Genomic DNA, 125,016 nt, shown 5'->3' with positions numbered 1-125,016 from the left:
AAAGTCCTCAGCCTGTTTCTAAAATGAATATAAAATGTTACTTAGTTTCTCACAAAATAGAGGTTGTAGAACAAGAACTTCTGCCTTGTCTTGGGCCTAAGCTGGAAGGCCATTCTAAGCTTTGTGTAGAAGAATCAGAATAAAATATCACAATCACAGAATGGTTTGGGTTGGAAGGGATCTTAAAGATATTCAGTTCCAAGCCCCCTGCCATGGGCAGGGTCACCTTCCACTAGACCAAGTTGCTGAAAGCCTTGTCTGACCTGGCCTTGAACACTGCCAGGGATGGGGCAGCCACAGCTTCTCTGGGAACCTGTACCAGTGCCTCAGCACCCTCACAGGAAAGAATTTCTTCCTGATAGCTAATCTATATCTACACTTTTTTTAGTTTAAAACCATTCCCCCTCAGCCCTACAGGCCCTTGTCAAAAGTCCCTCTCCACATTTCTTGTAGACCCCCTTTTGATACTGGAAGCTGCTCTAAAGTCTCCCTGGAGCCTTCTCTTCAGGCTGAACAAGCCCAACTTTCTCAGCCTGTCTTCATAGCGGAGGTGCTCCAGCCCTCAGATGATCTCCATTGCCTTCCTCTGCACTCGCTTCAACAGATCCATGTCCTTCTTATGCTGAGGCCCTAAGCTGAACAGTACTCCAGGTGGGATCTCATCAGAGTGGAGTAGAGGGGCAGGATCATCTCCCTTGACCTGCTGGCTGAACTCCTTTGGATGCAGCCCAGCATATGGTTGGCTTTCTGGGCTGCAAGTGGACACTGCCAGCTCATGTTGAGCTTTTAATCAACCAACACCTCCACGTGTCATAAGGATCTGATTTCTTAAAACAACATGAGAAATCATAGGGATATTTATCTATGTCAGGAATATTCTGTGAGAAAGTGAGGGTGTGAACTCTTTAACATGAAGGGATTCATAACCTGTGGAGATTAAGGAACTGGTGTATGTGTGTCAGTTGCATTGAGAATAACAAGAGAGACCAAAATTCTCTGTATGTGTAAGCAGGCCTTGGCTGTCACTAGATTTATTCCCTCCCCACCAAGGTTTTTAATCAACAATCCAGTTACTGAGGGTACTTCTTTTGTTGTTCCCTCTGGGATACACTTATGGTAAATCTTGTAAGGTTAGGGGATTTTCCTAGTTCCTTGAGAGTGTTTTTACATTTAAGTATCATTTGTGTGTCAGTGCTAGATTTCCACCAATAGGATAACTACTGGTTGTGTTGACGAGCTTCTGAAGTCTTTCAGGAAGATATGCCTGCTTCATCTGCCAGGGAAACAAGGTATGTGATGGTTTAAAGTATGTCATTCTGAGAGGCAGCATCCAGATGCTGTTTGTTGAAGTTAACACATCTTCTTACACAGATTTACAAAGGTGTTACACTCAATCTGGAGAACTAGTGAGTCTCCAGCTAAGCATGGCATTCATGGTGAGAGGGACTCTATTCCAAAGGTAGCAGGAGAGCATACCTCATCATGTGAATGAAAATCTACATCAACATTTCAGCTCATTTTAAAATAAGGGCTGAAGATAAAAATTCTGATGCCCTTTTTTTTTTGGCATGGAGGGCATCACACGGGATAAGCAGTCTATGTCTGGCATCAAGGTGTTCCTGGAGCTGGTGAGACACTGGAACACGTTCCAGGAGAAGTTGTGGCTGCCCCATCCCATGTTGGACAAAGCTTTGAGCCACCTGGTCTAGTGGAAGGTGTCCCTGCCTGTGGCAGGGGATTGGAACTGGATGAGCTGTAAGGTCTTTTTGTGAGAGACTGAACTACTCTAATGTCCATTGCTTGGAGGAAGGGTGAGAGGAACTGAAATGGGACTCCATGATCCATTGCCCAAGAGATGGGTGGGAGGAGCTAAGACTCTTTAGTCCATTATCTCAAGGACTGGTGTGAGGAATTGCTGCCCCTTATCCCAAGAATTGCTGCAGGCATGTGCATTTGGAGAGCTGGCTGCAAGGCCAGCAAAACTGGTCCACCAGGAACATGTAATATGTGACATTAAGAGCAGAGGTACTCCCCTAACTCATTATAAAAGGGGGAAAAGTTAATCACCAGGTAGGACAACTCCAGAAGGACACCTCCATGAGGACATCCTCCACAGGGACACCCACCTCCAACGACTACTACAGGATCTTGGGGACACTCTGCTCCGATACCAACTATGGACCCTGGAGGACTCCCACCACCTCCAACAACAGCTATGGAGCCCCAGGACACCACTGGATCCACGGTGGTGACTACCTCTCTCTGCATCGTGCATTCTTGCTTCATTTCTGTCTTTTCTCTGATCTGTCCTCTCGCTATCCTTTTTTTTTTTTTTATAATAATTTCCTTCTTTATAATAATTGTCTTTTGGTAATAAACCAACTGACCAATTATGGTACTTGACATTGTTTGTGTCTTAATTTCACTCTTGGGATCACGAACAAAATGGGTCCAACATGGGTTTTCTTCAGTCGGACCTTGACACCTTTCCAACCCAAAATGTTCTATGGTTCTATGAAATGTACTGGCTATATCAGTGGTGATAGATACCAACCTTTGAGATAAGGCTGAAGATTGCAAATTAAGATACAGCACCAGGGGAAGACCTCATGAACATGGCACCTCTACTGCTGCTTTGATACTTCTTTATACAGTGGCCATGAATCAGATGGGGGTTGCTTGGCCTCAGCAGCCAGAGGTGAGGTGTGGGCCAGGAATTCATAACGTGTGTGTAGTGGTAGTTCATCAAGGGGAAGGATGTGACTGCTATAGTTATTCTGATACCAAGCAGCAGAGAAAGGGCACACTTCCAGGAGGTAAGGATAGATTTGGTTGTGGCTTTTTGGCAGCTGGTTCTGTTAAATGACCACAGTGCTTCAGAAAGCTGGCAATAATTATTCAAAGATAGTGGATGTGGATAATAAGAATTAATTACAAGAGGCAGTTAGCTCTCTGGTAGTAGAGATGCTGTTAGGTAGTGTATAAAACACTTTTAATGTTGAGTTGTAAGAGCCAGTTCCAGCAGCAGTTGAATGTAGTTGGTAACCCAAAGGCCAGATAAAATTTAAACTGTATTTCCAAGTAGATGTCACCCTTGGTGATGAAACTGCAAGGGGGTGTCAGTGCCACACAGGCTTCAAGTCACCGATGTAAGAACACTTTTTTGGCTCTGTCAAGCCGCTGTCATATTCACACTTCCATGATTACAGGGGTGTCTTAAAAGATCCAGCATTTCAGAACTACGTGAAAAGAGCAGTAACACTTCTCATCTGATGAATGCTTCAGTATTAGCGTTGGGTTCCCCTTTCTTGGTGGGGTGGTGCTTTAGGCTTCTAGATCCTAAAACATGTGAAGTAGTATGTAAGAAGCAGCCTGCAGGACAAACACTACATTCTTACAAAAATGAATGACTGATTCAGTTTATCACTGATAACAATAGTCTTGTTCTGTATCAACAAGCCCGGGAGATGTTGACTGTGCCCTGTATTTCATAAAGCAATTAGACAATGCTTTTGGCATCATATCTCTTTACAACAGTGCATCTGTCACGTTTAGCAGATTGATACCTTCTATGCTGTTCTTGGACCATGAATAAAGGGCTCTGGTTTATATGTCTTTTAAAAAATGGGTGTTCCTCCTTCCCTGCAACAGCCATATTTTTACCAGGTAAGAACAAGACAGCAGGAAACTTTACACCCAAATCTCAATTAAGGATTCTTTCAGAGCTTTTCATGTACTAAACCTTCCCCTTCCCTAGTAAGGTCTGACAAAGCCTTTGATCATGTAACATCTCCTCAATGTCCCTCAAGCACTTTTAAATAGATACATTTGCAAACAACTACAAGGGGCTCTGGACTACCTCTAAGGATAGGTAGTTACCAGTTCAGACACTGTAAATGTTTGAGACATGCAGTGAATCAACCTGACAGCTGTTAAATTATGTTTACTTCCATTTAGTGTTACATTGTTTTCTTTCAACTTCTCTGTGGCTTTCTACTTTGTATTTTCCAGGTTTCTTTAACGACTTTAACATCAACTCTTCCTTCACTGATTTTTAGTTGGGCTCTGAGAAGCTTTTATGATCATTTTAAGCTTCTCAGAGTTTTCTCATTACTTGCTGGACAGAATGAAGAATCAAATAATCAGAGGCTGAGCAAAAATGGACCACTTTGATGTACTAGGGTTTGTTGCGAACTAGGCAGGATTTATCTTGGCCTCTAGAACTTCCTAACAAAGGACACCTGTGTTGGATGTGTCCCATATTCTACACCTCACTAAGAAGACATGATTTTTTAGAGGTAAGTGGGTTTGTGGTTAGGTTTGTTGCAAAGGCTGTGACTGTGTTGACAACAGGTGCCAGGGCACAGAGCTAGAGCCTTGAGGCCACTGCTTTCCCTGTTGAGCTGTCAGCACAGACCCAGTGTTCTTCCAGGCAAGCCTGAGCAGGGGTCAGGGGTTAGCTCAGCCCCAGCTGATGATGCAGATGCAGCCACCCTGTTTTGGTGGTTGGAAGAGTTTAATAACATGGATACAGCCATTGGCATGAGGCAGCTGACCTCAGAAACAGTGGGCACTAGTACTGTTCAGTTTACTGATACGGGTAAAATTCAGAATTGAGGAATACAAGTACTCTGTGTACTGGAATTCAAAATGTTGTTGTCTGTAAATATACCATGACCTGCCCTTCTACGCTGCTGGAAACATCCAACAGGGAATGAACTGAGAGGCACACACACCACTCCAGAGGGAGGATTAAAACCCAAGGGTGCTGGCTGCTGGAAAATCTCAAACTGAAAATTGGGGCTGGAGGATATGGGAACAACACATTTACACTTAATCTGATGGAATCTTCGATGCACTAGGTAGACCATAAACCAAAATAAGCCAACTTCATCACCCATACCCATCAGTTTTTAAATGCTTTCCTATAGCACAGGTAACTTCTGCAAGCTCATCTACTACTTTCTCGCTTTCTCTCTAAACTCCTTGTTCACCCCTTGAAAACCCAGCCTAGAAAAACCTGACAGCTAGCAGGCTCTGCAGGAAATATTTTTGGTAATTTATTAGGCAACTCTTTTCTGTTTGCACAAAACTTATTTTTCAGAATTCTCTGAAACTGAATTATGTCTTGAAATTTAAGCTTTGAGACATAAAGATTAAGTTCTGATGAAAATGTGATTAGCAGGATCCACGTGATCCTTTCATTCTTCTTGCAGCTCAACAGTTCCCCTGCCCCCCATTCTTCTCAAACCCTATGATTTTTATGAATTGTGTTGGACTACATGGGGGAAACCATGTTTTCTACTTTTGTTTCTCAAATTGTGGGAATTTGGTATTTTACTTTCTTGCTCAGGTCTAGAACAAAGCAAACTCTGAAAACCTCAGCTTTGATTTCTAACATAAAAAACTTAAAACATGGCTCAGCTGCTTCTTAAGAACAAAAATACTCTGCATGCAAGCAAAAAGAATCTCGGTGTTTTTAGATAAGGACTTTGGAAGGTTCCAGCTCCTCAAATGCTGACATGCAGGTCTGGCATGACTTGTATTTTAACTATGTGATTCAGAATTTAGTTGTATTTAGGTGGAAATGTCAATGAATCCTACGCAGTCATTCTGCTTTTAAAGCACTTTCAAACATACATACAAAAAAAATCACCAACCCTGATAACGTGGACTAAATAAATGTAGCTTTATTATAACCATAATAACCAACTCTAAAATTAGAACTATGTTAAATATATCTGTATTTCTTTAAATGCTCAATCTAGTCTTTGTAAGATAATGTTTTCTTTATGTTAGTTGATTTTTAGTGTTACTCAGTGCTTTATAAGAACCTGACAAAATGCAGTTAGTAGTAGTCGAACTTGATGCTCAAAGATCAAGTTCAATTCCTTTTTTATTTGATCTCAGAAGTCTGAACTTTAATAAAATGCACATGTGTGGAAACTAGCAGTGTGCTAATACACCAGAGCTTGTTGCAAGAACACTTACCAATGTGAAGGTGACCCAATGCTGGGTAAGAATCTGTGTAACAGTGTAACTAAAATAACCTTCACATAATTTTACCATTCGTAACGTAGACACTCAATTCTCCAACAGCAGAAGTTTCTGGGCATCAAGAAGGTTCCCAAATGTGCTCAAAGCTACCTGTTCTGGCTAGCTCATAATCCATAAATCTGCATATACATGCAGGGGTCATTTCTGGTCTAATCACGCTTCTTGTCTCGAGTACTCTAAAACCTGTAAAATCAAGAGGTTGATTCTACGATTTTGTATCAGTGGTTATCTTACACAATTTAGCCCTTAGTTAGGCTAGTTAGTTAGCCCACACCTACCTGGCACACCAAAATTCTTCTACAGTTTCTCTGGGGAAACTGAAAAATACAAAATAATCCTTTCAGGGCACCAAGTACAAGCTATAGAGGAATACAAAATATTGAGAAATCTGGATCAGCAACCCAGTATTTTGTCAGAAGACTGAACAATAAATGGAGATCAGAATCTCAGTGATGTGTATTTCATGGATGATTGACAAATCACATATGCTGCACAAAGTAGGCACTGTCAGCCAAATGGTTCAATGCTAACAGCACTAAAATCTTTCCTGTAAGTGCAAATATTGGTACTACTCTCACTACATTATTGCTATTTTGGGGAAAGCAGATATTCCAACTACACAGACATAAAAATACTTCACAGCTCTAAATGAAATCAAACAACAGTAGAAAGAAACACTTGGGAAAAACTAAGGATTGTCTTAAAGCTAGCAACAAGGCTGTGCTGGATCAGACTAACGATCTTTCTGGAGTCTTACCTATAGAAGTGTCAGTTCTTCTGGAAAGTGCTGAAATCCTTGCTGTAGTGGTTTCTGAGGAAAAAGAAAGGCTGGGATGGCTGTATTTTGTGATAGGGGAAAAACAATTTTTAATTTGAAACTGTTCAACTACTTCGGTTCTTGAACTATGTCCTAGTGTTTAAGAAGATCCTGATTTACCTTCTCTGAAACAAGGAAATTTTGCATGCCATACTTAAATACTACTTCTGCCAAACATTTTATTCCATTTCCCTTGGTCCTTAATCCTATTCCTAGAGTATGTTTTGCTTGTTCCTAGTATTTTCCTCATGTATCTCTGAACTCTAATTCTCTGGAGATACAGTGAGTGACTCAATGCAGTATTCCAACAGAAGATGTATCATTATTTTGTTTGACTGGTTTAATATTAAGAGTTCTAGACAAAAATTACCATATTCTCAATGTTGATTCTGTAATAAATGGAACGGTGTTTTTAAATTATTTACTACCAACTATCAAATACAGCTTTTTTTCTTACACTGGTTTAGAAGCCCAGAAGGAACATGACCGACTCGTATTATTTCTTCCAATAAATTATTTTGAATGTAATATCATGAATTTTTACCTACATGGTTCAGCTCATCTCTTCTCTGGGAAGATCTCTCCAATATTTCTTATGGCCTCCTCTGGTTTTATCTAAATTGCAAAATGAGTAAACACTGAAATATTCTTCCTTCAGCCTTTCCTGTAATTACACATTAACAAGTGTATCAGACTGTATCACTGATAACAGTATGACAGAATCTCTCAAGTTATTACACAGATGTAAATCTTTAATAGTCCACTGCATTATCTTCAGTTAAATTCCAAGTTTATACCAAAGCTACTGATAACCAGCCCTGTTCTGAAAAGCCAAATATCTCCTCATCTATATTTTCAAAAGCTGCATTTCTAGCCAGCTACTATTGTAATAAAAAAAAAATCAAATCCAAATACCACATCAAAAGTGGCCCTAAAAATGGGTTAAACAGAAATCCAAAGAAACATTAGAGAAACATTAAGAGAAATAGTCACTGAAAGACACTATTAAATTGTTTCTTATGAAACTTTATAATTTATCAATACACATAACATCTGTCACATAAGACTTAAAATAAGTCTTCTTGGACTTAGAACTCTAACATGAAACCAGTAAAACATATCAATGATACACCTCATTTTGAGAATCTTCCGCTCCACAGAGGTTGCCTTTGCATATCGGAATACCTTACCAGGAAGTACAGTAACAGCAAGCATCTTCAAAAGTTTTCTAGAAGCAATAATCTGAGAAAATAATGATCAATATACAAAGCCACATTGTAAACATTCTTTTTTCTGCTCCTATTTTTATCATGGAGCAGCCCTCCTCTAAAATTAATTTTTTGAAAGCTCTGTTTAAAAAAAGCCCACATAATCCTGAGAATTCTCAGAAAACTTTGGACATAAATGGATGTGAAACCGAACATGGCAAATATCCAAGATTCTCTGTGAAGAAAGGCCCAATAGCAAACAATTAAGCACAGCAGTTCAATCATTTTCTCAAAATTCTCTGGATAATTAGGAAATGTATTCAGCACAGAAAGTTGTACTGTCAAACTGATCCAGTAAATTTAATCAAAGGTCTTTCACCAAATACAGGAGCACAAATTCAATTGCTTTAAAACAAAACAAAGCAAACCCCAAACAAAACCCCACCATAAACCAGTAGAATTCCTTTATTCAGTAGGAATTACGTAGGCCTAATTTTCAGTTTCCTCTTTGTAAGGGAATTTTTTGTACTGAAAGATATAATAGTGAAACTGAAAGAGCACCACGGCTGGTGCAATTCATGTTTATTTGGGTAACAACATGCTAAAGAGATTTTTAGGGTTATTGGATGAAATGTAACTCGACCCCTTTTACTGCTCAAAATATAAATGACATCTGGATCTACTTTCAGATGCTTGATAGTAGATTTGTGGTTTATTATTTATTTTTATACAAAAATAAATCATGTCTTCCTAAGTGACTTGATTTTGCTTTACTCTTCAACTGCACATAAGGAGGACACATAGAAACCTGCCTGTCAGAAGCTAATCTTTGCATATGCTTTTGGAGAACGTTAATTTGTTAATGCTGATGGTGGTTTGGGTAAGACAGATACCTTTATTCTATGCTACTTTTCACAAACAAGGAGAAGCAAGGTAAAGAAGTGTTTTGGTTGGAGTGGGAAGGCATCCACAGTCTATGGTAATAGGTGCACTGAAAAAGGAAAGAAAGGTAAAGAGCAGAAGCATACAGTTCACTATTTAATATCTGATACGGGCAGAATACACAGTGGCTAAGCACTCTCTAAAGAACTCCATAGTTGAAAATTCAGGTTACCACTGCAAGATGCAGACAGGACATATTGTTGGCCTGAATCACAAACAAGTAAGTATTTGAAAGAGTTTTGCTTAAAGATGCTTAGTTAAATTGTAGGCTAAAAGAATTTTGATGTGAAGACACTTAGTTAAATTGTAGGTCATTGTTTAAGACTACAGGATTAGTTTACTCATAGTGGTATTTTATTTTGGCATATTTGGTTCTTTCTGCAGATGTTTAATATATGTGACAATAAAATAAAAGTTGACTGGCCCTCCTAAGTTCCATCACTCACTTCTTGCCCTTGTGAGATTATTGGTTGGTTTCAAGTGTAAGGATTGACAATAACAGGGAAGCAACTGATAGCAGTAATTCCCATGTGAGGTGAAAAAAAAAACCCACCAAAACTGCCCAAACAAAGCACCAAGAAACCCGAGGGTAGCTTAGTCATTGCTTTATGTTGCTCTCAACCAACCTTCTCCCCCTCCACCCCCCACCAATATCATGCTTCAAATATTTAGCTACATTGTTCAGTTTGAGAATTTACAAACTCTAAATACTTTCTCCTTTGTCTATAAAAAGCAAATTTCACAAGAAACAAAGTATTTCCTTCTTGAGAACTGCTACCATTAAGTTTCAAGTAACACACTTGCTGGTTGCAAGCTATTAAACCATAAAACTGATATAAACAATTATGAGGGGAAGAAATGTCAGTTTAAACCCCCCCAAAACTATCACAATACAGAAAAATCAAGAAAAAAACAAAGATACTACATCAAAAGTAACTACTAATTCAAGAGAATCCAAATGTATATCTGTATTTGGGTACTGACAGTGCTTACGCACTTTCTGGGAAAGGGGAAGGAGAAGAATAAAATATATAAGGCTAAGGTGGGGAAAAAAAGCCCCAGCCAACTGTTGGGATGAGTCCGTAACCAACTATAAATTTGATGTATCAGTTTTATTTACAGCAAAACATAGTAAACTTTACTCTTGATTTTTTGTAAAATTATTTTAGTGAACATGTGTGAATATTCATATTTAGAAGTCACAGTGTAACAGGAGACAACATTTGCAAAAAGAATATGTAAAACTACCAGAGGTTAAACAAAATAAATTATTAGATTAAAATTATATGAGATTTTCTTTTGAACTCAAACAATTGTTACAGCTGAAAAATGGAAAATAATTCCATTACTACTATAACTTTTTTTTTTCCTCTAATGCAAACCTTTCAGAGTAGAAACACCTCCTAAAAAAAGTACTATATCTCACTGACAAAACTGAACTGATGTAGTTTTACTTAAGGATAATGGGAGGTGACAAGATCACATGAAAGAAAAGGAATTATTTGAAAGCAAAACAACCAAAGTAGTAAAAACTCAGAGATGAGGCTATTTTTTTCACTTGTGTACATAACAAATATCCTCAATTTGACTGCAACAGGGACAAGAAAAACAAACAAAAGCAACAAATATATCAACAGCCTTTAAAACATCTCTGGAAAACTAATGGAATATTTGTTACTGCTGCAGGAATTCTTAAACTCATTCTAATGCACACTACCAAACAATAATAATTCTGCATCTTTTTCTGTGGCCTGTATGATTTCAACATTTAGCCACAAATAAACAAAAAAACCCATCAGGTTTCACCTGTCAGGAGAGGTGGAATGTATGTTTGCAAAACCTGTTTATTAAATATTATTTTAGTACTGTGGTGCTCGAGCTCAGCTCAAGCACTGGGGTTCCATTTTGATCGGTGCTTTACAATAGTTAAATAAAAGACATAATCCTTATTTTACAGTCAAAACACCACTAGCATTTTGATTCTGTGGGCTGTATTTTAAACTGCTTCAGGAAAAACTGAGTTGCCAAAATAATAGGGAAGTTCAGTATACTCAGAATAGTTTTCCTCTACTTTCAGACTCTTTTAACTATTACAAATTCTGTATTCCTCAGCTTATAGTTTTAGTGATGTCATACAGAAGTATATTTATGTAAACATCAAGGGAAATTAAAATGTTAATCACATTATTCATGTAGCCCTTTGTTGTGAGAACCACCCAGGAGAGATACTACAGTACGTATTTTACATAGCTAATAAAAGACAAGCCACTTTATGTTTTCAATCTTTATTAGATGGTAAATATTATTTCATTGCTACTTCAATTATGTGATGTGTGGATTTAAAATACAGCTGAAACACGGAGCAGTTATTGTTAGAAAAACTGGGAAAAGGGGGACACACATACATTTTTAAATATATAATGTGAGCCTGGCTACAGATAAAGTGATCAAACCCAGCATTCAAGAGTTTACATCTTAAAAAAAAATTGTCCTACAAAACACATTTACCCTGAAGATTACAACCGACATGCTGGATTATAATTTTAATGATTTTTAGAACATTTGATAACAGTATGTCAAAATGCTCAGCAACACGGCATCTGCTACATCAATCTGATTTTTATCTCTTTTTATAACACGACTTCATGGAAATACCTGACATTTCATCCTCCCTTCTCTAACCTTCCACGGATATGTTTGTGCAATAAAGCTGAAGCGTGGTCGCAGCAGCTTTCTCACTGTGCCAAGCACAAAGCTCAAGCAGCAGGCTCGTACACCATCCTCAGAGCCTTAAAAACATACATGTAAAAATGCTCAACTCAGCCTCCTCTCAGCTGCACAAAAACACGCTTTAAATCGAATTTTGTTAAAAGTTATGCAGTTGGGAGCTTCGGGGTCTCTACATACACAGCATTCTTTGTCTAATTCCTATATAATTTCAAACATACTTTCGGCTTTGCCTCACGAGTCACTTTAGTTAGTAAATGGGGCAAAATAGTACTAAAAAATGACAGCTTCCTCTGTTTACACCGATCCCTGCTACATTCACTCTTATTGTCCATAAATATGTTTGTTCTGGCAAGGCCCAAACTCGACCTGAAAAAGCATAGATGCATTGCAAACCATAAAGTAATAATGCTCCTTTATACCCGTTCCTTGTCGGACACTGATTTGTTTTTTAAAGGTAGTTATCAGTGGTAACGATAGTTACCTTTAAACAAAGCAAAAAATTATTTGCTTTGGTTTTACTTTCCTTTATGACTGCAAGTAGCAAATAAACAGTTACAGCACGAACCAGAACGTTTATTCGGTATCGTCAAGCTACCAAACATTAAATAAAGCAATGTTTTAATCTCTAATCAGGCTCTGTACAATGTTGCAGCCTTTCAGGAACCTTCGGTACGTTATTGATCCGCTAGTGAATTACCTCCAGTTCAGCCATAGGTTGCAGGCATCATCATCCCTCGCTTGTACTCGCGTTGACAACACTCCTCCTCTTGCCATCGCTCCTAGAAGCCACAAGATGCATCAGTCCGGCGTGTCTGATGTGGTTGGCGACAAGAACAACGAATAAACCGGTTATTAACTGTTTGAGTCTGGGATTTTTTAAGGGAAGTTCTGAAAGGGAGCACCCTGCAAGCTCTTCACCCTCCGTGGCCGAGACGTGGCCCCAAACAGAGCTGCCGCCTGACGAACAACCACGTTTCAGGTTGTCTGGGGCTCCTTGGGGTTCCCACTCCCCCCAAACACAAGGCAAGAACCCAGACCGAGGCACGATGTTGCAAGAACAAGCCCCAACAACGCGTGACACTGGCACTTACGCGCAGATGCCAAACCCGCCGCGCCCCGAGGCCCCGCCGAGCGCCGAAAGAGCCCGGGGCTGCCGAAGCCCCGCGCCCAGGAGGGGCAGGGGCCTGGCTACGGGGGCTGGGGGAGCCGCGGCGGGTGGAGGAGGGGGGCTGAGGGGAGGGCCAAGCTCCCTCATCCCGCCTCCCCAGCGGGGCCGCGCTCCCCTGGGGCATTTTGGCTTCGTTCGCTTCCCTTTTCTGCGACACTGCAACTCGGTAACTTCCAGCCCCGCCGCCGCCGCGAATCGCCGCTGCCCCTTCGCAGCCCCTCCTCCCCGTGCGTCGTATCCCTCCGCGCTCCCTCCGTCCGCCCGCACCTCGCAGAGAAAGCGCCTTTCAGCCGCCAGCCCGCCGCCTTCCCGCCCTCCCCGCCTCTGCCGCTCCGACATCTTCTGCCTCAGCCCGCCCGCTAATAAACACGTAGCGCTTGCCCTCGCCTCTTCTCCCCTCAGCCGGGCAGCGGCGGAGGCCGCCGCGGCGGTGGGGCAGGAGCGGGGGCAGGAGAACACGGCTCCCCCCCCTTCCCCCTTTCCCTTACCCCGCTGGCTGCTGCCGGGCGCTGGGGACTGAGGGGTGCAAGGAGCTGGGGGAGGAGGGGCTGCGCGAGCGGCGCGGAGCGGAGCTAGGGGCCGGGAAGGCTGAGGCGGGGGGCGCGGAGGAGGAGGGGACTCTTTCTCCGTGCGGAGGGATCGCGCTCGTTCGCTCGCGCTGGCTGGCGGCAGCAGCGGCGGCGGCAGCAGCAGCAGCGGCGTTGGCGGCGGGTCGGTGTGAGTTGTTTCCTCCTCCTGCCCGTGGGTTGAATGGTGGAGCCGACACTCTTCCTGGTGAACGAACAGTGACAGCTACCGGGCGGGCGGACGCGTTTCGCTGGGACCCGACGCTGCCGCGGGAGCGCGGCCCGGACCACCCTCCCCCCTAATACCCCCCCCTCCCGTCCCCGGTTTTCGCCTCGCCATGTCCGGGGACGGTGGCAGCAGGCACACGGCGGAGCTGCGAGCGGGTAAGTGAGAGCCATGGGAACCACCGTGCAGGGCGGCGGGGAGGGGGAAGAAAGAAAAGCCTGCGGGGAAGGGGCGAGCTGCAGCCCTCACCGCCTCTCCTCTGCCCGCAGAGCTCTACTTCCTCATCGCTCGCTTTTTGGAGGACGGACCCTGCCAGCAAGCGGCTCAGGTAGGGATGGAGGGATGGAGAGGAGGGATGGAGGGAGGGAGGGATGGCGCCGCCGGGCCTGGCGGGGAGGGGGCGGCCGGGCAGGGCGGCGGATCGGGCGCTTCTTTTTCCCCTATTTTCTTCGTTTTAAAATCCACCTCCTTTTTCTCAATACATTCCCTGATCCCTTTTGTTGCTGCAGGTCCTGATCCGAGAAGTGGCGGAGAAAGAGGTAAGCGGCGCCGCGCACCCGGCTCTCGCCCCGCCTGCGGCCTCCCTCCCCCTTCCCTCTCTTTCTCCCTCTTCCCCCGCCCCATCCCGGGGCCCTGCCGCTGCCGGGGGGCTGCTCGGGGGAGGGGAGCCGCTCACGGGGCGTCCTCTCTGCCCTCCCCTAGCTGCTGCCCAAGCGGACCGACTGGACGGGCAAGGAGCATCCCCGTAGCTACGAGAACCTGGTAAGCAGGCGGCGCGGCGGGCAAAGTTGGGTGGATTTTCTTTTCCCTTCACTCTCCCTGAACAGCCCTAGGAAAAAATTGAATTTCCCGCAAAAAGAAAATTGCGACTTAAAAAAAAAAAGACCAAAACCCAAACTTGAGAGATTTTTTTCAATTATATTTTTTTAACATAACCTCATCCTCGTCCTTCCCTTTTCCCCCATCCTGGGGGCAGCCGCGGGGGTCCCGCCGGTGCCGCCTGCGCGGGGTAAATAACAACAAGCACCCAAGCCCCGGCGCGGCCTCGCCGGCTGCAAACAGAGGTACGTCATGGACGCGGCGCGGGCGGGCGAGAGCGAGCGGCGCGGGGCGGGGCCAGCGCGGGCAGCGGGCGGGCGGCCGGGGCCTCGCCGCCGGCAGGAGGGGGCGCTCTCCTCCGCGTAGCGCCGCCCGCCCGCCCGCCCGGCCGCACAATAGCTCCGCGCTGCTGCCGCGCACCGGCCCCGTGGTGAGGCAGCGGGAAGAGGTCGGGACCCGGGCCGCTGTTCCGAGGAGGGCTCTGTTCCCCTTCGCCGTGTTGTTCACTGGTTGGGATCGACACGGCCGTTTGGGTTTGGTGTGGCCTTCCCGGTGCGGTGTGTGCCCCTGTGTTGTATCGTTTTGAAGTTTTTATACGATGTATCTGGTGTGTAGGAATAACAGGTTCACAGGTTCACATCACAGATTTAAGTGACTTGTGTCGGCGTCCACCCCACACCTCCCCCTTTTTTTTTATTTTCCCTTAATTCTCTGTGTGTGCTTTTCATCTTGGGTGCACATCAGTGATTTGAAAGTGTTGTCTGTGTGAGTGGTATGGCTCTTGCTAGCTGAGAGGGGCCTGGATATGTTTTTCTTTAATATACTATGAACTGCAGTAGTTGGGGAAACAGCAATTAAGATGTCTGAATTTTGTCTGTTAGCAACTTGTTGCTGGTGTTGTTTTTGTTACAGGTGCACTGTTGTGTAATGTAGTCTCTGGATTTCTGAATAAGATTTCAGAGGAAAATTGAGCCTTCCTTGTAATATGCGTCAAAGCAAGATTTCCCTTTGGGCTGGTTGGTTATGGCAGTTCTGAACTCCAGTCCTTCTGAGACTTAGACCAGAGAACTTTTGAATTCATACAAAAGGAGGCAGAGCAGTTCCCATCTCTAATGCATCCAGTAAATACTACTGGCGTATATATTACCTTAGTTATCGTATTAATGTTACAGTATGACTCATAGGTATTTATTACACTTGGAACAAGTTTATTTAGTGCATTGGTTTTCTCTGGAGCAAGAGGTAGATTGGCCCAGGCACTTTAATGCATGTGTTGTGGAAGAATTGATAGCAGCTGACTTGTTGAAAACTGATTCATACATACTGATAGTTTTCAATTTTCCTGAAATCAACCATCATCAAGAAATTCAACCGTGAATTTCAGAGTGCTGATACTTTTGTATTATATAGTGTGCTTTATTTATCTGTTTGCAAGGTCATATTATTTCAGGTAATAGTCAGAAGCTGGCTGGCAAAACTTCCCATGATTCTTTCTCTTTTTTTCCCAATAAACTACGAAGAACTGCAGGTATACTCTTAGTGTAGAATGGATTTGGGTTTCTTCTGTATAGTCAGAATGCAAAAGGATGTGACAGAGAGAGGAAAAAGGCATTTTGAAGTTTGAAGTAAGAAGACTTGATGAGAAATAAGTTTATTCAGACCCTTATTTCCAAGAAACATGTCATGTTTGTTGGAATGTTGGTGTTTAGTTGTAACACATATGTAATAAGATGTACTTCCTCAAAATTTGGACTTGATCCTGGGTACAGATGCTAGATGGTGTGATGCTGACAAGCACCTTTCTCTTTTCACAGTCTTCAGTTCCGAACAAAGTTTCCTTAGACTTCTAGATAAACATTTATATGCCCTTGTCCACTTTGTCACTACCTACATGTTGGGAGAGGTCGGAAAGAAACTGGTTACTTTGTTCTTGATACTTTACTCCATCCTCTCTCTGCTGTTACTTCAGTTGTCAAAGATACATGAACTTTGGATTACTTTACATTTTAGGCTTGTGAAAGCTGTCACGGAAGTGTATTCGCAGTGTGGCAGTTACATTTCGTACAAAAGAAATGTTTTTCACTATGTCTTGTTTCATTAAACAAAATGCTTATTTCAAACCAAGGAATCTGTTAAGGTAGAGAGTGACAATAAGCTAATCTTCTGTTTCTACATTTTTATTATCTTTTTATTACTTAAATCTTTTTCCCAGCTTTAAGATGCTGCCTCTTTTTTTCTGGAGACTGCATTTTTGTTGTGTTTTGGTACCACTTCTCAGACTTGAAAGCCTTGAGCTTTCACTGAACTTCATAAGAAGGAGCTGTAGCGGGAAAAGCTAAGAAATAAAAATACCGGTAAATGTAGTGTTGGATGTCTGACTTTTGCTCTTGACGTGAATAAAGGCTCTGTGTAATATGGGTGAAATTTTATCCTGGGCTCTGTCTTGTTGCTTGCAAAATCATGTATTTTATTATGCATCTATTAAGGTGCATAACTTTTAAAAGGTTCTGTCCTTGTTTTGAAAGCATTTACTTAGCAATTCTTATTAGAACTAACTTTCTGTTACTAGGCTAAAATTCACAGCCTTAGATACTTTATTTCTGTCACTTAATTTATGCAAATAATGTTAAATCCTATGCAATTTTAATCTTGTAAATTACTTTCATTTTTCTATTTGGTCAGTGAAAGTAAACATTTCATCATCTTATAAGCTAACACCATGTTGTGCGTCCTTGTAATGCTACAGGAAAATGAATGTGTTCAGAAATGCTGTTAGAATACAGTTTACATTCTGAAGTGATCTTTCTTGAATTCAGAAGTGTACTATTTCTCTAGCATACTTTTTTACAGCCACCATTTGTCATATGTATAAACTGCTTGAATCTTGCTTTGAGAGTGTGGTCTCACTTCAGAGCACCAGTCTCAGTTTTGTGTGTCAGTATGAACATTTCTATTTGTGTGATAACCAAACACTTTCTGAGAACTGAGTACATGGGTAGGTCTCAGTCTGTGTGTACCAAGGTTGGTGGGTGTCTCCAGCAACATATCTCGGGATGTTTTGAATTCTCTTGCATTAGGTGAGACTTTTTAACGGTAAAGCCAGCTGTTTTTGTCTTCTTTTCGAAAGACCCAGGATTTCTCATGATGGGGGACAATAGGAGTTAACAGCTCACTTTGGGAGAGCAAAGCAGCCCTGCAAATTGTTTATAGATTGTGGTTAAAGATGTTGTGTAAGTATTGTGTGGTTAGGCTTTAAAGCACCTTTGCTAGGTCCTTGACACATGCACGAGCTGTGCGTCATCATTTGACTCCAGGGTAATTGTTTTTTCGCTTTGCAGTTTCAATGTGTGTGTAGCTGCTCTAATTGTACACTGCAGATCAAAGCTGTGCCATCTCTGCTGTATCCTTTGTGTGGACAAGAGTGCTCATCCCAGCATGCGGTTAGTCACATAAGGGAGCTGAACTGTCTGAAAAATGCCAGTAAAAAAATAGTGCAGCTCTCCTCTTGCATGCAGCAGTGTGCGTCCTACCAGCACATTGAGGGATGTGATAGGGCTGTGCTTGGAGGGCTTTGGCAGTATGTTAGTGTTGCTCTTTTTGGGAGCAGAGTGGACTTTAGATGGGTGAACATTAAGACTCAAAGCAACAATTTAAAGCTACCATAGAGGGTGACTGGATTTTTTGTTTGTTGTTTTTTGGGGGGAGGGTTGGTGTGGTTTTTTTTTCTTTTAATTATTATTATTATTAAAGATCTTCTAGGTTACAAGCATCATACTGTGCATTGGTTCACTTTTTCTTGCTCAAAATATTAATGTGACTGTCATTTTCACTTCTGCATTAGAATTTTGTTTATGTTGGTGATGGTTGAGGAGAGAGAAATAGGAAGGCAGTGTGACAGGCTTAGGAGGTAGTATGCCTTGTTCTCAGGAACAGAACATTTTATTACAATTTTGCTCACATTTGTCCTTTTCCTCTGCCCACAATTAAGTGTGACTCAAAGTGGAAATGACAAAATGGCTATTTTCAGGCCATTCCACTGTTCTTTTTGGTTATGCAAAGGTATGTGAAGTTACAAAGTATCTGTGGGACTGGGACACTAAGTCCCTTACACAAACGATGAAATACAGTGCCTAAACCACTTTTACCAACATAGTAAAAGTCTTTTAGATAGCATTGTGGTTACTGTTTAATAATTCTGCTTCTTAATAAGTAATCAGATAGCAAGTGGGTTTTTTTTTTTTTCTTCAGGAAATGTGCAATAAAGGTATTCAAAGACATAGGGAGCAAAAATAAAACTTGCATTGAATCAGACATCTGTGTCATCACCTAGTTTCTGTTATTAACAGTAATTTGGGGAGAGTATATTCAGTGCTTTGGAAGGTGGTCTGAGAGACTGGAAGTAAGAAAACCTGTGAAATCATTGTGATCTGTGGCTGTATTTTTGGTCTTAGTCAGTCCTTCTGTTGGACATACATCAAGTTAAATGACTTCCTTTTAGTTCTAAAAGACAAACATTTCTGTTCTACAGATTATTCCCTTACCTGGGAAATTTAGGTGATGTTAGAAGCCTCTCTGTTCAAACTGTTAAATTTTGATGATGAGGAACTGTTCATTGTGCAAAATACCACATGTTTGTTTGTTCCACGGATAACCAGGAAGATTACCTAAGTGACCTGCTTTGTGCTAGTTCTTTCAAACTGTACCTAAGGAACATTGATGAGAGATGGGATAAAGAGGTATATCAAGTTTCTAAGGTGTAACTTTTCTTAAAAAAAAACCAAAACAACAAAAACTGCACAAACCCCCACAAATGCATGAGTTTAAGATGGGCAAAAAGTGCTTGTAATCTAACAGTAATAAGCATAGGCGAATGTCTTAGTTCATAAGGCTGAAAATACTGCTATTGTTCATACTTTCTCATGTGGTAAATAGCAAGCTTGCTGCAGTGTATTTTTTACTAAGTTTTTTTATCTGCTCTGGCCTCACACCTGTTAAAAGTGTTAAAATAGTTGGAAAAATTGTATATTCTTGGGATGTCTGGTTTCATACAAGTCTCTTTCATACAGAATCACAGAATGGTTTGGGTTAGATGGGACCTTAAAGATCATCCAGTTCCAACCCCGCCCCATGGGCAGGCTCACCTTCCACTAGACCAGGTTGCTCAAAGCCCTGTCCAACCTGGCCTTGCCAGGGATGGGACAGCCACAGCTTCTCTGGGTAACCTGTGCCAGTTCCTCACCACCCTCACAGGAAAGAATTTCTTCCTAATATCTAATCTAAGTCTCTCCTCCTTCAGTTTCAAGCCATTCCCCCTTGTCCTGTCACTACATGCCCTTTTAAAAAGTCCTTCTTCTGCTTACTTGTAGACCCCCTTTAGGTATTGGAAAACTGTTATTTAATTAGAGGAAAAAGTAATCTTGCATTAAAATAATAGGCATTCCCATAGGAAATGGTGATGAAGTATCCATATACTTTTAGCTCAAAGATAATTAGAAAGTACCAGAGAAATAAATATACTCTGGAGGAAATGGTTAATTCTCCAGTTCTCCTCTCCCTGTTGTTTGTTGCTCTGCCCCTTCAGCCCCCCAAAGGAAAAAAAAAAAAAAGAAAATCCTTCGGGCAAAAATAATTGCACTTCATTGCAATTCCTAATTTTAAAGTGATAAGGCACTTGTTAGTGGTACAGGGTACTCTATTAGATTGATGGTTTGATATTGTACAACAATTACTGTAATTCAGTTGGAGATTGTTTTGGGTAATATGTTACATAGCAGAATAGTTAAGCCAGGATAGCTACTGATATTGGCAAGATAGAGCTCTTGCATCTTGAAACATAGGTAGCTGACTGACTCTGTTTTGTTGTTAAATGTCCTTGTGTGGAAATGTGTTTTTCTGAAAGATATTTACAATCTGACTTGTAGTAAAGCATGTTGTTAGCCTGGGGTGGGGGGAGACCCCCAACAGCAATACATCAGAGAACGTTTCTGTATGCTTTGTGCTTAGAGCAGAATCCAGGATAGGGTCATTTTTAACTTTATGCCTAAAAAATAACTGCATTATGTATTAAAATTTAACTAAAGAGTCTAGGTCAAATCATGATTCTGTTCATGCATTCACTGTGATTCTGATGCTGAATTATTCTGCAGAGTCATGCAGAATGAAAATACAAGCACTTAAGTCTGTTTCAAAGACAATAAGGATTTGACTGTTTGTCCGAATAGCTGTGGAGCTGCATTTTATGTATTCCCATGGTTTTTGTTTGGAATAAGTAAAGTTGGGGTAGTAGGTGAAGGGTGAAGTTGAAGATAATGCTTCTGTTTGTTTTCTAGAAAATATTATTTGCGCTTGAGATCTGTATTTTTTTTTGTACTTGCTAACAGAGTTCTGTTTTTTATTAATGTTTAAGAGATGTTACTTGTCTTATGCGAAAAGGCTATTCAAACAAAACCATCTCTTTATTATACTTACAAAAACATATCTTCTGTGCATTTCTGTTGGAAGAAAGAGCAGAACTAGGTGTTGCAGACAGTCTAATAGGAGGAGGAAAGAAATCAGCTAGAATTTCAGCTAGGTGGGATTTGCAGCATAAAAAACAAAGAACAACTGTGGTGCTGTTTGACATCACAGTTTTGGCATAAAATTTTAAAATTCCTTTTTTTAAAAGTCCAGTTCTCGCTTTTTCTTTAGAGCTGTTTGAATTTTAAATACTTGTACATCTGTTATTTTTTTCCCTTTTACTTTCTCCTCTTGGTATTAGAGATTGATATCAAGACAAATTTCCATCATTCTGTTGCGTTTTAATAAGCTTTCCTGTTTCTGACAAAACCTGTAAAGTGTCCTTTTAAAAAATAATTTAATTTCTTTTGTCACTGGAATCTGACTTGCAAGTGTTCTTTATAAGGGTTGGTTTTCTTTGTTATTTGTTTTAGGAAAAGGACTTGGGGTGGTGGGTATATTTTAAGTTGGTTCTAGCTTTTTATGTTTTTTCAGGGTAAGATTTGTCTCCTGATAGGCTGTACTTTAGAAAAATGCAAAGAATTTTAGCTTTCAAGCCCGTCTGTTTAATGTATTAAATAAAAGACTTCCTTACCTTGTCCTTTCTTGAGTTGTTGCTGTAGCATTGCGGTTCTCTTCTGCAATTTTTTTTTGTTTTCCCTTTCCCAGAAGGGAGGAATCAGGATTAAGGTGAATTCCTGTTATACACTTTATTTGTGACTCTTACTGTAATGCTGATAGTCACACATACAAATTGTCACTGCAGCAGGCTTCCTGGAGAGGTGGTTGCTGCTCCAAGCCTGTCGGTGTTGGAGGCATATGGACAATATGCTTAATACCATGCTTTAGGTTTTAGTGAGTCCTGAGGTAGGCAGTTGGACTAGATGATTGCTGTAGGTCTCTTTCAACCGGAAATATTCTATTAATATTTTTAAAACAACTTTGTTGTTGTTTTGTTGTGTTTTTTTTTTTTCTTCTGATGGAGAAGAAAGTGCTACACTAGAGAAAATTATTTAGTAGCCTGTTTTTAATAAATATTTAATTTCCACTGTTTATTTCTTTACAAATGAGAAAATGAGAAAGAAGAAAGTCCAAATAAACCCATACCAAGATAAAGAGGGGGTTTTCCTTGGTGGATTTTACAGTGAAATGAAGCTTATATTTTTATTATTAAAATGAAGTTGTATAAACTTTCTGGAACTGAGAAGTGTTTAGATGGCCAGCATCACTCTGTATTTTTTATAGGGGTACAGCTCACTTAGTATTGTTGAATCAGTTTGTTAATGAGCTGGTCGCAGATGCTGCTTAGTAGCAGTATTCAGACAAATGCTGTGCAGAAGCATCATAAAACTACTGCGTAATTTGATATAAATAGCTGTTTTGACACAAATGGACTTACATGAGGAGAAACTATAGTGTGGGTGTAAGGTATAGATTAAGATCTTTAATAAGCATGATCAAGAGTAATGCAAATAGATCTCCCTTTCCAAAACGTTTCCTTTCAAAACTGCAGGAGGAATTGAGCCTACCTCGTTTTTGTTAAAATAAAAAATGAACACATGGCTTATGACAAATCATGAGAAGTATGACTCAAGATGTCAGCTAGCAGTAGTTTTGGAATGTGTCAAAGCCGATTTGCTTAATTTACTTTAGACTTTGTGAGGATGTGTAAATGGTTTTTGAGCAGGATACAGTGACAACTGAATTGCATATGTAGTTCTAATACTTGCAGTGAAACAAAAAATAATTCAGTAATTATTAATCTTGGAGAGACACGTTCAGGTTCTGCAGATGTGAAGTCTGTTTTCAGGTAGAATTATGCAAAGGGCAGTATTTAAGTTTTTATGCTCTTTTTGGTAGTAGAAGAGGAGAACAAAAGCTAAGGAAATTAATCAGGGCTGTTGGTGGCAGAAAGCTACGTAGTTTTGTCACCTCTTACAGCTGTTCTAATATTTTAGGGCTCTCAAGCATGTATTTTGACTGATTCCTCCTGTAACTAGGAAAAAAACCTCAGGTTCTCTTTACATCTTGCGGATAAAAATGAATTGGAATAGCAAGTTCTGAATTGAGTAGATAATTTTTTGCCAGCCTTCTAATGATGTTGAATTTAGGCATTTTGAAGAGTTGATCTGTGCAATCAACCGTAACTTGATTAAAAAAATATATGTATTTTTTAATAAGAGGCTTTTTCATTTTTTAAATGACTTACAAGATTCATGCAAGCTAACCTTTAGAGAGTGAAATTCCAGCAGCTTGCAAGGCCTTCTACAAATGTAACATAATTCACAGAAGGGAAGCTTTGCTTTCCTGGAAGCAGCTAAACATTTGCCTGCTGATGGGAAGTAGTGAGTGAGTTTCTTGTTTTGCTTTGCTTGTCCTGCAGCTTTTGCTTTACCTGTTAAACTGTCTTTATCTCAACCCACGGGTTTTCTTTCTTTTACCCTTATGATTTTTCTCCCCCACCACACTGAGGGGGAGTGAACAAGCAGCCATGTGGGGCTGAGCTGCCGGCTTGGTTGAACCACGGCAGGAGTAAAAGAGAAACTTCACTTCCTTCACTAGAAGGTTGTGTTGGTGGTGGTGGGAATTACTGGTGTAAGCAAGGCTTTTTCCAGAGTCTTGTTTTCAGACATCAGCACTGTTTATGTTAGCAAACTGCTGGAGTACATGAAGCGATTGTAGCGTGTCAGCAAGATAGAATCACGTTTGTTGAGAATGAGGTAAATTCGTGTTAATTAGGTGTAATATAGATGCATCATTCTGCCTAAAATGTCAGTCAAGGCCTTCACTAGTTGCAGAGTAACAAAACATCACAAGCTTTTACTGCAGTGCCTTTTTTTTATCTTGTTTCTGCAAAGTAAAGCTGCGAAGATGTATTTCAGGCTGTGTGAAGGATAAAACTGCTACGCACTAGATCCTGTACAAGAACTGAAGAAAACTGAATTTCTACCCTCCCTCCTAATTTTTTTATTTTAAATTTGCTTTGTTTTTGTCTAAGCTGACAGTAGCTTATGCATTTTAAAAATGCTGTTTCTTAACCAAGAGCTTTATAATAGGATTGTACTGTTGACACATTTGAAGCTTTTTTCCCTTTCTGTTTAAGATGGTCTAGTATTTTAGTAGTTCAAAAGAATGAACTGTTTTTTTTTCTGGTCAGTCATAAATACTCATTCAACACTGCTATAAGAGAAACTCTTTTGCTGATAAGAAGAGCTCGTTTTGGTGCTGTGCAGTTGAAAACAATGAGCAGTTGCCAAACTGGTCATGTTTGTAGCCTAATAGAGGATCATGCATACCAATTTTAAAATCAAATTGCTTAAGCCAACATTTTCAAGATTAAAAAAATAAAACCCAGTTGTGAAGCTTCAACAAAATCTTGTCACTTCGGTAGGTTGAGGGAGGATGTTTTTGAATTGTCTTCTACAAAGCAGCGTTATTTGTGGATCTTCCAAGAATTCTGTAAATAGAACCATAGAATGGTGTTGCTGTCCTTACAGTGTTTATCTCATCTTTATCTTAGAGTAACTCAAATTGACCAGATCACTATTTAAATATAATATTGAATATATGTACTTTATATTTTGCACTGTGATTATAAAGGAGCTTATTAGTCTATGATCAGCTGTGCCTTAAAGTCAGAAAGTAGGAAATACCAACAGTTCTCTTTGCAAAGTGGCATGTGTTGAATAGAAGAAGTAATTAGGACCAGCTGGAATGAATTAACGCACTTAAAGGTCATTATTTGTTTTCATCCTTCATATACTGTGATTTTTTTTTTGTGAATTTGTGTAGCAATCTGAAAAAAAATCAGTAATTTTTCAAAATTACTGGGTTCTTTAGCAGACGTTTTGTTTGCTCTTTCATAAATAGGTGAAATATTACAGACACTTGGCACCTGACCACTTGCTTCAAATATGCCATCGACTTGGACCTCTTCTAGAGCAAGAAATTCCCCAAAGTGTCCCTGGAGTGCAGACGTTATTAGGAGCTGGCAGACAGTCTTTGCTTCGTACAAACAAAAGTATGAAAAATTTATGAGAATTTTGAGAGTTCTTGATATTTCGTGCCTCTTCTGAATTTTTGCATGAAAAAGTGCTTGCCTACATTGTGTTTGTGTAATTTTTTTTTAAAACAGGTTGCAAACATGTTGTATGGAAGGGATCTGCTCTTGCTGCGCTACACTGTGGGAGGCCGCCAGAGTCCCCTGTAAATTATGGCAGTCCACCTAGTATAGGTAAGTCAGTTTTATTCTGGCATTGCCATTACCTAACTCCAGGTTGATTGATTATAGCGAGGATAAGAGCTAAGTAGTAGTGCTGTGTGTATTTGACCTTGTTTGTGTTAGATACCTTACATTTAGTATCCATTTTATTAAGATGTATTGTCATATTTGCCAGTTTGTATGTGGGGAAAAAATGGGTATTGTAAGTTAATACACTAGTTCTGCTCTGAATCTAATTTTGTCTTTGAAGGATGAAGTGGAATAAAATACATTTCAGCAGTGAATGCATACAAGTAAAACTTTTTCTTAAAAATGTAGGAAAGCTGTCAGTAGATAAATAATTAGTAGTATATAACAACTTAAAACCAGGAGAGTGTGGTCTGCAACCATTGTTGGGGAGAATGAGTAATGTAAACTGGTGATGCTTTTCTTTGGAAAGATGTGTCTTGAAGTTATTTTTTCTGCTCTTTGGTCCATTCAGTAATTTTGTAGCCATACTTTAGTTTGCTGTGCTGTATCATGAAGCATGCATGTGCTGTCTGTACAGATGAAATGTAAACTGGTGATGCTTTTCTTTGGAAAGATGTGTCTTGTTGAAGTTATTTTTTCTGCTCTTTGGTCCATTCAGTAATTTTGTAGCCGTACTTTAGTTTGCTGTGCTGTATCATGAAGCATGCATGTGCTGTCTGTACAGCTGAAAAACTGAGAAGCTGGGGGTCAGAGGTTGTTTTTTGGTTTATTTTTTTCTTTCTTAGTTATTTTTAAGCTTTCATACAGTTGCTAAAACATGTTTTAGTTTTCAACCTTTCAACAGAAAGATACATGGGGTTGTTTGGTTTTTTTTTAGTTGCTAGAAGAATTGAGTTGTGATATTTTAGGAAATTGTCATCCTTTTAATTTCATCATGAATAGGAAAATGTGCAAAATTACTTTTGTCTTTTCATTTTTTTCTGCTGATGTCCAGGGAAGGGGGAACGACTAAGACCATATTACCAGTGTGGATTATACAAAAGCAGTAGTGATTTATACCAAACCAGTAGTTACGGATAGATGTGCAGTGTGGATGACAGTGGGCAAAAACTATCCACTTGATTGGTTCCTGATCAGGTGCACCTACTGCAAAGACGAAGGTTTCAGTCTTGGAAAGAAAGAGAAGGCTGAGTATATATATTGGGAAACTAATGACTAACAGTGTACAGACATATAGCTAGGTGCTTTTTGGAATAGAGGCATATTTAACGTGGTAACTTGCCATTACATTTTGTCAGTCTCTGAACTCCTTTCAGAGGCTGTTGGTAGCCTGTAAGTTTTACATTGATTGTGGCATATATGTATAAATACATAAAATATGTGACTGAGCTGAATTTTTGCTGTTTATATTATTTCTAATGAACTCAAATCTCAAAATGCATACCATTACAATTTACCCAGAGAATTAGTTTAAAAGCATGATACAGTTGAGAAGCTTTGATTTGGTCAGGTGTCAAAAGTAATTGGTTGTCATAGTAGCTCTTTCATTTTAAAGCACAAATTGGATTCTTTCAGTGGTATTTCTGCAGATGCTGGGAATATAGGAAGAAAAGATGGTTTTGCTGGATGTTTAGGGCTGAGTTTTCAGAATCTCATCAGCTAGTATGTGTATTGGTCAGAGTTAGTTCACTTAAATGCTCATGTAGCACCTGCAGCCGTTCAATGTGGTTTTGTTTAGAGCTGCTGTTTTGGTATTTACGTAGAGAGTCGTTTCTGTGTCATGCTCTAGGTGTGGGGGGAGAAAATGCTTGTTACTGAATAGAAGAATTCCCCTTTTGAGTGGTTGTACATTGGCCTGAATTGTAAACTGACCAATTGTAAACTTGGAAAATCTTGGGCTAGATTAGTGGCTATTTCTGCAAGGTGACTGCTGCACTTTCTAATAGCTAAGATTTCTGTAGTGGTTGCCTTACCCTATGCCTCCAGCATGCCTCCTATGCCTATGCTTTACTCCAACACTTTCGAATATTTTTGGGAAATCAGAATGGAAGAGGAGTGTTTAGCATTATACTGTAGCTTGCTCCATGGTATACAGTTTTTAAAGGGAAAAAGATCAGTGAATGAAATCCATGGCAGCTGGAGTTCAAAGAAGATTGTAGAGCTGCTGTGGTAATAGAATTAAATGTTAAGAAGAATAATGTCCAGATTCTCTTTGGGGAAGAACGAGTAAGGCTTTCTAAATAAATGTTATTGTTATTGAACCCTCCGCAGAACATTGAATATTTGCAAAATTACAGTTATTTCAGCATACCACTTTTTTCATGACCAGTGATTTCCTTTTCCAAACATTGAGATAAGTGCTGGTAACAATGTTTTCAGCTGTGAAGTACATTCTAATTTTTTGAATGTCTGGTTCAGAACTCTGTTAAAACATTTGGTTTTGATTTGTCCTATCCTAGTCTGATCCTCTCAATGAAATCGTGAACTGCAATGACACTTCTTTTATAAACTGAACTATAAAATTTTGTTCTGTTTCCTTAAGTAATTTCCTGTTTTCCCCATGGAAGCCCATAATTTATGTGTTTATCCAACAACAACAACAAAAAGGAACCTATTATTCTTCAGGCTGTATGTATTTCAGGTGGAGAACTGACTAGTGGTTGAGGAATAGAAAACATACTGAAGTCTTTGTCTTGGGCAGGAAAACTTAATTTGCGTTTCAGCAAACATACTGAAATACTTGTTTGTTTGCTAGTGTGATGAATCCATGCAATTATGATGCTATTAGGATAGTCTGTAGAATTAAAATCTTGTGTATGTTGTGCCAGCAACCTTGTAGCTGGTTTATATGCAATTAAAATACAAATATGTTATTTTCCAGAAAACTACACAGTATCTGTAGAACGTAATAAAGAGAAACAAAGCTTCAGTATGGAATAATCTTTGTCCAGTTGTTATTACTTGTGCAACATAATCTAAAAAGTTGCTGAATTAAGAAAAAAAGAGCTATATCATATGCTAATTTTTGATGGATTTTTGTGGGGTTTTTTGTGGGTTTTTTTTTGGTTTTCATTAAAAAAAAATCGTCTTTGATGCAGAAAGGAAAAACAAACTCAGTATTTTTCAGGAACTGCTGAGAAAGCAGAGAACCAAAGCACAAAGCTTAAAGAATTTCCAGCTCAAAGCTCGTGGGGAAGCTGGCCACTCAAGTGTGAAGACTTGCACAAGACTGGCTGTTTACCCCAGACATTGAAGAATGTTGTTCCTGACCACCAAAAATAGTATATCATGGTCTTGCTGAATAGTCCACCTCAAGAATAGTTCTGAGGCATTTTGTACTTTTCTGAGTTTCTTCTTAAATGATGCTGCTGTTTTGGCTGTAGAGAAAATGAGAGGTTTTGAAAGTGGTGCAGATCTCTGTTTCTAGAAATACAATAAATGCATCAGGCCTAAAAGCTAACCTAAGAGGACTTCATGTAACTTTATTACTCTGTTAATTAAAGTAAAAATATCTAAAAGACCATCTTGTGTTAAAGTATCTGTGTAAAAGTGACATTTTGTTACACATTTATTCAAGTCTAAAGTAAATTATACTAAATTACTTTTGTTGTGCAAGAAGGAATGAGCTATAGGAGTCTTAAGGAATTTACACTTTGAGTAAAATATGAATTGAAAAAATATATCGTGTAAGCAGAGGGGTTGCATTGAAGTCAGGGAACAGTTTGGAAATGGTTTTGATTGTATAACTTTCATTTGTTTTTGCCTTACACCTTTTGAAACACCTCAGATTCTGCCTGTATGAGTTAGAAAGGTTGGCAGTTACTTTTATTGGGTGAATTAATACTCATATATAATAATAGTTTTAGATGTTTACAGAATTTTTTTATTTTCATAAATGCTCCAGTAAAAAGTCAGTATACTTCCATGAAATGCCCAGAGACAGGCTCTGGCTTGATCAAATTGCTGGTTTACCCACTTTCATTGGTTGACAATGATGTATAAGCCAGGAGAGCCGGAGTACTGCATACAGTTTAGAAGTTGATAGAAAAATGGCAGGAAAGTAGAAGTCAATTTAAGCTGCTTTTTTTTGACCTTGGACATTTTTACAGAAGAGGGGGGAGGGAAACCCCAGCAACCCAAAATTGAGTGTTTGATCCATTTAGTCTTACTAACCTGGAGAGTGGAAGGAGTCCAGGTGTCTCTTTATAGATATATATATCTATATATGTATATACTTATATATATGTGTTACTAACAGCTCTGAATTCTTTGGTATTCATTAGAGGCTTGTCTAGGCTCTCAAATTAAGGAAACTCGATTCAATATGAGTAAGAGTTGTAAGTGAAATATGTTGTTTAGGTGTCCTTCCAGGTTTCTTCTGAATTTGGTTCTGTTTTTGCATGACTGGAAGGGGTATGCAGGTGGATTCTGTTCCTCAGAATAGAACTTTCATTAGTTAAATACAACTCCAGAAAGGAAGAAAATGAAAGAAAAGTTACAATGATTTTTGTGTACACTTTTTTAAAATGTAACTTACACTTGGTACAAATTAAATTTGCTTTATCACTAACTAGTGGATAAAGTAGATTATTGTCCATCATCTTTAAGGCATATTTCACACCCAGGACAAGATCATGTAAGTAAGCCGATGGAATCGGTCACTTTGATAAAATTGAAAAAAGAAAGCCAAGAGGGAGGGGAAATCAACACATTTAATACTGCCATATCTTTCAGACCCCCAGATTTATTTTCCTTCTGCAGATCACTGTTTTTCTCTGAGCTGCTTGTTCTGCTGTGGGGAGAGAGTGAGTTAGAGACATTCTAAAACTTTGAAGGTATTCAGTTGGTGCCTGTTGCATACCTTTTGAGTGGGAGAAAAATCTACTGTTTTGTAAGTCTCCCTGAAAACTCCCACCACTTTACTTTCAGCAGCTTTATGTTTGATTTTTAGATTGCTTGTTCTGAGGGAAACCAAGCAAAGTCATCTTGACTGTTTGAGATACGTGGGTTTCAGATTGAGGTTGTTGGCAGCAGTGAATTTTAACAAAGTGAGATTATAAAAAACAAAGTTCCATTTTATGAAGTTGTTTGAAGAGCCCACCTGTCCATTCACAGTTTAGGTTCCTAAGTGGCCCTTACAAAAAGGGAATTTAAACTCTTAGTGTTTAAGCTTAGAGCCTTGTTTCTCACCCTACCCTGTTTTTGTTTTTTCTTTTACTCTTGATTATTGTTGAAATGTTCATGGTGGTCAGGGGAGCTTCCTGAGGACTGGATGAGCACAAATGTCACTCCTGTCTTGAAGCAGGGCAAGATTGAGACTGCAGAACTAAAGGAGAGTCCTTCGTGCCTCAGTCCTGGGGCAAGTGATGAAGAAAATACTCTGGAAGCCAAAATCCTAAGGTCAGGAACGTGGCTGAGTAGTTGACATTAATTTGTGAAGGAGTTGTGGGTGACTAGCCCGGTAGCTTTTTGAACAAGATGAGTACTTTGGAAGATAAAGGAACAGCAGTGAATGTTGTTTATGGCCTCAGCAAAACTGTCTAAATAGGCTCCCATAACATTCTCATTGACCAGCTGATAAGATAAGGCAGAAATGCTGGACCCCAAGGGTTGTGATCAGCAGAATGAATTCTAGTGACTGGAGAGGGCCTGTCACTCATGGTGTACTCTAGGGGTTGATACTGATAGAGCCAGTATTGTTCAACATATTCATTAATAACTTAGATGGTGAAACACCATGTTTTGCAGATAATGCAAAAAATAGGAGTGATTGATGGATCGAATGGTCTGTGCTGCCATTGAGGGGACCTCAGTAGGCTGGAGAAATGAGTCAAAAGGAATCTAATGAAGTTCCACTAAGAGAAGTGCAAAAGTCAAGGGAGGAATAACCTCATTAATCAGCAGACACTGGGGGCCAACAGGCTGGAAAGCAGTTTTGCAGAAAACAAGCTGGCTGTCATGGTATTGAACATGTGAGATGTTGAGTCTGCAACATCTTGCCACACAAATGAAGCAGCATCCTGGGCTATTGGAGGCAATGCAATGCCATTAGGTTAAGGGTGTTCCTTTCTCTCTGCTCAGCTCAGGCAAGATCATACCTAGAGTGTTGGGTCCAGCTCCTCAGAACAAGAAAGACATGGACAGAGTGGGGTTAATCTAGAAACAGACTAGGCAGATGATGAAGGAATTGAGGTATCTGTCATAACAAGGGGAAGAGAGCTGGGATTGTTTAGCCTGGAGAAGAGAAAACATGGGGGGAGTGCTGTCAATGGGCATAAATACCTAAATGGGAGGGTGTGATGAAGATGGAGCAAGACTCTTCTCACTGGTGCCTCTTGGCAGGACAAAAGCTTATAGGAAGTCATTGGTTCTTTTATCCTAAAGAGTTAGCTTACAGTTTGGATTTATTGACAGAACATCTCTTCAAATTAAACTTTTAGTTCAGCTTTTTCTCCGTTTTTGTAAGCTATACTTTCATTTGAAGGCATTGCTAGAAGCTGATTTCCAAAAGCTATTGCCATCTGACATTAAAAACAAGCAGAATGTAACTTCTGAGTAGGTTATTGTGTAAGTTCACTTTATTACTGTGACAAACACCTTCATTCTCTTTGTATATGCATGTGTGTGTTTGGGTTTTTTTGTTTGTTTTTCTAGGGGTGCGTGTTACTTTTTGTTGGTGTGGGGGTGGTTTTGGTTTTGTTTTTAACCATAGGATGATTCGTCAGAAACCAAAACTAGATTTATCTTGTGATTGAATTAATCCTGGTTTCCTGCTGTTCTAAAGTAGACTCTTGGCAAGAAAGAGCTTTGTCATAAAGCAAATGCAACTGCATCTTTTTCTTGAAAGCAGGGAAGGTGAAGAGGATATAGTAGAAACTTAAGGCAGTAGTGGCACATTGATTAAAAATGTCTGTCCTCCACAGCTAATGATCCTGCTCCTTCACAAAGCATCTTGAACTGTGAAAACTTCCTTGAATTCTTGGGCTACACAGACAGTTAACCAAAATGTTTCAGGGCTGTTCTTACGGCCTGAGGCCAACTGGCTTGGCAGTTGTCCATACCACTAAGTGCTTTTGCTCCTTATAGAGTAGCTACAATCCAGTTTGCATATTTAATGTAGTTTGACCTGTGCTGACTCATAAACCAGTGTCTGGTTGGTCTGGGCTAAAACCAAGAGGTGCAAGAGGTGTGTAGCTGTTCCACAGTGGGTGCTAGGAAGTAAATGTTGTATCACCTGCTTTATTACCATTCTGTGGAGGATAAAATGTATCACCATTGCCATTCTGTGGTCTGGTAATGAAACCGGGAGCTGTTTGACTAATGTCTATGTATATGCATGGATACATAAGTGTTATACTCTGCATTGTCATTGCATGAGTAGCAGTTTAAAACTAGTAACACTGAGTTTTATTTTCCTTACTGAAGTTCTTGATGGAAGATTTCCATTTTGTTAAAATGAAGTAGATTCCTGCTCCTGGACCTGCTTAACTTTAACAGTAAATCCCAAACTCTTCGAATAAGGTTCTGTTAATAAAAAAATCGGAGTGTTCTGTAAGGTTTTGATAGCTTTGTATGTAAATTTGTTTGGTGGTTTTTTGTTTTGTTTAGCTATAGTGGGTAGCAGTATTACTGACTTGCAAGTGGTAGATAAATATTTGATTGCTTAGAAATCAAAAATCAGGTTGTCTTGGAGAAGATTTGAATGTTTAGTCATATTCAGTTAGTAGCTGTGTGGAAGCTCTTAAATTTACTTAACTCCACTGTGGAAGCTGTCTCAGTTCTCGTGAGTTTCTCACTCTAGGTATAAAGTTTGAGCATTGACAGTTAAAAGATGTATTGCAACTTTATGCTCTGTCTTCCATTTTGGTACTTTTTTGATAGTCTGTGTCATAGCTACTTTTGTATATATTTTTCCCCTAACTAGGGCAAAATGAGAGAATTACTATAGTGACCTGTTCATGTGGCAAGTGGTCCAATGTTGAAACAAGCTTTCCATCCTGGAGATGTATTTTAGCTTATGAACCCAGTATAAATGCTGTCTCTTCTTTTTTCTTTCCTCATTTGGTAGTGGATACCCTATTTTCAAGAAAACTAAATGGAAAATACAGACTTGAACGCCTTGTTCCAACTGCAGTCTATCAACATATGAAGATGCACAAACGAATTTTAGGACACTTATCTTCTGTATACTGTGTAACTTTTGATCGGACTGGCAGGCGAATATTTACTGTAAGTACAAAATCTTTACTTCTGCAGATCAATTTTTTTTTAAGTACAGATAGCATCACCTGATTGTTTCCAAAACTTAAATATATTGATATTGTGTGTCAAGAGCAGATACATGCTTTAATACTATTGCTGTCATATATGTTTGTTAATAACCATGCTGGTTTGCATGTTAAAACAGTTTGGTCACACATGTCTTAAGGCTAGATGATTTCAGACTGAACTACACAGATTAGCAAACTCATTTTTTTCAGTAGAAAGGAATTACGCTATGTAGATTCTTTGCTTTAGACTTGTTTTCTGTAGCAAAAACATAAGCAAAAGGATGGACCACCACTGCAGCATTTGATTAGGAGGTTAGGGAGGACAACCAATATGTAATTAAAGGTTGTTTTGACTTTTTTCTGTAACTTTTGTTATATTTAAAAGCATGAATATTAAGTTTAACAGTCTGGTTGTGCACTTAGATTTGATACAGTGTGTTGAAGGAAACTAGAAAGCTGAAAATTCAAGTGGTGTGTTCTAACAAATGTTGGTTCATAAGGAATTGTCTCAATAAGATCCCAGGAACTTTTTTTTTTTTGGTACCAGTGTCTTAATAGTTTTAACTATTTGCTTTTTGTTGTTAAAAAAATAAATATTGGAAGGATGTCTAAAATCAGTACTGAAACTGTGAAATTACAAGTTTCCCAAGGAATGGGAATCATAAAAACAGTTATGTGTCAGTGTAAGTTGGATTTCTTGGGAAGCAGTTAATTTAGTAGAACCAAAGGTCTCATACACACATACCTTGTGCCAGTCTTGGGACACTTTGGTTGCCTTCATTACCTTCCCACAAACCCTGGATGTAATCGATACTTTTGTGCATGCAGGAGTTTGACTCGGTCCTTTCTAACCTCATGGCAGATAACACCAGCAATGCAGGTGGAAGTATAGTTCAGTTCTGCTTTATGTACTGCACTCTTAACCTCTCAAATTCTGTCAAGGTAGTAGTTAATATAATTCACCCTTTTGCCCACACACATTTTGCTTTGTTGATGTGGGGTTGCAGAAACGGGACACTTGCAGTGTTTTGTTCGCTTTTCGCTTCAGGCATCGCGGAGGCTTGTTTCATATTTCTTCAGCTTTCATTGCCAAGCTCAACAGTCATAGGCATTAAATTCTTACATCTTGTAGTTTGTGTGGTTAAGCTATCAGGAAAATGGCTCTGTACTGTAGCTTTATTTTGTATGTGACATGGCAGAATGGATTAGAGATTTCATGTGTGTAAATTGGCTGTGCTTACCCTATTCACCTTTAATCTAAGAAGCACAAACAGAATTTTTTATTCAAGTGCATAAAACTCCTTGTTAAGGTCTTCAATTCTTCATTTTTCTAAAACTTACCTAAATCTCTCTTCTTCCAGAGATATACTATACTTCCTCTGATGTGCATCTGGAGCGATCGTTCCTTGTTGCACATTCCCTTATTTTCTGCAGACTTATTTAAAAATGATGAAGAAGAGAGAATTCTCTTGACTGTAAGAACAATTTGTTTCCAAAAGAAGATGAACCTGAAATAAAATGGAGGGAGCAGTATTGCTTCTGCTGTAATTCCATAGCTTTGCTGTCAGCCCTTTGCTGACAGATATACTGGTGTCCTGGTATGGCTGCTTGAAAAAGGTCCCAGTTTAGATCATGATTATTTAAATCTAGTGCTCAGATAAAGTGTCCATAGGAATCGGTGGTGGCTGGTGAATATTCATTTTGGAGAGCCTCAGAACTTCTTACTTTTGTGTTCTGAGGTAGATCCAGGGTTTTTTGTGTAGATGCTTAAGTGGTTGTTGGCAAATGGAAAACCAATGGGTTGGATTCCATTTTCCAGTAAAACCCAAGTTGCTGTAGCTGGCTTGATGTAGTCAATGGATCAACAGTCATGAACTGTCTTCTTGTAATTGCATCTGTGTAATGAAATGGTGCCAGTTCTTTTCAATCTAGACCACTACGGTTACTAAAGTCTCTAGTGCAATAAGGAGAAATAGGAATTTATAATGAAAAGCACACCAAACTTCATTCCAGACACGTCTGTTGCTAGCATGTAGATTTGTGTGCATCAACATGGAATCGTTTTTACTCTAAACCCCAAGCATTCAGTGTGACATGAACTACAGGAGAGGTTGGTTTAGATTTATAATTGGTTCTAGAAGATGCATTGTAACTGTTTCCTTTTCCTCCTGGCCTCTGAGGATTGAAAGCCTCTAAATTCAAGTTCTTTTTATGTTCTGCTTGAAATTAAAAGGAAAATGAAGTGATCTCAGCACACTTTTGAGTCATACTCTTCTGGGAGATGTTATGTTTGCTAGGAAGATGATGCTCTTAGTTTGCCTAAAGGCAATGAAAACAGGACATTATGCAGTTCTACTAGCTAGTAGGTCTGTATTGGGTTTTTATGTCAGGGAGAGAAGGTAAGGGTAAAAGGGTGGCATGAGAAGTTGCTGTTGTAAGCCTCTTCTGTATCTGATGGAGCCAATGCCAGCTGGTTTCAGGACTGACCTGCTGCTGGTCAAGGCTGAGCCCAACAGTGATGGCTCTAGTGCCTCTGGGATAACGTATTGAATGAAGAGGATAGCAAACCTGGTCAACAGGATTTGCAAGAGAAGAATGAGAATATGTAAGAGAATCAACTATGCAGACCCCAAAGTCAGTGCGGAAGGAAGGGAGGAGGTGCTGCAGGCACCAAAGCAGAGGTTCCAGTGCAGCCCATGGTGCAGCCCATGGTGAAGCAGGCTATCCCCTGCAGCCCATAGAGGTTTGTGGTGAAGCAGGCTATCCCCTGCAGCCCATAGAGGTTTGTGGTGAAGCAGGTATCCACCTGCACCCCATGGAGGACCCCACAACAGGCAGGGAGATGCCCAAAGGAGGCTGTGACCCTGTGAGAAGCCCACACTGGAGCAAACTACAGGCAGAACCTGTGTCAGTGTGGAGAGAGGAGCCCAGGCTGGAGCAGGTTTGCTGGCAGGACTGTGATCCCATGGGGGATCCATGCTGGATCAGTTAATGAAGAACTGCAGTCTGTGGGAAGCACTCACATTGGAGAAGCTTGTGGAGGACTGTCTCCCATGGGGGGGACCCCCACACTGTTATTCCTCCTGAGAAGGAAGGAGCAGCAGAGACAACATGTGGTGCTGGGGGGAAGGTAGAAAAAATCAGGAGTAAAGTCAAGCCCAGGAAGAAGGGAAGGGTTGTGGGGGAAGTGTTCTTATGATTTGGTGAACGATCTCTCTCTGTCCTTACCTTGACCCATGAGCCTTTTGTTACGTTTTCTCTCCCCTGTCCAGGAGAGGAGAGGATGATAGAGTGGCATTGGTGGGCATCTGGTGTCCAACCAGGGTCAGCCTACCACAGACTTACGCAGTGATTGTTTCTGTTTGTATCCTTGTATGCTTTTCACAAGGTATTTCTGAAGATCAACCTTTTACACATTGGTTTGTCAAATTTTTTCTTTTGGGTTTTCGAATATACAAAAATATTCATAATACACAAACTATGGTAATTTAGGGGTTTTTAACTATAATTAAGGCATCTGTACTTGCAAAGACCCAGCTAAAAGACCTATCAGCCATCAGTGAAGAAAACCTAATTATTCGTGAGACTTTGTATTCTGCCTGTCTTGAGAAGCATGACTTGTAGAACAAGGTGATGGAAACAAGCATTGTCTTCTCTGGTTCCTGAACTACTTAACTTTCTGGCTGCGAAGAAAGACTGCTATCTCCATTTTCCCTACCTTTATCTTCCTGTCTCCTCTGAGGTTACTCTTTCTAAGGAATAATAAACAGCATTGTGTAATAGCCTGTGTAAGATTTCCAACCCAAGATTAATTTGGATGTTTCTTGCCAGTTTCATTTCAGCCCACAAGTGTGTGTAGTAGTAGGAAAGTGAACCAGTTTTACTCCATACCTTAGCAATGCTGTCATTAGTTCTCTTGATGCTGAGCTTGTTCTAGGATTCACTTTTGACAAATGCTTTTTAATAGGCACATAATTCATAGCAGTTGCAGATATAACCTTGGAAACCTGAGCTCTGATGTAAGCCAGTGTCTTTGCTAGTACAGCTGCAACAGTATTTTAAGAGTTGTGAATTGTCCCATTCAATTCAGATAGAGTTCAAATAAATTTATTGGATTATAATATTGTTATCTTGCCAAGATGCTACAGAATTTACAATTTTATTTGAAGTCATGTTTTTTTCTTCTTTCCTTTTTTTCCCTTTCCTTTTTTTCTTGCTAAGATTTGCTAACAGTCATTTTATTTTCCTCTGTAGTGGAGACATACACGCACTCTATAGCTATACTATAGTCAGCTGGTAGGGAGCAGCCTTGTTTTATGCTGATGTTCTTTCCTTGGTTTGCTGTTATTAAATAGACCTCTGAGGACCCTCCAGGTGACATTGTGTCCCAGAACTAGCTTTTCTTTTCTTGCTGACCTTTTTACATATTTAAGCTGTCTATGTGCAGGTTGCTGCCCATCAGTTATGCTCTGCAGGCAGCATTTTAGGGCTCTCATAATGCAGGGTTTTGATTATTGGTTGACTTCTTCTCTCTCTTTTATTTCTTTTTTTTCTGTGCTTTGAACAATCTGTTCATCTGGTAAAATGTCTGCAGGCTGTAATCTTACTGTAAAGTCAGCAGCTTATTCATAATATTGATCTGTACAACGTGAGAATTGCAGAAGCGTGTTTGATGTAATATGTATAGTTCTGTCGATGGAGTATTTTTTAATTAATTTGTGCAGCCCCAAGAAAAACAGGACCAGTGGTTTGAGGTTTCTAGACTATGATGCAATTAATGTTAATGGCTTGGTTCTGTTATGTATGTACTGCTTTGAAAAAGAGATAAATCCACATGCGAATTATTTTCACCTTCTGTAGCATTTTGGAAACTTGGGGTTCTGCGTTCCCTTCTGCTTTCAGGTCTCTTCTGAGCAGTGAAGCTATTATTTGTCAGCATCAGTTTTACACATACACATGTGCACAAACTCCCTTGTTGTCTTCTCCGCTTCTTGGGGTGTTTTGGTGGTGACTGCACTTTTGAGAAGAATACACAAGCTTTTTCATGCTGTTAAGTCTAACATCATGATAACAATAGAACAGAATGAGCTGATACTATTAGTCAGATAATCATTAAGAGTTTCAAATTTTCTGAAGCTTTAGATGCACAAATGCAAATTGGAATGTAGAATACAGGAAGAGTTGCAAGAAACTTTGTGAATGGCACGGGTAAAAAATCCAAATCTGACAGCTTTATAGAGTGCTCTTAATGTTTGTTTTTAAGGAAGCAAAAGGATTAAAACTGAATCTGCTTAGAGCTTTATAAACTGAGTTTAGAGATAAATGGCCCTATTTTTCCTCTAAACTGCTTATAAAGCTCTAAACAGCAAGTTTGCTAGTTCTGTTGTAAACCTGTTTTCACTTGTTCATTGGAATTGATTTGGAAGTGTGCATTGTTGAGTTTGTTTACCTTCCTTTTTCCTTCTCTTTAGCTTCTTAGCAACTTACAAGTGAATATAGCAAGCTATAAGTGAAATTAGCCTCTGTATATGTGGTTGTCAAAAACATTCTGTGACTGAGCTAATCAGTTATGTTTGTTTTTGGTTTTGTTTTTTTTAAGCAAATAACATTGTATGTCTCTCAAGGTATTTTATAGGAGTCAGATTAACAACTGTGTTTAAATGCAGTTCAACAACTGTCAATTCAAAATGTCCTTGAATCTTCCTTTTTTCTTGTAGAAGTTCTGTATAGGTGAGCATCTTTTTGGGAGGTCCTAAGTTCTACTTATTAAGACCTGTTTCTGAAGGAAAATAGCAGTAATGGTAGAATAAGGTGTACAGTAGGTTCATTAGTTCAGTGGATCTGAATCAAAACAAAATCAATGATCTAGAAGGAATGGTTATTTTAAGGGCTTGTTTAAGATTTTGAGAGAGAAAGAGAGCAAGCTAGAATACTGAGCACTTGGTTTTCATACATGTGCAGTCTGATGTGGTGGGGCATAGACTGCAAGCACTTTAGTTACAGTTTGCGAGGATACAGTTTGAAGAAGTTCTGGTATCTCAGGAGGACTTTTGAGGTTCACACCAAGTAATTGGATTTATACTTAGGTTGCTGAGTTGTGATTAAAATTACTACTGGAGTCCTAGCTTGGGTGAAATTAAGAGAAAACACAGAATTTGTGTTGTACTTGCTTCTAGACTGCTCTGTTACTTTTATTTATTTATTTATTTATGATCATGCCTAAGGATAATAGAAAAATTGAAGATTAATGCTCAGAAAACATTTGTGGCACTGTCCAAAATAGTGCTTAATAAGTAGGGTGCTCTAGCATGCTTCAGGTTTAGAACTTTTAGTGTAAAAGAAAGGGGTTGACTGGTTATTGTGCGGTTTTGCCTATGGATTACTTATTTTCTTTTTCCTTGGATCATATAACTGCATTAACAGAGATGGGTCCAGGAGAGATGAGGGAACTGGCCAGTGGCACTGTGAGGCCATTCTTGGTTGTCCTTGAAAGGCCATGATAATAACAGATTCGTGAGGAATGGAAGAGAGCAACTGTCACTCTTGCCTTCAGGAAGGGCAAGAAGGGTATTTCAGGAAACAATAAATCCTTCATGTCAATCACCTAAGAAGCTGATGGAGCAAATCCTCCTGAAAGCCATTATCAAACAAAACAAGAAGGTGATCAGCATAGATCTACGAAGAGGAAATTATTCCTGTCCAACTTGATAGCCTTACACGATTAAATGACTTAAGTTGGACGAGGGATAGTAGTGGATGGCTGTTTTTTCCTGACTGCAGCAAAGCTGTCAGTGCTGTCTCCCATAGCATCCTTACTGACAAACAGATGAAGTACAGGCTAGGGGAGTACAGTGAGATTGAAAATAGCCTGAACTGCCAGGTTTGAAGGGTTGTGATTAGCAGTATAAAGTCCAGCTGGAGGCCAGTCACTAGGGGTGTACCAGAGGGTTTGGTACTGTGGCCAGTATGTTTTAACATGTTCTTTAAGGACCTGGGTGATGGAATGAAGGGCACCCTCAGGAAGTGTGCAGAAGGTAACAGAACAGAAATGGTTGATGCATCATCCTCTGTGACCTGCTTTAGCTGACCATACTTGAGCAGTGGGTTGGGCTAGATGATCTCCAGAGGTCCCTTTCCACCTCAGTGGTTCTATCTGTCTGTTGCTGTTCAAATCTGCAGAATATGGTTATTTTCCCTGGGCTGGCACTGCAGCAGTCTAGCAGTTAAATAAGGCAAATGTTTGCCACAATTTCAGTGTGGAAGTTTTATGCATAAGTAGAATTAGTGTAGGCTATACCTTTAAACTACCTTGATTTCACATGTTGGGAGCCCCCCTGCAAGATATTCTGTGGGGTTAAAATGTCACCAGTGCTCCAGTGTAGCCTTTTTGCTGATGCTAAAGACCTGTAGAGAGTAACCTGTATTTATGATCTGTAGAAAAATGTGTGCTCTCAGTGTACCTAAATACAATCAGCTTGCTTTCAACTATTTCACAAACTGAGGCTATAGCCATATCTCCCTGTATTGAGAGATGTGTGTCCTGTCTGCATTGGTGTAAGGAAGAGAGAAAGTGCCGTGGATAATTGCCTGTGAGCCAGAAACAGCTTCTTGTTCACTGAACAAAATGTAAGCCTGAGGAAGTTACCTGGTTTGCAGGGCATTGCTACAAATGAGAACTGTGTATATAATTGTTAAGTAATGGCATGTATGTTGTTCTTCTTCTCCCAAATAGTAGTTTTGAATCTGAACTAAGGAGTAAAATTTAGCTGCTTTTTCAGGTAGAGAACTGATTTTTTAAAAATATAGTAATACTATAAAGTTGGGGAAATAAATTGTCTATTCATCAGCATTAATGTAAACAGGCTAGTCAGTATTTATTTAGAAAAGTTAAGAAAAAGCTTTCTACATCCTTTTCTGCATCCCAGTAGCTTCAGGATGTACCTGGGTTCCTTCCTCAAAGCATTGCCTTGGAGTGTTTGCTTCTACTCCACATGTAGTAGCTGCATTGGTGAGAGCCTGCTGAGCTGGGTATTGGTGTTCTGGGACTGGGCTGCCCAGAGCAGTAGATAAATAGGGCTGTGGCAGTGTGGAATTTCCATAGCTGCATGAATGTAGTCTAAGAGTGTACTAAATAAAGAAAATATCTATAATTTACCTGCTTGTAAAAGCTGTAATGTTGAAAATAGCCTCTAAATATGAGACTTTTGGTTGTTAGATGCTTGCATTCACTGCATGCTTGCCAGTCTTCTAAAAATGTGGCTGTTGTACTTTGGATACCTTTTTTTATAAAAGGTGGATGATAGTATTGCCTTGCCTTCTGACATCTGTAAAGAATAAATCCTAGAGGATTTCTGCACGCAGATAAAAGAGGAAAACCCAGGTGAAATACTGCAATGGTGTGATATTGTAGCTTGCTGTGGCACATGTCTGTGTCCGGTAGCAGATCAGTGGTCCCCATGTTAAAACCCAGCTCCCAGCATTGTATTGCTTCTGAACCTAAGCAAATGGGTGAAATGTTTACAGCAATTTTCCTGTCAGTGTCTCTTTGCAGTGTTCAAATGCCATTGGGTTGACTGAGCTGCAAAAACACTTTCAGATGCAATAAAAAAATGAAAGGCTGAGTTCTAAAATTGTTGCTAAGGCCATGACTTTGTTGTATGCAGACAAGCAGATGTTACAGTAATGTGGGAATATCAGCAATATAGGAGTTAAGTATGAATAGGTAGTGAAGCCTGTAAAGTTTGTTGACAAAAAGTGGTCATTTTAATGTTCATTAATGTGAATAACAATGCAGAGTTATGGTACTTCAGCTTAATAATGGCATAGCTGTTAAAACAAGCTCTTTACCTCACTGTTACTTGGTAAGCATACTACTAATGTTGACTGATAGGGCATGAAGATCAAGCTAGGAAGATAAGGTACGTAAGTGGGTGTAGTATCAACAGGCAAACACTGCACCAATTCGTAATACATTTTCACATTTAATGTAAATTTTCATTTCAGTGTATTGCAACAGCTTCTTCAATTTGGGCTGGAGTTTTGCAAAAAGTGTCTTGTTGAAGAGCATAAATCCAACTTGCTGCAGGATTTATGATCTGTTTTATAAATGCTTTATGCTTTGTATATATACTTTTGAAAATTAATGTAATCTCGTGTTTTAAATGCAGTGTGGAAAACTGTTTAAAGCTGGGGGAGTGGGAATGTTCATCTATGTATGCCACTAGTTCTGTTTCTTGGTTAATTGTGTTAGTTAACTGTAATATCAAAATCACTAATGGTGTGGTTGAAATGACTTCTACCTTACTTCTAGGGATCAGATGATTGCCTTGTAAAAATCTGGGCAACAGATGATGGAAGATTGTTGGCTACCCTAAGAGGGCATGCAGCTGAAATATCTGATATGGCAGTGAACTATGAAAACACCATGATAGCTGCTGGAAGCTGTGATAAAATGATCAGAGTTTGGTGCCTTCGAACTTGTGCACCTTTAGCAGTTCTGCAGGGCCACAGTGCGTCTATAACATCGTTGCAGGTAGGTTTGTGCTTTGCAAATTCACCTGAGCAAGAAAATGAATCATTTGACTGAATAAGGAACCACCCAAGAATGTTCTTTGTAATAAAAATGCATGCCTGGCAACAAAGCCATGAAGTGAGAAGGAATTTTCATGGTACACATTGTGAAATAACGTGTCTATTGTCAAAATGCCTGACCCTTAAAAAATGCCACACATAATTCTTGTTCAGAAAAAGTTGAATGGCGCATGTGGGCAGTTCTGTTCTGAAGTATAGCTCCTTTGTAGGCTGTGATTCATAGTGCAGGTACACTGAGTAAGAACAGCAGTCACTGCTGAATACTTTGGTTTGTTTCTGTTTAGAGTTTCGTGCTATTTCACATGGGTTGTGGGGGGGGAGGAGAATGCAGAGTGCTTTGGCAAGTAACCCAGAAGGGTTATTCTGAAGGAAGAGATGAGCTCTGAGCAGCATCATGTTATTTTGGTGTGAGTTATAATTTACTTTCCCTAAGTACCGTTTTGTGTCAGAAGTCAATGACTTGAGGAACTTCTTAGAACATCTGGAACAGATTAACAGGAAACCTTTTCTTTTTATTTCTTCCACCAGTTCTCTCCACTGTGCAGTGGCTCAAAGCGATACTTGTCTTCAACTGGGGCAGATGGAACAATATGCTTCTGGCTGTGGGATGCTGGCACCCTTAAAATAAAGTTAGTTGCTGTTTTATTAGTTGCCTTCTTTTTTTTTTTTTTGTAGTTAAGAATAATATTCAAATGTTTGAGATAAAAAATTGACTAAACCAAAACCTGTAATTGGCTGTTTCACTGTGTGATGTAGTTATTGCTTGCTTGTCTTTTAAGGATCATATAACATTTTGTGGAGTGAAGCATGTAACTTTTTTTTACTCTTTTGCTGTATCTCTGTCACTTCTGTAAAAAAGTTTAATGAGCTATTGTTGGGATTTTTTGTAATGTCAAAGTTGGCACTTTTTGATTTTGTTCTGGTCTCAAGCCCAGATGAAATTAAAATTATGTTGATAAAATGATTGCTATTTAGACTTGAAAATCCAGTGGTTTTAGGAGACTGTAATGTCCTAGTAGGATGGGGTATTTTTGATGTTTGTTCTTTCCCTATCTGTATTACCTTTTCTTAGTTGCTCCTTACAGTAGCATGGCAGGAGGCAGAATTCTTGGGCAGCTGTGTTTTGGTGGCTGAAGTTGAGCCTGAAGTTTCTGCTTTCAAAGTATAAAACATTTTTAATGTTGTCAGGACCCTCAAAGAGACACTTTTTTAAAATTAACTTGTTAATTGGCTTTCAAATGCTTTTTGGTCCTTTTCCTTTAGCACAAAATGCCTGTAGCTTAGAATTGGAAATAGTTGTTTTGGTGATTTAACATTAGTGATTTAACTTTGGGGATGGGATATGTTCTTACGGATGTATTCTCCTGGCAGGTAGGTTCCTTTTTCTTGTAGTTTCTATAATTGCTGTTAGAATTACTCTCCTGAAGTGCATCAGGTTTATGTAGGGCTTGCAGGTGTGTTTGCCCAGGTACTTCTCTAGTTGTCTGGCCCTGAACTATTTTGACATTCTCTGGGCATCTTGGCTCTCTTGATACTGTAGATGAAGCTGCTTCTCAGGCTGTTAATCCTCTGTTGACTGGTGCATGCTGTAATCAAATTAAGACTCTTTCTTACTCAGAGGAGGAGATGGCTTACATGCTTATTTTTAATGTGTGAAGAAGAGGAGTTGCCACCACATTATTTTTCTTAGTGTCTCTTAAGTCTGAGCTCTTGTTGACAAGATGAAATCTTAATCTGCCTGATTTGTAAACCTTTGAGCCCACGTTTCTCTCTCTTTCTTTTTTTCTTCTTTTCCTAAGTAAAGTTTGAGTCTATGGAATTGAATTTTGAAACAAATGCTGTCATTGGAGAATAGCGGAATCCATCAGAATTAAATGGGTTATAGTATATGAGCTGGGAGGTGAATGTTTAGAGATCCTGAATGTTTGGATGAATCATGGGGTCGCATGGGGTTTATGTTGAGGTAAAACTTACAGAGTGAGAAAGCTAACGTCAGTTATGGTAGGGGATTCTCAACTCATTCCTTTCCATGGTGATATGGAGAATAAAATGAATAAAAATTTACTGTCAGATGCACTCAGCAAATAGTAAAGGAATAAAGGATTTTTGAGTAATGCTTTCATTTCTGAGTAGTCACAGCGGATGTGATCAGGCGGTGGCATAGAGATTAGTTCAGCTGTCTTGTGCAGCTGAAGGAAGGAAAGAAGTGCAGTTCAGCAAGGAAGTGGTCTGGAAAACCAAGTCAGGGCAGTGATTAACCACAGAATGCAGATAAAGTTTTGAGACTGGAATTTGTGCCGTCCATACCTTATGTTCTGGAAATATTTTATACATTGCATTTGAGAAGACAGAGGAACCCTTTAAGCTCTGTTCTTCAGTGTGGAAAAAAGATGAATGCATGGAGACATGAACAGTCATGGGTGTCTTGAGGAGGTCATATAATGAGTAACTGCTTTTTGGCCCTTACTGTACTAGAGGTTATCAAGTGAGGGTAGCCAATTCCAGGTTGTAAGGAGATGGTTCTTTACAAAACACACAGTTATGAAACTCCTTGCCACAGAGTATTAAGCATTATAGGAAGGTTTAAAAGGCATCACTTAGTGCTTTTTCTGCTCTTACACTTTCAGTTTACACTTTCAGTTTTGGCTACTTTGGAGGCAGGATACTGGTCTTGAATCTCTGTTTGGACTTGGTAAAGCTATTAAGTATTTGAAGTAACTGACACTTTTTGTTCCAACATAAGACTAAAACAATCTATGATTATATGATTAAGACTTGATAAAAATATGATAAAATCTAAATAAGGAACAGATATGTCTTTTCAGACTGGAAAAAGCTGTATGTCACATACAATGTCAAAATAGTTGGACACACAGTAAAGTCTTGATGTAGCTCTTTCTGAATTGAACAGTATACTAGTTCAGGGGAGTTTGTTAGTTACGGGAAGTTTCACTTACAGCTTTACTTACAGCTAAACTATAAACTTTTCTAGCCGTGGTTGCCATGCTTATTCCAGTAAACCAAAATACATGATACACGGACTCTTAGTTTCCAGGTAATTTTCCACAAGTAAGCTGCAGTGGATGGTCGGTGTCATAACAGTCTTCAATGAATTGATTGTACTTCCTTACACCTTTAGATTTGGATCTACTTCCAGAGCTGCAGCAACATGCAATCTGTTCAGTAATGGGGGAAAACAAGTGCTAGCAATATAAGAGTATCAAGAAAAATAGAAATTCCAGTTACTTTTTCCAAAGGCCCTTTGTGAGGTAATTTTTTTAAAAAACATGACGTGTAGGCTATCTGCAGGAGAGAATAACTGGTGGGGTGGGAAGTTTGTCCTTCCTTTTATCTGTACAGTAAAAAAAAACAGGCTTGTTTCTGTTGGGTATCTCTAAAACAGAGGAAAGCTGGCAGAGAAAATAAGATCTCTTCCAACAATTATTCAGGCTATGAGCCTGCAGCCGTGTATCATGGTTGCAGTACCACTCCCACCCAAGGAAGCTTAGGAAATCAGAGCTTTCAAGCAAGACCAAAAGATCTGAGTTGTATAGGTGAAGAAGGGTGCTATCACATGCAGAACTTGATTTCATGTTCTTCCTGAGCATCACTGCAGCCTGTCCATCAAGAATACAGTTGTTATCAGTGATGAAAGTGTTACTGAATCATCCAGTACTTTAAATGGGAACTGGTGGTGAAGTCTTGAAATTTCTTCTGCTTAAAAGACAAAAAATCTGTATCTACCTATACTCTACCCCTTGCTTTTTATACTCTGTACTACTTGAATCATCTGGCAGTAAATTAAGATTATGAGCTGTTGCACAGCCTCATGATGATCATGCGGTTGATCGTAGTTTCAAGATGATGGGCAGTGCCAGCAGTACTTTGCTGAACTTTTTCCGTGAAATATGGGAGAGGCAGTGTTTGCATACACTACTGTCTTCTGAGTGCTCTTGAATTAAAAAATAACCAGTTTTGTTCTTAACTACACTGAAAACTGTTTCAGTGGAAACCAGCTTGATGGTTAAGTCCACTGGATCAACTCCCTGTCTTTAAATGAAAATTGGGCTTAGTTCCTCCTGGGAAGATCTCCCTCTGAAGGGACTCTTTCTCTGTTAGCTTCGTCAGGAGACTAGGAAATGGAAATTTTTGTTCTTTATTCCCCACTTACAAGATCAAAATAATGATGGAGCATTTATTTATCTCATAATGAAAAACTGGAAAACTCGCTACCTTGAAGATTGTAGTATTTGCCATTAAAATGGACTTAGACATCTTTTAAGCCTCTTAGTGTCTAGTGCCCTATCCCAGTTCTGCCAGTTCTGTTTTCTGATTGGTTTTATTTTAGTTGGTTGGTTTGTTGTTGTTGTTTTTTTTTTATCTCGCAAATGTTTATTTTACTTCATTCTTAGATGTAAAAAATCCTTGTATTCAGCTTTGCCAGCAGCTCTGCTGCAGTATTAATAGTATCTCTGAAATTACAGACTTCCTATGTTGGTTTCCCAATTTTATGATAATGTTGTTAATTGAGGCATGTTCAGTATCTAGGTCACACATATGGCTCACACAGGAGATGCTTGGTGACAGAGCTCTGTTTTGTTAAATTGCAAAAGGACACATTAGAGTAGATTTAGTACTGTAGGATGAATCACAGCCATTGGCATGGCTAACCACAGAATTCTCATGTTGTTCATGTGCTTCTGTGACTAGTGTGATGAATGCACGTTCTTCAGTACTATAGACCTTCCTGTGTGTTCTTCTTCTTTCAGTGAAGAGATTTCTGACCAGGCAGTTACCATGCATGTCTAAAAGCAGTAACATTCCAGGTAGATTCTGGTTTCCATATAGAGGAATGGTAAGGTTGGTTGTTACTGCAGGTAAGGAAGTCAAGGAATGTGGGTCAGACAAGATGGGAAAACAATTAAAAGTTCAGGCAACCAAGATTTCTCCTGTATTTAGTCTCCTGTTGTTATTCTGGATAGTGATAGCAAACACAAGAGTTGGATTCTGTGTCAGTTGGCAGTAAGGAGAAGAGAGAGAGTCAGCCTTAGGTCGACAGAAAATGAAGAATAATCTGCCTCAAATTTAACAGAGAATTATTACAACTGATCAGTGCATCAAAGTTAAATTAATTGCACTGCAGAATATTTGCAGATGTGTCTTCTCTGAGAAGGACGGTGAGTTTTCTTGTTAATCTTCTGCCACCTGTTTGGATCACGTTTCCATTATTAGTCTGCTACTGGCAGACCATAGGAACAAGGCAGCAGAGCAGTCTCACAAATTTGGGTAGAGGAGCTTACCGTACTGGGGGTTTCCCCCCATAATTTTAAAAAGATTAAGAAAAAAAAAAGGGTAGGAAAAACATGTGTTGATGATTTTGATGTTCCTGTTTTGGACAAGGTGTTGATTTCTTAGTTGTCATAAGTGTGATGTTATACTTCCCATATGCCTTTCTTAATCAGAAGGCATTTGATGTTAAAGGGGCTGGTCGTACATTGGAATTCTGATATGTTGAACCTCGCTTGTTAGCTTGTTTCCTGAGAAGTCTTGCTTGAGCCACTACATGTCCAGGTTGAGGTTAGTCTGTAGAGCTGAATTAGGTAACCATTCCAAATTTTGAGGCATTTATATGACTGAGAGTGTCCCTTAGTTGAGGCCTATAGACCAAATGGCTTCTTTGTCTCCTGCTCTATTTTTTGACTGCAGCCTCTCTGATTTCTGGATTCGTGTTGAGCTTTTCCAAGAGGAAAATGTCTGACCAGGGCTTTTCTGGACCTGTCTATCAAATGTTTGTGAAGGTATCTTTGTGCCTTCCAGCCACTTAATAGCTGGATGATTGAAAATGTTTTAAAGCAAGACAACTAGCTTGGTTTCTGTATGTTGCAAAATATTATGCTTTTTTCCCCTTACCTTGCTTCCCAAAAATACTGATTGCCTGGCTTATGTTGCAAAGACCACAGTCTGCTCTGTCATAAAAGAATGACATAATCTTTTGTTTCCTAATGCCTACAGTAGCACACGTTAGAGAGACATAGATTGGAGAATTTAACTCAGTTATTCAAACTAGAATGTAAGTGCATACTTGCTCTATTTTACAGCTGTCCTAACTCCAAAGGCAGAGTTCACAAACCACAGTGGAAGAAAACAGCAGCCTATTTATCTATTTACACTTGCTCCAAACTAAGTAAGCTGCATATTGAATCATCTGATAGTTCTTATGTTAGTATGTTAGTTAAGAAGGGTTTCAGCTGCTGTAGAAAAGATTTGTGTTTTGTTTCGTGTATCTTGTTGTGAAGTTTCCTTGTCATAAGTCTGGAGGGAATAAACTTAAAACTCCTGGAGGAAAGTTCACAGAAAACAGCCTATACTGAATGGACAGTTTGGAGAAAGATTTCTTAACTGATGCTCATGGTGTGCAGTACTTTGTTTTATACATAGGCACCACTGAAGTTTAATACTTACTACTTTCTTTGAGACAGCAATAGATGATTAGTGGAGAAAGGTCTCTTATAAATCTGCCTTCAGCTGAAATAAATTATATAGACCATTTTGCTTTTAAACGATAAAATTTTGGATAAGTTATGAATATGCATTCTTTTATGTTGAAACAAATCTTTAGTGATGACAGTTGTGGGTGTAATGCTGCTGTTCTCTAGTAAGTTTGTTCTTTGAGTGAAGATTGCAGATGGTATACTATGCAAGACCACCTACTGTTCTGAGGTTGCTGCAGTGCATGAGCAGAATTGAAGTAATGATTGAAGAGCCAGATCTGATTTGTTTTGGTTTTATACAATCTTAAAGTGCTAAATCTATTGAAGCTTTAGTTCTGCATGCATATCAGGTTCTGAAATGTCTAAAAGAAAACACAGGCCATAAAGGAAAAATCCTTACAAACTTCTAAACATTGTCCTGGCATTCTTTGGGCACTACTTGGAGCTAGCCCACAAAGAATAAGTGTCCTCTGAACAAACTGGTATATCCTAATAATGTATGTTATTTATTTAAATAATATTTATTTATTTATTTTATTTATTTGAATTTCTTTTATTCCTCTATAAAGAGTGGCAATCCCTGCTTGTCTCTTGTGAAAGCAGTCATGTGCTGCAGGAGAAAACCTGAGTTCCAGTGCACCTAGTGGTTTAAAACTGAACATCATGGGCAACTGGCTCTAGTGCCTTCTGTTCTGCTTTGCCGATGACTTAGGGAGAGTGTTTTGTATAGCAGGAGGGAAGAGAGGAATGGTATTTAAGTTGCGAGACAACTCTCCTTGATACATGGATTACTTAGTCCATCTGGATGTCTTAGTTTCCTAAAGATCAGATCATGAAGCATAGTCACACAAAATTGTTTATAGATGGGCAGCCATCTGTTCCTTCATATTTAATTTTATCCTTCTGTGCTTTATTTCTAAGATACTGACTTATTTTTTGAAGCCCTATTAGGAGATTGTTTAACTTGTTTCTTTATTTCTAGTCCAAGGCCAACAAAGTTTACAGAACGCCCTCGTCCCGGAGTCCAAATGATCTGTTCCTCTTTTAGTGCTGGTAAAAGACTTCTGTTTTGTTTTTTTTTATTTTTTTCTCTTATATCAATATAACAAGTCATTTGGGAAGTATAATGATAAAAGTATAATACATTTACTGTAGCATATTTCTTGTTAATAAGATGCAGTCAAGTTAAAGTAGCTATTAAAAACCCAAAAACTAAAAATAGAAATTCAGAATCTATGCATTAATGCTTGGCAATATGGAAATTCTTGAAAACAGTTAAATATGTAATATTGAAAGTACATTTTTGTCAGAGTGATCCTGAGATTTGGCTTTATCTGAGGTGGAATTTATGGGGATTGGGACAAGGAGGTTCTTATGGTCTGAATTTTATTGATTCCAGAGTTGGCAGTTGAAGTATACAACCTAAATAATTTGATAAAGTATCAGAATGACAGACTTATTTTCAGGAAGTTTGCTAAAGCTCAAGCTTTACTGAATTTTTGTTACGATTGAGGCTTCTAAGGCCTTAGTCGCAAACAAATTGCTGTTGTTAGCTGATCTTACAGGTACATCTGCAGATGTGTTTTTACCTGAGAGCATATGTGAGGTAATTTAACTCCAGTTAAACTTTAGAGTTTCTAAATCTTGTTTTTATTTAAAGATTAGTTACATAGGTGAAATGAGACACAGCTATAAAGGGAATACATTTAAGTATTTGATGTTACAGCTGTATTGAAAATACTGTAATAACATTAGATTGCCCTTTTTGCTTAAGTCTTATTTGTTTGTGTTTCTCAGGTGGAATGTTTCTGGCCACTGGAAGTACAGATCACATCATTAGGGTTTATTTCTTTGGATCAGGTCAGCCAGAGAAGATATCAGAGTTGGAGTTTCATACTGTAAATACTTTTTTAAAATTACATATGTATTTGATTAAAGGAATACTTTGAATAAATTTGGATATTTTGTATTCATAGTTGACTCTTTTTTTTTCTTTTTCTACTCTTTTTTTTTATACAGGACAAAGTTGACAGCATTCAGTTTTCTAATAGCAGTAGCAGGTAAGCAGATAATTTGTTTATCCAGAGCTAGTTTTTTTGACGTGGTGGACATTTGTAAATACCAGTTTCAGCTGGAAGGCTGTTTAAAAAAAATTAGTTTTTGCTTTGAGGTTCATCCTGTTAAATAATCTGTATCTACTGGATTCTTCCTGTTTTATTTTAATAATACAGGGGGCTCAGGATTTCACTTTTGCAGGTCTTAAATTTTTTTTTTTATTGGTATGGGAGATGGTTTTCACTTTGAACCAGTAGTACAGTATTCTGACGCTGTTCTGACTTACTTGTAGCTTCCCTTCTCAACTTCTAAATTTTGGGACTTCAGTTTTCAAGTGTCTTTTCCGTACAGATCTGCCATTGATGTCCAAGGTTTTTTTTCTTATTTTCTTAGATTTGTGAGTGGAAGCCGTGATGGAACAGCACGAATCTGGCAATTTAAGCGAAAGGAATGGAAAAGCATTTTATTAGATATGGCTACTCGCCCAGCAGGGTAAGTGATGTAAAATGTTCTGCTATAGGTAGATACTTAAAGGCCATTGATATCATTTGCTGACTTACAGTAGCACTGTTTAAATGCACAGTATGCTTGTCTAGCTCTTGAAGTCCAATGAAAACAAATATTTGACTATATATTCAGCTATGAAAGTAGCTTGTCTTCATAATAGCTCCACTAGTATTTTGGTTAGACTAAAAGAATAAAAGATACTCACAACACATTAAAGGTCAAATTTATATGGCTTTTTACATAGGTATTGATTCCCAAAGAGAGAAAACCAGGTTGAATCTGTTCTTGAGACTGCTTTCATTTTAGTAATACTTAAAGATACTGTGGTATCTGCATGCCCGGAAGAACAGTATTGAGTTCTTTCATACCATGTGGCAAAGCAGATAAATCACTGACTCTGTAACAGGTTTTCATTTGTTAAAACAGGCTGAGAATTTACAAGATTTTGTAGGTATGGGAAACTTCTGTGCACTGGAACAAGCAACAAAAGAGGCCTGAAGGTGAAGAATAACTTAGTAGGGCTTGTGGCTTACACTGTTTCATTTTGGCATGGAGATTTTTCCAATGAACATACATTAGAAAGATTTAAGGGGTAAACTTTTTTCCCCTTACTAATAATTCTGTGTGGTTTGAAGGATGATATTTAATAGGGGGAAAAAAATGACTTCACATATAATCCTGTAGAAGGATGTCCGAAAGGCTGAAAGAGGGATAGAAGCGAAGGCTAAATCTGATCTAAACATCTAATGAAATTACAGCTTAGAGTATCTTGTCAGTTATGGACAGGCGCAACAAAACAAGGATATAGAACTGTTGGACAGGAGCATATAAAACACTGGTACTCTTGAGAACAGACTAATTTGCTCTTTCTTAAAGTGCAGCCTGTAAGAATTCTTAGTTATACCTAATCCTGGTAAAAAATAGGAATGAATTCTTCATCATGGTCACAAATTGTGTGAACTTCTTTGAGGAACTGAACTGCTTATTTCAGTAAAGCACCTTTAACTGAATGCTGTTTTGTCCTTTCCACTAGAGGCTAAGTGCAGTTCCAAATTTGATGTTTTCTGCACAAGCACAATTTTGTCAAAGAAAATGAAGTTACTGCACTGAAAGAGTGAATTCAGCTTATAAAGCCTCCTGGGTTCTGCAATGAATCTAGAAGAGAGTCTGGCTATAACTACATTTTCTGTTATTGAGTTGTTCAATATATACTATTGTGTAATGGAGTGCTTACTATATGGAAGATTCTGTATTTTGTCTGCCTACTTGGTGGTAACATGCTGTTGTTGCGTTTGGTTGATGTTTTCCCAGAAATTAATGTACTAGAGAATTCAGTGTTGAATCATCTTGAAACCGCAGTGACAAAAAAGGAATTTTGGAGTATTCTGATAGATTGTATTACAGATGGCTAGTGTTGGGGTTTCATAGGGATAAAAATAAAATACATGCAAGATAAAGCACCATTATTATTGATAGTAAAGTGATGTAAGGGTGGTGGTATAGTACCTAAATATAGGCTGAGAATTTAACTCATTTAAAAATATCAGAATACTTCTCTCCACGTTCGTAACTACTTGTTACAAATACTCTTCAGGACAAATTACTGCTCACAGATCAACATTTTTAAGATATTAAGAGGACTCTGGTTATTCCTTAAGCTACAATTTTTTTTGTGGTTGCATGTGCTACATATTAGAAAACATCTTGTTTCTTCAGTTTCTTGAAGAAGTAATGCTTCTCTTTATAATAAAGAAAAATAGAGAAGTATTTCATGTGTTAGGGACATAAAAATGTTTTGGCAAACTAGGATTGCTTTGAAACTTTTTGCTCTTTTGTTTTAGACAAAGTTTACAAGGAGTTGAAGATAAAATCACAAAGCTGAAAGTGACCATGGTAGCATGGGACCGCCATGACAACTCTGTTATAACTGCAGTAAATAACATGACTCTAAAAGTCTGGAATTCTTTCACTGGCCAACTCATTCATATTCTCATGGTAAAATGTTCTATCTTGATGTTTTAATCATGAATGCAAAACTTACATATGCATTATCAAAATTACTCCTTATGTGGTTTTTGTTATTGTTTGCTTGTTTGTTTTTTTCTGGTGTTTTGGGTTTGTTTTTTCTGTATGAAAACTGCCTTAACATATGTCTCTAGATAACTGAAGGGTAATAGAGATGTCTGTCAGCTGCTTATTAGAAAATAAAGCTCTAAAGTTGCAAATAGCCATTGCTGTTTAAGATATCTAAAACTAATTTTGGACTTTTTTTCCCTGACATGGGATCTTGAAGGAAAGAATGAAACAATTGTTTCTTTTTACACTTATTTATTATGACAAATGTTTTGAAATACCTTTAATGGGTAAATTTACCCTGTTTAGCAAAGACACTTCTGCAACTTAATTGCTTAATGAGTATAAAAAATAGTCTTCTAGCTAGACTAAATCAAACATCATTTTTATCTATGTCTGGTACTTTTTTTGTAACTGAGAAAATAGGTAACTAGGTGCTCAGCCAGAGATGGAAATATAATTCAGTATTAATTTTGGAGATATTGTTCTCTAGTTTCTAGTTATGGATCTGTTTGATTCTTTATGGGTCTAAATTAAATTTCTAACTGCTACTCTGCTATACAATTTGAAATAGACAGAGCATTAAGACCAAAAATACCAAATGTTATAGACTCTTAATATTTTAAAATCCTACCAAAAGTATTAGGACATGCTTGTGAAGGTGATATACTTTACGTACTTCTTAGGAAGCTAAAATTGCAACTGGAAAGAAAAGAGTATGTGAAAAAAGTGGTGAAAAAAGTAGTATATTTAAAGTAGTTATTTGCTGGACACTTTCTTAGGTTAATATTGCATTTACTAGTGGTGTTATATTGAATTCCTAGGTAAGTATTTAAGACAAGCCTCTTGTTCATCTCACTGTATCTTTTAATTTCAGGGGCATGAAGATGAAGTGTTTGTACTTGAACCTCATCCATTTGATCCAAGAGTTCTCTTCTCTGCTGGACATGATGGAAATGTCATAGTTTGGGATTTGGCAAGAGGGGTCAAAGTCCGATCTTACTTCAACATGGTAATTATTGTGCTTTATGCAGATATGCCAAATCAACCTTCCTAAACTTTTTGCTTTTAGTACATTATGTAGGCCATCTTGAAGCATGCATTTGTGTACAGGGCAAGATCCTGCATCCAGTGAAGTCCAGATAGATTCCTATTCAGTTTAGTGGGGCAAGGATTAAATCTGTAAAATGTAAAAGTTGGGTTTTTTTCTGTTTTTCATAGTGCCACCTTTCTATATGCTTCATCCACACAAAGTTGAGTTACTAGTTTACATTGTCAGAGATCATGAGTAAGAGACAGACAAGGTGACAGAGACCCTGCTTTTCAGTGCTCTGTCTCCTGCCTGGGGACCCAAGGTGGAACTTGGTTTATTTTTGCATTACTAATTCTTAATCTGGCTAAAGCTCTTCAGGAGTCACCTGATCTCATACAATGTTGTTGTGTGCTGCCTGGGCCCATTGGACAAAATGCTGTCAGCCTTTCTGTGTAGAGCTTCTCCACATGCAGGTTTCAAATTTGGTCTGTTCTGCACTAAACTATTTCTTCTGGAAGATGGATACATCAGGTATTTCCATCTGTTTCTTGATATTAAGTGGGTCTTTGTACATGCCTTTTTTCTCAGGAAGGTAATGATGTGTTGTGCAATTCAGGCTGTCTCCTGGAGAAAGTGACAGAAATCTTTGTAGAATATGGAGAGACATTGAGAATGCTGAGAGTAGGCAAATGGGCTTCATCCAGCCTTCAGCCATAGTGGAATAGCAGTCTTGGAGACCAGCATAATGAAAGTCATCTGAAGAAGAGACCTGCCATATATGTACCCACCAAAAAAAGGAGCATTTAGAAACGAAGTCAAGCTAGGAAGGTCACTCTGAGCCTAAAGAAAGATCCTGAGATTCACAGTATACTGTACAGATCAGAAAGTCTCTGAAGAAATTCTGCCAATTTTAATGGAGGAGAGAGGAGACTAGACTCCTCCAGTACTGACCTAGGTTCAGTAGTGTTCCCTTTGCATTGATTTCTGTAACTGAACTTATGAAGGATCTGAGACAATCGTCTTGGAGCTGTGAGTACAGATCTTCATTACTCAATACTGTTCACCAGTTGAGGTTTACGTTCTCATTGCATGGAATTGCCTTTCTAGTACTAGTCAAAATGTATGTGATAGTTTTTGTGGAATTTAAGGTCAGAAAAGGCTGAGCTCATCTGTTCTTTATAAGACAAGCCTATTTAAGAGCTATCAGAATTTAAATTATAGATGGCTGTGACAGAAGGCAGATCCATGAAAGACTGAAATAATTATTTCAAGGGTGCAGTACAACACAAGCACCTAAAAATGGTAGAGATCATACACATTTTAAGATCTTTGGAATCAGAGAAATATTTAGACAATCAGAAGATCTCAGCAGCTAGTAATCTGTGCTTCATGCTAGAAGTGAATATGAGAAAATCTGCCTTCCGGGTGAGGTGAGGGGAACTGTAAATCTGTCAGTTTGTCTCAAACCAATAAATAAGTCATATAGGCCAGGTATGCAAGAGAGGCATCTCTTCACAGTCTCTGAATATTTCAGCAGCCAGTCTTCCATGTTTGATGTTTCAAAAGACATAGGTGGAAATTAGAGGTTTTGTTAGATGACTGGGAGGGGGGGGTATGCTTCTAGATTGCATAGTCACCTTTGTAGAGCTGCAAATGTCAAGTGTTTTGGTTTACTAAGGGAGGGCATGAACACATACATTGCTGCCAGTCTTCTCCCAGTTTCCTAACTGGCATATCAGGTGGGAACATTATCAGATTAAACAACATTAAATTATCCTGATAAACCACAGTTACCTTCATTGACTTGCTCAATATGTCATCTCATACTTCTGAGAAACAGTACTCATATTTAGGAAATGGGGAATTTTTACAGATTGAATTCTTTTGCATCAGACAGGGAACATCATCTGGAGGAATCAACCTGAGAGTTGAATGACATGAGAATCCTGATACGCAGTTCAAGAACTTTGTATTGTCATGCTTGATAAGACAGTGTCTATAGTACCAGATCTGCCACTGGGTGACTTTGTCTTAACAAAAGCGCCTTAAAAAAAAAAATTCAGACCGTGGGGTGTTTTTTGAAAGATGACTGCTATCTTAATGTTAATCCAGTCAGGTATTCCCATCCTAGATGGGTTGCTTGGTACATCTAAAGCCTTATGGTGAATCCCAAAAGTTGAGTTGGATATTTTTAAGTTTTGTTTGTGCCACCCATCCCGAAATCTTTCATTGTCAGCATTAAAAAAAAAAAAGGGGGTGCAAGCAGTGTCAATTAGTTTGAAACTTAATTTCTTTCATCCAGTCAGGGAATGTGAAATTGTAAAGCCATAGTAACCAGATACACTTTTTGTTTTGTATTTAATTTAACTGGGGGGAATCAAAGTTTATTTGTGCTTTGATGGTTACAGAGAGGTGTCACGAGGAAACTCTGGTGGTCCTACAGATCATTCTCCCCTATGTTTTTATGCTTAAGATTTGCTGTTAAATCAGTTGGCACAGTCACAGTTTATTTGAAGACTCTTCAGTTTCTTTGTCAGTTAGGTATTTGTCAGTCTTTATAGTTACTAGTAAACTCAGTTCCATAAGCGACTATCTACATACATGGGTTTACTCTCAGTAAGTATGTCTATATTTTATATATTCTGTGTTTCCACCTGTAGTCTTCATTTGATTTGATCTAGGTCTGTAAGTATTGCATAAATCTGTGCTGCACTTCATGAGCATTCAGAACTGGCTTAATTCAGTGAGTTTATTCAGCTAGACTCGGGGAGTGTGTCCTTTACCCCAGAGAATGAAATTTGCCATGGATGTATCAAGAGTGTGAGAGGGTTAAAGCTTTCTAGGAGATTTTGAGATGCAGAAAGCAAGCCCTGAGATGGTTTTACATTGCATGGGCAAATACAGGTACTTTCTGTTTTGTGCCCTGTATAATACCCCTGCCAGTCCTGACTGAATGCAGCTGCTAATGAAAACTGTGTTGTCAGTGTATTTTTTGTCATTCATTTTTCCAAGGAATCTGGTGAGGTCATGGCTTTGGTGCTGTAATATTAAGGCAGTTTCACATGCTGTATTTCCCAGTACAGATAAGCATTTAGCAGACTTCTGAAGAAACAGGGTAATGAAAATCTGAAGTGGTTGCTGCAGCCAGTTGTTTCAGAGCTTAAATATTTCACAAAAATAGTGGGTTTGCTACAGAATGATAGCACAAAACCTTGTAAATGTTTAAATTGTGAGCCATTGCCCAGGGCTTAGGATCACTAAAGGGATTGACTGTTGTGGTACCTAAGTATTGGGGACCAAGGTCCTTGGTCTCCAAAGTGCAATGCAGTATCCTACCAAATCTTTAGTTTACTGAGCAGCAGATGAGATTTAGGGGTCCCCATTCCAGGAAAAAAAAATATACACTGAGTGGTGGGTTATCTAATGAAAGCCACTGTGTGATAATCTATATAGAGACAGATTTGAAATGCAGTTTTTTACTGAAAGCTGCCGTGAGGCATGTAGATCCCTTGTGTGGTAAGGCATCTTTCCAGTAACTGAGGGAGGTCCCTGTTCTCCTGAAAGGAGTGTGCAGGAGCAGGTGGCACTCATCTTTTGGGAATGCTTTAACTAATGTTAAGCTGCTGAGCTGAGAAATAGAAGTCCTAGATTCAATTCTGTCCTCGATGGGAAGGTATTCAATTCAGTATCTGTCACTTACAGAAGAGGGTATCTCAGCTATAAATGTTCTAGACAGGACTTCTTCCCAACTTTCTCTTGAAGTTGTGCCACTGTGGAGGGGCGTGAATCTGTAGCCGGTGCGTTTAGACACTTCTGCTAGGCTTGTTTTGGAAATCATGTATGGAAATCATGTTTGAGGCAAATTGGAAAGTGATAGAAATAGCCTTTGGCTTCAAGCTTCAGGCAAGCTTTTGAACTTGAAGGGTTAGAGCTCTCTTATGTCATGGGATCTGTTTTCTGGTGTTCTCGCAAAGTTACTTAATAGACCCCACACCGTCAGTTTGTTGGGAATGCCAGGGTTGGCACTTGTATGGTATGTGCTGCATCTTAGCCTAAGGCTTGTAGTTCTTGTAGGCTTTAAGCAGCAGTTTCTCAATTCTGAGAATGTACAAGGGGGGAAAGAAGACTACAGGTACCTAAGGGTCTTCCAGATCAAACAAAAAAAGGTGCCTAGTAATGTTAGGTGGATGCACTGGTTTGGTGATTGGGTTTATGTTGATGCTGCAGTTTGGACACTAAGTACTGGTGTTCCTCAGGTCTGACTCCAAATACTTCTGTAGTGTTAGTGCTGCCCTTGATTTTTATTTTTTTGGACTCAGTTTCCTTTAAGCATGCTTTCCTTTAGGGAGTACCTCTTGGGGGACGAGCTTTGCTGATTGAGGCTGTCTGTCTGCAGCCTGTGAGTGCAGGTTTCTCCTGTGATAAAGCTGATAGTTGTCACGTGAGTGGGGTGCCTTGTAGAAGGATATTGAAAAAAGTTGCCTAAAAAATTGTAGGGTATGTACAGGCCTGTAGCTCTATTCTTTCTGGTTCTTTTTTTAATAATTCGGTTTACAGCATAGCTTTATGAACAGTTTATGAACAGTTGCAGGGACATATGGTGACTGCAGTTACTTTAGAAGTGTGCCATTGGAAGTATGAAAACTGTACTACAGTAGCAAAGAATGAAAGACAAGGTGAGAACAGGCTTTTTTTACAGTATTTGTCACTGAAGAATATTGGATTTTTGTACTGCATCTTTGGGTGTAATTGCTTTGACTGAATCTGATACCTGACTTAGCAGATTTTGTAAGTAGGCATTGCAATTACTGCACCAGGAAGCTTGTGTATTAGTTGATAAGGACAAGCCTCATGGTGTTTTCAGAAATCCTTTTGTTAAGTAGAAATTCAGTAGGAATACTGATGCTTTTAAATAAAAAATATTTTCCTGGTCAACAAATGAAAAAAAACAAAATCAACCCAGTCCAGCTCACCCCCCCAAAAAAAAAACAAAAAACAAGCAACAAAACATATTTCATGGCTGGGTGTTGCTCTTCTGTTTTACTGGATTGATGCTTCTTGGGAGATGCTTCTATGAGAAGCTGGGCTTTGCTGTAGCCATTAGTAGGAGGTCTCATGTCTGACATGATTCATGTACCTCAGGGGAGCCTGTGTGCCTTATGTTAAGGTCAAACTTCTGCTTACCTGTAATCTCAGTGTGCTTCCTAGTGGTTGTGAAGAGTTCATTTACTTTACGTTACCTTAGCACTAAGACAGTCTTTCTGATCACTGGCAAGTATTACAGTGTTCTTTGCAACGTGCTCTAAGTGGGTGGTAGTTCTAAAACCCACTTTGAACTCAGTGCAAAAGTGGCCTTAGTCCTTTAGTCATATTCTGAAGAATGCATTGAAATACCCATACAAAAAAAAAAATGCTTTTATGATCTTGTGTTAAATTCACAGATTTGAATGCTTCAAAATCCGCCTACCTGTGTGACGTTATCTGACTTGCTGAAAGGCTAAGCCACATTAGCCTTTGATGCTTAAAGGTCACACTGTGTATCTCCAGCTGTTGTGAATTTGATGATGAGTCATTTTTTAAATGCCTAAAGTACATTTCATCAGAGCATATAGAAATGCTATGCATATATTTCAGAAACGCATTACAGCTCGGGCTTTGTAAAGTGGTGATCTGAAGCAACCTTCAGGTTCTTTTTGAGGAGGAGAAAATAAACATGAAATTCCTCACAGAACCTGTTTTCCCCTTTTCCCACCTTCAGCTTCCCTTGAAATGACAACAAACTGTTACATTTATGGAAGAAGAGCTTTAATCTTTCCCAGAAACACCACTGTTCTTCTCTGTGTCACTAAGTAAATGTTGCTTGCCCAGGAAACCAGACTGTTACTTCAAGAGTAGATGATTTCTTAAGGCAGTGTAACTTAACAGCTTGAATTGGTGTTTGTTGTTCTTATGCTGTCTGACCCACTTTTATGGGAACCATCAGGAAAAAGTAGGGGGGACAGACAAGGAAACTTTAAAATCCCAAAGCCCTACGGGGAGGCTGACCTTCCTGTTGCATTAGTATTGGAGGAGATACAGGGTATACTTGCATTTCTTGGCTGTTTTTGAAAATTTCTGATCTGATTAAAACATGTTTTTCATTAAGATCTAGAGGGACACGATATCTTTGATAGTTGTAGTTGCTGTAAGGTACGATGAGCCTTCTTGGGGCTGTTCAGCCTGGAGAAAGGAAGGCTGCATGGAGACCTCATAGCAGCCTTCCAGTATCTGAAGGGGGCCTACAGGGATGCTGGGGAGGGACTGTTCATTAGGGACTGTAGTGACAGGACAAGGGCTAATGGGTTGAAACTTAAACAGCAGAGGTTTAGATTGGATATAAGGAAGAAATTCTTTACTGTGAGGGTAGTGAGGTACTGGAATAGGTTGCCCAGGGAAGTTGTGAATGCTCCATCTCTGGCAGCGTTCAAGGCCAGGTTGGATGAAGCCTTGGGTGATATGGTTTAGTGTGAGGTGTCCCTGGCCATGGCAGGGGGGTTGGAACTAGATGATCTTAAGGTCCTTTCCAACCCTAACTATTCTGTGATTCTAGGATTCTTACAGGTCTTCAGGTGTCCTAGGAGAAAAAAAAATGGTATTTTTTCTTTTTAACTGGGGCATAGATCTCTGTACCAGAATCTTGTCTGTTTGCTTCCATTCTGGGCACTTTTCTGTTGGAAGTTCATGGTGAATAGTCCCACACTTCTGTATAGAATACATTTCTTACATTTTATGTAAACAGGCAAGATATCCATAACTAGGAAGCTCATGACTTGCATGTGTTGTTTCCAGTATGCTTAATAATTAGCAACAGATTATGAAACATAAACCTTAAATGTGAACATATTTTAAACAAGTAACGACACACTTTGTTTATTTTACAGTATGTTAAATAGCTTATTTAAAGATTTGGGTAGTGTGATGAGCATGGTTTCTTCCATCTGTATTAAAACTCATATATTAAAACAGGTACAGTGTAAGCAGCAGAATTTAAAAGTGCAAATTTTCTAACAAGTTAATGTTTTGCAGCTGCTATTTTAACAAAAGTTTGGTAATATGTGATTTTGTCCAACTTCATCTAAAATTTCCAGCATAGAAGCAAATTACTTGAGATTTTAGGATAAAGTCTGGATTTAACTGTAGAATAAAAGTTATTTTTCCTTTTTTGTTCTCCTTTTTTCTTCTAAAGATAATTTGTGACAGCTAAAAGACAAATGGAGACAAAACTTTGTGGTTTTGGAGTTCAGAGATTGAAGGACATCTTACAGCAGTACTTCAGAAAGCTGGTCAGGATTTCTTAGCAAGACTTAAAGATGTGCTACTTAGCATGACCAACTTAATGTTGTTGGCTTTTGGATTTTCGGTGGAGGGGGTGGTGTGTGTTTGTTTTGGTGGGTTTTTTTTTACCACAAATTAAAGGGAAAATATCTGAAAAGAGAAAAAATACCACAGCTTGTTTATGTAGTTTTCAAGCAAATGCATAATACCTTTCTCAGCATTACTTAATTTCTTCGAGAACCTTACTTTCTTCGAGAAAGGACTATATATTGTTACTTTAAAATTCATTATCAGTTAATTTTAAATTTCCTTTTTAATTTCTATACATCTGCCAGGTACATGAAGTGAAGCAATGTAAGTAAAGCTCGACAGACATTTTTTCAGAGCTATGGTGGTTATCTCTGGGTATTCCTGAGGTAGAAGTTGTGAAGAACGAATGTTTTGCTTCACTTAGAGATCTTTCACTCTATAATTTAGAAGACAAGGCTTCAGCATCTGCTTTTCACATTTAAAGGATTACAACATGACCATATTTCTAACAGTTACCATTAGAAAAGTTAGGTGAAAGAAAATGTGTTGGAAGGGTCTTGTGATGTTGCAGGACTGCTCATAAAATTTTATTTACTTTGCTGCAGTAGGTTTGATTAGACTGCATTCTAACTTTTTATGCAATGAAGCATATAATGCTTTCATATGATCAACTACTCACAAACAAATTTTTAGGTCCTTCGTTTCCTGATCTGTCTTAAAGTTTAGACTCAAGCTCTTAGGACTGATAGTAAAAAAAAAAAAGTTACTCTCTTCGGTCCTTAGCTTTCTTATTCAGGTTGCTTATTTCTTGAGAGCCCTTGGGCTGAGGAAACAAAAAGTGTTTTTGATGTGCTTGTTTTGAAGGTGATCTCTGGAATTCGTTTATTTCATTTGATTGTTTTGAAAACAAATGGAGTAATAGAATCCGCAAGCAGGTACTATCCTACCATGTAAGGTCACCCTTTTCTGGTTACATGATGATTATACTTGTATAGCTCTGAAATACAGCTGCTGTTTCAAATGGTGTCTTAATGAAACAGGTGTGCTTCTTAGAAGTGCTAGCAGAAAATCAGGAAATGTAGTGATGCGCATTATGACAAAGCAATAACTGTATTTAAAACATTAAACTCTTTGAAACTGAAACTGTATTGTCACACATCCAGTGAGAAAGCTTGAAGCAAGTGGATACATTCATACTAGTTTTGCTTTACATTCTCTGTGTGAAGTTGCAACGGTTGATGTATGCCTTTTCATATCACGGTTATTCTGCGCAGATGCAGATAAATGTTTTATACAAAACAAAACACTGCCCAAACAAACTAACCCCACATTGATGTTAAGGCTGAAAGGCTCTGGCCACATAGACATGAAGAAATCAGGACAAGACTGCTGAAGCTTGCATCCAAGCTTTTGGCCCCAAGTCTGTAGCTAGCTGGCTATCTAATTAACGTGAAGTTGTCTGGTACTGTTCCTGGTTCCATGTGTTTCTTTTCCAAGTGGGTCCTTAATTATTTTTATAGGATTTATGGCAGTTGCGTTGCATGGTCCTTTTACAAGCTTACACATTTTCCCCAACTTTCTGACAGTTTATCTTTTGAAAATTTTTAATAAAAACACTTGTTTAGCTTTGTTCATATTATAGATTTATTTGAAGCTACTTGCATAAGCAGTGGCTGAAATTGTCATATACAAAACTTGACCATGAAGAAATCAAGTTCAAGCAGCCTATGGAATTTTCCTGATTTCTACAGAGGAAAATGTGGAGGGTGTAATTCTGACCCTACTTGAAGCTATTGGAGAGTCTGCGCTACGGTTGGAGCATCATACCATCTGGATGCAGAGATGTGTTGGCGGTTTCCCTGCCCAATCTCTCTGCCCTCTTCCCGCATCTTAGGTTTTTATATAAATGAGAAAAATTGGGAAACCCATTGAGGTGATAGTAGTAATGCGTTTAATAACGGCAACGATAACCTACTTTTTGTGAATTTGGACACACGCATCTCCTGTTAATGACTGTTAAAATGTTTTAGTATAGTTTAATCCCTGTTTTGCTTAGAATTTACGGTCATTATTATGGCAACAACTAATTTGAGTCAAAAGGGTTTCTTCCTGCAAATTGTCAATCAAGCAGAGGCTACTAAGTTGCAATAGGATTTTTCTGTGTGCTCCTGCTCCTTCAGAGAGCTGGTTGGTTGTCCTGTAGCTTTGAGTGGACACTTTGTTCCAGGCAATTCCTATGCTATGCCTCCTCATCTGTTGTAATTTTTTTTTCCTGCCCTATTTTCTGAGGTCTGATTTTTCACTGATCTGTGCAGTGTGGTTCTTTACTTTCTGAAGCTACTTCTTCTGTCAGTTCAACCTGATAAACTCTGAAGCCCTAAAATCATGTCACTTACAATATTCTTTCCTTTTTATGAATCAGTAAACCTTGCATGGCCTACCTAGATATTTGTTGGCAACTACTTGATTAGTTTTAGGCTAAATGGGCTGCATCAGAAAGAACATTGCCAGCAGGGTGAAGGTGGTAATCCTTCCTCTCTAACCCTGGTGAGGCTTCACCTGGAGTCGTGTCCAGTTCTAGGCTCCCTGGTATGAAAGAGACATGGAACTCCTGGAGGAACTCCTCCAAAAGGCTACTAGAATCATTATAGTTCTGGAGGAAAGACTGGAGAGCTAGGCTTGTTCAGCCTGGAGAAGGAAGGATCACAGGGAATCCGGCTAGTGTCTGAAGGGAGGGTGTCAAAAGGATTAGGTCATACACTTCTCTGTGGTGCCAGGTGATAGGATGAGAGGCAACAGGTATAAACTAAACCACAGAAAGTTCTACTGGAACATGAGGAAGAATTCTATACTATGAGGGTGACTGAGCACTGGAATAGGTTGCCCAGAGAGGTTGTGGAGTCTCCTTCCCTAGAAATATTCAAGAGCTGTCTGGGCATAGTCCTGAGCCGTGTGCTCTAGGTGACCCTCCTTGAGTAGAGAAGCTGGATTAGATGACCTCTGGTAGTCGCTTCCATACTCAACTGTTCTGTGATTATGTGACATACCAAACAACTGGAGTCCCTGTCAACATCTAAGATCAGATTCCAACTAGGACAGGTCAGCAGAATGCTCTGTGCATGGATTTTTTTTTTTTTTTTGTCACATGAGGTGATATTTTTGGACTAATGTCCAAAAGGCATACCACTTGCTTGTATGGATAAAGTGTAATAAGCTCTAATTAACATGGAGATGTTAATTAGAAATGTTAGTAAGAAACATATTTCTTATGCTGTGGCCTTAATGAAGTCTGAAGAGACTGCTATTTTTGCTGGAAGTATAAGGGATTGTATTTTTAGATGAGGTTTTGACTAGAATAAAGTTATAGATGCATTATTTATGAATCAGTGTATAGTCTCACTGAAATGTTCCTGAAAACTTTCAAGAGCTTCCGTCTTTGAATAGTACATAAAAGCGGATCCTGAAGAGCAAAGCCAGCATGATGCTCTAGTAGTCCAAGCAGAAGCCAGTGCTGACCTTGCAGAATGTTTATTAAGAGTAAATTTCTCTTAAAAAAAAGACAAAAGTCATAAATTTTCTATAGCCTTTCTATAACTTCAGGCATCCATAGGGTGGGTGATCTGTCAGATCTTTTTGTTGATACATTTACCTTTCAAAACAAATACAGTGTTCCTGAATGGATAACTGACTTGTGTGGTAGGAAGAGAGAAATGCTGTTAATAAACATTTTACTCTTAATTAATTTTTGACATCCTCCTACTTTTGATCCTTTGCTACTGTTCTGGAAGCAGTGTAGAAACCCTGTTTTTTCTTGGTTTTTCCTTTTTTTTTTCTAGCTTAAAAATTAAGTGGGTTTTCGAGTCCTCCAGAGCTGCAGCAGCTTGTTCTGACTTTGCAGAATGTCTGTACATATCTTTTGGCTTATCATGGAAGCATACTGTGATCTGAGATTGTTCAAAGGGACTTCAAAATGCTTGGAGACTGGGTTGACTCAAGCAGCTACGATATAGTTTCATCACTTATGAAAGACGTTATATGTTTTTATAACAGTTAAATTTGGAGTGTTTTGGTAGTTCTAGAAAGTTGGTCTAGCATGCTATCATTGTGATTGTTAGCATAGAAATACCAGTTTTCAAGTTGAATGTTACTTTTAACTAATTTCCATTTCTTCCTGTGCATTTAAGTAGTTCTCTTTCTGTTAAAGATCTTTCTGTATAGCCACACAAGATAGTCCTCTTTCCTTAGTGTCCATGTGAAGAAGATGAGCTCTTCAGTTTTCCATTAGCATGACGAGTGGAAGCATTTCTCTGTAGCTGTTCTGCTTAGAATTTACCTACCTTGAACATCAGAAGTAGAGATTATGTGCATCACTTTGGAAGACTGGTCTTAGCATTGTCTGTTTGACTAGCATGCATATGCTTTCTCTTTCTCTTCTGGATATACTTCTAGTATAGTTTAGGATTATAGGTTTCTTGTTGGTGTTGCATTGTATGTGATGCATTGCAATGAATGCACAGTGACCTATCTCCCTGTGTTTCCAACTAATTGCCTCAGCCCCTTAATGTGGAGGACAGGAGAGAACATTATCTACCTCAGGCTAGTAGAGGCTTAGTTCGCTGACTTTCTAAACGGTGCTGTCTAATGTTGCCAAGTGTGGTAGAAATGCATAGTATTGCTATATGTAGACTGTGTTCCTTTATTTTTTTCTTGCAGTAAGTGTGTAAGTTATTTCTAATGATCTTACTAGGTTCATGACCTATTGCATTTTGTCTTGTTGGCTTTTAATTGCTTCAGTCAATATCGTTTGTACTGTGTCCTAAATCTGCTCTCAGTGGATGGTTTCCTAATATTCATTTCATCAATGGGCTCTTAGTTTTTTTCTGTAGTCACTACAGAAAGGCCTGGCTTGAGGAACTTCCCTGATCAGTTTAGCTTCCTTTAGTTCTGCATGTCTTCCCCAAAACCTGTAACTGTCATCTTTTCAATGGCAAGTTTGCCTGCTCTGCATTTCTCCTAATAATTACAATTTCTTCCATTTAAACTAAGTTATCAGTGCCATATCATGTCTGTGAAATCTGCCTAGGTTGAAGGAATTATATTTTCTTGGTATAAAAAAAGAAATCAATTACTTTACTGAAGAAAGTCTGATATGTTTATCTGGTACTCTCTAATCTTGATTATTTATTGTTTTATTCCCATGTCTTTTACTTTTCATAATTTTCATGTCTTTCATACTATGTAATTGATGACAGGTCATAAAGGCTTATTATTTAGTTCCCTCTTTCTGCAGGTGGTACTACTTTGTGTTCACACAACAGATTATTTTTATGGATCTAAGACATGTTACTTCCTGTACTAGTTTCACAGTTTGGTTTGGGGAGAACAATAAGTTCCCTCCAAAACTGAGAGGAAAAGAGTAGCTTCCTGTTTTCATTCTCTTGATTTAATCAACTTTCTTCCCTTCGTGATGTATGAGTGTCCACCTCTTCCTTGCTAGTGAAAATACAAGCAAATAGGTTAATTCTTGGGGTTGAGACTAAAAGGAATCTTAAATTAGTTCTTCTTGTATAGCATCACTGGTCCTTCCCTGTTCATAGGTAAAGAATCCTTGCTACTTGCTTTGCTGCCAGTAGTGTCTTAAGATGTTCACTCTTCACAGCCTTATGTTGGGACAGCTCTTAATTGACCAGTGCTTTTTCTTTTCTTATGAGTGGTCTGTTCCCTTCACCATCCTTTTATTCAGGTGAAGGTTCCAGACAGAATAGACAGTCAGCCTTCTTTGGAATACAGTCTTCTTACAGTTCTTGCATCTTTGATTTAAAAGAGCTGGAGAGGGGAAGGAAGTTTACTTCTTGCTCAAGTCCTTTATCTAGTTTGCTGAAGTTACAACTCTGTGATTTAGTACAGCTCCCCCTTTTGCAGCTTAACATTTAGTTTCTGTTCCAAATGACCAACTCTTCTCTGTTAGCCTTATTATTGGAGAAATACCATTGTAAAGTGTTATTTGTTAATCTAAAAATACTTTAGTTTAAAGAATTTTACTGGGTAGCATGTTCTGGCAGGCTTTGCTCTTAAATTTGTGGTAGTAATTATATCTTTGAAGCTTATCCTCAGCAGTAGTTTTTCTTCTTAATATTATAAGGATCTTTATCTCCAAGTAATAATACATCAGACTTGAGGAGCTGTACTAAAAGGTCTTGCTGATTTCCTTTCCAAAAGGACTTTTTAAACCAGATTCTGGCCACATATAGGGTAAAACTATTTGCACTGTACTAGTCACTTAATAATAGATCACTATTCTTTTCCTTTACGTAAGAAGGGAATATCTTCCAACTAACATTCTCCATTCCAGGGGTTTCTTGAAACTGATCCATTCAAACCATTTCTTACGGGGAAGGATTAAAATTCCCATCATTTTAATAGTCTGATTTTTTTTTCCTTCTATTTATGACTTTTTTTCCCCTCACTGTGATCAGCAAATAGTTGATACAGCATGTCTTGTTTTCCTTGTAAAACAAAAGGTCTTAGAATCTTGGGCTCCAGGAGAACCCTGAAATTCTATTTATGAAGGACTTGAATGTTAAGAAGCTTGATACTTTGATGTTTCCTTTGTTGGAGGAAGGGAAAGGGAACAGAAATCTGTTTCAAAGTACTCCTTTTCCAGGTTTTTACTATACATCTGCAAAGCTTATTCTTGGGCTGAATTCTTTCACCTTTCCACCTGCTTCCCCAGACTGTCTCCCTTGAATGCTGCAAGCTTTGTATGTACAAAAAGCAGCACAAAGTTGTAACTTTGCCTTGGTTGTTGGATCTTGCTTAGTATAAATTAATTCTTCGTTCCTAGCTCTTGTGATGTTAGTGTCACTCACTTGAAGCTCTGTTTTTATTTTCCATCTCTTTCTGTAGGATACTTCATTTCTTCTGGAATGATAGGCAAAATAGAACATAAAACTAGCACTGGTTTATGTTCCTGTTTTGCTAATCCAGAAACTCATTTGACTTTTATGGAAAGTACTTTAGAGTAAGAAAGACCTTTATCATCACCTACCTGCAAGCACCGGCAATAGGTGTAGCAGCCTCTGCCATTGGGGTGGGGGGGTGTGCAGGGGTGTGGGTGTGTTGTAGGGCCCTGGGCAAAAGATGTAGACTTCTGCCTTTGTCTCAGCCTGTAAGATAGTGCAAACATTACCTACCCCGCAGGTTTTTGGAGGCTTGTTTCCTTAACTTTTTAAAGTAAAGGTGATGGCCTCTGGGAGGTGCTACAGAAGTTCATAGTGTTACTGCCTGCAGGCTGTGTTTTCTGGCAATGCATAGGCCTGCCATAGTTAGGGAAAGAATTTTGTTTGGTGTCTCTTTAAAGAAAATGCAAAAGTGCTTTGCTGGGGAGAATAGAAAGGGGCTTTCTGAAGAGGTGCTGAAGGCATGAAAATTCAGAGTGGTGATTGGTCACCTCTGCTTGATTGACAGGTTGCAGGGAAAAACAAAAACCCATTTGTTCTGGCTTAATGGAACTGGAAAACAGAAAATGAGTATCAGGTAAAAATTCCTTTTTTAAAATCTTTGCAGTTCTCCTTTAAAAAGTGGAGTTTTTACACAAATCTACACCTCACCCACTCCAATAAATTAGGAGTAGGAATTACAGAAGCAGGCAGTTGCTAAGTTGTGTAATGTGGGTTGTCTATTGTCCATGCGTTCCTGGCAGGCAGGTGTTGTGAAACACCACAGCAGCCAATGCTACTGGGCTAGCTTAGCAAGAAGGCAGAGGATTGAAAGGGTGTAGTGGTTAAGCCCTGAACTGGACCCAGCTCTCTGGTTAGGCTCATTAGCAGGACATTCAAGGGGAAGCTTTTATTTTCACTTCCTATACTGTGCCTGCTTTGTGGATAAAGTCTGTCAGTTTCTACTACTATCAATTTGGCATCTTTCATGAGCATTATTACAAAATTCACTGAAAAATGAATAGCTAAAAAGCAAACTATGTTTTAAAGTAACTTCCATCTAGCAGTATACTGTCTTACAGATTTTATAATAAATTTCAACATCAGCACCACAGTTTTGAGAATCATAATTGAAAGTTATTTATTTCTGGTAACTTAATTATTTTGTATGTTGATGTATTTCAGATTGAAGGACAAGGACATGGTGCAGTCTTTGACTGCAAGTGCTCTCCTGATGGACAGCATTTTGCGTGTACTGATTCTCATGGTCACCTTCTGATTTTTGGCTTTGGTTCCAGTAGCAAATATGACAAGGTACAGTGCAAGATGAAAATCAAAATGTTTGTCTATATTGAATGCATTTGTGCAAACTTTCCTCCAGAGCTTCATTGTATCGTAACATAAGTTTGAGCCATTAATTACTGCATGTTTCAGATCACTGTTGTTGACATTGAGCTTTCTTTTACTGTCTTTGTTCTTTAAACTGTGGAAGCATGCTATTAAGGTACTGTTTACATGGGAAGTTAAAAGTTAAAAAGAAAATAAACCAGTCACTGTCTACTCTCTTAAGTGACGAGGCTACAAGTGTCTACTAATAGATCCACATGGATCATGTGAATGAGCAGAAGTTGAGTTGATAATAGTTAAATGTTTTGCTTTAAATATTTTTTTTGTTCCTAACTAAGACAAAAATGGGAGAGGGGGGGCAGGTAATAGGATTAATTCCTGCTATATGTATTTAAATATCGCATAGGCTGGGAGACAGTTTTTCACAGTAAATATACTATGTGATGTATGTCTGCTAATGAAGTTCTGTCGTGGATGCCTTGGTGCTTACACTGTAATGTTTCACCGTTACTGTGTGATTAAAATACTACGTCTTTATTCTAATGTCTACATTGTGTATTTTAAGTGTGGGTGTCTTGCCACAGACCCTCATGACTGTAAAGATACATGATGATTTTTTTCCTCTGTGGATGCACATGCCGTATGAACTATACAGGTTACCTAATCTGAAGTGCCCACATGGTCCTAGTTGTTCTTTTACCATCCAGGGAAGAGGTGAGGTGGATCTCTTCTCCCTCTTTCTAAGACTTAAGCATGCCTGCTCCAGGATTTTCATCTCTGCTTCTGGTAGCTGGTACTTGAAGGTTGGTCATGAAGTGCTGGCTTTTGGATCTTGCTTCTGGCTTTGGATCTTTGGATATATGCTGTCCTTGAGAGCTTTTTGGCAGAGTAGTGCAGGAAGGCCTGAAGAAGGAATAGCAAAAGGAATTTTAATCTTTGTCTTGTAAGCCACTGCATTTCTTTCTGTAGTCTTCCAGCTCTCAATTTGATGCTAGTTACAGCACCGTTTGCATACTGGGGATTTCTTTTTTTTTTCCTCCTTCGCTCTCAACTATGATTTGAAGCACTTGGTACTTGGCTGCTATGGCTGTTCCTCACCTATTGCTAGCTGTGCATTTCCCTTTCCGTTCCAAAGTAAGCAAATGAGCAGAGAGACACCACAGCAAGGAAAACTAGGAGTATCAGATCATTTTCAAAGTCTTTCCCTTTAAGAGTTTCAAACTTTAAAGCCTGTTGTAGTAGAAACATTTTTCTCACCATATCCATTGGTCATTCCAGGTATATTTTTTCTATCTGATAATTTTGGAAGCATATAGTCCTCTGATTCTCAGAAATGTTGGAAATGAAATTGGAACTGAGAGCCTTTTTGTCTTTGCTGGTGTTTTGCCCCATTTAAGAATTTATCTTGTGAGGGATTAGATCTGTTTGAAGAATGAAAAGAGTTGCTTTTCACTTCTTGAATTCTACAGACCTTTGTTCTCTTGGCACTTTTGCTGCATTCTCTGAGAAAAAGATGGTTTAAAATTTTTCACTTACTGGGTGATCTAAAATTATCTTCTCCAGCTGTTAATTTGCTGGTGATAATCTTGTCATACTTGACCATTGAAGAAATGCAGGCAAACAGGACTTACATTTGTTATCTTTTTAGTCTAAGTCTTCAGCTCTCAGAAAACTCAGCTTGGAAGTTTCTGGTCTTCTTGTCTGAGTCTCTCCCCTCTTTAATTTTTGTTTGACCTAATTTATGCAGAAATATAACTACAGATAGGTAGGTGCTGGAGATCAGATGTTCTTGATCAGACCTGCAGGCTTTTTGAATGTTTTCCATCCATTTTGGGTAATGACTTTTACAGAAGAAAGGTGTGGGGTAATAACCTGTGCTAAACTCTTGCATTTGTGAATTATACTCAGGACAGTAATTATAGCTAAGATAATGTTACCTCTGCTAAGAGAGCAAGCTCTTGTTTTTCCATGTATTTATTTTTTCTTGTGATGTTCAGGTAGTACCTGTGTTCTCTAGTTCACTAGACTGCTGTCCTGGTTTTGTTTTTTTGTCCTGCATGCGATCTTGGCCACAGTGAAGGTGATGGGGTGCTCTCTTGATGATAATATGATTTAGTGGAGTAATTTTTAGTGATGGAAAGAAAATATATATTTGCTCCTTGTTTGGGGCTCCTTTGTTATTTGACCCAATTAAAGGAACCTTGAACCAATCTCAGCTGAATTTCTGAGTGTGCTAAGATCATCACAGATGAGATGAGCTCACTGTCAACAGGGTATGTGCACTTCAGAAGTTCTTGCTTGGGTGGAAACTTGTCCAGGAATGCCTAATGATTTTAAAGCATAAGGTACCTTTCTGTTGATTTCAAATCTTAGATTTTATTAGATCTCTGAGCTTTCTAAGGCTTTTTTTCCTTTAGACTGCCCAAACCACAGTTCTTTGTGGTGGATTGATGCAATAATGGGGAAAGTCTCTTTTTGTTTGCATAGGTCTTCCAATTGGGAAAAACAGAGCATTGTGAATGTGTAGTGCAGTTACCGGAGGAAAGTCTCTTTTGCAGAGCTCAGATCTTGCAGAAAGCTTTTGCTCTGAAACAGAGTGAGTTTGTGAAGTCATATGACTCATATGTGCTAACGGTGTTGTAGCATCTTCTTATTGTTATGAATTTGATTAAGAAATATGTATGATTGTTGGTAACATAGAATCACAGAGTATTTTTGGGTGGAAAGGACTTTAAAGTTCTAGGTCCCTAGTGCCAACCCCCCTGCTATGGGCAGGGACACCTTCCACTAAACCAGGTTGCTCAAAGCATCATCCAGCCTGGCCTTGAACACTGTGGTGCACCAGACTTCTGATATCCTTCGTGGGGCCAACATGGAGGTCAGCCCTGCAAATTATCATCTAATACTGTCAACTTGTTGTCTGTTGAACATAGCCATTTAAGGTTCACTGTAATGTCTAAATTGATTTTTCTCAGGACTTAGAGTAGCCTGAAGGCAGTTGTTGCCTTGGGTTTCCAATAGGGACCTTCCAGTATTCTACCTAAGAATTGGTCCTCACCTGGGTTCTTCATGCAATGCCATTCTTATCTTTTGGAGTAGAAATTTGCTTACCACATCTCATTGTATTGAAGAGTCCAAAGAAAGGTGATTGCAAAGAAGTCCTCATGATCTTGCATCCAGGGTCTGTTGTGGTAGAGGTCACTGAATCTAAGGAAGAAATTTCAGATCTTCCCTTTTCTTTTAAAACCTGGGATGCAAACAACACTGTACAGCCAGATCACAGCACATTAGGACTCACAGTCTGTTTGATGATGCCATTGGAATCTCTCAGTGTGGGAAGTATTTAATAGAACTGCTTACACTAGGTGAAAGTACTAGATACTCTACTATTATTACTCTGGGGAAAAAAAATTAAGTTGTCCTAGAAGACCTGCATTTTTATCATATTGAGCTATTTGAGCTGAAAAAATGAAGTTATTAAGCAGACCTTGATTCTGTCAGTCAGGCACATGAAAGTACTTGTATGTTTGGCCTCTGTTAAGTTACAGGGAATCCGGCAGCAAGACTTCATCCAGTCAGGACTTCTTAACTGCAGTCAGATGTCACCTTGACCATGCTTGCTTTGTTCATGTCCTTACTTTTTAAGGATAACTTTTGGAATCCATGAAGTAAGTTCTCTGCTATTGCATCTTGCAGTTCTTCCAGTTATTACTTTTTTGAATTTCTGTGGGATCCATATTCTGTGATTCCTACAATTTTTTAATTTTTTCTTGCCCATCTCCTGTGAATGCACATAGGCATTTGCTGATGTAATTGACATAAGTTTATGCTTGTCTTTCTTTCCTGGTTGTCTCACATCAAGAATGGGAGACCTTTGTCATTGAGAGACCAGACCTCTGCACAGATGCTGTAACCTCTGCCTTACTGATTTCTACTTAGCAAGTAACTGAACACTGTTATGGATTGGTCATTATGGAGCATTCTTTTCAGAAATCAGAGTATGTTCCATGGCAGCTTAGCCATTTCTCTGTATATGTTCAAATACCTCATCTAAGGCAAGACTTTCTGGAGATCTCCATGCCTTAAGTCAATTATTTAATCATTTTTATACTGCACAATCTAATTTGTGTGGATGGTGATATTATGATTTTATTTTTACTTGTTCATAGTTAAACTGAGTGTATTAGCTGCCAAGGGGTTTGCTTGCCAGTAGGTAGTGTTGGGATGTGTGTCAGCTTGTCTTCTGTTCTCTTTTCTCCTTGCTGTTCAGTATCTTTCTGATTGCACTATATTGAGATGGTGTGCCAGCAAGGGATGGAGCATGAGCCTTTTTACATGCTCTTTGGACAATAGAATTCCTCAGTCTTGAGTGTCTGTGGAAAGTCATCTAGAATAAATAATGAGCAGGTGGACTGAAATAAAGAAGGCTTTGAGCCTGAAGAATTCAAATTTAGATCAGCTTTGTTTTATCTACTGGAACTATTTCACATATCTAGCATTAAAATAGGATGTATGTTTGGCTGCTGGTTGAAGTATTTGGCAGTGACATGATATGATAATATTTTCCTATTCCTCCTCTTCCTACACCATAGCTCCTAAGTCTGTGACACAGTTCTTTTATCAGAATATATATTCAGAGTATAGAAGAAAATTTGTAAACTAATACGTCCATGCTGTGGTCAGTTGAGTGTCTTCCAGCAGTTAAATGTTGTCCCATTCCCCAGTTCTTTAAATGCTCTCCACCCTAAAACATGTGGATTATTCTCCTTGCACTATAATATAGAAAAGGAGTACTGGGGGAAAAAAAATAATCATGGAGTCATTAAATTTTGCCCTTTAAGATAAACAGATCATTTTATAACCTTGTTTTTGCAAAAGTGACCATGAGTAACATCGTTTAAAATATTTTTGGCAGTTATCTTCTGTATGACTTTTTTAATAGGTTCTTTTAAAAAATTACAAAATGACTTTGTTTACAGATAGCAGATCAGATGTTCTTTCATAGTGATTATCGGCCCCTTATCCGTGATGCCAACAACTTTGTCCTGGATGAACAGACACAGCAGGCTCCACACCTTATGCCTCCCCCATTTTTGGTTGATGTGGATGGCAACCCTCATCCTGCAAGGTATCAAAGACTAGTTCCTGGTCGTGAGAACTGCAGGGAGGAACAGCTTATTCCTCAGATGGGAGTGACATCTTCAGGTATGGAAACTTTCACTTCACTACACAGTAGCCTATGTAGTTACCTCTAGGTGTCCTACACTTTCACTTCATCCTTTTTATAAATTTCTGGGCATAGTAGTTCATGTATCGTTGAAGAATTACAGTGTCCATGGCACTGATTGCTTGTGACAATTACAGTATTGTCATTGATCAAGTCAGTACTAGTTGATGTTACAATGCCAGTTAGCTTGGAGCTCATTTCATTACTGGAACAGTGTATGATGCTGAATGAGCTTTCAGTTGATCTCTTTGGGGTAAGATTTCCTGCTTTTGAAAACCTGGGAAATAGACTGTTCTGCCACAGATCAGTTGGAGTAGGTAACACATACAAGAAGAGAAAAATGAGAGGACACCTTAAACATGCAAAATCCCCTTCCTGTTCAGATAAAGGCAGTCATTCAACTTAAGCTTTGATGGTTTGGTTAGAGAACTCTGAAGACTTGATAAGGGTACAGAATCTAGGAAGTTCCTGGAAAGTTGTATTCTCCACGCACACAGTGTGCGAAGGACGTGCGTATTCTGAACCAGTGGATGGCTGTTTGGAAACTGCCAAATGTGGCCCACATGGGTGGGACTGTAAAAATGATGCCCACTTGTTATGTGTCACTAGTTTGATATTAGCATGAATGGGCAAATAGTGACTGGTGAAAGTAGCTTTAAATGTTTTCAAGATAAGCATTGTTAAGTATTTGGATATTCTTGAAAATATAGGGAAAACTGACTGTGTATGTAAATAGTGGCTTACACGTACACTTAATCCTGTGTTGTGTCACACATTCTGGGAAGGTTAACTGGCAGTGTTGTTAACAAAAGATCTCTTTATCCTCATTTGTAGACCTGAGAATTATAAGCCACTGAATACTTGAATAATAATCTTTAAGGATAATTTCCATATTTCCTCCAAAATTATAGGAAGAAATGTTACCTGAGAAGAAACTGTAAGAAGGAAGAAGTCTCTTGTGGCTGAATGTATGCTGTGCTTTTAACTTTTTAGCTAGTGGCTTTGAAGCTAAATTCAATTTCCAAGGAAGGATATGACCATGAGCCAGCAATGTGCCCTTGTGGCCAAGAAGGCCAATGGCATTCTAGGGTGCATTCGAAAGGGTGTGGTTAGTAGGGCAAGAGAGGTTCTCCTCCCCCTCTACTCTGCATTGGTGAGGCCGCATCTGGAATATTGCATCCAGTTCTGGGCCCCTCAGTTCAAGAAGGACAGGGAATTGCTTGAAAGAGTCCAGCACAGAGCCACAAAGATGATGAAGGGAGTGGAACACCTCCCTTATGAGGAGAGGCTGAGGGAGCTGGGTCTCTTTAGCTTGGAGGAGAGGAGACTGAGGGGTGACCTCATCAGTGTTTACAAATATGTAAGGGGTGGGTGTCAGGATGATGGAGCTAGGCTTTTTTCAGTGATATCCAGTGGCAGGACAAGGGGCAATGGGTGTAAACTGGAGCATAGGAGGTTCCACGTTAACATCAGGAAGAACTTCTTTACTGTGAGAGTGACAGAGCACTGGAACAGGTTGCCCAGGGAGGTTGTGGAGTCTCCTACGTTGGAGATATTTGAGGACCCCTGGACAAGTTCCTATGTGATGTACTCTAGGTTACCCTGCTCTTGCAGGGGTATTGGACTAGATGATCTTTCGAGGTCCCTTCCAACCCTTGGGATTCTGTGATTTACTGCTTAGATATATGTGAAGTTCCTTTAAACCAGATACTTTGAAAAATCAAATATATACCAGTGTCTTCATTATTTCTTTAGAAACACTCAAAAAATTTGCTGTAACTTGTGAAGGCAGAATCTCGCAAGCTAGATACATAAAGAAACATTTATTTTGTTTAGGTAGCTGTTCCTTATTTAAGAACATTCTTGGGTTCTTAGTTGCTTTTCCCATTGTTTTCAGCAGGCAGTATGTTGGATTATGAGATCACTAAATAAATGTTTCTCACAACATGAGTCAGAAAACATCCAGCTGTGGTTATACCAGAGCTCATTCCATGATTCCAAGCTTCTGCTGCTTTAGGGAAGTCAACTTCAACTACAGTAACCTTGAAACCCTGAGAGTACTGTCTTAAATGTGTATGTTCTTTCTGCATACCATCATCTGTTAAGAGAGAGCTGCTTCTCTCTAGGCACATAATCAAAGTTCTTCATTTCATAGCACAATTACTGCAGTATCTTGTCTTTGATCTTGCAAAATGCAGTTGATAATATGGTATCTCTTCAGACTAATGCTGGGAAAATAATTTCTGTAGCTCATTTCTTTGAACATTGTCATCCTTCAGTACAAAATTTTGCAAGTTCTGCTTCTCTTGACCAGAGCTTCCCACCAATCCACCATCTGACTATTCTGTGTGGAGGTATCTGACATCCTTTTTGAATGAGTACTGTAGCCCTTGCCTATTTCTCCATAGCTCTATTTTTTTTTGTGACCACTGTATGAGAAGAAGTTTTGTGTGGTTTATGCTTATGTGCTGTTTATTTTGCTTGCTGCACAGATACAGTATTATCACTTCTGTGAGAACTATTTCTTGTCTTTTATGTGAGACCTACCCAAAAGGAGTCTTCATGGCTGTTTTATATATCAAAGATTATTAGCATTACTTAGCCTGTCGTTGTTACATCCATATGGAGCTCAGTCAAACATTTTTACTGTTTGGTGTTCTGCAGTATAGATAATTCTTCTCTAATTCAGTTAGTTATTGAAGTAGTTATTTTATTGAAACTCATACTGAAGTGTTTAGCCTGCCCAAAATGCATTATAAAGCATGAATTAGAACAACTTGCATTAACCGAGAAACAACAGTTGTATTCAGCTTCTGTGATTTGTTTGCTCTTGATCAAATTTAGGCATTTATTAGGGGTGGCATGTGATCATCCTGACCCTCCTTCAGAAAATATAATGCTCTTAATATATTAAGAAAAAGGTTGTCCTGTTTAAAAACTGTCTGTAACAAAAATATGCATTAGCCCCTATTTACACATGTGTATATGCATTCGGTCCTTCAACATTTATATGTTGTTTTCTTGTATATTTTACTTCACAGGATTGAATCAAGTTCTTAGTCAACAAGCAAATCAAGAAGTTAGTCCTTTGGATAGCATGATTCAAAGACTTCAGCAAGAGCAGGACCAGAGGCGTTCTGGGGAAGCAGCAACCAGTAGTACAAGTCGGATAAACAGAGGTAGATTACTGAGAGAGGGGTGTTGTGGCTGAGAGCTGGAAAACGTAAATCACATTATTGTGCATGATTTGTGAATTTTCTGGAACTATCAGAAAGGAGGTTTGGAGCCATGGAAAAGATGGACCTTCCCTGGGTGGTTTGGGTTGGTTTTTTTTTTAACCTGTTTGCAAAATCTCAGAGTTCTTACCATTACAAATTTATCTTTAATGTTATTGTGTATGCTTAGTCAGGGAACATGAAGCAACTGCATTCCCTTAGAAGTAACTACCCTACGGTTTAATCTGCAATTGGCTATCTACTTGATTTGAATTGTCTCAAATAAGAAAACAGGAGTGAGAAAAGAGGAGGGAGTTGCTTGTTTTTCAGTACAGCTGTTCCACACTTCTGTCTTGCACTAGATTGTGTATTAGTTTTCAACACTTAAAACATGGTTGGCAATCCACCTGAGTGGAGCAAGAGTAGCTTCTGTGTGGAAAGATGTAGAGAAATGTTAGTTTTGCTACAGTGTAGGTGTTTTGAAGGTTTTGGCAGGCATTTGTGGGTTTGGTTTGGGTTTTTTTGTTGAATTTGTTTGTTTGTTTTAATCCTTCCGATCATTTCAACTTCTTGTCTGTAAATTTTACAGCGTGAATTCCTAATAATTCAGTGTTGCATCTTCTTTTTTGAAGGTGTAGAAGACACTGATTCGGTGAGATAGCTCACCTTTTTATAACATGGATCTAGAGTGCAGTAGCAATAGTCAGCTTCACATTTTTAAAGAAAAGCAAACCAATGAAACATCTGGTTCACATCCAATTACTGATACAGCTGTTCCTTTATGATGTGAATTTTTAAGTATACTACACTGCAGCCCAGTAGCTGTTTACATGTGTGTTTTGATGACTATAGAGACTGATGAAATAGCTCATATTCATATTCATATTCAGCTGATATTTAATTTCTTTTGAAGGAATAGATAGGTAAAAGTATTTGGGGCTTGTTTTGGGTTTGGGGTTCCCCCCCCCTTTTAGCTTGTGTTTGCTTTTTAAATGCTTCCCGTAGAATTTCAGGTCAAGTACAAATATCACTTTTTTACTTTTTAGCATCTGTAAGTTCTACCTCAGAAGTACATTCACCACCAAATATAGGATTAAGGCGTAGTGGACAAATTGAAGGTGTGCGTCAGATGCATAGCAATGCACCAAGAAGTGAAATAGCCACTGAGCGAGACCTTGTGGCTTGGAGTCGAAGGGTTGTAGTGCCTGAACTGTCTTCTGGTGTGGCCAGGTAAGCATAGGCCAAGTATGCAGTGAATATTAGCTTGGTGAACTTAACAGTTTTGGAATTCATATTGTCACAGAACTATTTATGTGGTATTTATCTATTGTGTGGTCTCATATCTCTTACGAAATTGGGTTTAGTTTCAGATCAGTTGTTTGCTTAACACTTGAAATATCTTGGAATTGTAGAGTGATTGTGAATAAAAATCACAATCATTAAACAAATGACAGAGTAATTTAAGTTGTATATGCAGTGGGATCTAGCTGCCTCAGTGTGTTCTGACTTGTAGCATAAGATTACAGTATGTTATTACTCTGTATCTGACATTGTATGGCATTTTATGGCTAGGACACTGACCTGATCCATTAGGTGCCTGAGGTGATTTTTGATTGCCAAACTGGAACTTTAGTTAATTCACTAATTAACTCTTGTGATGAACACTTACATCGGTAAGTCAAAAAAACTTTCTAGTCACAATCAAACATAAGCTGCTTTAGCTCTTTGAAGTAAGATTGAAATCTTACTTTGTTCAGAAAGTCTAACATTGAAGTCATATTCTGACTGTCAGAAAAGAACTAGCATTCAGAGTGTTGTAAATGTTGAACATCTGTTCCTTGATTTGGAATAGATCATCTTAGCTATAGTATTAACTTGCTTTAAAGTTAACATCTCAATTATATTTTTTCAGTAGGCAGGAAGAATGGAGAACAGCAAAGGGAGAAGAAGAAATAAGAGTGTATCGATCAGAAGAGAAAAGGAAACACATAACAAGTCACATTCAAAGAGAGAACAAGATACCCACATTCTCTAAGGTAAATAGTAACATTTAGCTTATGGCAGTAAGAAGCATAAAATACAACTTAACAGCTTAAACTACAAAAATTTGCACAACTCAGGTTAAAAAAACGGGGGTACAGGAATTTGTTTACCTCCACAGAATGAGGAAGCACATCTCTACTGGTGTTCCACTATATTCTGGATAAACAATGGGGATTGATTTTAGAACCCACTGAGAAGCCATGTGAATGTGCTGTTTGGGGTATGATATGATATAGGGAGTCTGTCACTATTAATCAATATACCCTGCTACTCTTCTATACTGCTTGACATGCTGTTCTGCAGAAAGGTTTGATTAAAACTTGAGTCACAGTTCTTAACTTTAACATATTTGAATGCACCTCCAAATACAGAACTGGGTATTTTCTCTCATAGTTCCTAATAATCATATGGTGGTTTTGGATGAGATGTTTCTAAGTTGTGGTTTTTGCTAGAGCTGGACTACATTTTTCAGGAAAGAGGAAAACAGGATAGATGAAATGGAAGGGAATGTGTTGTATTAAAAATGAAAGTTATAGCTTGCAAAAACTGATACATGTATGCAGGTAAGAATGTGAAGGATGTATGTTCTCCATTTACAAAAATCATTTTACTTTTTTGTTAGAAATGAGTTTTATCTGTGTATCTCACATGCTTATTTGTGCTTTTCTAGCTAAATAATCAATTATATTTTGTAAACTATGAAGTGAATTTCAAACAGCTGTAAAGGAGAACCCATGCTTTGGATTTTGTAGTATGTTTATTCTAGATGAGACTGTTTCACCTTTAATCAAAAGCTTAGTAAAATACAGGCCTTAGGGAATGCCTGTACGTTGTCTGTTGAAAAGTAAAGATGGCTTACGGGGTTCAACATGGGAAATGAAAAAATAAGTATTGATAGCAAGTATATAGAAGATTGTGCAGCTCTTAACTTTATCAGAGTACCATAGTTAATGCCTGTGCTAATTATTACTCACAGTCTGGGGGAGGAAGGGACTGAGACTGAAAACTGTCTGGAAATAAGTAGATTTAAGATATTCAGCAATGCCTTCTGTATTTTTTAATAATGATGAATTAAATTCGTATGCAGTTGAAAATGTAAATGTGAGATGGGCAAGTTTCTGCTTGATACTAAATTTGAGTGTTCCGTTTTGCTTCTGTTTTTACACTCGGCCAATGTAAATCTTTGGAAAGAAGCGAGATTAAAGCTCCCTCGAAAAGTCCACGGATAATTTTCAGGTTTTCTCCAGTTTCTTTTGTGTATTAAAATTGTGTGCATTGCTGTCTTAAGAAATTGTACTGATACACTAATTTCAGTGCCGCAGGCAGAATGTTGTGTTCGCCCAAGATAAAACACTGAAAAAAAAATGTTTGCTTGCACCTCCTGTATGAAGACAGGCTGAGAGAGTTGGGGCTGTTCAGCCTGGAGAAGAGAAGGCTGCATGGAGACCTCATAGCAGCCTTGCAGTATCTGAAGGGGGCCTACAGGGATGCTGGGGAGGGACTATTCATTAGGGACTGTAGTGACAGGACAAGGGGTAACGGGTTGAAACTTAAACAGCAGAGGTTTAGATTGGTTGTAAGGAAGAAATTCTTTACTGTGAGGGTAGTGAGGTACTGGAATGGGTTGCGCAGGGAAGTTGTGAATGCTCCATCCCTGGCAGTGTTCAAGGCCAGGTTGGATGAAGCCTTGGGTGATATGTTCTAGTGTGAGGTGTCCCTGGCCATGGCAGGGGGGTTGGAACTAGATGATCTTAAGGTCCTTTCCAACCCTAACTATTCTATGATTCTGTGTCCAGGTTTTGTACATAGAGGGAAGAAGCTCTGTGCCCCTTATGGTTCTGAAGGTTGTCATGGGAGGGCTTATTAATGAAATAGCAAGGTACCAGAAATCTTGGTAATTCCTATTTTTCTCTTGGGAATAATGGAACGCAGGCCTCAAATTCAGATTTTAACAAAGCTGTTTCTTGTCTTGAAGGGATATATTTTGATGCTGAATTATAGACTTTCTTTTAGTTTAATTTAACAGTTGTGCTGTTCGAGAGTTTGTTTTGTTTGGTTTTTCCTGCAGGTACAGCCTAGTTAGAAGATCCTTCATGATTATGTGAATTCCTACCAATTCACCCTTAAATTTTTCATTGAATTACAGTTTTCCTAAAGTATCACTAGGACACAAGCATAGCAGAGTAGGCTAGTTGGGCCAGCATTTTGGTTTCAGCAATTACTTCTATTGCAGCTTTGAAACAAAGAAACTTAATATGGATGGTTTTGGAAATCTATTCTCAGAGGAGACATTTTTTAGTCTCCAAACTTTTTTAAAGATAGTGCTGGATCCTTTTGAACCCCACATTTTCATTGTGAATATTTATGCCTTTAAAAGCTTTCAGAACTACAGCTAGCTTGGGAAAATCTTCCTTCAGTTTCCTGTACTTAGAGAAGAATATGTCCTACATTTATCTCAGTCCTTGAAGGGTCTATGATCTGGATTTTGATTCCCAGAATATGAAGGAGAGAACTTGGTAAATTCTTTAGTCACTTCCCACCTTTGTCCTGAGGAGACAGAGCAAAAAACAAGATAGTCATGGTCTCTGTAATTGGGAATGTCGGTAAATTTTTTTAGGAATTACTGTTGAATTCGGTAACCTTTTCGGAACATTTAAATAAATCCTTCTTAAGCCCTACAGGATACTGGCATCTTGTGACAAAAAAACCTGACATTCTTTATAATTTATTCTTCATGGAATGTGTCTCTACTTGGAGGACTTGGGTGGTTGAGAAGTACAGTAATTAAAATCCCTTGAGATAAATCTCAGAGGGATTCAGAAATGAGTAGATATCAAATGTGCTTTAAATAAGCAAATTTGCAAGAAGAAAAGGATGCTTGATCATAAGTGATCTGAGTCTCCAAATTAAACTCAGATTTTAATGATTTGCATTGTTGCTTATGGTTAGCATGAGCAACGCTTCTGCCCAGTAGTGTCTGAACAATAGGCATAGTGAATTGGAATTGTCATCTTCTGCAGTGTCCATAATAAAATCAAGTAAACTAGGAAGAGAAGTAAGACTGACTGCACTCTAGAAGCTGTTACATGACATTTTTAAGGACTTTTAAATAGAAGTTAGTAACTTAATTATAGCAGCTCTTCTGCTGCTATTCTTTACAGTAACTGTCTGTCTTTAAATACAACCTGTGTTAAGTTGAAGATAAAACTGGAAAGCATTGTGTAAATCTTCGTTTTCCTTGAGTGCATGCAGTAGGTTCTGATACTGATACCTTGTCATTTGTATTACCGTAGTGTTGTGAGACTACAGTCCTTTTGTGTTGTATAATGAATTTTTAAGGCTTTAATGAGAGAATTTATGATCTAGAGGAGACGGCAACACCTTAAACAAAATATAGGGGAAAACATCGCCTAGTAATGTATAGACTCAAAAATTACAGCATCAAAAATTCTAGTAAGTCTGTCAATCTACAGTACTGCCAGCTGGTCTGAGAACAGGGTAAACAGAGCTTGTATTAAAACATTGTTCTCATATGCAACTTCATTTGTATTTATACCAGTAGGAAATACTCATTTTTATATCAGCTTTTGTGAAATTTATTAGTTCTGTTCGTATAGTGAGAAAAACGTATTTTCTTTTGCTCCCCTTAACTGAAAAGAGTGAAAAATACAGAAGTAAAATGAAAAGGAGGGCAGGAACAAATGTTAGCATTTTGGATTACAAGCTAAAAGCATAGGTCAGTAAAGAAGAACACAGAGCAACTGTAATTACTTTTTGAGGAGATTCCAAGTACTATTGCTATTTTTTTTTTAGTCCAGGGTCATTATAAGGGTGTGTTAAAAGCAGCACAGAATCACAGCTTAGTCTTTCTTCCTTAACAACATCTCTAACTTAGATGGAAGTCACGTAAGCATTCTCATTTTTAAAGTTAGAGACCCCGCATTTCTTTGGCACAGGTCATATTGAGGAGCTGTGTATGTGATTGTTTGAGGGACTAATGGACTTGTGTGAGAGAACCTAAAAGCTTGGGTATTTTGACCTGAATAATGTTTAGTATCACTTATCTGCATGTTAAATGGAGGACTCTGCTTGACTTTCAAAGGTGAGGAATAGGGTTTCCTTTGTTTTTTATTATTAAACAAAAGCACTTTAAAACCCCCAAGCCCTTAATGGCAGAGGATAGAATGTCACCTTGGAATCTCCTAATTTTCAAAGTGGAACTGTATTTCAAATGATATTTTTCAAGACCATGCCAAAGATGGGAAGTGAGAGATGTACCATGTTTAGGTAAATGTTCGCAGTCCAAGTAATTAGTTTATCAATCTACTGGGATTACAGAGCATTTTAATAAACACTGGAAGAGTGTGAGATTTTTATACAGTAGCGGGTTGATATGGTGTGTGTTTTAGTAAAAAATGACAAAAATGAAATGTTTCAGCTTAAAAGATAATTAGAAATTATAAGCAGAAATTTGAGGGAATTAAAATCTGAGATTTTTATGGATGGGCACAGGTATAGGCCTCTGTGACAGGTGCAATGATTATTGCCAGCTAACAGAAACCAGTGATGAGAAATGTGTGCATTGTTTTGTTTAGTTGCATTCCTCAAAAGTAGTAATTTCTCTATTTACATGTTATTTAAACACTACTTCCAGGTAAATCTGCAAGATGTTAAGAGCAAAATAATCTAAAACCTGAGAGAATGAGCACTTACTGCTTAGTGCCCATTATCTTCACTGCCTTCGGAATAGGTCTCACTAACATCTTACACATATGTGGTGTGGTAAGAGTAAAAACTAATTAATTGCAAGCACTGATCCAGATTTGAGACTATAGAAGGGTGCTCTTTAGTCAGAAAATGACAGGACAAGAGGCAGTGTGCACAATCTGCTAAACAAGCAGTTTTGCTGAACATAAGGAAGCCCTTCACTGTGAGGGTGACTGAGCACTGCCACAGGCTGCTCAGAGGGGCTGTAGAGTCTCCGACCTTGGAGATGTTCAGAAGTTGTCTGGATGTGATCCTGGGCTTTAGGTGGCCCTTCTGAGCAGGGGGATTAGAAGCGATGACCTCCAGAGGTCCCTTCATCGTCAACCGTTCTGTGAAACAAAAACTGTTTCAGCCCTAACAGCTTTGGGGATTTGTTGTATTTATCATCTGGGGACAACATATGGTCATCAAAGAATGTTAAACTTGGGCAAAGGTATATGCTAAAGACCTTGGTAATGCAAAAATATCCCTCTCCAGAAAAATAATAACTTAAATTCAGTAAGGACATTTAAGTTCATAGAGAAAAGTTGGATTGAAGAATTTAAATAGCATATCTAGTCAAGAATGAAAACAGTTGTGTAGGCTACGTTGACTTTCAGCATATCATTTCAAATGCAATGTTGTGAAAATCATATGCAGACAAAAAAGCCAAAGTTTCCTTTCTTTGTCTTAAAGAGGCTGCAAGCATCTGTTTAATGCTAGGGTTCTGATACTTGACATATGCTTGTGCCCTGCCCCTGTTACTCTTTCTAGTAGAGGCTAATTCCTGTTTCTTAAGGAGGACCTATTTTTAGATAAAGAATAGATACTGCTGGTGAAGAAATAGTATGAAAGTTCTACAACCAAAGCTTTCTAAAATAGCTGCAGCCCTGTACGAAAGCACAGCAAAGCTGAGCTTCCTGGTGGAGTCGCGGTCTTAAGGACAGTAGAGTGCGGTGGTCTGAGTTGTCAGGACACCACTGAGTTTCCACTGTATATTTCACAAATAGTGTTACAAAGATGCTCAGCAGTGTCCAGATGACATGTGTTTATCTGTCCTGCTCAAATACAGGAAATGCCATCATTTGTATTTCGCAGAAAAGCTGTTCTGACAGTAGCTGTAACTTCTGGCTTATCTGTAGATGTGCTCTGATGCTGACTGGGAGCCTTGGATATGATACAAAGTACTTGGCATATATGACTGACTGTTCACCAAAGTGTAGCAAGAGAAAGTGCTGATTGAACCTCGGATCATAGGTTATCTTGGCTTTGTTTCCAAGCCTCCCATTAGAGTTGAGAGCTAATTTCAAACTCTGTTTAGGATATATATTTGGAGGGCAGGGGGTAGAGACCATCAGCTGTTCCTTCAGTCATTGTTGAACCTGTTGGTGATAGGTTCCATTCTGTCAGAAAAAGATAGCAATATTTTGTTGTTAGTCAGACCTTCACACCTGACCCCACCCATCCCTCAAATAAAGATCTGCCTGATCTGCAGCTTTTCATCAGAGTTTGGCAAAGCTGTGTGGAAAAGGAGTCATGTTAAATACATTTCTTTTTAGCAAGACATGGCAGATGTATGCCTTCTGGACCTTTTTATGGTTTCTGCTTGAGCAGTGGGGTTGGGCAAGGTGATATCCAGAGGTCCCTTTCAACTTCAATTATTCTGTCATTCTGTTGCTTATAGAGAACTACTTGTGTGTTTGGATGTTTTGGTTTTGTGGGGTTTTTTGTTTTCATTTTGGCTTTAATATTATTATTACCCATTCTTGTTTTTCCACTGAATCTTTCAAAGCAATTTTGTTACCCTTTGGCATCACTCTGGCCCAGTATTTTATACAGTCACATTACTTGCTTCCAGGAAGGAATAGTTTGGGTGAGGGGGTGTTCTTTTTCCTCAGGCTTTGAATTGCCAGAAAAGAACAACTCTTTCCAAAACCAGAGTAATGCAAAACACTTCAGTTTCTCAAGGTTCCATAGTTTCAATGTAAGTAGGGAAAAGCTATATTTATAACAGCCATTTGAGAAATCTCACCTCTGAATAGAAATGGGGATGTAAATTTTTAGGACTTTAGTTTCTAGAGAGAAGACACGATTATTTTTGTTGGGCTGTGATATAGCTTCTGTAAAATACATCCTCATTATTGTAAAGAATACTTGACTACTTTAATTCATTGAGTTTCTGTGATTCCATTCTGTTGTCTGTGCTTTTTCATACTGCGTTTCAGGATGTTAAAAGGCAGATGGGCTTTATAAAAAAAGTTGCAATTCAGTGACTGTTGCAAGTTGCTGTAATGCTGTCTCTTGTAAGCTGTCTGCTTCAGCGGTGAATCTTGAAAGCTTGACAACGAGCGAAGGACTGAAGGGCTCAGCCCTTGTGTGATGTGCTCAGCCACTAGTTTTAGGGCTACTCAGGAGCTGTTCTGGGTCAAGTCAAAGCAGGACATCTGATAGAGCTGACAGTTTGAATCCATAAGGAATGGCCTAGGTCTCAAAACTTTTGGGTAATGATGAAATGCACATTGCTGAGCAGTCCAGTTAAAAGTGTCTTTGGTAGCTGTTCTGTCAGTGCTAGGTTACTCAACTTGAATTCACTGGATGGAAAAACAGAAACACAATGCTCACTGAATAGCTCACAGAGCAGTTTGTGTTGGTCTGATATGCTTTGGTGGAAACCGTGATACAGTTGTACAGTTTTCACCAAAAAGCATTTGTGGCATTTTTTTTCCTCAATGAGAAAATTTAACCTCATGAATGAACTTTTATCATACATGACAGGACAGATATTTTCTTCCCTACAAAAGAAAAACCAGAAGGAACAGGTGCAAGTAGTCTGCCCTGCTGGAAGGCTCTGCTAATATTAGCATCTTTCTGTGGTTTGCTCCAGTTCTGCTTTCTTCATCTCCGACTGTGTTTTCAACCATATCACCATCTAATAGATCTTTGAGGTTTCCTTTATGGAAGAAAGCACTGGGGAAGTGATACCACCTTTTGTGGCATTTAGGAATGGGTCCAAAAACTATTTTGTTGGGTCTGAGCTAGGCTTAAGTTTGAATATTCATGCCAAAAAATTAGCACAAAACTCTTGAAATTGAGATTGTAGCTTTTTTTTTGGGGGGGGGGGGTGGTTCTTGGGTTTGTTTGTTCTTTTGCCAGGAGCTGGGGACTAAGACAAGATAAGTCACTTTGTGGGCAGAGCAAGTGTTTGCATTGTGTATATTCTACAGGAGGAACAAAATCTCTTAATGCTGGAATGTGAAATATTTCTTAATTAGAGCCTTATTTCATTCTCCTAATCTTCATAAGAATTTAGATTCTTTCCAACTGACTCATTTGTTTGAACTATTCCATGCATCATCGTATCGTTTAAAGGCCTTTACTTGCTAACAGTCATTGCTGTGTGCCAAGGAATGTATTGCCATATGGGTGCCTCTTCTGACAGATCTGACCATTCAGCTGCAAAATAACACACTCGGGCGTTCTCTGTAAGAGTCCCCTTTCCTCTGATGTACATTTTTAGTGTAATTTTGAGCTGTTAGAAGCTCTTAGCAGCCCATCAGTAGTTAACTGATAAATACTTTGTAAGAATGAATAGTTTTCATAATTAAATGTGAAAAGTTTTTATTATATCTGTGAAGAAATTTTCATTATTTCCAGAATGTACTGAACTGCTAGGTGCTTATATTCAGCTGTGCACACGAAGTGCTTTCTTCAGCAGCTCTTCAGTTTTGGACTCATGGCCTGGTTTGCATTTTGTGATGTTGAAGCTTGTAATTTCTTGCTCCTGCAAAAGTTGCTTCCTGGAATACTATTATTAAAGAAAATATTTTCTATAATGTAATAATAAAATGTATACAAACCAATTATGTATTTTGACATTTGTGTCTTCACAGAACCATTCCCATGATCATTTACTAGACATGAACGACTCAAAAAAACAGCAGCAAGCTAATCCACACAACTACCGTACGAGATATGCAGTAGAAGAAACTGCAAGGCCTGCTGAAGAGTTAGAAAATGGACACAGTTCCTCAGATGTAAGATCCTTATTCATGAGGCAATCATACGTATTCCATTTTTACTTGTTAAGCTCCTGCCTCAGCTAATTAAACATTGTTTCTAGTGGAAACTCATGTTTTCCACTGTGCATTTTCTTTCACCTCTTTAAAAATTATAAAGAATTAGGTTTTCACATGTTGCTGTATATTTAGTATTACTTAAAAATAATTGTCAGAAAGGGAGAAATGCTTATTTGTAAGGGCTTTCTATGAAGTGTATGTGTGCAATGTTATATCTTCCCTCTATTTGTAAGCCTAATCAGTATTGACCGTATGGCCTAGCAAGTATGGTTACCAACTCTATGTGGCCCTGCTTGAACAGCGAGGTTTGATAATACACCCTCCACACATCCCTTCCAGCCTCAACCATTCTGTGCTTCTGTAGCTACAATAGAGAAAGGAGTAGTAAGAGTATATGAAGTTCATACTGGGGTTTTGTTTGATATGAATTGAAAAGATGTGGAAATAATTGCATTAAAAGGGCCAGAACTAATTTTCAAAAAGGTAAGCTAATCTCTTTAATTGAAGATTGAGAATCACTCAGGATCCCACTGGCTATATGTTAAAAAAAATGTTGCTCTACACTTGTGCATTTGTCCAGGCATAGATACTGTTTTATTTCTTTAATCTCATTACATCCATTGAAATAAAATAACTATTTGCAAACTAAAATGCCTTTTTAACAGTATAAAGTTTTTGTACTGCTTAATGTTTATAGCACGTATAAAGCATAGAAGAGTTTTAGTCATACTGTCATATGTTACAAGTTTTTTGAGGTTTAAAGAAAATGCTTTCTTTTTCTCTGCCCTCCCTTTGCCCCCACGATGTTAGGAAGGGGAAGTAGTTGTTGCCAGTGGTGGAACATCAGAAGATGATGAAAGAGCATGGCACAGTGATGGCAGCTCTAGGTAAGTGACGGCATAAAGTCCTACTGATATATTTTAAATAATCTTCTCTGTGAACAGTTAATGAGTAATAATGAAAATTGTGCACATTTAGAAGAAAAGATGCAAAAGAACTTAAAACTTTCAGGGTTTAATTTTTGGCTATATTGCTAACTAAAATTTAGGAAAGGTTTCATCCTTGTTTGTGTGAAGAATTGCTTCTATTTGGTTTTGCAGGAGGGTAGCATGCATGCTTCAAGCATGTTGTAGCCTTTTCCTATGACTGTCAGTCTGTGCTGTGTGACTGCCTCACTGACCCTTGGTTTGAAATTAGAGAGCAAAGCTTGAGGAAGCTTCACACTATCCTTGGTTTCTTTAGCAGACTGAGTATTTTTTTTAAGTTCTATTTTTTTAATGTCTTTTTTATTTTGGTATATGGTACATAGTGACTACTCAAGTGATTATTCTGACTGGACGGCAGATGCAGGAATCAATTTGCAACCACCAAAGAAAATCCCTAAAATTAAAACAAAGAAAGCAGAAAGTAGTTCAGAAGATGAAGAAGGACCTGAAAAACAAAAGAAGCAAATTAAAAAGGAAAGGAAGAAAGGAATTGAGGAGAAAGATGGGCCATCAACATCACCAAAGAAGAGGAAACCCAAAGAGAGAAAACAAAAGGTTAGAAGTTCTTTTTATATTGCAGGATGCTCACTCTTGATGTCTTAGAAAGAATTAGTTCTATGATTCAGTTACATGTACTACTTAATATTGTCTAATTTGAAAACACATCGTGACTTGTGAGAAATGATAATTACTGACTCTTGTAAGTCAAATGATAGATTGTCGTAATGATACGCTTTCTAAGTACGAGGTGCTTCGCTTAAGGAACAGTTTTAATGTTCTTAATACCATCTTTTCACAGACCAGAAACTTCTTTCTGTGGATATATTGAGTATTAGTATAACATATGCTTGTATTTTTCCAGCTGTACTGACTGTCTTCCTGCTTAATTGCACTTAGTCTGCACAATCATGTCATTTTTTTCTATCAGTTCCATGATATATAATGTTTCCTTTATGCTTGCTGCTATACTTCTATCAGGGGGAATTTCACTTTATCAGAGTTCTGCTGTTTGTCTGGTTTGTATTTTGCTTGCTTTCGAATATATTCATGTCATTCCAGTTTAGATCAGTACACATAGAAATTTTGAGTTACTTTTGTTGCATTTGAATATGTTATCCTTGGAGTATCCCATTTGCAGAACATAGTCTTCTGTTAGTGGCTATATGGTGTGGATTTCTGTACAGCTGGGCAAGGTTTTTTTCTGTACATGGACAGGATTCTGATAATTTCAAAGCACCCTTGCTTGAATGGTTGTATAAAACCTTGTTTTATCTGGCATATCAGGTATAGACATGCAGTGTGCACTTAGGACCAGCAGCTACCGTGAGCTTTGTTACTTGCAAATGCATGATAAGAGCACACAGAATTTGAAACTGCAGTCCCGCAGCACATTATAATAAAATATACCATTAGGTGACCTAGAGGTACCCAGTCTGGGTCATTTTCACATGCTTTACCTCTGTGTTTGTTAATCTCTGCCTTTTATGGGGCTCCTTAATTGGCACCTGTATAATTGGTCTTATGGACCAAGACAGTTGATTTTAATAAAACACTTCTCAAAATACAAGGCTTCCTCAAATGTTATATAATTCATATTAATCTTTTGTGTGTATTTTCTTCAGAGGTTGGCTGTAGGAGTTCTGGCAGAAAATGGTTTGACACTGGAAGAATGGCTGCCTTCAGCATGGATTACAGACACTGTTCCTCGTCGGTGCCCATTCGTGCCACAGATGGGGGATGAGGTATTTTTTTTCCTCTTTGTTCTTGCTTCTTTCAGCTTGTTTTTTTCCTTGTTCTGTTTTCATCTGTGAATTTTTTTTTTCCCCAAAGATTTATTATCAGAGTATTTGGGATTTTCTTCAAAACATTTTATCTGGCTAAAATTTGATTTCACTCCCTCTAGTCTTTCCCAGTGTTGCTTTGGCTTATTTTTATTCCATACTATTGTGGTAACATTCCTTCTTGCACTACGTTCACTGTGTTAATTTCCTTATGACATGCATACAAGTTGTGTGTGGTGCTTTATGTAGTGAAACTAGTTCTTAGTGGTAGTGTATCTTGTATGCTGAAGAACAGGTAAAAAATCAAATACAAATTGAAGTTTAATTAAACTTTGGTTTGGGACTTGAAATAAAACCCAGGAATTGAACCTCTGAGAGGAGGGGGTGTGTGTGTGTATGTTTTGTTTTGTTTGTAAATTTATTTATTCTGAAGAAAAACTGATACTGTCATTTTCACTTGTGTTTCTGGTATGGGGAAGCTTCTGCTGGTCTCTTACCACAGAGAATCATAAGGGAAGTTATGTATATGTGTATTTTGTAGGAGTTGGACTGTAAACAGTTTGTAAACAGAGCCCAGTAGCAAAAGGACACCCGCTAGTTTCTACTTTGGAAAATGTGAACATTACAGTGAATTGTATGAATAAGTAGTATCAGACAGAAGGCAATCTTGAAAACCAGAGTCTGCATTCTTCCTAAAATCTCCTCAGGTTAAAATAAGAGGAAATAGCCTCCTTATGCTGTAATGTGTAGTCTTTTGGCTCGTCAGGGAGGTACTAAACAGAGTGCTTGTAGAGCTCACACCTTCAGAATGAAGCTGGAGAAATACTTGATGTGATGGCAAAGTTGATTAACTTTGGTCCTGAGCCAGAGCTGTTTGTAGGCACCGCCTCAGATACTGAACCTGAGCAGAGGTTGAATGTGCAAGCCATATTGTTTTTTCTGGATCACTTCACTGATGCAGTTCACAGCACAGCTATGCAAAAATTACATCACTGTTGCTCATGAGGGAGGGAAGGAGCACTTCAAGTTGAGAGTTACAACTGGAGAAAATGCTTATGGATTTATACCCTCCAGCAAGCATGTTTTGGAGGCTATGCTGTTCAAAAGTTCAAGTCCAAATAAATATACTTGGTGCCTGATACCATCTGGATACAGTGAAGCAGCCAAGGATTTATCTGTATCATATTACTCAGGAGACTTTAACATCATATTGATTTAGTAAGCTAAACTGGTGTGTTTGGTTTGGCACCTGCTGAATAGCGTGTGCAGTGTGTACTAGGAATATCTAAGTAGGCTGCATCCTTTTGCTGAAAAAGGCTTTATATTGGTGAACAGGAAATTTTGTGTCCTGTGCCTAGAAAGTAGGAGTAGTTGTGCTAATAGAGCATACGTTTGTAATCAAGCTGCTCTGTCTAAAATTCCATCTCTGATGCTTGCCCTCCCCAGATTTGCATAAAATGTGAAAAGCTATTTATCTAGTAAGTTACGTTTGAGATCCATAGGAATAGAAGATCGGTTTAATTAGAGATGGTGATGAGGTCTCCTTTGAACATTTTGGTGGATGGTTGGTGTGTTTTATAAGATTTGGGAGGAGAGATATTTCAGATTCATTTTCTTACAGCTGTACAAACAAGTAAGAAAAACCAGTAGTGCTATATTTAGTTCTCAGTACATAAGAATAGCACATGCCATCCCTTTTCTCTTCCTAAATACTCCCATTTACAGACCTTTGTCATGCGTTTTGAGGGTCAGCAGAAAGAACCAGAGAGATGTGACTGCAATTCCCTGTCTTGATTATCGAGCTACAATGCCTACTCATTGGGGTGTTTTGCTATTAGCACAATAAAGAATAGTTTTGTCTGGGTGCTACAACAACCCTGCAGAAGCGGAAATTTATCAAGATTAAAAGTATGATTTCCTGGAAAAGACAAATTCTTTTTTCTACAGATATATTTCGAATTTGTTCTTTTGGCAGAAGATGCAATGCTTAGAGCCATTTATAAAAGAAAAGTTTTTCACTTCTGTAAACAGAAGATTTTTGTATTTGGAATGCATCATAGCTGGAATACAGCTGTTAATCAGATCTTTGTTCTAACTAGTTTGGGAAACCTGTGTTTTGCATTTCTTGAATATATGCTTAAGGTTTTCAGCATACTACTTCATTACAGTGATGTTATATAACAAAAACATTCTTCCACATGATACCATATACAGCAATGTCAAAGTAAAACTAAATAGACTCTGGATGTCTGAACTGTGGAAATTTGTAGTGGAAGGATTTAAAAAAATTTAATAAACACTTGAAATGTGCAATTCAATTTAAAATGTGCAAATTCAAATAATCTTACAAGAACAATAAGAAACAGCAGAATTTTCCTCTAAAAATATATTTCTCATTTGAAAAGGATATGATTAGCCAGACAGTGAATTTAGGGCTGTCCAACAGTGATTAATAAACAGATGGATTAGTGGAATTGATGTTGCTTGAATTGAATTGTTCTGTAGTGCAATAATAAATAGATGGTCCTGTTACTGATTTTTCGTTTTGTCTTGCGTAATTTAGGATATTTTGCTCATAGGGAAAATAGTTATAGAATACATATTTCTATAAATGTTTCTATGATACATGCTTTAAGTGCCCACTGCTTTTTTTTTTCTTTTTTTTGAGAACCTATGACTTTTTCAGGAAAACCAGGTGGAAAAAAATTGATAACAAAATAGGAAGTACACACATTGTATGGCAGTGATATGCTAGCATTTCAGCTTCTCAAAGTCTTTGGTAGATAACTGTCACGTTTCACTTCTAGGTCTACTATTTCCGACAAGGTCATGAAGCATACGTTGTAATGGCAAAAAAGAACAAAATATATAATATTAATCCCAAGAAGCAGCCATGGCATAAAATGGAATTACGGGTATAACTTATTTTCTATTTTGTTTGTATTTTAATATTTTTAAAAATTTGGAAACTAACTGAAACTAATTCTTAATACAGATGTTTCTAATGTTGTGCTCTTAAAATATTAAGAGAGAAAAGTTAGTCTAATAAATATTCAAATGAAATCAGGCCATAAACTGTACTTCCTTTTGCATCTACTTGAGCAAATGAGGTGGTTATGCTTCATAGCAAAGTATTTTTCAGACAAGTTACATTGTGGAAATAATAGCTTGTTTGAAAAGACTGAATCTCAGATACTTGATTTTGGCATGTTCTGACAGAAGTCTGATCTTTTCAGTATACCCATATTTTCATGTTTTAGAAAGGTACTATAGTAATCTTAACTTCAGTGGTGGTACATAGAAATTTGTTTATTCCAGGAGCAAGAGCTGATGAAAATAGTTGGGATTAAGTATGAAGTGGGATTGCCTACTCTTTGCTGTCTTAAGCTGGCTTTTCTTGACCCTGATACGGGTAAACTAACTGGAGGATCATTCACCATGAAGTAAGGAAAACAATATTATATTCAAATTGGGGGATTTCATTTTGGGGACAAGGGGCTGCGGTTGAAAGTTAAAAGATAACATTAATGTTGTGACTTGAGCTTTTGGTTTTGAAGTATTGAATTCAAATTGTTTGGGTTTGTTTTGGTTTGGTTTTTTTTTTCTAAGTGCTTTACTTTATGCTTTTGCTGTTCAATCGCTTAATAGTTATGTGTTCTGTTGTAATTAGGTACCACGATATGCCAGATGTCATAGATTTCCTAGTTTTGAGGCAGCAGTTTGATGATGCAAAACACAGGCGATGGAATATAGGTGAGTTGTGGTTTTTTTGGTGTGGCTTTATTTGCTTGTTTTTCTAAGTGTCTGCCTATTTTCATGATAACTTATTAAGAAGTAGGTTATGGTACATAAATCCTAATGCTCTGCTGAAGTTGAAGAATAGGCTCTGTATATTCGAATGTGGAGTCCTGTTTTGCCCTTGACTGATGCCTAAAGCAAGCAAACAAAATACAGAAGGTAATCTGTAAAAGAAAGTGCAAAGGAAATCTCAGTTGTGTGTTTGCAGAGAGAAATAAAGGATACTTTTTAGAAATGTGTTTATTGGTAACTGATAATTTACTGTAGCCTATATATTGCTTGTCTCTGTTCTGATTTAAGGCCCTCTTACAACTGCATTGCTAACTAGAAATGGGGGGGGGGTTCTATTTCTGGAATTTCTACTGGAAGTAGGAAATGCATGACTTCTAGACTGTACAAAGAGAACACCTTTCCCATCTCTATATTTGTTCAAATTCTGTTCTAAGCCCCATATGTTTTAGCTTTATTGAAATGTGTATGATTATAGTTCACTGCCATGTGAATGGGAATGTTCTTTATTCGTTTTACTTTGCCCGTGATTAATTATTTCCAAGTATTGTATACTGGAGGAAGTCAGTGGCAGGCTTGTCCTTCAGTCACATCTATTTCCTAGTCATCTTTTTCATATGATAATAAAGAACACCCTTCAACAGTGAAACCTAACCTAGGGGGAGAGAAAGTTGCATTATGATAATATGAGCATCTGAGGGTGTGGGGTTTTTTTTTTCAGGAGGTCAGGAAATACATACGTTCTCATTCATAAAAACAGCCTTAGATTGTCTCTGAAACTTAAAAGATTAAGCAAGCATTACTGATTCTTCAGAGTTCAGGATGAAACTCTGTCCCCGTAAGAGAGAATTTGTGTATGATACCATATTTACAGAGTTACAGGCAACATTAATGTCTTTCCCAGTATCTGTATATTCTGTGAAGTGACATGTTTCCAAAAGCGAAATATTGATAGCCTTCCTTTTTGGTTGGGTTGGTTTTGTTGTGTTTTGTTTTGGTTGTCTTTTGTTTGGTTGGTTTGGGTTTTGTTTGTTTGTTTTTAAGCAGATCTTAATGTTAAAAACACATCATCTGTAAAGTAGCAGTTATTTCTGTACCAACTCAGTTCCCCTGGTTCTTTAATTTGGGAGCTGTGGCTAATATTTACAAAGCTGACTTGCCAGCATTTCTTGCCACTGCAGGCAAAGCATCATATAGGAGAATGGTGGATTTTAATGCAAGAACATGATGGTGTATCTGACTGCCTGTGTAGAAATGGCTGATTCAACATACAACATCTCTGTAAATACACTGCCTCCTTAGTCTGTATTTGGAATTTTCAAAGTGCTGTCCTCTCAAGTCCATCATACCTAAGTAACCGGAAGAAGTGGCACAGATGGATATTAAAAACTTATTTCCTACCTGGCTTTGCCAGGAAAGATTAATTTATCTTCTGTCCTTTGATACACATCATTATATGCTTACTTAGGATGTGTGCTTTAGCAGTAGATGTGTAAATTACATATGACCATATTAATAAGTTTGATATCATCTCATACTGTATGCTCTGTTGTCTGGAAAGACAACTTAACTTTGATACTGTAGGGATTTTGGCAAAGACCCTCAGCTTCTGATGCAGTAGGAAAAGTATACCTTGATTTCTTCTTTAAAGATCATTTTGGTTTAAAGATTTTTTTTAAGAGACAAGATTGGTCAACATCTACTGATATGTCACCCAGCTTTGCTCTTTCCTGATGGTTATGGATCTGTGGTCATCTTGCTCTGCCATGCCATACATACTTTCCCACAAGATCGAAGCAGCAGTAGAATAGCTGCTATACCTTGTATGTGGATGGCCTAGCCAGATGTCATCTGTCAGTTGTCATTATAGAAACCCAGGAGTTAGGGACTTTGAAACATTGCTCTTGTGCTCTGAAGAGAACAAGCACAGGTAGCATCTCCTTCCTGGGCTGGCAACTGTATTTTGAGGAACTTTAAGTGTGGAAGGAATCAGAGCTGCACAAAAAGTATTAAAAGTGCCAGAACCTTTTATCAAGACTTCAGTGTAAATGAATGTGAGTTTAAGGCCAGTGGTGTCTAATACCAACTTGTAACTCTGACAAGTGTGCATTAGAGTTCAGTTCTTCTTTTGGGTGGTAGAACTAGTGATAAATAGCTTCCTTCTTTGAGGCCATATGAAATGCTAAAGCAGAGATAACAAAGACGCTGCAGTTAAAACTGCTACAGCTCTTCCAGAGGCCTTCCAGACTGCTATCCCACTCTCTCTGCTTTGACACTTCAGATATTTTACTAATGTATGCTTATGTATCTGGGGCAAATCACGCACTGTTTTGTTGCAGTGTGGAACACAGTATAAAAATGTTCCTTGAGAGTAGGTCATAGATAAGGAGAAATGCCTATACATGAAACTGTTCCTGACTTTTCAACCATGTGAATCTGAAATCTTCAAGATTAATCTGACGTGGTATAGTTTTCTGACCTTTACACTTCATCAACAAACTGGTATGTCATGCACTTGCTGGTTTGTCTTCTCAGGACTACTGTTACTATCTGCCTTACTCCTCTGATTTCTGGCACCTACTACAAATCAATATTTTTATAGCTACTATTTGGAGAGTTGCTGGATATGAAATTTTCTGTCTCCACTTTAAGTCATTAAAGCATTGATCCTTTAACAAATAACAATCCTGGGTGTTTTGGTGAGGGGTTTTGCTAGGCTTTTTGGTGGTGTGTTTTTATCATTTGGGTTGGATTTGGGGAGGATTTTTTGTTTTGTTTTTTTTGGTTGGGGTGGTTTTTTGTTTTGTTTTTTTGTTTAGGGAAGAATATTTGTATTTATGGAGTTTTTTAATATTTATATTCATGTATTAATCCTTTCAGAAAGAACAAAGTTTGAGAAGTGACAGGTTCTTATTTCTACTCAGATTGTATTTATTGCATATCTTTGTTTTATTATAGCTTAACTACCAAGATTAATACATGGCTAAAAGCTACATTCTGGCAGGATTTGTGCAGCTTTAGCTATATGTCTTAGACAAGTGTGCATATGTGTCTCTTACATAGCAGCCACTTTAAGTTCAACCTACAGTTTATATTTTTATCAAGCTGACATCTGGTGATTAAAAAGTCCTGGGAAACTGTGCTAAATCCTTCCAGTAAGAATTTTCAGTCTGCTGTCCACATAGATGAAGCAGCACAAAGGACACTGGAAAAACTATGATTCAGGAGATTGTTCTCTGGGCTTTTTCAAACAAATTGTTTTCAGCTTTAGCATTCTGTCCATAGGAATGCTGTGGCTCTTGAGAAATCAGAAGCTGCTGCCAGGATACACTCCTTTAAGTGGTTTTCTTCTGCTTAATGTTCAGCCCCATGAGGGCACTTGCAGTTGTACCTGCACGCATTCTGTTGTAAAACTGATTGCTAGGGAATGACATGTTAGGAGACTGCTTTAAGAGCTCTTTAGAAAAATTTATTCCTTTATAATAAAGCATCACCCCTTACTTACAGTTTTGATCTTGCCATTTCAGACAGTTCTGGTATACTTTTGTTCTGTTACAATCATCACAATTAGGACTGTTAATAATGGAAGCTTTGTAATTGTCTAGAATTACTTGCAATCCATTAAATGCAAAAAAAAAAAGCACTAAAGAACAATTTTGAGAATATACTTTCTTCTTACTAATTCAGACAACTGCAGCAAGCATTTGGGCAGAACGTGGATGTGTTGGGATAGAGCAAATAATGCAGCAGTGAGAAAGAGTGCCTATGTTCCAGTGCCGTGAAAACAAAAAACTGCAGGCTTTGGAATCGTGCTCTTAAATTACATTTGTTCTTGTATTGAACAAACTGAATATACCACTAAAAATTGTTTCTAAATTCTGTGATATGCGTTAGAGAAAATGTTGGGCTTTATGATGCAGTGTAATGCATGGATTCTCATGTGTAATTTTTTTTTAATAACACTTGTGACCTTTTTTCTCAGCTAGGCAAATGCTTTACAGTAGTGAAACTGTTTCAAGTCACAGTAAATTACTTTGCTAACCTTTTGGAAAAGCTTTAATAAATTTTATTCTTTATCAGTCAGATTGCCTGCACAGTAAAGAGAATGAACCTCTGGATTGCATTTAGGTAGCTGGAAAAGCACTTCAAAAACTGAGAAGGAGCTCAACAATATTCAAAATACTTCCCATATGAAAGCATCACAGTACTCAGTTACTTTAAGATAACATGTAGTGTTTAAGACAAGTAGATTTGAGACTTAAATTTACAGCATTGAAATGTCTTACATTTGTATGAATTCAAGAAATGCATATATGAAGAATATGTAGATAGATTTTGTAATACTTTTTAATGCCATATTAACTTTAATTTTTGTTTAAAAGCAGCCTTCAGAAATAATTTAATTTAAAATTTTTTTTTACTGAATGCGTCTCATGTTTTGCCTGTTGATGTTGCAAATGTTCAGAAGGATTTCTGTATTCAAAATCAAGCCAAAGGTATCTAGAAACTGCTTTTCCTGGGAGGTGTAAGGTTCCTTGTATTGATTAAATTGTTTTGTGTTCTCACCTAGGTGATCGTTTCAGGTCAGTGATAGATGATGCGTGGTGGTTTGGAACCATTGAAAGCCAGGAACCTCTTCAGCCTGATTATCCTGATAGCTTATTTCAGTGCTACAATGTCTGGTTAGCAAATTTATGATCAATCTTTTATTTTAATTTGTTATTTCATTTGAAGGATTGACTGAGCAACTTGCTTGCATTAAATTGAGTCATGCATCTCACTGTACCAGTTTATTATAATACTCTGTGCTGCATATATAGTTCTTTTGCAAACATTATATATACACCACAATGTAACTATTTAGTTATGTTACAAACATGAAATAATTACATTGTTGAAGCAATATTAGTAGATAATTTAAATGTGGGTTTTATTTGTTTTTTAAGCTGGGACAATGGTGACACAGAGAAGATGAGCCCTTGGGACATGGAGCTGATACCAACTAATGGTATGGTACATTAATAACATAATTGCTTAAAGGGTGTGTTTAAAGGAGGAAAAAACAGTATGATTTTACTTAAATAATGCTGTTCCTCTTGGGGAGTCGGGGAAAACCCACAAACCAGTTGTGTTTCCAGAACATCCTTAAATCGATTATTAAACTGACAGTGGGTCAAGGTAAATGAACTGCAAAAGAAAAATACAGCTATACTTTGACAAACTAAGTGTATGTTGGAAATAGAGATGTTACAAAAACTTGTAGCAAATGACATACAGTTAAAGGTATGGTTTTGTACAGTTAGGGAGGATTAAAGATATACTGGTGCCCTGTGTTGTCTTTTCTGAGACCTGTCAGCGTGACTGCAGATGTTCAGTGTACTGAAGATTCAGCATATGCCTGTGTGATAGTTTGATTAACAGTAGGACTTGCTCCCTGTCTGGCCCAGCACATGTGGCAGATAGATGTGCTGCAGAGTGGATGGCATAGTTTGGGCACTGTTCCCAGGGAAGAATATTGTTTCATCCTTCCTCAGTTAGTTTTTTTGGGTTAACAAAGTAGAATCACATTATTTCCTTGTGTTTTCTAGGAAACGTTTGATAATACTGGTACTCATAAGTAAGCATAGATGTAACCATAAATAATTCTGTTAAAGTTATACGGCAATATACAGAAAGGATACTGGTTGCATCCAAAATGTCTTTGAGCAAATTGGGTACTACGCATTTGTATTGGTTAGTAAAATGATGTTATATAGCTTTGAATTGCAGGTATATATATTGCACAAAATACAAGGATTTATGTTTTATTTAGTTTTCATGTTACATTCCAGCTGTATTTCCAGAAGAACTGGGAACTAGTGTTCCTTTAACAGATGATGAACGTAGAACGCTGCTCTACAAACCTCTGGATGGAGAGTGGGGATCCAGGACCCGAGATGAGGAGTGTGACAGAGTTATTGCAGGGATCAACCAACTCATGACTTTAGGTAAACGCTGAATAATATGGGAGATGGTTTTGTGTTACATTTTCGGACTAGGCTCACGTGTACCTCTGAAATTACCAAAATGGATGTGATAAAATACACCTTTTACTTCTAGATTAACTGGAACAAAACTTTGTCATTGCACATATTTTATTTTTTCATATAGTGAGTATAAAACCTAAATCTCCTGTTTTCAAAGGTAACTATTGCTTTGAAATAGGCTAGGGGTTTGGGTTTTACAGGAGAAAAACAAGTCCTTGATTTTTTCACTTTATGTAGCAGAATCTCTTCTTGGGGTTAAAATGGCAAATGTCATGATGAACAGAGTATTAACTATATTACAAGCAGATGCGGTCAGGGGAATCTTTTATGCTTAATGGAGAATGTGTAGATTTTCCTTGCAGTAGCCTTTTCTAACTCCTGTTTTTTCCCCCATATTGGGTAGTTATGAAAGATGTTGAGGAAAAAGTAATTGATTAATTCTCTGCAACTGAATAGCAAATGGCTTTTAAGTTAGTCTTTACAGTTGCAATTAGTCTTTACTGGCAGCTTCTGAAAAGGTAACTGTTAAAACATTTAACAAATCACTGCAACATTTACATGATCAAAGATAAGTGTCAGAGATGGAGATCCACCAGTGAAATACGGGCTAAATCATAAGTCTTTTGTATGTTTTGTGGTAAGAAAACTGTGTTAAGTCAGCAGTCTTGGATTTATGACCAGGCTAACACTGGTCATAAATTAAATATGTAAGTTGTCACAGCTAATTGTTTTTTAACAGATTTTTGCAGTACTTGAAGCAAGGTAATAGCCATACAGTGTAGTAATCCAAGTTACAGAATTACGTGAAAAAAAACTTGTGAGGAAATGAAATTCTAGTTGTTCTCACTCTGTTGTCTAAGAGTAATGGTTATGTGTTTTGCATTACCTTGCACTGCATGCTGCTTAGTTTGGGATTTAACTGTAGCATATGGGGTATGTATTGGTACAAAGTAGCAGTTGCTAGAACATTCTGAAGAGTGAGTAAACAGCTTTTAGAAGAACAGTCTGTTTAGCAACAAGGTACTTTCTGTTCTTAAAGACTTTCCTGAGAGACTTTAAAAGTTTTCCACGTTTTTATATTATGATATTTTCCCTTGAGGTATAAAATGTTAGCATGTGTCTAAGCACTCATGATGCTCCTGTACACAGAAAGAATAAAAACCCCCAAGTTTGTATAGGCACACAGACTTAAATTGCTCAGCAGTCTGCTAGCATTATGATGGATCGGGTTTAGAAGTCTTTGCTGTTAGGTAGGGACAGAAGATGTGTTTCTGGTTTACTCTGAGTGTAGTTTTCAGTCTTAATGAGATTGAAATAGTATTGTAACTTTATGGTAAGAATTTAATGCATTGCTTGCTTTGGAGATGGGAAAGTGGCAATATCAAACCAAATGAAATTGCCCTATATGGTAAATAACAATATTGAGCTACATGTTTTCATATATATATAATTTATACATTCAAATCTACTTTTCAAATATTTGTGTCTTACATGCATTTTCATTGTCTCTAAGGAGCACTGGTGCTTCATGCACAACTGAATGAGTAGTGACTGCAATGGGTGTACTTAGAGCATACATATCAGCAAGCAATTTTTTATGGAGAATGTCACAAATTTTCAGAGTAGTTATTGTTGCTGTTTTATAAACGCACTAAGGAAAGTGTGTTTCAGACATTAAGAAATAGCATATGTTGTGGGAGGGTGTGAATCTTGAAGCTGCCAAGGGATGTTTGTGGAATATAACTTAGTTTTGTTTATTTTTTCATTCTGTCTAGATATTGCTTCTGCATTTGTGGCACCTGTGGATCTCCAGGCTTACCCAATGTATTGCACTGTTGTGGCATATCCCACAGACCTCAGTACCATTAAACAAAGACTGGAAAGCAGATTTTACAGGTTAGATCCAAGTCTTGGTTCCTGCTCTGAAATACTGCCAACCATATTTTTGGTAGTTCTTTGTCTTGTAATACCCAAGTAAGAGATGGGTACAGGTGTGTGCTTTCCGTTTCTCCCATCTTCTGTCCTTGATGAGGTTTCCTTTTATAAAACTTTAAAAAGGGCTGTACATCCCTTCTCCAAAACGTATTTCAGTGTTACGTGACGTTCATATTCCTGCTTATGTAAATAAAATTCAAACATAGTCAGAACGATTAAGTTTCCACATTATAATTTAAAAAACAAAACCCTGTTCTTTAATAAGCAAAATCTTAGAAACATGTCAAGCGTGTTTGTCCTAATGTGCTTAAAAAAGATAATCTTGTATTGTCACTTAAGAAGCTACACAGAAAATAGCTTCTCAGATTACTGGCCTTGAACTTCTGAGTTGCTGGACAGCAACAGAAGTTAACTTTTTGACACTGTTTTGATGTTTTCCTAACAAGGGATTGAAAATGCTGTTATTATTTTGCAGTACGTATTATCTCTACAAAGGAGAATGCTCTAATAAATTGCTTTTGTTTCCTTTCATTCTTGGGATATTTCTGGATTGAAGATCATTGTCCCTCTAACACTCGTTTTGAGTAAACCATGGATAGTATTTTTGTTCATGCCTGATTTCAAAGCTAATTTGTAGTATTTGGAGTCCTAACTGAAGACTGAATTCTAAATTAAAGTCACTTTTTAATTTTCAGAAAAAAATACTTCTTTTTTATATGTTATAAAGCAGTAATGCACATTTATTGTTCCATGTTTATTGTGTGATATAAAGTAATCCAGCTTTCACTTCTGTAATGTACTGCTTTGCAGTCGGAGGTGGAGAGGATTTTTTTGCTGGATTTTGTTTCTCTTGTCAGAAGAGTAAGTAGATATTTTTGGCAGTCAGCATGCCTTCTTCAGTTAAGCCTCTGTTGTTAGTTTCTAGTATTGCCAAAGCCTGGTTAGGTAATAAGCAACACCTTGTGTTGTGCTTTCCAGTAACATTTTTTCTTCACCTTCTGAAGGAGGGATTGTTCAGATCACTTGTGGCTTTGGTGGCTTTGCATGAGGCTTACCTTAAAACACACCTCCTCTTCTCTGAACCAGGAGTCTTGGCATGCCTGTATGGTTTTGAAAATGCAAAATTAAATGGAGTAGTTACAAACTTTCCTAGTCACTACAGGCACCGCATAGCATTAAGTGCTGGACCCATAAACATTATTAAATTGCATTTAAATGCTTATGCTTTGCATTGTGTTTTACATATAACCTTCTACTTTCATACGAGTATTTGTAGCTTCTGTGCTGTCAGTTTTGATTTGAAATAATGCAAATTTTTTTTTTTTAAATCACAAATGTTTATATTTGATTTTTTTTGGGGGGTGTTTCTTTGGGGTTTTTTTTTTCCTAGATTTCGGTCTGGTTTTTTTCAGTTAGTTTTGCTTTCGTGCATCATTTTTCATAATGTGGCTATTGTATAGTTACGTCATTAAATCAGAGCTGTGGGAGGAAACTCTTATAATTGTTAATCTGTCAGAAAAATATATACTTTTAATAAATTCTTTATTACTATTTTGTTAACCCTCAGCTGTGACCTGAGAGCTGATAGGAGCTGGGTTATGTGTAAAAGCTGAAGCATCACAGCTGAATTATCCCAAGGAGTGTCAGCTGTATGTTCTCAAAGCCATTTGTATAGATTACTGCAGGACATGACATGAGAGCAGGAAACCTGAGGACACTGCCTTCTGCTGGTCACATAGGGCAACATCTCAGCGCGCATGTTTTCTGATCTAGTGTAAAACGAAAAGATGAATATGATAATACATTGGAAGACGGATGTAAGGCTTTTTCTCCTGTTTCATATATGTTGCTGGAAGCATTTTTTTTTTTTTAATTCCCCTCCCCTTTTCCCTCCTTTCATATACAGGCGCCTTTCTTCATTAATGTGGGAAGTCCGGTACATAGAACATAATACTCGCACATTTAATGAACCTGGAAGTCCTATTGTCAAATCTGCCAAATTTGTCACAGATCTTCTACTGCACTTCATAAAGTGAGTTGCTTAGTTCCTATCTCTTCCCAAGGTATTCAGCCTTTTCAGATCTGGATTTTAAAGTGAAATGGTACTGCAGCTTGAATTAGCCTGTTGTCTGCTGTTGGGGCAGAAAAGAATAAAGCTCATCTTGACAAAGAATGCCTACGTTTGCAAAACAACATAAAGTTCTGTAATACATTGATTGGCATAGATTGACATGGCATTTTATTTCAAGAGACTTTCTGCTAAATGATAAAAATGGGTCTGACTAACTTCATGGAGTGATAGATACATTTAAAGGGAAGTTATGCAGTATTCAAACTCAGAATTAGAACTCCTATGTTAATGTAATCGTGGGCATTTAATTCTGAAGTCTTTACAATTTATAGGGTGATTGAAAATAGTGTTATGCAAAATAAAAATTGGAAGCCTTGAGGTCGACAGTTGTTGTCTGTCAAATGTTTTATTATTGTCTGTAGAAAAACTGAATGAGAAATGCTTAAGATTTCTCAGTCACTTGATACATCTGTGGGCCTGAAGTTTGTAAGAAGAGCTTACTTAGTGTGTCCGCTGCCTTGATTTGCTTGTACACTGTGAATGCTCCTGTTCCTACCTTATAAAAGCAAGATACTTTGTTAGTGTGATGAAAATCATGATAATTTTAGTAATTTAGTTTCTCAGTGTTAAATTGAATCTTGTTATTTTTTATTTTGTGTGCTCTTACAACATTAGAATTGCATTATGTATTTGGAAATGTTGGACTTTGACTCCATACACTAATATTTTATATCTTTAATGCTTATGATTTCTGATACTGGCTGGAGAATGAAAAAATACTTAACTTTAAAGTTTCAGTGAAATGCGCCATTAGAAACACGTGTTTCCAAAGGGCTTCTCTAGTACTGTGTTTGTTCCTTTAACATTTTCAGCCTACATGGGGTTTCCTTCTGACTAATCAAGCAGCTCAAGTTTTGTCAAATTGTTTTTTAATTGGCTGAGCTAAATGAGTGGATCATGTTGATATTCTTCTTTAATAATGGCCTATAGCTTGTGTTTATTAATATACCCATGTAAGTGAACTAGCAATGCACATAAAACCTAGACTTGTATTATTAGTGTAGGGCAGAAGGCCTAGACCATGGAAGGCAAACCCCTTGGTTCTAATGAGAGTGAATTATCTAGATGTCTCTAAGAATCTGAGGCTTAGTCTCTTAAATTACCCAAGTCTTTCAAAAAGCAGAAAACAGGCAAGGGAATGTTGCTTGATCTTTTTCTCACCTTCTCCCCAGGCTCTTCTAGTGATAATTATAGTTAAATACAATAGCCTGTATTATGGATTGCAATTCCAGTGTAGAGTTGTTGAGTATTTACTCCTGGTTTTCCCGTGGTTTGTATGGCTACATAGTAGAACACCTTTGGGCTTTCTTTTGCTGTGTTACACAAGAATTGAAAATCAGTGTTTGTTTTGCTGATTTAATCAGGTTTATACAATAACAGTGTTAGTTCTTACACAAATAAGCATTACATTTCAGCTGTCTTGCATTATGGGTGCTAATGTATTGAATAGCACTTTTGTACACTAAATTCACTTTACTGTTTCTTAGAAAGCTAGATGGGCCCCGGAGCCCTTTATGTAGTGTAGTGTTAGATTTTTTTAATGTAATGTAATGGGTTCGTGCTAAAGGATTATGGTTTTCAATTTTAAAACATTGACACTGTTAAATGGTCTGTATTTTACAGAGTGCAGAGATATTTTACAGCTTTTTGAGCTGAAGACAAGCTTTTCTCATTACTACAGTCCTCTTAGTATTCATACATCACTAAACACTGTATCATTTTATTTGGGAATGGCTTTGTAAACATTTTCTTCATCATAGGCATAACACAGTTGATCCTATAGGTGTAGATAGAAAATAAATGTTAGTGTGTATTCCTTTTTACACAGAGACCAGAGCTGCTATGACATAATTCCATTATACAATGCAATGAAGAAGAAAGTGTTGTCTGACTCTGATGAGGTAAGTGGTTGTGTCTTAAGACATAGGCATTGATTAACTGGAGAAACAGGATTGCTGTCTGTCCTGCTGGGTACAAAAGTACTAGTTTCAGTCATTGTAAGGGAGTGGGGTGTACTTCTCTGTCAATTAAATGTTTCTTGTTTGTCAGCTGGGAAACTGGGTAAAAATTCAGGCTCCTCCCCTTTAATGCTTTAGCAGCTTGCTGGAGAATCTAGACACTGCTTAGAATTCTGAGAGGTTCTCAAAGCTGGCAGTCACATGAAATGCTTCCCAGAGAGACAGGGATAGAACTATAAAAAATCAGATTATAAATAAAGTATAAAAGAATTCACCTACTCATACATGCTTATATTTTTTTAACCTTTTTATGCAACTCATTATCTTGCTCAAAGGAAGAAGAGAAAGATACAAATGTGCCAGGAACTTCCACTAGAAAAAGAAAGGTAAATCTTATTTTATGATTTACAGTGCTAAAATAATTAGACAACCATTGGTTAAACAAAGGAATGCAAAACTAAGTGTTCTTATTACCATCTTTTGGGAAGTTTTGAACTTGAAAGTGACATGTTGTTCTAGTGATCTGTTCAATGCAAAAGCATTTTTGTCTGTGCTGCTGCATGTCATGAATTCATCAGTTTGAATTTATATCCTGCAGGGTACTTTTTCCATTAGATCGTGTAAGAACAGCTAGTTTATTTAATATACACCAGACAACATTGTCATTTCAGGATCATCAGCCAAAGCGGCGGCTACGTAATAGAGCTCAGTCATATGATATTCAGTCATGGAAGAAGCAATGCCAGGAGCTGCTGAATCTCATTTTTCAGTGTGAAGATTCTGAACCGTTTCGACAACCAGTGGATCTCCTTGAATATCCAGTGAGTATTTTGGAACAGGAAGGCCAGTTACAATCCAGTTGTTAAGTGATTGGTCCCTATTTTTTAAACTGTGACCATGTTTCCAACTCATAACTTCGGGCACCTCTGTTGACAGAATTTTTTTCATTGCTTGGTTGTCACGTTATATTAATGTTTAGTGTCTTTTTAAAGTCATTTCAAAAGAAATTATACTTCTCTGCTGTACTTCAGTTGCAAACTGTCCTGTATTCAGGGATGCCCGTGTTGAGTAAGTGACAGCTTTTACAATTAAGACATCTTCCTTTTTCTGAGTGATAAATAGTCATATGTGAAGAATATGTGTTTGGTTGTTGTGTGTGTGACCATTGTTGTCATGGGTCATTTTTTGTTTTCAGAAGTACAAAAACTAATTTTTGTATCAGTCATCTGGGCTTGATTCAGAAAAAGTACCCACTGAAGAACTGTAGTGAACCATTAACTGTAGTAATGGTTTCGCTTTCTGCTTGTATGATTGCACTGGAGTTCAGATAGCCATGAGCTAGTTTGTAACTTCAGAATATTTTAATGCAAAAGTCTTGTCGCCTTGGATTTGGTTTAGCCTTTTAGTCTAGTTTAGGTAACAAAGCCAAAGGGTTTGCATGCTTTCCTTCTAGCGTATCTGAAAGTTTTGTTTAAAATACCACTCTAAGGTGATTAACATGGGGGAAATTAATCTTCCCAATTAGAGAAAAGAAATGCCTCTTTCAGAAGTCACTGGTATGTCTGTCTTGACACTTCTGCGGTCAGTGGGCACCATCATTTTTGAAGTAACTAAGCTTTATACCATGGCCTAACTATAAATGGCCCTTTGCATTTTGAGATCTTTAAGTGGTCTGAGAGGGAGCACCTAATTAGGCTTAAGCATGAAAGTCCCTGCTCCTGATGTCATACACCTGCTTAACATTCAGAGGTGCTCACACAGGTTCTCTTAGCTCTCATGGATTAACTTTTTTACTTCATTTTGGTATTTAAGTTTTTTTTCACACAGATATTCCTATGTTTCTTCCATAGCCTAGGAAAAGATGTGGCTTGAACACAGTCCCATTTAAGCCTGTGGAGTTCTCATTATTCTAATATTACTTCCCTAAATTATCAGGTCTCCATTTGGAAAAGTACTCTGGCTTCAGTAAGGATGTGCTAACCCTCTGATCAGGTTCAGATAGCCAGACTTCATATTTTAAAGCTAATATGTAAAAACAATGTTAAGCTTAGTACCAAGTCTGAGCTGTGGTCACCACCCAGAAAGCTTGTGGTCACACTTTTGTATCACAGTTATCTTCATGAGTGTGTGTCAGTAATACAGCCCTTAGGATGCTAATTTTGAACTCTGTATTTCAGCAAATCCTTTTTTAAAATTAATTAAGCCTTGTATCAGTTAACTTCTGTCCTCAGTCCTGTTGAGGAGTTTCATTGTGTATGAGTGGAAAGGAGCAAATTGCCCTCCATATCTATCTAAAGAAGACATTTGCTTTGAGCAGGTTTGTCAAATGCATCCTAATGAAAATGTTCCATTAAGACTCATGGTGGGGGAGAAAAGCTTGTAATACATGGCTTTGCTATTTCTTAACAGGATTACAGAGATATTATCGACACTCCTATGGATTTTTCTACTGTTAGAGAAACACTGGAAGCTGGCAACTATGAGTCACCAATGGAGTTATGTAAAGATGTGAGGCTTATTTTCAGCAATTCCAAGGCCTATACACCAAGTAAAAGATCAAGGGTAAGACTTGTTCTTTCTTTTTGTTGTTTGAAACAATACTTACATATGAAAACTATGGGACCCAAAAAAGAAAAGAGAGAGATACTGTTAACAGAGAGATTACTTTAAAAACAAGCTTTGTTATTTCTGACCTTCAAACAAGAATATTTCTGAGAAAGTAATATAGTTTTGGGTTTTAGAGGAATGTGTGCTGTTTAAATGCCTAAAGTTCTGATGCTCTGCAAGTATGGTTCAAAAATAAATACTTGAAAGTGGATGCTAAGGGATAGCCACATTGAAAGACAGATCTGTAGAAACGTGAGTGTAGGTACAATAGTGGAATTTAACTGGGTGTTCTTGTGAAGAAACGAGATTTTGAAAACACACACATGGAACCACAAACTCCTTTGCTTTGGAGGTTGCCCCAGACTGAAATATACAGGTATTAGAGAATGGGGGATAATGCAATTCTATGCTGCTCATCAGTATGCAGTGAGACTGTGATGAAATACTTAGAAATTCTGGGAAACAAAACTGTTTACATTCTTCCTAATACCGAAATGCCCTGCCAATGGTAGAGTTAATAATGCTTTTCTCTAAAATTGACTTGTAGGTACAGCATCTGTAAGCAGTGAAAGTTATAAATGTGTACACATGTTCAAGGCTTCTGTGTAGCTTTTCTTTTGGTAACATGCATTACTTCAACTGGAATTATTAGCAGCTTTTATGTTTGGCTGTTCTGAATAATGAATTAATCATCAGGCCTTCATTGTCTTAAAATGTAGGGACAAATTTTCCTCCTAGGTAGGGGACTAGCAAGAAGGACTGATCAGTGACTGATCTCTCTTCAGTCAGTAATAGACACTCCCACTCGCTGTCGGGGCTGCCCAAGAATCAGCACCTACATAATTCTAATACATGCCTTGAACCTGTTTCAGAGGAGTAGACTGATGCTCAAATACAGGATATAAGGACATAACTTAATACAGAAGAAAATCAGATTCTTCACCCTTGGTACGATACAGTAAAATTTGGTTAAGGATCATTCTTTGTGGTTTTTGTTGAAGCTAGAAAGGGATGCTTTCTGGAAAGGCAGATGGAAGGGGACAGTTGAAAAGGTGGCTTTTCTAATTTTAACTTTTGTGTAATCTTTGGTTGTAACACACTTGTCAAAGACATGAAAATAATTAAACCTACTCATGGATTAGTGTAAATTTGTTGAGACAGGCTGTACATTTCCTTTAAACATTTCCATATCAATCAGTTTACTTTTGTAGCTATTGCTCAATGGTAAATAAGTACAATGATGCTTTGGAAAAGTATACAGCTTGCTTGTTTATTGGCTTTTCTTTTTTAGATCTACAGCATGAGTTTGCGCCTGTCTGCTTTCTTTGAAGAACACATAAGTTCTATTTTATCGGATTATAAATCCGCCCTACGCTTTCATAAAAGAAATACAATAAAGAAAAGAAGGAAAAAAAGAAGTAGAAGCAGCTCAGTTTCCAGTAGTGTTGCATCCAGGTACATTAATTCCTGTGAAGTATTCATGAAATGCTGTGCCAGTTTGACATACCTAAACAGTAGAACTTAGTGTGGTTTGGTTTTTTCTTAATAGTCCTTTACTGTTCCCTGTATTGCAGAATGGTAGCTTTGACATGCAAGTCCCTATGATGTGGAAGAGTTTAAAACTTTACTTAGAGCTGTCCTAGTGTAAGTCCTTAAAATTCAAATGACTGCTAAACATGTACAGTAAAACAGCATCGTTAGGGTAGTGATGGCATCGTGCTTTGTCATGTAACTGTAGCATTTATTGTAAAGATTCACCTTTTGGAGGCTTACAACTACATGAATTTCCACAGTAAATGTCATATTTCGAACATACTTCATACAGAGATGATTGGTTTACTCCCACAGTCTCAGACATGGGAGTAAGAAAGTGGTCATCCAGGATCTAAATTGTTACTCCTTCTGCAGCCCTGAAAGGAAGAGGAGATTAATAAAACCTCAGCTGAAGGCAGAAACTGCTGCCACCTCTTCATCTTCTGCACCTGCACGGTCAACAGCACTGAGACATGCTCCACCTCAGATGAATGGAAAGGCAGCTGAAACCTCTTCCCTTGTGCGGACTAGAAGCAATAGGGGAACAACAGAAGTGGCTGTTACAGAGCAACCATCTACTTCTTCAGGAGCAAAGCCTTTAACGATAAAGCCTTTAATTACAAAGTCTAATACTACTGCAGGGTCAGGAAAGTCAGGCAAGTTGGGGTTCTTCACTGTTTCAGGGTTTTTCTGTTGGGTTTTGCTGGGGTCTTTTAAACTATGAATGTTTTTAAATATAAAACTTAGTTTTTGGAAACCCACTGTATTTGTTTCAGTTAAGACTGGTTCTGTTTTCAAGCTGCAGGGCCTTTGAGGTTCTTTAGAGGAAAGCTCAGCAAGTTAGGCAGTGTTCTTTTATCCAGGAAGCTTTCTTGCCTCTAGATCACTATTCAGATGGTTTGTTTACAGTAGAACATGAGTTTCTTTGGAGCCAGATCACTGGATGATTGTGGTATAAACTATTTGACTGGAGCAACATTTATTTTTTTCTTTTTGTCCTTCTAGTACTGGAGAATTCAACCAAACATTCCAAGAACCAGAATATTGTATCAGTCCCTACTCAATCTGATTACAGTCAACACCCTAGGAATAACTCCACAAGAGAAAATCCTGAGAAAGAGAAGCAAGTCAAGCGCAAAGTAAAATCTACCACTGTTAATCAACAAGGTATGGAGTTTCTTTGGAACATTTCTCCCTTCTAGTTATTGATGTAGTGGCTGTAGTGGTGCACTTTAATTGTGACAATTTGGGGGTGGAGAAATCAGTATGCATTATGATTTAGCAGAATAAGGAAGTCTGATAGAACAGCTGAGTCACATTTAGTTCCTTCTTGATAAATCAGCACAGTTTTGACTATTCTTAACACCATTTCCATGGTTTGATAACTGTTGTCTAGCCAATTTTTATATCTGCATTTTCATTTCAATTATAACAAGGGTCATATTATGAGTTCTCAGATTCCAAAGCAGATTTCTTCAGGGTCACACTCCAAAGCCTGTGGGTTTTACTTAGTAAAATTTACGTGGGTTACGTTTGAGTCAGTAACAGGGAGTGTGATGACACTGCACAACCACAAGCATAAAATTAAGAGTATCCCAGCTGCAACTTTGTTCTTTCACTTTTTGCCAGAGCAAAATGAAACTATATAGTGTTTACTGCTTCTGTGTAGTGTATCAGTCCTATAGCACAGGGTTGATTGAACCTAGTTTTATGTAGTCTTCTAACTGAACATGCTTGGTCTTTTTGAGTCTGGGTACCTTAAAACTCGAAGCATCTGTGGAGACTGAAGTAAGATCTCTTAGTCATAAAATCTTTCCTGTTAATGAAGGAGCTCTGAACTCTTGTGAAGCTTCTGTGAAGCAGCTAGATCCACTAAGTATCTTTTATCTGAAGATGAAGAAGCAGTGGTCTGCAGATTGGGCCCTGCCTAATTAATCTGGTTACTCCTTGTAGTCTTCCTCTCCCTGAGGATTTTCCTTCCTTTCTTATTCTTACATGTTTCTGAAAAAGCAGTTTGTGAAAAAGCAGCTTGTCCATTCCTTGCAAGCTTTCTCACAAAGGCCTCAGCATATTATGTGACTAAATATGCACCCATTATGAGATTGGATGTTTGGTCATGTCAGAGGTATTTGAATGTTGTTGGCCTGATCCTGTCTCTCCTGCACACTCACTCAAATGGCAGTGGAGGTCTATGCTTTTAGTGTGTGATGGAGGACATTTGAACACAGCAGGAGCTGTGCATGAATGTTTCCATCAAAGGGCTGGATGAACTGTCACACTGGGTATGGGTCTATTCCTGCCCACATTTTAGGCAAGGGTTGTGATATCAGAATACCTTTAAAAGGTCCTGTGACATGCCTCACAAGGACGTTAGGTACCACTTGCCCAAGAAAATGTCATAGTCCATGAAACTCCAAGCAAATACCTTCTGCTGTGTGCCTGTAAATGTGAGAAATCTGTGCAATTTTCATACCTTTGTATGTATGCATGCGTGTGTTGTTGAAATAACCCTAGTCTAATGAACTGGCTCTAAAGGGTCCTGCCTCAAGCTGAAAGAGGTAGCATTCTCCAGAAATGACCTGCTGGGAAGCATTCTTGATCCTTACAGCAGTGCTTCTTGAGCAACTTGTTGCTGTTGCAGGTACCAAATACAAGTTTTAGTCCACTAGTGGTGTGTCAGCCAAGAAGAACACTTGAGCCTTTTTGTATTCTCCACATCCCTCAGGTTTTTTTCTGAGGTTTTTTTGTTTGTTTTTTGCAGGGTAGGGGTTTGGTTTGTTTTCTTTCTTCAAGCTACCTTGACCTAAACCCACCTAGAAGTTAGTCCTTATCGTATACTGGAATGAAGCTGTTTGAGCTCTACTTTGGGTTTCTTAGATTTTGACAGATTGTCAGTTGCTGTGAATCCATTCAGATATTTTAGTAAGAATTTTATTAAGGCAGCTTGAAAGTGAATGTGAATCCACATCTGTTCCATGATACATACTCTTGTTTCTTTACAGCAGATTGCAAGAATAATGCTTTGGCATCAGGAAGCATTCAGGTTAATGGACACAGCGGACAGCCTTCAAAACCTCCAGGTAAAAGAGGTCCTGGACGGAAGCCGAAGGTGGAGACTAATAACAGTACCTGTGAGGTGGTGCACAAGAAAAGAGGCAGAAAACCAAAAAAGCTGCAAATTGTTGAACAGCAGAAGGTTGCAGAGCAGAACGCAATCCAGACCACAAGGGATGTACCGGAAGAAGCCTCTGCTTCTACTGCATGCAATTCTCTTTCTGAAAATAATATGAAGGAAGACTTGTTACAAAAAAAAGGCCGTGGGGGTAGAAAGCCAAAAAGGAAGATAAAGACCCATCAGCCAGGCTCGGACCTCCTAGTTCCTGCGAATGTTAAAATGCAAACAAGAAGCAGGAGGAAAAAGATAGATGAGCCTATGGAGGAGGGGTCTGAAGAGCTTAAAGATTCTGAACCTCACATGAGAACTAGAAACCAAGGTAGGAGGACAGCCTTTTACAATGAAGATGACTCTGAGGAAGAGCAAAGGCAGCTATTGTTTGAGGACACCTCCTTAACTTTTGGAACATCTAGCAGAGGCAGAGTCCGAAAGTTGACTGAAAAAGCAAAAGCTAATTTAATTGGTTGGTAATTTTTACCAGGGGTTTTACTTCGAAATGCTATGAAGCAGGTACAGTTAAGGAATGGCAGAACAGACTTCTGCTTCCCTGCTGCTATTATGGGTTGGAAGAGTATGTTCTGGCTTAAGGGGAAAAATTTAGCAAAAAAAAAATAAACTGAAAGAGCAGTCTTTGAAAGAAGTATATATTTTAAACTTTTGCTATTTATTGCCCTCCAAATAGGTTATACATTTCAAGTCATTTTGTTCACAGTTGAGAATAACGAAAGCAATTACTGGCTGACGCACAGAGTTGAGAGTGACTCTGCTCAAGTAGTGCATAGTATCCTTACACCAATAAAGAAGCAGGTGATAGAACTTGCAATGCCACAAACTGAAAGCAGAAGTCTGGTTTTAACCAAGCAAGGTGCACCTTGATTGTAAAGTCAAGTTGCCTCGGAAGGCAGATTTTGGCAAAAAGTGGCAGTAAATTCACTTACATTTCTACTAAATACAAAAATATCAAACTTTGCTAATCTGAAAATGCTTAATTTCAGTTGGGAATGGAGTGTTCAACTGCAAAGAAGCCTAGCACAGGCTGTGGGTTTATCCGAGCTCTGCCAAACATAGCAAAAATGTAACCACAAATATATATATATATATATATATCCACATTGGAAAAAGTTTGACTAATGTCTAATTTTTCAGACCTTGATTCTTGTATCAATCACTAAATTTCTGTTTATTGTGCCAAAGACTGAGAATCAGTGCAGTGGAGAGCCTTTTTTTCTTTCCGAGTGTCAGTACAGCATACCATTTGCAGTGATAAAAGCTGTGTATCGTTTTAAATAGTAAGTGGTTAACATTGTTCTGAAATGTGTCCTTTTTGGTACTTTTGGTAGAAAATAATGCACTGGTGGGGTCCTTTGACGGAGATGTTTTAGACAAAACATATAATTGGTTAAAGGATTCAAGGAAATTACAGGACAGGTATTGGAATGAAGATGTTTACTTTCTGATCCAGATTGATTGTTGTTTCTACAACTTTGGACGTGCTGAAGGGGCTAAAATGACCTACAAAGAAGAGTGTATGTGTATATATTAATATATACATGAACACATACATATAGAATATTACCCAGGTATAAATTTTTTTCAGGATTTTTTAGATAGCACTAGAACTGAAAATAAATTTTAAAATGTCATACTTTATAGTTTAATTTTAAGGGGAAGATTGGTTATTTTCAATTATTAAGGTTAAAAGGCCAAATCACTTTTTATGCAATCATGTTTTATACAGTGGTCTCATTGCACATTGTGTTTTTCTGCACTTTTTATGGTATATCACGCTGACATAAGTCAACATACACCCTAAAGAAAAATTCCATTTAATGATTGTGCCTTGTATTCTATTATTTCTTGCATCCTTAGTAAAATTAAGTTGTCTATTGTAAATGATAACTATATGACTTAGGGGAATGTATTGTTATATGTACTGCTCTGGAAAAGAAAAGCAGTTATTTATTTGTTTATGGTACATCTAGTTATTTTATACCTTTACAAACAAACTTTAATACCATTTTCTATCACTTAAAAAGTATTGTCCAGTTTTAAGGAAAAAAAATACAGAAGCAGTCATATTTTCTGAGATCCAGTATGGTACAAAAATGTAACCAAAATTGCCTGGTTATACATTACTTTGGAAGCTTGGGTAGTGTGAAAGGGGGTTTTGTGTGTGTGTGTGTGTGTGTTTGTGTGTGTGTGTGTGACCCTAACTTAGTTGAAGAAAATAAACCTGAAATGAAACCTCAATTCTGTACACCCTTACAGAAGAGTAATTCTCTCTTTTTATGAACATCATCTGCAATAACTGGCAGGGAGGGCATGCAGAATTAAGACCTTAAATTTGCACAGATTCTGTATTTGTTTGGGGACTGATTCTTCACTCGTTATTTTCTATTACATACAAAAAAAATAAATACTTAAACAACACTGGTATTTGGCACTGAGAGGAATAGACGTAAGCTACTGTGGACAGCAAATTATTATCCACCGTGCCTAGTTTTACATTGTTCCCCATGCATTTAGTTACAAAGAATGACTAAAATATTTTCCAGATCCTCTTTGAATTGTTCAGGGTCTGACTGTGGGGAGCAGGGATTAGTTTGCATTTCATTTGTTGGGTATTCTCTATGATCCACTTAAAATGGAGTCACAAAATGCGTGTAAGATAACAAGCTATGGATGTACAGTTGCAATACAGCTTCACAGTTCACAGCTGATTGACTCTACTTGTTAGTTTTGTCAAATCTCACTGAAGGCAATCATTTGAAAATGTGTAATTTCCTGATGTTATCTGCATTGTAATATATGAAATAGATTATATCTAAAATTCAGCTTCTGTATTTACTCCATTTGTATTAATGTTTGTTATGGCATGTTTATGTATATATTTATGTATTGAAAATACCTTGTATGTAAGTTTCAGAGACTGAAATAATATGCATTCCCTTAACAGTAGGTAGACAACTGTACATCATAATTCTATGATAATAGAAGGCATTACCTGCAGAACTGGGTACTGCTTCCCACCCAGTGATACCGGTGACTTTAGCCAGTAATTTTTAAATTCATATTGGACGCATTAACATTTTTCCTTTTAAAATAAATTGTGGATAATTAGGGTCATCTTTTATGGCAGCAATACTAAGAATTTATTAGAAATTAATACCAGATTATTTAAAAGTTATATTTTTATAATTTAATTTCATGAGGTTACAGACTTATTTATAAGACTTCAGTCACCATCAGACTGTGCATTTTGGTCTAGGAAAAAATGTATTACTTGAGGTTGTGACATACTGTATCAACACAGAAAAAGAGCTTTTGATTACAAAGTCTTAAGTTTTTAAATGTGAGCAATGAACTATTGGTCAGTGTTCTGACATAATTTAAGAATTATAGTTAAATGCATGTTTTATAATGCCATCCTTAAGTACCTAACAACTGGCTCAGAAAATGGAGTATCAGAATCTCATGTGCTTGTTTCACATTTGCATTGTAAATTGGTTCATAGTCATACACACATGCAAACGATCTTACAGGCCTGGCAGCAATTAACACGGTTTTATTCATTAAATTAATTTATACTTGACATGGGTATGAGGATAATGTTCTGGTATTTCTACTCTATGCTGGGAAGTGTTAAAATTGGTATTTATTGCTGAGTGATATCTTAACAGTGTGTTCTCTAACTACCAATGAGGAAATAACTTCTGTTGCTGTGAAGCCAGTGTGCTCTAAATGTTTAACAGAAATCATTGTACCTGTGCCTGCATACTCAACAGCTCTTTAGCCATTTTGTTTCCGTTGTTAGTGTGTTCTCTGGGGACTGAACTTAAATTTTACCACTGTAGTGTTCATTACTGTCAATATTGAACTAGAGCTCTTTGTCACTTGGCACTGATGGGTGATTCAACTTTACAGAAAAATGTCTTCCTCTGGTGATTAGCCTGCTGTGATATAGATTTACAGATGTTTATTTGTACAGTGTCCCGTTCGTACATGTGATCAGTTTGTTGATAGACTTGTAAGACTGAGTTGGTTGAGTTAAATATTACTATGGCTTAATATTTGTAAAACTATTAATTGATAAAGGACCCTAATGCAGCACGTAGGATATATTAATATCTATACAAAAATAAATGTAGCGTAGAGACAACTTTCTGTACTGCTGTACCAGTTCTGATTCTGTGCCAGAGGCTTTTGTCTGACCAAAAAAAAGACAACATACAACACAAAAAATAGTCTGTCCATTCAGTAACTTCAGGCTTGTTACAGTTTTGACACCACATTGTTCAGTCTTTTGCTCATATTTGTTGGATCGAGGATTGCAGGTAAATGCTTTAGCATGTAATTTGGATTCAGGCACGTATTAAATGGTTGACTGGTTCTATAAAAGCTGTAGGCTTAACTGGATGAAAGCCTTTCACCCCATACTTAGAGTAGATTGGAGGTTGCAGGTGTTTAAGCTCACTTTCATCAGTGTTCACATTTAATCTGAAGCATGCAAATCTTGCAGAAGTAATTTTAGCGTATTGCTGGTCAATCAAGGTACCGCCATACCACAGTAATTACATTGTGTTCTAGTCCCTACCCTATTCTAAAATGATATGTTTTCTCCACAGTAGTTCTTCAAAGCTTTTTCTTTTTGCCTTTTTTCTATGTTGGGGATTCTTTTTGGGGGGGGAATTGAGTGTTTAACAGGAATTTAAATACACCTCGGCCACAGTGCTGTGATCTAGAAGGTAGAGGGCTTTAAAACCTCACCTAGAAACAACAAAAGCTCATTTTCTGCTTACTACCTAATGAAGACAAGTTAACTGTAAAATTGCTATATAATATATTTTCTCTTATCCCTGAAGTTCTTGTAGCAGATCGGTTTCCAAGGGGATCTGGATATTCAGCTGATAGAAGGGCTGTTAGTTTTCTGCTGTGAATTATTATGTATACAGGCTTGTTCATATGCAGAGGAAGGTGTACTGAGTTTCATAAAATCGGCCAGAGCTTGACACTCTGTTTCCAATAGCAATCTGGTTCTGACAGCTTACGTAGTTTCCTGGTTTTGAATCAGGAATATAGCTAGTATGCTTTCTACTGTGTCTGGGAGAAATGACAGGTAGCTTTTAAACTAGAGCTAACCTCTAGGTGCTCTTGCACTTGTGCTAATTCCAATATGGGAATTTGCTGTGTCATTTTTACATTGTGTTAGAGGAGGAAACAAGCCAGATTAAAAGACATCTTATATAGCAGGAAAAGGCGGTTAGTTGCCCCCCTCCCTTTTCCCAAGGTTATATCAGCCTTGAGGCACTCAAGAGAGAAACCCTATATGCTGCAATAAAATAAAGGTGAATAAATATAGCTTTTAGGAGATAGGTAGTGAGACAAATAGTCATTTGGATCCTTTTTAATGCAGATAAATACATCAGGAAATGCACTTCAAATAACGCAAAGAGTACATTTTAGGGAGGGAAGGTAGTGCTGTACTATGAATTTCTACCCTGAAAGAACAAAGAATGAGCTCTTACAAATTAGGAGTAGAAGGAAATACAGGTACTGATCATGTACACATGCCTGTATGATGTACATGTCCAATTTTAGCTTACCACTGCGTGCGTTGGTTTGCTGATACATTGAGACCCTCCAGAAGTTACATTTTTGGACCATACTAAAACTGTAGAAGTGTGGTGGACAACTGGATAATGATCTCGCATGAATTAAATTCTGTCATAATATTTAAATATGTATAGAGTGGAGCTCAACTTCAAGGAAATGACCTAGAAAGGTTAATTTTGAAACTGACACATTTTCAGATTAAAAATTACGCCTATTTTGTACAGAATTATGTAAACCACAAATCTGTTGTATGTAATGAGTAACAGTTTTGAAAACTATAATTCTTTAGCTTTATCAAGTTGGGTTTTTTTTCCTCCTTCCAGAAATCTAGATTATCATGTTATAACCTGAAGTATCTCACCAGGATAACAGTGCCCTTTCTTTTTGTACATATGGATTGGAAATTTCTTTACTGTTATGTGGACACTTTCTATGTTAGTTTTGATGCATAATACTTTGAATCCTTTTATACAAACTAGAATGTATGTGTAAGAATTACTGTCACTGCAATGTAGTAACTACAAACTTATTTTTAAATAAATAGAAAACATGTTTTTCTAAGCTGTCCCAATTGTGTGTGTTTCTAGATAGTCATTTACTGCTAAGGGACAATTGCTTATGTGTTCAAAACAGCATAAAATTGGCCTGGGTTGGTTCCTCACAGAGTATGGTGTAGCAGTGTATGGTGGTATGGTCTAGTGTTTTATGTGGGAACAGGCAAAATTACAGCCAAGTTTGCTGTTCTGTAGGGTTTTCACTAAACCCTGCAGTTCTGGAGGCACTGTAAAGGCACTGGTGTCTTACTGAAGATGCCATGTTGCCAGTCCTCTTAGCTCGCTTCCACATGTAAAAGCAGGGTACCCCCTTGCCTACAAGAAGCCATTCCTGTTCAGGTGACAGCTGTTTGTACCAGAGCTATGTCCAAGCCCAGTGGAAATCTGCTTCCCAACAACTCTAAAAGAAGCAAAACTAAGCAGAGAGGTCTCCTGCCTCCCTGTTCATAGAGTTCTGGTGTCTAAACTAGTTACCCTGAATGGTAATGCACGGAAAAGTCAATATAGGATGTGTTTTCACAATGCTGTTGGATTTCTTTGTTTATATCTACATGTATCTGCTCAGCAGATGTAAGACTAAAGAAATGCTTGGTATTTCAAATACTGCACCATGTGGATTGTTTCATCTCATGTTACTTGCTTTATTAGATCATCTTTTCCTCCTTATGTACCTTACCTGAAATCACAAGGAAGTGATAGAAGAACCCTTACCCTGCAGATGCAGGTATGTGTGCTGCTGAGCAACAGGGTCAGGAAACAGTCAGAACCAGCTGAGTTCCCTGTAGCTTTCCAGACATGTCCAATACGGAGTCTGGCAAAAGCAAGACTTGTTTTTAGCATATGAGGAAAAATCTCAGTTGTCTCAAGTATTTGAGTATTAGTAATGGGCATGTTCTGCTTGGAGATAAATTATTTTAGAATACTGAAAATGCTTTACGCCTCCATGTTCCTGTTCAGTACTGGAGGCAGTAGTTCTATTGCATATGTGTCTTCAATATTACAGTATTACAATAGTGACACATGCTCTTCTGAAAACAAGCCACTGTTACTGTGAAGAGTTTGAAGATGTTAGTATTTAGTGTTTTGAAAAGATCTTTTTCTGCATAACTTTGTACACAATCCTTAAAAAATACAGTTGTGTATCCCAGTTCTCACTGATGTGACAGGCATCTTTTTGAAACCTACTGTGGTTATTTTACTTCAGGTAGGATGAAGACTTTTAGGATTAACGGTGAAATGCTGTTTTCTGACAGCTAGACACTGACTGTGCCAGTACTAATGCTTCATTGTTAATACCATTTATTCCTGTTTAGATGGATCATAATGCTCATTAAATGAAGGAAATTATGTATGATCATTGAATTTGACCATTTTGTTTCCAGAGTGAAAAGTTCTTGAACCAAAACCTGTGCTCTTTCCTGCTCTAGCAATCAATGTGAGCTTCACAAGTGTGGGTTTGTCATTTTCCCAAAGACAAATGAGCATAGTGTAATGGCCTTAAAAATTAATCGATGTTTCTATTTGAAGCACATGATGAAAATAAAGCAAGTGCCAGACAACTAAAACAAGCAAGCAACGTAGAAGGTGACAAATTTAACTGGCTTTTAACTGAGTTTTTGCACAGAAAATTTGTATGCAAAATACAGTTTTTGTGGGCTGTACTAATGTGGATAGGAAACAGCTCAAAATGTCAGGTTGTTTTTCTAGCTCAGAAAATACTGTGTTAGACATCCTCGTAACAGGCTTAAACTCTTTTACAGGATTGTAGTGAGTATTATGAATCCTCTCTCATAGTCTGAAACCTGTGTGTGTGTTGAAGGGAGGACAGGGTAAAGAATTTATGAATACTGTTCTAATATGGTAACAGCCATACAAATTTTCTTCATGCTTCCTTTTCTCATCTCAGAAATGGAGAGGCTTGACCTAAATTTGGTCCTATCTGCCTCTCATTTTACTTTAGCTTGTAGGCACATCAGTGAAAAAGAGAGGAGACGAGAGCAGAGGCAGGTAGTCAATTCATTCAGCATCCGATTTCTTCAGAGGCATATTCCTGAAGATACCGAGTTCAAACTAAATGTTTGTTGGTATTCCAGGGCCAGAGAAGCCTTATCTGTGAATTTGTGCTTTGTCTCAGCTCTCTGAATTTGACTTTGAACAAGGATATTCAGAATAATGAAGACTAACTTAAAATGCAAAGCAAGTTCAAATACAACTAACACTCTAGAAAGGCTTTATATACATTCTACAATAGAGAAATCTAGTAGGGTTATTTTTTATCACATTTGAGCACCCTAGTTCGGAATTTGAATTTTCCTTGTAACTAAGGAGTGTGGTGTAGGCTTCCATGACCTGCTAAGAAATGCAGTTCAGCTGTCAAAAACCTCCCATAGTTGTAAAGGGTTTGAGGTTGTAAAATGTGAGTGAATATTAAACTCTTCTGAGAAAGTTATTAAGGAAATGAGACTAAATTATTTAGGAAAACCATTAAAAATTTATATAAGCTTTGTGTTAAGAAAGGTAGATCGTCTGAAATTATCTCCTGGACAGGGTTTTCTTTCTTACATGCTGACTTATCAAGTAGTAATTTTCCTCTGGCCTTGGAAATGTCCCAAGAAAATGCTTCCGTCTGTGTAGCATCATCTCTAGCCTTTCTACAAAACCTACAGTCTTATAAAACTTCTTTGAGCTTTGGACCTTATTTTTGCACTTGTCTTGGTGCCCTTGGCTCCCTGTT

General features: G+C 38.1%; 1 protein-coding gene and 1 long non-coding RNA gene across 2 annotated transcripts; one reads left to right on the top strand and one right to left on the bottom strand.

Annotated features, from left to right (window-relative positions):
* Positions 1–11,297: 11,297 nt before the first annotated feature.
* LOC115947191 (uncharacterized) lies at positions 11,298–13,087 on the bottom strand. The gene is made up of 2 exons (XR_004081139.2): positions 12,846–13,087; positions 11,298–12,566 (listed from the first exon to the last, which is right to left on the bottom strand). It is a non-coding gene; the product is annotated as an uncharacterized lncRNA (long non-coding RNA).
* Positions 13,088–13,826: 739 nt separating this feature from the next.
* On the top strand, positions 13,827–122,289 carry PHIP (pleckstrin homology domain interacting protein). Its single transcript, XM_034060633.1, has 40 exons — positions 13,827–13,872; positions 13,984–14,042; positions 14,224–14,253; positions 14,417–14,476; positions 24,899–25,049; positions 25,164–25,262; positions 33,289–33,449; positions 42,801–43,022; positions 43,610–43,710; positions 50,555–50,625; positions 51,370–51,470; positions 51,592–51,632; positions 52,021–52,119; positions 53,976–54,129; positions 55,085–55,219; positions 70,708–70,836; positions 75,849–76,074; positions 79,138–79,275; positions 80,358–80,541; positions 81,224–81,347; positions 89,991–90,134; positions 90,987–91,063; positions 91,486–91,717; positions 92,785–92,904; positions 95,751–95,858; positions 96,262–96,386; positions 96,614–96,696; positions 101,321–101,432; positions 101,697–101,758; positions 102,582–102,737; positions 104,552–104,672; positions 106,618–106,743; positions 108,671–108,743; positions 109,136–109,186; positions 109,472–109,621; positions 111,210–111,362; positions 112,699–112,862; positions 113,316–113,596; positions 113,946–114,107; positions 115,943–122,289. Exons 1-40 carry the CDS (start codon positions 13,827–13,829, stop codon positions 116,584–116,586), a joined length of 5,475 nt encoding a protein of 1,824 aa, XP_033916524.1. The 3' UTR covers positions 116,587–122,289.
* The last annotated feature ends 2,727 nt before the right edge of the window (positions 122,290–125,016 follow it).

The sequence above is a fragment of the Melopsittacus undulatus genome, chromosome 3 (genome assembly GCF_012275295.1).
Source record: "Melopsittacus undulatus isolate bMelUnd1 chromosome 3, bMelUnd1.mat.Z, whole genome shotgun sequence".
NCBI lineage: Eukaryota > Metazoa > Chordata > Aves > Psittaciformes > Psittaculidae > Melopsittacus > Melopsittacus undulatus.
The sequence above is the reverse complement of the archived record's forward strand: the minus strand, read 5'-3'. Positions and strand labels throughout refer to the sequence as shown.

Excerpts from the sequence above, each read along its gene's own strand:
- PHIP (XM_034060633.1), top strand. The coding sequence starts at position 13,827 with ATGTCCGGGGACGGTGGCAGCAGGCACACGGCGGAGCTGCGAGCGG. Across the intron at positions 81,348-89,990 it reads AGATACCCACATTCTCTAAG|AACCATTCCCATGATCATTT; the intron begins GTAAATAGTAAC and ends GTGTCTTCACAG. Across the intron at positions 96,387-96,613 it reads GGAGGATCATTCACCATGAA|GTACCACGATATGCCAGATG; the intron begins GTAAGGAAAACA and ends TGTTGTAATTAG.